This window comes from Dermochelys coriacea, chromosome 1 (genome assembly GCF_009764565.3).
Source record: "Dermochelys coriacea isolate rDerCor1 chromosome 1, rDerCor1.pri.v4, whole genome shotgun sequence".
NCBI classification, from domain to species: Eukaryota; Metazoa; Chordata; order Testudines; family Dermochelyidae; genus Dermochelys; species Dermochelys coriacea.
In genome coordinates, this window is record NC_050068.2 from 235,041,325 (window position 1) to 235,185,503 (window position 144,179).

At 42.9% G+C, this 144,179-nt stretch overlaps 2 protein-coding genes across 2 annotated transcripts in view; both read right to left on the bottom strand.

Moving 5' to 3' along the window:
* Positions 1–12,835: 12,835 nt before the first annotated feature.
* Positions 12,836–87,506, bottom strand: BCAT1 (branched chain amino acid transaminase 1). Its single transcript, XM_043506293.1, is given in 14 exon segments — positions 12,836–22,429; positions 28,721–28,795; positions 30,233–30,373; positions 31,246–31,331; positions 42,004–42,146; positions 43,607–43,651; positions 43,653–43,768; positions 52,305–52,481; positions 54,057–54,167; positions 55,936–55,992; positions 57,075–57,272; positions 86,065–86,136; positions 87,439–87,458; positions 87,461–87,506. Coding segments are annotated over 14 exon segments (1,329 nt in total). The 3' UTR covers positions 12,836–22,387.
* A 37,094-nt stretch (positions 87,507–124,600) lies between these two features.
* GOLT1B (golgi transport 1B) overlaps positions 124,601–144,179 on the bottom strand; it is a 19,701-nt gene continuing 122 nt past the window's right edge. Inside the window, exons 1-5 of the mRNA XM_038374080.2 lie at positions 144,053–144,179; positions 139,275–139,366; positions 132,185–132,363; positions 129,023–129,104; positions 124,601–127,317 (exon numbers count right to left, since the gene is read on the bottom strand). The exon at positions 144,053–144,179 is cut by the window's right edge and continues 122 nt beyond it. Of these exons, the coding sequence (XP_038230008.1) occupies positions 127,279–127,317; positions 129,023–129,104; positions 132,185–132,363; positions 139,275–139,366; positions 144,053–144,077 (417 nt within the window). The 5' untranslated portion in view covers positions 144,078–144,179 and the 3' untranslated portion in view covers positions 124,601–127,278. The remainder of the gene's footprint in view (positions 127,318–129,022; positions 129,105–132,184; positions 132,364–139,274; positions 139,367–144,052) is intronic.

Sequence of the window (144,179 nt, forward strand, 5' to 3'; positions counted from 1 at the left end):
AGAACTCATGAGGTCTCATGAGTCTCAGTTCAGCAACACAACTCAAGACCATGCTTTTCCTTTCAGTGTGAACAATTTGTACTTTAATGAATAGACTGTAGTTGGATTTCTAATTTTGCAAGTTATGTCAAGAATAGCAAAGATAAACGCAGTAAGCATTCTAAATCTCCTCTGCGCTATATCATGTACTGCTTGCCGGATATTAACATGAGTGGACTCCATGCTTCTAAAACTGAACTAGCTCTTTACACAGGTGCTGCAACTGCTGCTGCCATTGAAACCATGTGCACACAGACTAACTTCCGGGTGCCTCCTCCAAACTCTTCCCTGTTGCAACCTGTGATCCTCCCTCCAAGTTCGAGGCAGGTTCCTACATTCAAGAGACAGAACTGATTAGATTTCCAGTGACCAAGCACCATTTAACAAGTACATATTGCTGTGCCTGTACTCTGTCATTGTTACAGTTAATTTGACATCAAGCCCTCAAAGTTCTGATAGACCTAACTCTCCAACTGGAGCTGTGGAAGCCTTTCCAAATTTGGGTGACAAATAGGTTTGCAATTTCTTTTTCAAAAGTCAGAAGCAGATTGCATGGATTCACAAGCTTTCATAAATATAAAGGGAAGGGTAAACACCTTTAAAATCCCTCCTGGCCAGAGGAAAAACCCTTTCACCTGTAAAGGGTTAAGAAGCTAGGATAACCTCTCTGGCACCTGACCAAAATGACCGATGAGGAGACAAGATATTTTCAAAGCTGGGGGGGGGGCGGAACAAAGGCTCTCTCGGTCTGTGTGATGCTTTTGCCAGGAACAGAACAGGAATGGAGTCCCAGGAAAGGGGGTGTAGGGTTTGGGGAGGATTTTGGGGGGAAAGATGTTTCCAAGCGGGCTCTTTCCTGATTATATATTTGTTAGATGCTTGGTGGTGGCAGCAAAAAAAAAAAAAGTCCAAGGGCAAAAGGTAAAATAGTTTGTACCTTGGGGAAGTTTTAACCTAAGCTGGTAAAAATAAGCTTAGGGGGTTTTCATGCAGGTCCCCACATCTGTACCCTAGAGTTCAGAGTGGGGAAGGAACCTTGACACAAGCCCTGAAGCTCCAAAAGGTTTGGGTGTGAGGGAGCTTAGTTTACTTGCATTTGAAGCCAACCCTCAAGTTTGCAAAGCTTTGCTGGAACTGGAAGTGATACTGATCTTGCCATAAATCTGATTGTGAGGTTTAGTTGAGATGTTTTTATAGAGAATAAAGAAAATCTATTCACAAACTATGCACTTTTACAAATTAACGTGTTGGAAAAGATGTCTTGTGAAAGGAGGAGCTGTGGGGATGGCGGAGGAGGACCATGATAGAATCTATTTTAGCTTCATATGGCCCCATCACCATAATGTCAGAAAACCTTACAATCTTGAATGTATTTTTCCCCATCACACCCATAGAGAAGAGCTATTATCCCCATTTTACAGGTGGGGAACTTAGGCACAGCAGGACTAAGTGACTTGTCCAAGATCACACAAGAAGTCAGTGGTAAAGCAGGGAATTGAACCCGTATCTCCCGTGGCTGAAGCTAGCCACTGACCAGGTATGTGCCTGCATGTCATGGTGCCATGTATGTCACGTATGTGTTTAAAATGAACCATTTATGCTCTTCCAGAATAGCCACATAAATACCAATATGAATTTAAAACTTGATATATTTATATTTGATATAAATTTGTTATAAAATATATTTGATTATATTTGATATACACGTCAGGGATTTATTCCTAACTGAAAGCTGTTTCTTAACTGGTAATCTTTCATTAAGCATTGAGTGCAAGAGAAGCAGTGGTCTTTTAGGAACTGGCAGCATTTTAGAGATTTACCATGACAGCACTTTTGATTTTCAGCCTACATGTGAAGGATCTTTAGCCACAGCCTATGACTTTAGCTATGACTGCACAAAGAAGAGGTTCGATCTGTAGATCACACATGGTCTACAGAGTCAAACTAGTCAGGAAACAATTTTTTTCGTATGGAAAAAATTTAGGTTTTGTTTCTTTTGGGTGGAGAGGGTAATGAAAAACCAAACTCTAGAAAAACACATTTTTCTATGAACATTTCAGTTTAGCTGAAAAGTCATTTTTCATCAAAAGAAGTTTTGAAAAAAATATTTCAACTAACTCTACTACAGAGCATTTGCTGAGGGTCAACAGAGAGCTGAGACGGGTGCTAGCTCCTCCTGCTTGCTTTCCTCCTATTAAATCCCATTAAAATACATTAAATCCTTTCCTAATGTAACTTTTACATTGAAGCAGTCACTATAATTACCATAGAGATGCTATGAGATTGTGCATGTGAAGGGATATGTTCATGAGACTCTCTCTGTTAGGATGTGAGCCCTATGAAAAATTTGGGAATCCCTGGCATAAAGTATTCTTTCCCGTTGGCCTGAGCAGGCAGTCAATATTCAGGGCCTTCCAGGGTTGTTTCAGTTAGGATGAGAAATCAGAGATACGAGTCCAGAATATTCTTGGCTGTAATCTTGTTTATTTACTAAATACATACACAAAACATTGTTTCCCTAAACATAAGAACAGTCATACTAGGTCAGACTAAAGGTCCATCTAGTCCACTATCCTGTCTTCCGACAGTGGCCAATGCCAGGTGCCCCAGAGGGAATGAACAGATCAGGTAATCATCAAGTGATCCATCCCCTGTTGCCCATTCCCAGCTTCTGGCAAACAGAGACTAGGGACACCATTCTTGCTAATAGCCATTGATGGACCTATCCTCCATGAACAACCAGCAATAGGTAGTTACAATGCTCAGAAATCCCCAAGTCTATTGTTCCATTGATCTCTGTCTCTTTGCTTCCACTCAGGGTCAATTTCACCATGGTTTCTCTAGGCTGTCTGTCTTTATTACACTCATGCTGCAAAACCAATATCCTAGCCTCAATGTCTGCAGCCAGGGAAATCCCTTAGTCCATGTGGTTTAGTTGTGACCCGCCATATGCCTTGGGGTGGTCCCACCACTGTAGTAAAGTTGGGCAGGATTTTCCATTTCATGTGAAAGTCCATGACTGCGAAATTTTTTCCATTCTGAAATGGAACAAAACAAAAAAACCAACAACCAAAACCCAACCCTTCAAAATTGCCTTACAAACAAAATTTGGCCCACTCCAAAAAAAAAAATAAAATAATTTCAGGTCAATCAAAACATTTCATTCTGATTTTGACCTTTCAAACCCCCCTTTTAAATTTGTTTTGTATAAAAACAATTACTGTACATACTTGTTCATTAGCCCATTCATTTATAAGCTGACCCCCCAAGATGGTTAGGTAAAATAGCAAAAACTGTATGACCCTTTCATAAGCCGACCCTATATTTCAGGGGTTGAGAAACTTTGGCTCCTGGCCCATTAGGATAAGCCACTAGAGGGCCTGGATGTTTTGTTTACCTGGAGCGTTCACAGGTACATTGCCTCTCAGCTCCCAGTGACCATGGTTTGCCGTTCCCAACCAATGGGAGCTGCGGGAAGTGGTGGGAGCTGCGGGAAGTGGTGCCACTTCCCGCAGCTCCCATTGGCTGGGAATGGCAAACCACGGCCACTGGAAGCTGAGGGGCTCCATGCCTGCAGATGCTCCAAGTAAATAAAATGTCCCAACTTGCCAGCGGCTTACCCTGATGGGCTGGGAGCCAAAGTTTTCCGACCCCTGCTATATTTTAAAAACTGGCATCACAAGAAACACTCAAAAGTTTTGCTAGAATTATTTTAATGTAATCTAACAAAATACCTGTTGTTGTTATAATAATAACTGAACAAATATGTATTCAGCTTCAAAATTACAGTCAATATTTAAAATCAGTAAATGGATATTTAAAACAAGTAACTTAGAACAATATGAGACTTTTAAAAAGTCTTAAAATCCCTCAAAATCTTAATCAGTCTTTGATTCACCAAACAGTTCATTAAACTCGGCTTCAGTCACAGCTGCCCCTGCATTGTCATCGTAGATGTCGGCAGTGTCATCTTCAGACTCAGATTCCTTCTCATCATCAGCCTCTGTTGTTTCATCATCAAATATAGCATCACCTTCTGACCCGTCGAGTGCATTTCTGATACAGCATTTCCTAAATGATTTTTCTATCATTTCCAAGGGAATGGACTCCCATGCATCCTTGATCCACTGGGCGACCGGATTGATTCCAGGCTTCATAAGATTCCTACCTTTTGTCAACTTCGCCATGCTTGAGCACATCCATTCAGACCACATTTCGCATAGTCTGTCTTTAAAGGGTTTGTTCAGGCAGATATCTAGCAGTTGTAGAACTGAAGTTAAGCCTCCAGGTATTACAGCCAAAGTAGTTTTCATATTTTTGGCCACATTTTTCACCTCATCTGTCTTGTGTGCCCTGAACATGTCAAAAATGAGCATAGCAGCTTTCTTGAAATGTGCTCCTGCTCTCTTATTCCCCACTTTTTCCAGCCATTCAATAGTCCCACTTTCATCCAGCCATCCCTTTTCATGTGCACATATGATGACACCAGCAGGAAATTTCATGTTTTTAGGAAAGGTTTTTTTTTTAAAAAATAACAACAGGTGGGAGCCTTGATCCATTTGCCAAACACGATAAAACCACCGTAAAATGAATTTTTTCATGGCCAGTGGTTTTAATTAAAACTGTTTTTTCATCAACACTGGTTACGGTTCTGTTGCTTGGGAGATCGAATGTCATCGGTGTTTCATCCATATTTCCTATTTGTGACAGTTCAAATGCATATTCCTTTTGATATTTTATAATAAACTTTTGGAAAGATTCGATTTTTTCTTCCAGATCTCTTGGCAGCCTTTGCACTTTGTTCACTGACGAAGACAGAGACCATGACAGCTCATGAAGCAAGTACACCAACCCGCTGATGCGACAAACATTGATGGCTTTACTGACTTGTATTTGTTGTCTTTCAACATTTGCAGAGCACACAGACGAATTCCAGTTTTAGTGACAATGTACCCATTTTGTCAACATTCAACAACCCAATTATTGAGATCTTTCTCCAGCTCAGGAAATGAAGTGCACCTCGTTGGACATTTTTTCTTGCTTTTTGGCACATCTTTTAGTGTTGTTTTATTTTTTCACCATTCTCTTACTTGCTTCTCATTGACACAGAATTCACAAGTGGTACAATTATTGTTTGCTTCTGCATATTCAACAACTTTACGTTTGAACGCTGTGTGATAAGCAGACATTTTTCTTTAGTTTTCAGCGTTGTTCATTTTAAATACTAGTATGAAAATAGATTATTATTATTGTAGTTATAGATTTTGTAGGACTCTATAGGAATGTCACCTGCTTTATCACTGTCAAATTATTATTGTTCTTTGTTCATTTCAAAGCAGTCCTGTAGATTGGAATGTCTGTGGGGATAACAGGCTATTTCAATTTTACTAGAGATTCCATCGATTCTGCACGTTATATTTTCATATTGACTCAAGACTTATGAGGTCCATTGGTAGAAATGCATGAAGAGATCAAATTACACAGTAGTGGACTGACACCAGTGCTATAAAACTATCATTCATTGTATTTTTCTGATTGGCTTGTAAGGAATAGCATTTTGTGAAATGCTTGGTCAAATGTCATGCAGATCTGCAGCACTGCTCTTTTAGTATGCCTTTCAAGCCAATCTATTCACTAAACAAAGCCTTTGCAATGTTAAAAGGCTGCAGTATTGACATCAATAAATGGGTCGGCAAACGTTGGCTCCCGGCACGTCAGGGTAAGCCGCTGGCAGGTCGGGACGTTTTGTTTATTTGGAGCATATGCAGGCATGGAGCCCCTCAGCTCCCTGTAGCCGCGGTTTGCTGTTCCCAGCCAATGGGAGCTGCGGGAAGTGGAGCGCCTTGGCCACAGGGAGCTGAGGGGCTCCACATAAACAAAATGACAATGTATTATAAGTTCAATTCAATGATTCCATAGAGTTTAAAATCATCACATTTTGGTGTAGATCTGTTTATAAGCTGACCACTGCTCTTTGATGCGTCACGTTTTTACCAAAAATATTGGGCTTATGAACGAGTATATACGGTAATTTAATTTCAAAATGAAAAATCAAAATCTTCCTTTCTGAAACAACCACAATGGAATGCATCAGCATTATCACCTGTTTAAGGTTTTTTTGTTGCTTTTTTTTTTCTTTTCAAAACAAAATTTTGTCAGAATCAACATATTTTTCATAATGTTTCATTTTCGATAAACCAGTGATTTCGTCACAAAAAAAATGAAATAAAATATTTCCAATCAGCTCTAGTTTGTAGCTGTTAATACTACATAAAAGGATTGGATTGTTTCTTCCAATGAGTCGGAATGTATGCTTTTGCAAACCCATTGACACTAATGAGATCTATGATTGTCTTTGAGTCATAGAATCACCTGATGGCAACTATTAACACCTTTCAGCACAACAGCATTATTACTGCAGACAAAGAAACCAAGGCACAGATAGTGATTTGCCTAATGTTGCATGGGAAATTTATGGCAGAGTGAGGTGGAGAACTCAAGTTGATCTCCTGCTTCTAAGTCCCATGCCTTAACCATCAAACCACCCTTCCTCCCTGTGGCAAAATTATCCCAAGATCTTGTTTATTTTTCTCAACCCTTAATCAGGCAATTTATCATAAACTCCAGCCTCATCTGAATAATCCTGACAAGGACGCAATGAGTGCATGCAACTTTGTGAAGAACAGGTTCTTCCACTAAACTTGAAGTTGCGTGGCCAGGCTCTCAGAACCAGATTTTTGGAGAGAGGCTTGATTGCAAAGTCATGTTCATTATTACCAGCAATATTTGTATTATAATAGCATCTTGGGGGCTCAATCAGAATCAGGGCCCTATTGTACTGGTTACTGTACAAACATCAAGGGAGACATGATCCCTGTGTGAAAGAGTTTACAAGACACTCATTGCATGTGCAACCAAGTATATGTGCACACAACTAACCAGCATGCATGTGCAGCACAGCTGCATGCTCCCGCAACTTCTGTTGAAATATAATCTTTAAAACAAAGCTACAGACACATGCCATTTATGTGCCAGGCAAAGTTAGTTACAGTTCTTAGGCACAGTATCAATGGGAAGCCAGGGCTTTAATAAAATCTTTCTTGCTTACAGTACAACTGGGGAGTCAAGTATTAAAAGTTATTTGCTGGCACCAACTTTCACTGAGTAAACACAGGTGTGGAATACTCAGAGGGGTTTCACTATATTCCATTCAATGGGGCGGGAGATTTGTGACTCAGGAGAAACTTACAGAATACCAATTCATTTTCAAAGACCAGAGGGTACGTTTAAATAACATGAAGGTTTTGACACAAATCCAAAGTTGATAGGAGAGTCTAAGTTAAGACTGACTCTTCCTAATGGTGGCAAAAAACAAGGCCCAAAACATTCACAGGACAGCATATGAACCAAATTCTGTTCTCACCAGCATCTTGCAGCCTCCTGGGGTGTGACAGATGTAACTGAGGACTGGATTCAGCCCTGCTCCAAAAGGGTACTTCCAGACTTTGGTCTGTTTGTCATAGGGTTCAGAGTCCTCTCACTCACACCAAAGTAAATCCATGGAGTTATAGCAGCGAATCAGGCCCACTTCTTCTAAATATACCATAAAATCAGTATGTATTAGGGGAAGCGGAGGAAAGACTAAAAGGAATCAGACAGAAGTGACATTAAGAAGTGGGGAGCAAAGGACTGGCAGGGAGTGAGTTGGCCAGACCTGAGGCAGTCCAGGTCATCAAGTCAGGCTGTAAGGAACAGAACCACTGTGACAATGGCAAATCCATACCAAATAAAGGAAACTGTTTCTTTAAACTTTTTTGTGTCTGCGCCAATCCTTTTAAATGGTTTAAGAACCAGTGCATATGGGAAATTAGCCTGAACATATGGACAAAGTCACCAAGAGCAACATCTACAGTCGAGAACACCAGGGATGCATTACTGCTATTTAAACATAAGGGTTTTGAGGGAAGAGACTATGTCCGACTTACTTTCTGTGTTTAAATAGGTTTCTTGCTTCCTCTGTAGTATTGCCCACTACATCTGCTCTCAACATTATTAATAAGCCTGCAACCTTGTGTTCCTTTCAGACTCCTCAGTCCTACTGGGTGCTCAAAAAGATATGGTGGCAGAAAAACAAAGTGCCCATTTTGATCATCTCACTAGAAGGATGCATGTCATCCTATCAGACACAGATCTGTACACGGTGACCCTCCTGTTTCTGATCTCTAATCTGGGGCCCTGATCCTTCAAACAGAATTGCATAAGTGTACTGTTGCTCCAGCATGGTGCCCCATTGAAGTCATGTTATCTGGGAATGATGCCACACACCCTGAAAAAAACCTCCATCTGGTACAAACTCCAGAAGCCTGCCTGCATAGTCACCATGAACGCATCAACCCAACGCACAGAGTAAGATCTCCATAGGATTGACTCAAGCCACCCAAGAGGTTGCCTTTTTCTCTGTGATCACAACCTTCACACAGATACATTCCAGCAGAACAATTAAACTGTCAACCAACAGGCGGAGGTACTGTGTAGGAGACAGAACGCTCACTTGACATGGACCTACAGTGTGGAACTCACTCCTGTAAGAGAAAAATCAACCTCAGATCTTGTTATGTTCATAACTCAATGCAAAACTAATTCAGTCAATTTACCTCTGTCCCTCAGTAAAGCCCTGATCCTACACCAGTCAAGTCCCTGGCATTTGACATTGACTTCTATTCACTAAGGATCAGACTTTTAAAGCTATTTAGGCACTTAAAGCTGCAGACAGGTGCCTAGTGGGATTTTCAAACATGCTTAGGCACCTAACTCCCATTGGACACTTTTGAAAGCCCCATGAGGTTCCTCTTTGCATCTTTGGAAGCCTCAGTACCTTGAAAATCTTGTCCTAAAAAACATTTTTCACACATACCTGCAGACAACACATCTTCCCCTCCACCCCGCCCCCCCACAACCCCTACAGCATAACCAAGCTGTTTCTTCTACAGGCTGGAAGGAAGAGAGAGTCAGAGATTGTTATTACTAATTTTTTATACTTGAGAAGTACTCAGATGCTAGGGTGATATTGAGGGTCTCATAAGTAGGTAGATAGAACATACCACCATAGTGAATAGAAAAAATCTATGATATGGATACATAATTCAACACTATGAAACTGAGATTTTAAACTAAACTGATTCTGCAGCACATCTGAAGCACAATACTGCTTCAACACTAATCTCCCTGGGAGAGGGATGGCATACTGAGCTGAGCAGCATCCCTTGCCCTGCCCCTGCTCTTTGGCTCATCTATCATCTCCCTTTGCCTTCATTCAGAATACCTTAACCACTGAACTCTTAACTATGTTTTTAAACCTAGTATAAATAGGTGAACCCTTTGGGAAAATGACAACCACCTCAAATATGAAACTGAAAACCGGTATGCAAAATCTCTGTGTAAGGCTGTTTCTCAAATTCCCCACAGTATATCTCAAAATTGGGGACTTTCAGAGGTGGATCTCTTTGCTAATTCCAGGAACAAGTAGTATCATCTCTTTTGCTCAAGAGGAGGTCTAGGCCATCCGTCTCTGGGACATGACTTTCTTCTATCTTAGATGAAGGTACTGTTCTATATGTTTCCTCTAGCACTGCTAACACTGAGAGTGATGAACAAGATCAGACACAAAAAGTCCAGGGTTAACCTTATAGGATTGCCCTGGCCGAGACAATCTTGATATTGTTACCCTGCTTCACCTGTGTGTCCACCCAGTGATCAAAACTTCTGATGGTTCCTCATCTCTTCTCCAAAGACGCAACTCATTTACTTCACCCAAAACTCAAGGCATGGTCCCTCAATGGTTCGCAGGATTAGAATCTATCTGCTCAATGGAAGTATAAATGTTACTGAATCGTAAAAAGGAGTCGACCTGAATTACCTACCTGCAGAAGTAGAAGAGATTCAACCATTGGTGTCAACACCACTGACTCATGTCTGAATCCTCACTGCTGTCAGCTATCCTGGATTACCTGTTGGATTTAAAGAAATCCGGGTTACCAATTAGCTTGATTATGGTTTACTTGGCTACAATATCAACTTTTTATCAATTTTTCATCCTCCAGTAAAAGGATTTCTATATTTGTTCATCCTATCTCTTCACCGTTTATTAAGGGTTTGGGGAACCTCTACCCCCAAGTTAGGAGTGACAACCTATTCTTTGCCTCACTTATCCATGAAGACAGACTTTTTAGCAGCTATCACATTGGCCTGTAGAGACAGAGAAATTGGGGGGTGGGGAGGCTTGACAGCAGACTTCTCCCACTTTACAGTCTTCTTCAAGGATAAAGTCTCTTTACACCCACACCATAAATTCTTACCTAAGGTACTACTGGATTTCCATCTTAACCAGTCCAGTCATGTGTTTTTTCCAAAAAACGTAAGTTTCAACTTCTTTTCATACTTTAGATGTTAGACAGGCATGGGCCTTCTACCTAGCCAGAACTAGTCAATTTTGGGAAGTCACACAGATGCTTCATTTCCATCATGGACAGACAGGTGTCCATGATCTCTGCTCAACCCCCCAAAATGAGGTAGCACATTCTACCAGATCACAAGTAACCTCTATGGCATTACTTAAAAACATTCCAGTACTTGAGATGCACAAGACCATTACATGGGCTTTAGTACATACATTTTCTAAACACTATGCCTTGATCCATGCCTCCAGTTCAGATGTGGCACTTGGTAATGCAGGCCTGTCTTCAGTTCTGGACTCAATTCCTCCCTCCTTCCTGTGGGGTTACAGCTCAGAAGTCACCGGAAGTGCAGCACGCATAGGGGGAACTCATCTCAAAGAACCACAGTTACTGCACAGAGTAACTTCTTCTTCCTTACACAACTAAAAGGCATTTTAATGGACAGTGGTGATACTAGGGTTTTTATGATAGACGTGAATTAATGGAAGTGTATTATAGTACTTTATTGTTCAAAAGAAGTAGCACCATAAGGGTTTCCCTGTATGAGCTCTGAAGTTCATTCTAGGGTCTTGGAACAGAGAGAGATCAACCATTGCCAAACTCATGCAGTTTCTGCCAGGAATACGTTTTTGGAGGAGCATAGAGGACAGATGTGGAGATATTAGATCAAATTCTATTTTTCATTGAGGTGGTGTAACTTTAGAGCAACTTCACTGTAATGATGCTTATGCCCACAGTTGAGCAGGGGGAAGGGGAGAGGAGAGGCTAAACATGAAGTTGAAAACCACCTTTGTGCCAACATAACTCCAAGCAGTGAATTCCAAGTCTGTATTTGGACTGCATTTATTGGAAACTAGGATGACCAGATAGCAAGTATGCAAAATCAAGACAGGGGGTGGGGGGATAATAGGCACCTATATAAGACAAAGCCCTGAATATCGGGACTGTCCCTATAAAAACGGGACATCTGGTCACCCTACTGGAAACTCTGGCATAACTTTTTTGCATCTTTCCTTGTTTGAAGAGCTACTCAGCAAAGACATTTTTTCTCTCTGCCCCCACATCTAACTAATGTTTTAAAACCAGTCTTTCAACAACAGGCATATCTGTCACCTCTGTTTTAGAGGGATCTGTACCTTAGAAGTATGGTTCTGGAAACTATAAATGCATACTTCAAGCCCTTCAAGAACAATGTTGCCATTTATACTATTTTTCGCTCAGAGGAGCAAACAAGCTCTTTGGCAAATAAAGCTTTTGTCACTCATTGGGAATCTCCAAATAGTATTGGTGAATGGATCCTCTCAAGATTTTGCAGCGGGAAGTAGTCTCTCTCTCTCTCTCTCTCTCACTCACTCACTAAGGGTCTGGACCTATTGATGGTGCTAATCATTTATTAGAGAGTGCTTAGCACTTTGCAGGACCAGGCCCCAGATTAACACCACTTGGGATAAGCAAGCTTTGAATATTGTATTAGCAAAACAAAGGCTAATACTACTACTAAGCACTTTGATTGGATGGGAGAGAATAGAAAGGGGGAACATGGAAATAAGTCGGATTCTGACAGGCAGCCTTGTCATTCCCTTAGCAATAACTAACACTTAGTACTTACACGTACATGGGGGCACCACTGGTACCTCATTGGTGTATGGATCTTTACCATCTTATCTGCAGTATTCACTGTACTGAGAATGGGAAATAGGGCAAGTCATTTGGGAAATGTGACTGCTAGATATGGTAGGTGTCATGATTTTAAGGACAACCATTCTACAATCCTTTCCATCTTCAAAATACTTCACATTGGTCAATGTCCTTACGCCTCAGAAACGCCCTGTGAAATAAGCACTGTAAGTATTAAGTTTTCTTCTGGATTTCTTCACTCTCCTGAAATCTTCGCTGAGAAACCCTGATAATAATGGCTTTCTTTAATCACTGCTGCAAAGTTCTGATGTGCTGTTAAAAGCTGTTTCCTGACAATGTGGTTAGCAGCCAGTCAGTTTAACTGCTTCATTTGCCCAACAACTTTTACTCGAATGACATAAGTATCTCTGCATCTAGGTTTGGCTAGAATGATGCATGTCTGATATTCTTAGGGCCAATTCTTCACCCATTTCCTTGGATGTCATGCCCCTTGACTTCAATGGGTAACTGAGGGCAGAACCAGAATTTAGGCTTTTTACTACACAATTCGCTCCTCAGCACTGTGTGTGTTCCCATTGGTCTAATCTGGTAAAATATTTTGTTTAAATTCAGCTTTCACGATTAAATTTTATACATATATGTGGTAATTATACCATATTAGATGTACTTGACAGTGCAGATTTCATAACATGCCACAGACAGGGGGCCATTAAATCCCTTTATTGAAACCAGAAACACTGCATAATTACAGATCTGATGAGGAAACTGCAAACGATATAGACTGCTTCTATTGCCAGCAAAATACAATTATAACAGGAAGTTTAGACATACAAATATAAAGTGTTTCTTTCGTGCCAGATGGTTTGTGTATAACAATGCCATGAGGAGTGTTTAATTGTGCTACTACGAAACCTTTAAAGAAGGATGAGGTAGAGTTTCCTTTACCCAATATTTTCCGCCCACACATCTGTTCCCTTAATACTTTTATATGCTCTGCTCTTGGTAAAATATCCTGTTAACTTGAACATTTATGAAAGCAGAGACTTTTCAGAGGGGTTTACTTCTCCCTGTTTAAGTTGACCATTTCTCCAGCTTAAAACGCCACAATTCCACCTATTTCTATCGTACATTAATAACCAATTCAGAAACTGATTAGATTGAGGCGCTCGTTGACCCAAACTTACCACTCTAATGAAAATGCTTTAATATAGCTTCATATAAAACCCTTATTATTGCTCATCATGATAAAGACCCTTCAATAATCCAGTCAATTTATACGGCAGCAGCCCAGGCAACCCGACTAGAAGGTGAAGGCTGGAGAGGAAAGAGATTAATTTCTTGGCAACATCTTAAATTAAGGGATGATGATAGTTAGCAATTATCTAATTCTCCTCTTATCACGAGCCCTCATCAGCTGCTGGCATGTTAGATGACAGAAAGGTTTTGCGGGAGTTGGATTTGAAAAGATATGGAACCTTCCATCTTAGATGGTTGGCTTGACTCTAGCACCTGACTCTGTTTGGTGGCCTATATGAAGTGAGTTGTTGGTCTCAGTTAAGATGTCAGACTCCGATTCAGGAAAGCATGTGCATAACTTTGAGCACTTCAGCTTGTGATAAGCACTTTCCCAAATAGTGGTTCACATCGTAAATCATCACTCCAACATTTGGCACTAATTGACAGTCTTGCTCTAAGGGCCGAATGCTATGCGGACCCCAGAACATGATTGACTTACTATGGTAGAGCACCGTAGGAGAAGGTTATTCTGTCACTGCCCTTGCTGTACCTGTCCTGGGATCAGAAGGCTTTACCCTGGCACCTCCCACTTGCACTTAGTATTGACTGAAAATCATTGGAAGCCAAACACAATAGGAGCTACATTTGTATTCTAGATAAACTCGAGGATGTGACGTCAACATGGGGTGACACCAAAGACTAGAACCACCGGGGGTTGTCTTGTCTCAGGAGGGCAAAGACAAACTTTGAGGTATAAGAGAAAGGAAAAAGGACCCCTATGTTATCCACTTCCCTGAGGAACACCCTTGGTGGAGGGGAGGGGGTGTGTGTGATTCATGAATGTTTTGGATCCTGGCTTGACTGAAACCAGCAACTCTGCAGAAAAAGCTGAGGTGAGAGACTATTTTAGACAAAGGATTGTAGCTTGCTACAGTTAAGTTTTAATCTAGCGGACGTGTGTTATACTTTTATTTGTAACCTTTGGCTCTTATTACCGTTCCTCGCTATCTCTTAAATCTCTACCTTTATTAATAAATTTATATTTGTTTTGAGTAGTAATAGATTACTGTGCTGTGCTCTTGGATTGGAGCTTGTACTCAGTTGAATCAAATAAGCTGGTACTTGTGTTCTATTCCCTTGGGAGTTGCAACCCTCGTAATTACAGAGTGTCCCGTGACAGGGGCTGGACACTATCAGGGGGATGCTTTTGGAGTGGCTCAGGGACTGGGATGTACCTATTGTTAACCTGCAAGGCAAAGTAAGGGCCAGCAGAGCCCAGAGGAGAGTGTTTGAGTGGCTGAAGGGCTGGCAGTGACAGGGAGCTGAGAGCCAGCTACTATAAGAAAGACTTCCTCATGCTGGATGCAGCAGGGTAACAATGTGACTCAGAGTCCTGAGTACCCTAAGAAAGTGTCACAGCTGTTGCTTGCTTTTCTTCTGGACACTTCTTAAAGATTATGGGTGGGTTTGGGGTTGTTGGGGAATTAAAAAAAAATTAAACCAAATTATTTTTAAATCCATGTATATTTTAAAAAGAAAATCAAAAGTTTGTAAATATTCCTGTACAGAAAGTTATCAGAGGCTCCTCTTTTCTTATCTCAATCACTTTTACAATTACGCCAGACGTAATAGATTTGACGCCTTCAGTGTGTCTGATTCTGCTGGATGGCAAGTGCCTCCAATAGCTGCTGAGCACCATCAGCACCCACTTAAGTCCACTGCTAACCACCCATCAAGTTCTAAAACAGACTTAAATGTACCAAGAGGACTAACTATTGTATGGATGGAAAGAGAACATATTTTACTTAATATTTTTCCAAAGACATAGTTGGTCATTATCACAAGTGATTCCCCATGGGGTTATTACAAAGAATTGTACAGGCATTTGTAAATCATGGTTACTTTCTTCTTCAAAGTCTTATTCTCTTTTCTTACAATAACCTCACCCAGCCAGCAATTCTAAACATTTAGGCAACATAACTTCCAAAACCTAAAGTTAGACTCCTGAATCTTTATCTGGACTCCTGAAAAAATGGCCAAATTTTCATAAGTGCTTAGCACCCAGCAGCTCCCATTGACTGTTAGGGCCCAATTTTAGTATCTTGGCCTTAATAATTCAGGTAAAAAGTGACTGATAATGTCTGGTTGTTAAAATCACAATTTTTTAAATGAGCAAACCCAGAATAAATATATCCCCCAAAACATTGATTCTTTCTATCCTATTTTTGGCAGGGGGTTTATTTTATGTATTTCAACACAGGTCTTCCTTCAGATTAAAGGGGAATCACATGGGTCTATCCACACTGGCACCAGCAGTGTGTTTCAACGTGATTGGTGCTAGTAAGGTACTGGCATGGTTCTCTAGCCCATGGGGACAGAGGGTTTTTTGGGTTTTTTTGCATCTGAGAAATGACCTTTGCAATTGTGCCACAGACCAAAAACATGACCTGTCTGATTTGGTAGCATTTTTACACCTACTTTGCACTAGTGTTAATGACTGCACAAGGGCAATGGAGAATCAAGTCCCCATCTGTGGAATTGGGGACACCTATAGCATGGTTTGGCTAATACAGTTGTCAGATTTTTCCATCCTGATCAGGGAAAATATATTGGAACCTAGGCTAATAACCACCATGTTTAATAAAGGAAGAGGTAGGACGATTCTAATACTCGTGTTTCTTTACGAATGCAGTTACGGGATAACCTTCCTATATGGGGAAATGTCTTCCTAGCTCCCAGCTTCTGTGCTCATAACAGAGCAGACTTTTTAAGATTTCTCCCATGTCCCCCAAGCCAAAAATATGAGATCACAACACCAGTCAGTTAGGTTGTACTATTTCCATTTTGCAGGTGGGCAAGTGGAGTCAAAGAGGGGCTAGATGACTAGCTCATGATTGCAGAGTCAATGTCAGAGCCAGAACTGAAACTCTGGAGTATGTGGCTCCTCAGCTTTTGCTCAAAATCCCATCCTTTCTAATATGTGGCCCATTTTGCAAATGAGATCAAAAAACTCAGGGTAAAAAGTTTTTGGCTAGGGTTTTGTGTTATGCTCCACGTATTAATAGCCTACTCAGCTTTCAGTTATAATTTGGTTAGATACATGGAAAGAAATCAGAATTCAGAGGTATATTTTGCATTTCATGAAGACCATGAGAGTCCAGACTTACACTTTAGACTAAAGATGTTTTTGTTCATTATATTTAATAGAATTTGAATTAATAGAATGCCCTGCGCATTCTTGTCTAGAGGCTGACCATTTGTAAAGAAATACAGATTTAAAAGTTTTAATAAAAATATTTTGGAAGAAGAGGTTTGCAGACTGGGATGAGTAAAATACTTGCAATAAAATGTATTGTGCAGATAAAAGCCCATCACCTTTTTCCTCATTCTGCTGCTCTTTAATGACTTCCACACTCCTTGACCAGAAATCTGTTTCAGCGCCAAAGAAATTGCCTTTCCAGCACCATAGGGAATTAACTGCAAAGGCCCCATTGATATGAGTTACTGACTGTGCTAAAATTTAGCCCCAAGGAGTATCCATGGAAAAATATTAGCAGGTACTTAGCACTCATCAGCAGCCAGTTCTTCCCTCCCCCCAGTACCTCCCACCCACTGGCAGTCCTGCCAATTAACTTCTCCTCCTCCCCTCAGAATCTCCCACCTGCAGGCAGCTCCGCCAATCTACTCCTCCCCCTCCCTCCCAGTGCCTCCTGTGAGCAGCTGTTCTGCGGCATGCAGGAGGCACAGGGGGGAGAGGAGCAGGGACCGGGCATGTACAGGGGAGGGGGCAGGAAGGGGCAGAGGTGTGGGGGAAGGGTGGAGTGGGGGTAGGGCCTGTGCCCTAAGCAGGGGTTGAGCACCTCAGGGAAAGGAAAAAGCTGGCACCTACCTGTGCCAACATTACTTGCAAAATAGGTGAGGGGGAGAAAGACCCAGGCGATGACTGAAAGCGCAGACACTGGCTGCCCAGGGGAACTATAAATACAAACTTCTAACAAATAGACTTTTAAGGCCAAAAAGAACCGTTATGATCATCTAGTCTGACCTCCTACACAGCATAGCTGTAGCTCATCCAGTAAACTCTGCATCAAGTCCATAACCTCTGGCAGAGCTACAGCATATTTTCTAGAAAGACATCTCCAATCTTGATTTAAAGATTCCAAGTGATGGAGGACCCACCCCATCTCTGGGTAGGTCTACAGTGTTAGCCCTGCTTTAGGTATCTGGAATGCCGGTGTGTCTACACTGCAATAAAAGACCCACAGCAACAAGTCTCAGAGCCTGGTCAGCTGACTTTGGCTCATGAGGCTTGCATTTTCAGCTAAAAACAGCAGTGTAGAAGTTTGGGTTTGGGCTGGAGCTTGGGCTCTGTAACCTGGTGACTCGGGAGGGTCTCAGAGCCCAGGTTCCAGTCCAATCATCTGCACTGCTATTTTTAGACCTGGAGCATATGCCCAAGTCAGTTGGCCCCAGCTCTGAGACGTACTGTAGTTTTTTTTATTGTAGCATAGACCTACACTGTGATGCAAGTGCACCCACCTGTATGCTGCTTTTTCCTCATAACTGGTCCTGTCTCCTCTGTGCACCATATGCAGGGTCATGAAGAGGTGAAAGGAGTCTGAGCAAGGCCTGGAAGATCAATCACTGTGTCATACTCTGACAGGGCATTGCAACATTTGCTCTAGGACGTTGCATTGTTACATACTGAAGCAAAGTAAAGGGGCTAAGCGATTTGAGGAGATTACATAGGTTGCTCTATAGATAACACTGGACAAGAGTCCCTCCTCTCCTTCCCCACTGGTGATGGGTCTGTGAAATAGCTCTCAACTCTTGCCCCTTCTGCCTTGCCCACTGCTAGTCGCTTAGACATGAAGAATGGTTCACACATCGGTATGTCTGCACATCAAGCTGAAAGTGCAACTCCCAGCTCAATGAGACATACCCACACTAATTCTGACTGAGCTAGCATGATAAAAATAGAAACGTAGCTGCAGTAGTTTAAGGAGCTAGCTTCCCTGTGTACAATTCCTTCTAAGACCCTAGGCATCTGTTTGGATGGCTGGCCCGTCCTGCTGCTCCCACAATCGCAGCTTACACTCTGTTTTTAGCATGCTAGCTCTATCAGTGTTAGCGTGGGTATGTCTCCTCAATCTGGGAATCGCATCTCTAACCTGAAGTGTAGACACACCCTATTGTGTGTCCATTACCACCAGCACATACTGAACCTTTACCTTTCAAATGCCCTATTTTTCAGATTACCATTCTCCAGGTGTAATATAAAATAAGAACAAGAGAATCACCAGCACTTAGGCAGGGAAGGTTCAATTATATCTCCCAGCACTCTAGTGGTGATTCATCCAGAAAAAGGGCAGGTGGTATTACCACTGCAATCCCTCAGGGATTTCTGCTAGGGGACGTGGGCAGACTTAGCTTATGGCTGGGAATCCTTCTCATGGACGCTGTTGAAGATTATATTGAGTGAGAACATCCAATGGCCATGTCCCCCTGGCCAACATCTCCCATTTTTTGGTCTTTGCTGCCCTCCTAACTCCCCTTGCAAGGAAATTACATTTGCTTTGTGCTGCCACAACCTCCTCTGGATGGACTTTCTACCCTGAGGATCCTTTGCCAGAGTTCTCACCAGAATAAATAATTGTTACCCCTGGGTGTATTTGCCCTGAACTGTTATTACGAATATGGCAATGCAGTGACAGCTGCTAATTCCACAACTCCTGCATCATCAAGGTTTGTATAAAACACTAGTTTTTGTGGACCTCTGAAATGGAATCTCATTTTTAGGATTTCTTTCCGACAGAAGAATAGCTGAAACTAAACTGAAAATTAGGAACATGCTCAAGGCTGAAAATAATAATCAAAGAATAAAGTGGGGGAAAGAAAGAATTTGCAAAAATTATAGTTCATCATTATCATTTTAAAGTACCACTGTTTGTAAAGCATACACGTGAGAGGCTGAATCGCATTTGATCAACCCAATTAAACATTAAATAATTGCAGCCAATTATGCAAATATCACACAATTATTAATTTGTTGATCTTTTCTGAACAGCCTCAAATGTTCCTAATGTTAGACTATCTTATTTCTTAAATGATCAATTAGTGTAACCATAACTAAGTGATGAAGAATGGATAATTGCCTATTTATGATGTACCATACCCTTTCTATGTTAATCTGCTACAATTAAACAAATAGCGATCATGGAAAAGAGATGTGCAGATGTTCTTTTACAATCTATCAGTTCAGGGAATAGCATGGTTCCTTTCTAAACTTTATGGGCTAAAATAAGGAGAACACAGTATCTCTCAAGTGCTCACTGTTATTTACAAATGTTATTTCTTGGAATTTTATGATAAAAGGATAAAATAATACAGATGCAGAATGCAGGCAATGTATTTCCACACAGGATTGTCATGCAAGATCAAAATATTCTGCTGGTTTATTTAGTATATAATGTTTAAAACCTGGAACCTGTTCACCCAGAGCCTGAATGAAAATAATCAAGGCTGTTTGAATTTACTAAGAGGGAGCAAAAGTATTCACAGAGGTGACACCAGCTGACTGGGAGTGCTCCACATGGTTTCACTTTTTCTCTAGGAAATAGCTCGTATTTTTGTGGACCTTCCAATTTTGTCTTCTGTTAGCCCTTGCACTTTTGAGGTCTCTAGCAGTACAAGAGGTGAAGAGGTAAGACAGGAGGTCTAACTCAGGTCTCCCCAAAAGTCAGTGTAGACCACCCCAAGTACAGGCCAATGTCGAGCCCCACTTAAAATTATTGTAGTCTGATTTAAGAACGGCTTCACTCACCTCTATAAGGAGTCAACCACTCTAAATCAATCATTGTAACTGGTTTTCATTTCTTTACTCTGACTTGTGAGTAGATTACTGTCAGTACTGTCCATGGGGAATTTGATTTGCAACTTCTGTTAATACTACTGATATCTCAAGTATGGGAGTAGCACATCCAATTCCCCAGGCACCTCATTAAACCGAACCACCTAGACTTTTGCTATCAAAGAGAATTATCTAAGCTAAACGTGAGGGGTCAGGTTACAGTCTAGTAAGAGGAAGTCATTTAGTCTCACTCATGACGTAACCTTGTATGAGTTCTGTGACACACACTCTAGTCAAAGGCACTCCAGTTGTGGTACTTGCCTTGTTGGAAAAACGCTTTTACCCCACATCATATCTCAATGTATCCCCCATGTTAATTTTTCCAGTGGATGAATAAAAACAAACAAACAAACTACCAGTGGCCTATGATACATTGCAAGAAACTGAACAGAGAGCAGAGCACAGTACAAATTCAAACTGTGAGTAGAAGAGATACACAGTACTACTGCTACCATAAATGAAACAGCATTTTGTGCTTGTAGGTATATTCTAAATAGAATACTGTCCAACAACTCACTCTGAACAATTGTCACTGGTAACCTTCAACTGTTCTTCAATAAGGTATCAGAATTGACTACAGAAAGATGTGTCTAACTCACCACTCATGGGACCAGCAGAAAATGATGGCCTAGTAGAGATTGAGGGTTAATGTTTGACCGAATACGGTACAAGAAACCCCTGTGGATAATTTTAAGTGGTGGCTTAAGACAGGGGGCTGTCCATTAGAGATGATGCTTAGTATATTTTACATTGTGTTAGCAATTGCTAGTTATAGGTGGAGTCTGTTAGAAAGTGTGGAAGAGAAACTCTTCCCCCTTTATTAAAAAAATACTAGTTAGTTCTCAAAATACTGCTGTATGGCTAAAGTAAAATGTAGGGTCTGAGGCTCCATTCTGTTAATCTGATTGTATGCAGGTGTAACTCCATTGACAGCTATGAAGTTACATCAGTTCTATGCCAGAGTAACAGAAAAAGCAGGCCCCTAGCATTTTGGAGTATTGCTAAAGAATACTGTAGTTCCTTTTTGGCAAGAGACATCTTAAAACTAGTTGAGAAAAGTGTGCACATAGATGAGAAAGCTTATATGGATGGTAGCATATTTAAGGATTAAAGAAAAGGAGCAGAAGTTATTAATTTTCCTAATTGCGAGCTAACAGCTCTGTATCTGCTTCCAAATAACAACAAGAGAGTGTATCATGAGTCAAGTGGTGTATGAAGAGGTAAGGGAACATGGTAGTGCAGAATGACAAAGGCTGAACGAAATCCCTCTGTTCTCCTGCATTGAGCACTTTCCACTGGCAAGCAGGGGAAGGTGTAGGAGAACCCATACTGGAAAGCCATGGCCTCTTCAGAAAATAGAAAGATCTTATTAAGAAACAAGTGGGCCAGCCAGGCCAGGGAGCACTGTAAAGCCTTGGGTGGGGAAAGATCACTGCTAGTTCTTGTAAGCTGATTTAGGAGTGCTGTTGCCAGGCTCTGAAGAGATTCCCCACCAATTCATCATCATTCTAAAGGAGTGGTTGCTATGACATGGGGCCTAAAAGGTGAGGGTATGATGTTGGCAGAATAAAAAACAGGGGCTCCTCAGGGCTCTGGGAATGCAGTGAGGAACCTCCCACATAAGTGGAGTAACAGAGAAAAACATAATCCCTTGCCTGAGGATGCAATGAAATAGGACTAAAGGATAGTAACTGTTCTCCTAAGTAATGGGCAACTTTTTTTATATGGCAGTCTGCTCCAGTAGTGGTGGCAGTTGAAAAAACACCGTGGCTTACACTGAAGAGCAGTTGAAGAGTATTTGACAAGTTTTTGGACTGTACATAAGACACAAGGAGGCACCAAGAAAACAGTTGGGACAGTTCTATTGCTTACATCTAGCACTTCTAACAAGAAGATAGGCGTCTATTAGCAAGACTATGGTAGAAATCATAATGATTGTGTTCACATTCCCTGGCATGTGGAAACAATCACCCTGGGGAGGAAAGGGAGAACACTGACTACCCTACGCACAGCTCTAAACAGGCAGCTACAGAAAATCGACAATTGTTCTGGTGTAACGGTTCGGCCTGTCGGGTAATATATGGAAGGTCTGATCCCCGCCACTCTGCATTCATGACACCAGGAGTGTCCATTCGCTGTCTTCTCTTCCATACTGAAACAAAAACAAAGAACATATTTCATGAAATAAAGGTAACTCTGCACCAACAAAATTTTCCCGGGACCTGATTCTCGTTCACTCCAAGGCCCTTTTCCACCACTCTGGCAGGGTAAAGGGACCTGTAGGGAGGAGTAACTATAACTTACACCCACTTCAAAGCTCCTTTCCACTGCCATAGCTGCCCCCTATAAAACAGATTATTTGTGGTTTTATTCCTTAGCTTCAGTCTGTGTTTTAAACAAAGCTGAAGGCAGTTTGACACTTTATCCATCTCTATGTGAGTAGGCTGTGAAGGGGTGAAGATACTCTCCTGTGAGATGATATAAAGCAGACCAGTCTGCTTTGATGGAGGTGTCTATGCAACCTGTGTTAAAAGTTCCGCAACTATTCCCTGTGGCCATTTTACTAATCTGCTCACATGTGCAGCCCCTGCTCAGGCCCCAGTATGCAAATGCGTAAAAAGTAGCTTTTTATTACATCTTTTTTTTATTAACTCTGAAATAAATCTAACAACAAATACCACAGAGTAAAATTAGAGAAGACATTACACCAACATAGTATACCAAATAAAACAGATCTACTGTGGATGAAGAATGAGCCTGCTCTCACCGTGTAATAAACATCGTTACAGAAGGCAGGGATGAAAAAGACCTACCATCTGTCTCTTCAAGACAGTCCCATGGCAGAGGACAGTTAGCTATTACACTGAAATTGCATTTGATCTTAAACTGAAGGTAAACAGTTCTAAGGCTCTCTGTCACAAACTCTGTAATCAGACACAGCTCATTCATTTAGGTAAATTATATGTGGACACAGGTTAGTAGTAGATGGAGCACTGGATCCTCCTGAGAGAGGGCATGGAAACTCTCTGCAACAATGGGACAAGGAATTGTTCAGAGTCCAGTGTGGGCTGGAAGGGCCATTTGTGACTGTCTGGCCAGAGAGGGTGGAAGAAAGTTACCTTTCAACTTGTACATAAACACTGAGGGAGACCAGGGCGGAGAAAGGACTATTGCTATACAAATTAGCCCTGGGAAGGGCCAAGAAAAAGACTACTCGAGCCCAGTAGAGCTGAACATTGTTTTGGGTTTGGACTTTTGTTTATCTTTGGAAGGTGAGCACTTTGGCTTTTGACTAGCGAGTCACGTGTACCACAAAGGTGAAGGTAAAGCCCTGTTATAGTGAGAGAAACAGTGGTAAGAGTAGACAGATGGGAAATCAGTAAATGATGTGGGATTGTGGTTAAGGGGCAGGTGGAGGTAAAGTCTAATCTCAAATATCGGACATGTCTACTCAATTATTACTTATATTACAATAGCACCTAAAAGCCCTGACATCAAGTCCCACTGTGCTAGGTGCTGTACGTATACATAGTATGAGACAGTCCTTGCCGTGAGGAGTCTACAATCTAAATAGACAGGCAAACCAGGGAAGTAGTATCCTTGCTTTACAGATAGGAGAGGCAGCATAGTAATGAAATAACTTGCCCAAAGTCATACAGGGAATTGTGGCAGACCCAGGAATGGAACCCAGATCTCCTGAATCCCAGTCCAGTGCTTTTGAGTCAGATTATCTCTAGACTTCACCTGTAGGTCAGACTAAGATGACAACAGAGAGCTGAGGGCCAGCTGCACACGGAAAGCACTGCAGCCTATACATCTCTAGTAGCCCAGTATACACACTGAAATGGAGTGTGGAAGCATGGAGACCATAAGAGAAAAACCTTAGGGAAGAAAAGCAATCTAAAAGATGAATTCCCAAGAAGAGAAAAAGCTCTTGGCTTGTTACTGTGTTCACTTGAAGAAACAGCATTTGGGAGTGCTGTCTTTGAAGGCTAGTGGCTGAACAGCTCTCTGTACAACACAACACCACAATGTCTTCTAACAGTCCTTGGGGATATTTCTTCTCCTTGTTGCTAATTCTGCTATTGCTGGACAGAGGTTTGCAGCACAGCTGACAGAATGTGTTACACCATGCTCGAAAAGCAGGGTTCCATTCATGACATTTACAGGCCAGTTCCTTGTCCCCACCATGGGTGCTTCATGATTCCCTGGCATTGCAAAGCAACCACAATGCCAGTTTAACCAAACAGTGCAGGATTCCCCCAGCATGGGCTAATCGCTGGGTAGCAAAGAAACGCTGTAATGTAGAGGTCATGACTGGAGAAAAGGGAGTTGGCTCTAACCCTGGTGATCCTTTACTATTGGAACGGCCCCTTGGGGGTCCTAGGCAGTTGGTATAAGTCACAGGAGCTGTGAGGCTCCTCTTATTCACACTAGAAATTGGCCTGGCTCAAGCTCTGGGCAATGAGGCACCATAAAGGCTCCTGTCTCCCTTCATATCCACCCAAGCTGTACTGAGCAGAGGCTGCATCAGCATTTTCCATTAAAAGAGGTGAGTTCTTTATGCTGACATTTACTCTGCTAATTAGGATAACTACTGCTATTAATTTGCCTGTCAAGTAACTGAGTGAAACTCAAAAACCTTGAGAATTTATCTGAACCCCCAGAACCTGCAAAATTGAGTAGGATATCTCATGAAAACAAGCTCTCTTGTGAGACTTCCAGTACCTCCTGCTTCGGTTTGTAAGAACAGCCTCACTCAGACTTCAGTGTCTCACCCTGTTCAGAACCAAGCAATGCAGAGGTACATAAAACTGAAATCACAATCCAGACTCCCATAAATTCCCTGAAAGGGTCAGTATGGATTCATTTTTTTGCCAAAGGTTTGAGTTCATTCTCAGATTTTAGAAAGGAAGGATGGTTGTGCAGTTAAGACACTATATTGGGACTAAGTAGATCAGATTCTCTTTCTGGATTGGCCACAGACTTCCTGTTTAACCTGGGCAAATCACTAAATCTCTCTGCTCCTCAGGTTCTGATCTGTAAAATGGGAATAACAATACTTCCTCCTCTAGGCAACCCTCTCTACCACTATTTTCTCAGGTGTGCCTATTTAGAGTAGCAGGACTGTCTCTTATTATTATATATTTGTACAGTGCCTAGCAAAATGGGGCCCTGATATTGATCATGCCCTTTAAATTCTACCCTAATACAAATAATAATTTCACCTGAAACTGTCCACCTATCCCACCCAAATTGCTTTCTGAACTACACTTTAAAAATAAACAAGCTTTCACTGCATCCTCCTTATAAATACAAATCATGATGAAAGCCATAAATAATCTACAATATTTGGGACCACTGGCCATATTAGCCAAAACATTCAGGGCTTTTTATTTAGGGAAGGAGATTGCCAGCATTGATTGGCATTTCAGTGGCAGTAAAATTCCCAGAGAGAAACTCATCTTTAAATCCTCTAACTCAAGCTGTTAAAGAACACGGTATTCTGTGACTGATGCATTCATAACCAGTGCTACACACAGAGTAAATTATTTCATCTAAAATCTCTATGGATCTTTAGTGATCACAATTTCCTTTTAGTGACACAAGTGTAAACGCATATTGCAGTGTTCCCCGTCTCTTGCTACTGCCGTGAGAAATGTAATCAGTTCTGCCCACAGAGTTCTAATTCGTCATTCTAGTGCTACTTCCCACTGAACAGCTGTTCAAATCCAAGTAAATCCTTTGCACATGGAGGATTATGGATTACAAAAAACAGTAAATGGCAGGAAAACAGATCTGGGTGCAAAATAATCAAAGAAATCTGAAAATGTAAAACTAGCATATATTGCATACAAGGGAACTGGATGCCAGCGGTGATTAGTAATTGGATATGGAGCAATTCACCTCTAAGTTACTGGTTCAAATGCAGCGCTCATCGTTGGAACTGAAAGTCCCTATCATCTAATCACTTTCAGTTGGCATACACAAAATGAATTAGTAGTCTCACTCCAGCTCCTAATACAGAGACCACTATGACAAATGGGTCTAATTCATACAGTATCTTTATGCAGAAGAACACACAAGCCCTTTACATGCTAAATACAAATATATGGGAATCATTTCCTCTGACACTGAAATGCTCCACACCTCCATGGTGGAATGTGGAAGCTGCTTAGCAGAGCACAGCAAACAGTACTGTATTCCACTGAAATTAAATGGGGAGATTTTTTTGAGGGGGAATCAGAATGTAAATGATCCCTGTGAAATGGAAGCTCCCTGTGATAGTTTATCAACATCATGTGTTCCATCTGCCAGTTTGATTTTTATTGTGTTGTTTGCTATATGATTATTAAGGGTTATTTTCATGGGTTAGTTTGCAGGTAAATAGGAAAATGGAGAAGCCCACCTGATAGCCACCAATACTTCAAGGGACAAAGCAGGTGTTGTTGCCTCTGAAGTTTATCTCAGACCATGGTGGGTTCGACACCCTTGTCTTGGAGAGGGGAAACCCAGGCAAAAAATAAACAAAATTTTGTAGTGGATAAAAACCTGAGTCCCTGAAGCTCAGGTGACAGGGATGCAGAGACTGCAGGTGTGCAAACTGTCTCCCCACCCCAGTGGGTGGGTGTCCGGATAAGCGAGGCCTACCTAAGCTTTAGGTAAGACAGGCGTGCATATAGGCTGTTTGTTATGTTGAAAACCCTTTTTGCCTTCTTATACTCCTGTTGTGATCAAACAATACTTTGTTTTGAAAAGATGTAGAGACTACCCTGGATCGTGTCCATGAGGGAACTGAGACAAGCCTAGGATCCACAATGGTGGATCTGTGCCATCTGAGATTTCTGTCACAGAGGGGGAATCCAGCAGGGCACAGATTCAACAACTTTCTAGCTGCTTTGTGTCAGCAGGGTGGTGAAAAGCAGCTGGGACAGAATCTATATGATAGTATGCATATGTGAAACCTGCAATAAATAGAAGAACAAGAATCCAAAAGAGCTACTGAAACTACCAAAGTTGCCCAACTGTCCCTAGACCAAGGCTGGTGCACACTACTTGATTTAAAAAATGAAGGGTTAGTGGAATGCTAGTCATTTTATTTTATTTTTAACTACTCTATTGTACAACACATTGAATAACACATTGTAAATCTCAATATGTTAGCCAGGGTATTCCAGGTGAGTCAATAGCAGACAATGGGCCACAATTAATGAATGACTCAATCTGACAATTTTTTGATGGCTGTATCAGTTCATGCACACCAGGTGAAGCCCTTACTAAAGATCTGCAGAAGAGTCAGTAAAAATGTAATATAAAAGCCCTGATTGATTCAAGGGATCCATATTTAGTATGGATATTGCAACACATCTCACAATGTTTTATTAGGATCACCACTTCAGCAGCTCACCGGCGGGAGGATAAAAACCTTAGTGGCAACATCTAATGTGCTTCTTAAGTCACAGACCATTAACTCTGGGGCAGTTACGAAATAACTATAGCAACCCAGATCAGAAGAAATACTATGAGAAGAATGCCAAAGAGTTACTGTCATAGTAAGCGGGAGAGAATGTTAGCTCTCAAACAAAGTGACTTGCAACCTGTCAAGGTAACAGCTATTCTATCCATGCTGAGGTCATATCATTCACCACCCCCTACAGGAGAAAGAGAAGACATCTAAATAAACCAAGGAGACACTGGTGCTCAGCTTCTTGAGGATGTCCAGAATGCTACTGACAGTCTTTATGCACTGACAGATGTAAAACATGCCTCTCTAGATATTGAGAGCAAATAAAAGTGTCAAATGGTAGATCCCTCTTAACATACAACAAGCCACTAGAGGAGGAACTGCTTTGGGAACAAGTAGTGGCTGCATGATCAGACAGACTTTGAGCCTACAAGATAGCAGTTACTGGCCAATGTCTAATGCCATTTCCACCATCCAAGACATCGTTTTGTGGGGTTTTTAAAAATTGATTGCCTGTACTATTTTGTGGAAGTCGGTTTTAGCTGATATTAGATTTTATCTGACTGTGTATTTTTTTAAGGGAAGATGAAACAGCTGCCACTGGAGTTTGTGGATAATGACCGGGTATAACTTTTTATAATCCTGGCCCATGTCATGAGACAAGGACATAAACATCAGTCTTTTACAAGCACTTCTGTATTTCACACCTGTATTAAAATCACTCTGTTTCAAGATGAAAGAGGAAGGGCAAGTTTAAGGAGGAAAATAGCATCCCTCAGTGATATGTAGGGATAGATATGTAAATATCTTCCTGCACCATTCCTTACCATTGATAATCTAACAAGGTTTCAGTGCCAGGAGAGGTGGGAGAAAGAGTCTATATTTTGATTCCTGGACAGAAATGCCTGTAACAGAAAACTATTCATTCTATTTCACCCCTTTCATTATGTTATCATACCAAAGAAGAGAACCTCTTACTTGGATATCAGTCAGCTGATTCAGGAAGCGGGTTGCTAACTGAGGTCCATTCTCCATAGTTGGAATGTGCAAATTCTAGGATGGAATTAAAATGAGAATAATTCCTAGAAGCTCATCATGTACAGTCAGATAACAGCCGCAGCAGCAGTAAGTACATACATATATAAATGCCCTTTAAATCTGAGGATCTCAAAGCATTTCACAAACATTAATTAAACCTTACACCACTCCCATCAGGTGGGTAAGGATCATTAATACTCATTTTATAGGAGACACAGGAAGCTCAAGGGTCAGCTGCCATTCACGTCAACTGTACTACTTCTATTGACTGTAACGAGAGCTCGTTTAGGCCCCCCTCAGGGACTTGGCCAAAGGAGTGGCAATAGAGCCAGAAATAGAACCCAGCTGCTACCGGAGTCCAAGCAAGGACTAATCATGACACCACACTCACCTTCTTGCTCAATCAGTAAGGCTTGAGGAGGAGGATAGTCAACTCAAAGAAGCACCTTTCTATTTATTATCTACACTGTATATGGTGTTAAAACAAGTACATTTACCATAATTTTCAACATCTTAATGTTTCCCATTCGTATCTCAAAAGCCTGATTGTATTAATAGATATAGTCCATCTATTAGAAACATCATTTTCTACACTTATTTTATTTGTTCTCTTGTCTATCTTCCCAAAGAAACATATCAATATACCTTGTGCTGGATTCACTGGTCTGCTAAGTTCGTTTTAGGCAATGTAAGCAGTGCAAAGGGAACTTAAACAGGACAGAGAAAAGCTCTACAGAATTCCTCTTGTTCAGGAGGAATTTCCCAGCTGCTGTATAGCAGACAGAAACAGTTATGCCATCTCCTGTACCAGCTCTGCTATCTGTGTCCTCTCCAACAGAGCTGTGCTGGCTGGTATAAGGGGAAGGATTAAGTCAGGCATGGGATGGGGTTAGGAAGGAGACATATTAGGGGATGGAAGGGGAGTGGTCATGGTGGAGCAAAGCCATGTTCTCTGTATGACCCGTTTTTGCTGATGGAATTTAAAATCTCCTCCTCTGCAATTTTAATTTACACCAGGGATGGGCAGAACAGAACTGAGGAACTGGCTGACAGCCTCCCTTTTAAAGGAAGATTTGACTGCAAATCACATCATGGAGTTGGCTGAAATGCTCCTAATTGAAAAATTTGGATTAAATTTCAAATTTTGATTTTTTTTTTGTATGAATGAATTTTTTGACTTAAATTTAAAATAAATTCCTCCCCACTCCCCACCCCTTTTTAAACCAACTATAGAGCTGGTAAAAAAAAATGAAATTCTAAAATTTCAAATTAAACACAAAAAAGAGGGAGGGGGAATTTTGAAAAAAAAATCAGTTTCCCCAAGACGAAGACGAAGTTGGGAAGAAGTTAGGAGGCAATATACTGATAAGATACTTCCCGCATGAACCTCAGACAATGCCAAGCTGTAATTATATGGGGAAGAAAAAAAATAAACACAAATACTTTCCTTACCTTGCCTTTGTATAATATTTTAGAAATAGGGCATACGACACAAGCTGTCCCAGCACCAAACATCTCCTTCACTCTGTTTTCCTCCAAGGCAGCTGTCAGATCACTCATGGTGATGTACCGCTCAGACACTTTAAATTCTCCCTGCGCCAGGGATCAGAAAGACAGAACCAGAGCACATGTTCTTAAAGGTCATAATTCTTTCCTTATATTAGACACCTGTAACTGTATCACAGAGGTGATATTTTTAATGAACTCAGTTGCAGCCAGTCAATTTTCAGTTCTCATAAGGCTAAGCAAGGCCTGGTCAGTAGTAGTTAGATGAATGACCTCCAAGGAAAACCCAAGATCTGTAAGATGTGATGATGGCAATTCGCTAGGTGGCACTTTCCCCTCAAATCTGGAACTGAACCTCAACATGGTGTTCAGGAACACTGCAGCTGCAGCAGAACTTTTGGATGAGATATAAAACAGAGGACCTGTGTGCTTTTGACCATTGCTGAGCTTACAGTACTTTGTGCATGATAACTTGTATTCAAGTACAGATTTGGAATCTGAAAGAATACAGGTACTAGTGCATTATATCTACAACTGGACTTAAGGCTGCACCCTGGTTGCTCAGAATGAAGGTGGAGACACATGGGCTATAGGTGGTGGAACAAGGAGCTGATGAGTAGAATGTAGATGGGGTGATGAATGACAATTGCTTATTTCCTTACTTTAAGCCAATTGTATTAATGGGATATAGGGTCTGGCAACTCTCACACAAAGTTAATGAGGATTTTTGTGTGGGAATACTAATTGGGAACTATGTGGCTCTGTGGTACAAATGCTGGTGTTTGGGTGGTTTGGCCAAGACTTTTTAATTTTAACATGCTTCCCCAGTTCATATTTGGTTTAAAGGATCAGGTGGAACTCAAAGCCATTACTTGAATGCAATAAATGAGTTATTTTCATAACAGTGTATCTCACGGTTGTTAAAATTGCTACTGTTGAGGGACAAGGCAAACACCCACCCACTTGTGTGCCAGCTCCAAGATGCTCTGCCTCGTCACTCCAGGAAGAATGATGCCATCTAACGGTGGGGTTGCCAGTTCCTCTTCTGTTGAAACAAAAATACAAACAAAATAAAATATTTAAATGAGAGCAGAAATATCAGATACCAACATGCAATATCCGATATCATAAGATACAAACATTGGTTAGAATTTCAGAGGCAGTTTCTAAATTGCACAAACTCAGTTGGATGCCACCCGTTTTGAATCTATGCATATATCTGAGGGCAGGTCTACACTACAGCCTACACTGATACAACTTACATAGCTTGAAGTGTGAAAAAGCCCCCTCGACTAACGCAAGTTTCGCGCTACTTCACCAACTTTGGAATCATCAAATTTGATCATGTCTGAATGTACATACTCCTCTTATTAGTGAAAAGAAGAAATAATATGGACCTCAATATGGAACCCTGTGACACACTTGATACTGTTCCATCTTCAGAGGCTTTACCGTGAATGTTAGAGCGGGATGTGTATAAGATCCAAAATATATTTTGATTGCTGTGAGCTATTTTGAAAGCTTGACAGGCCAGCTGCCAAACAGCATGGAATTGATAGAATATGAGAAGCTGCAAATGTTTTAAACTGCCAGCTTTATATAATTTTGTAAAGTATGCATATTATGTCTACCAGCCTGGGGTTACCTAGAGGAGCATCTGCCTCCTTTGTAGCATGTCATCATCTCCGTCTGGTACCATGTGTGTACCAAATGTGGCTCCATATGCATTCAGCTTGCCCATCTCTGGGAAATCAGACTATGAGCTCACAAACCCCATTTGTCTTTTCATGGGAGAGACATTTTGATAAGCTGTAAACTCCTGGATTTATATTAACACATAGGAAAAAACAGCCTTGTGTGGGAAAACTTCCTCTTTGTCTGCTTTTATTGATTTTTATATATATTTATTTGTATTGAGGTAACTTTCCAGAGTCCCCCATGATTTCTGGAGACAAATGCTTTAACTTAGTTGATGAACATCACATAAAGACCATGGTTTTGCTCCTAGCACTTTTCCTGAAGTTGACAGGCTATGAAGATCACATTTACAGTGCCCTGTCCAGACTCAGGGATGATGGTTCCCACAAGATAGGTGTTAAGTCAATTCTGTATGACCAGTGCAATAATTTCCCCAGCAACAGAGAGAAGCGAAATGCCCTAATAATTATCACAGTTTGCCCATTCACTCTTACGTTTATAGAGGTGGACAATGTGGGCATCCTTGAAATTCTGTGGCACTGCCTCTTGCTCAATTTTTTGTTCATCTTTGGAAAGTTTATTTCTGTTATTCCATCCTTCCATGAAGCGATGAAAGCCAGAGTGGTGGGAAATGGAGAGATATCAGACCCCTTTCTGGTCACCAGTGGCACAAAACACTGTTGTGTGCTGGCTTCCACAGTCTTTTCCATCCTTCTATTGGCTATGCTTCTGGATGCATTTCATGATACTGACAGAGGAGTATTTATCCAGCTCTACAGTGTTATAAGTTGTTCCATTTTCAACGCTTCCGTTCTTGCATGAAAGTGACAGTTTTACACATTAAGGAGCTTTAATTTGCTGATTACTGTGCACTGGTTGCCCACTCGATTAATGACATTCAATTAATAACTGATCACTTTACTTGTACAGTGAATCACTTTGGTTTCACAATCAATCAATCTAAAGAAAACTGAAATACTGTACTGTAACAGGATCCATGACCCACCCCTCTTCCTGGGGCCTGCTTGCTGCCCCAGTAAGGCTCAGAGAGGCGTCAGGGTTGCGCAACACCCCTGTCTTTATTTACTTATAGTTATCCCACCACAAGTGTCTATCTATTTACAAGCCTTGCAGGATTATTCAACCTCTTTTACAGGCAGAGTCAGCCTTCAGCTAGGAGGCCTCCAGTTAGTTGGTTGGTTGGTTGGTTGGTTGGTTGGTTGGTTGGTTGGTTCCTTCCTGACTGACTTCTCCCTGGCTCCCTCCCAGCCTTTATAGCCCTTAGCTTGTCAGGCCAGCAGGTGTTGCCAATCCTAAAGTTGGCATCAGGCCTTTTCCATCAGCCCCAATCTGCTTCCCTTGCTTGGAGCTGACTTGGCAGGGGCTAATTAGGTGCTTTTGCACCAGCACCTTTCTACATGTACCAACATGTCAGGGGATGCACTTATCTACCCAATTTTTAAGATCAAGGATGGTCTTCTCAAGTCCATGGAGAAGTTCTGCTATCTAAGGAGATAGAATGTCACAGAATGCCACAACTGATGATGAGATTACCCATCACATAGCGAAGGCCAGCTCTGCATTTGGAATGCTGTCACACCACTTATGGAATTACAGGGGCATCAAGATAAGCACTAAGCTAAACGTCTATTAGGCAGTCATGCTGGACAACATATTGCTGCTATATTAGGAAACTCAATCAGTTCCATATGCACGACCTTTGGTCTGTCTGCAGGGTCAATTGGTGAGACAAGAAATACTCAATTATTGTCAGAGGGCTGACATTCAAAGCACGCTCAAAAAAAGCTCAGCTATACATTGGTCTTGGCATCTCGTTTGTATGGCAGACTCAAGAATACCCAAGGCCATATTTTGTGGTCAGCTACAGCAAGGCACCTGCTCTCATGGTGGCCAGTACAAACAATATAGACACACTGAAGTCATGCATGAAAGCATATCAGCCAATCCTAGTCACTGGGAAACAACAGCCCACAACAAAGCAAGGTGGCAGCAGACTTGTTATGTTGCTGTTAACTGCTTTGAAGCAAGGTGCATCATCAACACTTGAGGTGAAAAACGTGAACAGCGCAAAGCAAGGCCACAACAGCCTGCAATGGTCATGGACACTCTTGTCTGTCCCCCATGTAACCATGCTTCCAATTCTCACGTTGGTCTGAACTCACATATACGCGTTCATTTATAGTGTTTGCTGAATGCTCGTATGTTGACACTGATGTGACACTCCATTATCATTACTGCAGTAGCACTGAGAGGCCAGGGACCCGTTGTGTGAGGCACTGAACAAACATGTACCAAAGAGACCATCCCAGATCTGGGGAGCTTACAGTTGAAGTGATTCTAAAATTAGGTCTTGCATTTTACTGAACAACATAAGCTTCAAGTCTTTCATGCAAGTTGTCAAGACTGAATCCCCACTCTGGCACTTCGAGTGCAGAAGATGGGGGCCCGCAAGGATTTTAAAAAGTAATACTGGCCAATCCAGACTTGTATTAAATTCCCAAGGTTACAGCTTTTCTCTGACCTTTGCTTGGTAAATGCTGCCACCACCCAAATGCAAAAAACCCTAAGAAGGAGCACTTGGAAATTCCTCCCTCAAGCCCTTTCACCACCCCCCCCCCGGGGAAGAACTGAGAAAGAAAACAAAAGGAAATTAGCTGTTGCTACCAGCTAATCAAACAACATGCACAAACCTCTTAGGACACCAAAAATCCAATCCTATTTTTTAAAAAAGGTAAATTTTATTAAAAACCAAAAGGAAGAATATACATCTGGAACTTAGGCTCTTGCTAGATTTTAAAAGAGCAATTCTAAAAATTAAGCACCTAAAATAGCTTTCTTGGGGGTAAAAGCAAACAAAAACATCTGGGGTTAGCACAGAGGAGTCCACAAGCCAAAATAAAGAAATAAACCTGATCGTGTCTATCTAAACGTTCCTAATTTACTTACATATTTGGGGGATTTCAAATAAGTATGATCTGATGATTTCGCATACCTGACTTAAAGCTTTACACAGTGTTCCTGCTGCCCTCTGTTCCCCTCTTTCCTGGAGAGACACAACAGACATAAAGGGAAAGCTTCTTTCCCAATTTTAAGAAGTTCTAGCTCTTTGGTCAGGTGCCCACTCCTTTTCTTTACCTGTGGGCTTGTTAACCCTTTACAGGTAAAGCAAGCAGAGAACAGACACCAAGAGGAATTTTATAGCTAACTGGCTGGCTGGGTGTCCATAAAAGGGAGCTAGACCCCCTTCATTTATCACACAAGTATTTATGAACATGCACTGATTGATGCATATTGGATGAGTTTAGGGCTAGGCAAATTACTACAACACTGAGAAAAACACCAAAATGTTTGCCTGGGTGGGGCCACCAAGAGAACTTCTGGATCACATAGGCCTCAGGAAGCTCTGAGGTCCATACCCTATTATAAACCCCTTCTCCTCTTCCCTTTGTGTCGCTCTCTCCTTCATTTTTTCTCTTTTCCTCACACTTTCCTTTCACCCCAAGTCTCCATTCCATTTTTCCCTCCCGGGTTCCAATTGCTACTTGCTGCCAGGCCCTTTGCCCCCTCTCTCTTTTTTTCCCTTTCTCTGTCTGTCATCCCATAAATTTGTCAATCTCTCTGTCACTCTCTACAAAAGGAATCCATCCCTTTAGGATCACTGTGCATCTAACAGCTCACACTGTGTCACCAGCAAACTTCAAGCTCCACCACCACATGGCACTTTCTGCAGCACAAACAATGACCATTTTAACAATCATCAAGCTCTATTTTTCACACATATAAGAGCATTACTTTGAACTTCTATGAGTCTTTTCATCTGAGGCAGGGCTGGATTGAGGGGCAGGCGACCTCCTGGGGTGCTAGTTTGGAGGGGCACTAGGCTCGGGGTGCTATTTTTGTTGTTAGTGACAAATGGGAAAATAGAATGTTGAAGTAAAATGTTTCAGGTATTCTGTGTGTGGATTCATTTTTCACTAACCACCTAGAATGTTCTGGACCTTCATAGAATCTCATGGAACCTTCCAGACTTTCTGAGAGATACATTTTCCTCGAACCTCCTAGAATGTTGTCAGCTATGCCCTTGCAGGTATATAAGGGGCGGGGCATTGCCAGTCTGTCAATGAGATATAAGAACGAAGATTTACAGATTTACAGATCCTAGTATGCAAATTTATATCTAATATAACAGGGATAAATCATGCATGCAAATCGTGCATCAAAGTTGTGAAACGGGCTATAAATGCAATAAAAAAGAAGATATTCAAAACTTTAACTAATGGAGGGGGGTGCTGAAGATGCACCTCGCCTGAGGCGCCATGTGGTCTAGGACCGACCCTGATCTGAGGATTCCAAAGAGCTTTTAAGGAATTAAGCATCCTATCACTCCTATGAAGTAGGTATTATTCTTCCCATTTTATTGATGGGATAACTGAGGCACAGAGCTAAATAATTTGCCCAAGATCACATAGTGGCTTAATGGTTCAGCCAGAAATAGAACCCAGGTGTCCTGACTCTTTGCACCAACCATTCTCAACACTGCCTCTGTATACTGGAAAATATAAACAGATTCCATAGTGTACAGCCCACATTTGGTGTATTCCTTAGACTGAACACTTGCTTTGATTTTAAAGGTCTTCATCTCTGCCAAGCTAAGCCCCTTGATAGGAGAAAGAGACATTTCATTTAACATGCTTTCCACTCCTGCCACCCTTTGTCTCTCAACAACGTTATGTGCCGTGAAAAGGTAGGCCTGGAGGATCACATGGTGATCAAGCTTTACATTTTGTAAACATGGAAACCATCCTAGGTATATGTCACTCTCCAAATATGCCACTGATGAAAGCAGTATTTCATGAATGGAAACTACTGCGCTCAGTTATTCCTGTAACAATAGTGATCCAGATTTAGCTACATTATAAACTCAGCCAGAGCAATGCTATATGTACAGGATCAGCATAATGTGTGTCATGCAAATTTACCAGAGGCTATTGGACAATTTCCCCCTCCCACTACCATCATTATGAATGAGACATTTTCTAGGGTCCGCTCAAGACTGCAGTGTTAGATACCTCTTTTGTCCAATACCAGGGATAAATTGAACTAGAAATGGCTTGCAGTAAAAAATGGACCTTCATTTGAAGCACGTTGAAATCAGTCCCCATCTAGTGCATTCATGAGGGTACACAAAAACATAGCACGTATACACAGAGTTTACATTACTCCCTGCACACACAATGAGGTGTATGTTCCTGATGCTTAAACTGTACCCATGATTTCTAGTTCCAAATCTCACTATTCATAGATTCATAGATACTAAGGTCAGAAGGGACCATTCTGATCATCTAGTCCGACTTCCTGCACAGCGCAGGCCACAGAATTTCACCCACCCACTCCTTCAAAAAACCTCACCTATGTCTGATCTATTGAAGTCCTCAAATCGTGGTTTAAAGACTTCAAGGAGCAGAGAAGCCTTCCTCAAGTGACCCGTGCCCCAGGCTACAGAGGAAGGTGAAAAACCTCCAGGGCCTCTCCAATCTGCCCTGGAGGAAAATTCCTTCCTGACCCCAAAAATGGTGATCTAAACCCTGAGCATATGGGCAAGATTCACCAGCCAGATACTACAGGAAATTTTTTCCTGGGTAACTCAGATCCCATCCATCTAATATCCCATCTCAGGGGATTAGTCCTATTTACCCTGAATATTTAAAGATCAATTACTTACCAAAATCACATTATCCCATCATACCATCTCCTCCATAAACTTATCCAGTAGAATCTTAAAACCAGATAGATCTTTTGCCCCCACTGCTTCCCTTGGAAGGCTATTCCAAAACTTCACTCCTCTGATGGTTAGAAACCTTTGTCTAATTTCAAGTCTAAACTTCTTGGCGGCCAGTTTATACCCATTTGTTCTTGTGTCCACATTGGTGCTGAGCTTAGAATCATAGAATCATAGAATATCAGGGTTGGAAGGGACCCCAGAAGGTCATCTAGTCCAACCCCCTGCTCAAAGCAGGACCAAGTCCCAGTTAAATCATCCTAGCCAGGGCTTTATCAAGCCTGACCTTAAAAACCTCTAAGGAAGGAGATTCTACCACCTCCCTAGGTAACGCATTCCAGTGTTTCACCACCCTCTTAGTGAAAAAGTTTTTCCTAATATCCAATCTAAACCTCCCCCATGCAACTTGAGACCATTACTCCTCGTTCTGTCATCTGCTACCATTGAGAACAGTCTAGAGCCATCCTCTTTGAAACCCCCTTTCAGGTAGTTGAAAGCAGCTATCAAATCCCCCCTCATTCTTCTCTTCTGCAGACTAAACAATCCCAGCTCCCTCAGCCTCTCCTCATAAGTCATGTGCTCTAGACCCCTAATCATTTTTGTTGCCCTTCGCTGTACTCTTTCCAATTTATCCACATCCTTCTTGTAGTGTGGGGCCCAAAACTGGACACAGTACTCCAGATGAGGCCTCACCAGTGTCGAATAGAGGGGAACGATCACGTCCCTCGATCTGCTCGCTATGCCCCTACTTATACATCCCAAAATGCCATTGGCCTTCTTGGCAACAAGGGCACACTGCTGACTCATATCCAGCTTCTCGTCCACTGTCACCCCTAGGTCCTTTTCCGCAGAACTGCTGCCGAGCCATTCGGTCCCTAGTCTGTAGCGGTGCATTGGATTCTTCCATCCTAAGTGCAGGACCCTGCACTTATCCTTATTGAACCTCATTAGATTTCTTTTGGCCCAATCCTCCAATTTGTCTAGGTCCTTCTGTATCCTATCCCTCCCCTCCAGCGTATCTACCACTCCTCCCAGTTTAGTATCATCCGCAAATTTGCTGAGAGTGCAATCCACACCATCCTCCAGATCATATATGAAGATATTGAACAAAACGGGCCCCAGGACCGACCCCTGGGGCACTCCACTTGACACCGGCTGCCAACTAGACATGGAGCCATTGATCACTACCCGCTGAGCCTGACAATCTAGCCAGCTTTCTACCCACCCTATAGTGCATTCATCCAGCCCATACTTCCTTAACTTGCTGACAAGAATGCTGTGGGAGACCGTGTCAAAAGCTTTGCTAAGTCAAGAAACAATACATCCACTGCTTTCCCTTCATCCACCGAACCAGTAATCTCATCATAAAAGGCGATTAGATTAGTCAGGCATGACCTTCCCTTGGTGAATCCATGCTGACTGTTCCTGATCACTTTCCTCTCCTCTAAGTGCTTCAGGATTGATTCTTTGAGGACCTGCTCCATGATTTTTCCAGGGACTGAGGTGAGGCTGACTGGCCTGTAGTTCCCAGGATCCTCCTTCTTCCCTTTTTTAAAGATAGGCAATACATTAGCCTTTTTCCAGTCATCCGGGACTTTCCCCCGTTCGCCACGAGTTTTCAAAGATAATGGCCAAGGGCTCTGCAATCACAGCCGCCAATTCCTTCAGCACTCTCGGATGCAATTCGTCCGGCCCCATGGACTTGTGCACGTCCAGCTTTTCTAAATAGTCCCTAACCACCTCTATCTCTACAGAGGGCTGGCCATCTCTTCCCCATTTTGTGATGCCCAGCACAGCAGTCTGGGAGCTGACCTTGTTAGTGAAAACAGAGGCAAAAAAAAGCATTGAGTACATTAGCTTTTTCCACATCCTCTGTCACTAGCTTGCCTCCCTCATTCAGTAAGGGGCCCACACTTTCCTTGGCTTTCTTCTTGTTGCCATCATACCTGAAGAAACCCTTCTTGTTACTCTTGACATCTCTTGCTAGCTGCAGCTCCAGGTGCGATTTGGCCCTCCTGATATCTTTCCTACATGCCCGAGCAATATTTTTATACTCTTCCCTGGTCATATGTCCAACCTTCCACTTCTTGTAAGCTTCTTTTTTATGTTTAAGATCCGCTAGGATTTCACCATTAAGCCAAGCTGGTCGCCTGCCATATTTACTATTCTTTCGACTCATCGGGATGGTTTGTCCCTGTAACCTCAACAGGGATTCCTTGAAATACTATTTCTATGTTTAATCTCCCCCTTCCACACATACACACACTGCAATATATGCACAATGAAACAAACAAAACAAGGACCCCCAAGTAGCATTTAGGGTGACCAGATGTCCCGAATTTATAGGGACAGACCCTATATTTGGGGCTTAGTCTTATATAGGTGCCTATTACCTCCCACCCCCGTTCCGATTTTTCACCCTTGCTATCTGGTCACCCTAGTACCAGTAGCATTCCTTATGAAGGGATAGAGCCAATAGCAGCCACTTTTTGCCACGGTGCATGCAGGTAGGCAGTTATTCACTGGTGCACATTTTCTTGGTGGCAACATTTTTATGGGGCCCTCTGTTGTAGGTGTTTTAGGTCTTACTCAGGCTTCTTAGTAATACATTGCTAAATAGCTAATTGCCCCTGCAGTGCAAATGATCACAGCATGGGTAATGGCAGGTCTGTTTTGAAATAGGGTTGGCATATAGTAGGCTGGATGGCATGAACTACAGATTGTTTGTTCCACCCATGTCACAATGATACTATTCAGTAGTGCACTGGTAACACATTGGTATTGCAGCTGGATAATTTCTGTTTATTCCTGGTCAAAAAACAGAACACTGAATGCTAACCACTTCTTGTTCACCTCTGTCCAAATCGGCCAAATTCCTTGCTGGTGTAACTCCATTGAAGGTGCACGAGGGGTGAATTTGGCCCAATGGCTACAATATCTAATCCATTGTGATGAAATATTAAATAATAACATTCACATACATAGCATCATTCACTTGATCTCAGCAAGTTTTTTAGAGCTAGGTAAATATTATCCCTATTTTACAGCTGTATAAACTGAGACACAGAGAATTTAAGGGATTTGCCCAGAATCAGCAGTCAAACTGGAAATAGACCCAGGTATCTTGACTCACAAACCCTTATGCAAAATAAAGCACATGCTGTTTCCATTGTGGAGACATTACCTAACCACCACTATAGCACTGGCAGAAAAAATGGCAATGAAATGGCATTTACAAGAGTGTGCATTGCATTATCATAAAAAGGATCAGAGCTTGAATACCGATTTCTTGTTCTTTTGTTTCTGAGACTGGCAGATGGTGGAACAACACTTGCCTTTATTTAGGACCTGAGCCAAAGCCTTGGGAAGTTAATGGGAGTCTTTCTATCAACTTTTATGGGCTTTGGATCAGGCCCATAGTCCTTTCAAACCGGGTTACCCTTCTGTACTAGCAACCAACTGCAGGCACAATTTTGTAGACACAAATAATTGCATGCTCAAGTGAAGGTATGCAAGTGTCTAAATACCTGGTTGCACACAGTAATTAGACAGTCAGTTGGTCTAAGTGGCATAATTTCCAACCACAAATGATTGCAAAAAAAAAAAAATTTGAGCCCAGCTTTAAAAATCTGTCCTACATCTTCAAAGCAATTTACCAGGATTAAAGATGTAGAAGGATGGTTGATGCGACACTTTATCTTCTAAGAGAGGGCCACTGGGAGAAAGGAGAAGCTACTACAGTGCAATAATGAACCTATCTTGCTTACGGGAAAGTCATGATTCAAAAGGAAGGTCAGATTGCTTTGTGGACACAGGTCATGGTTCAGGAATGGATGGGGATGCCCCTGCTAGAGGCCATGACAGAAGCCACACAAGGCGGAAGCAGAAGAGATAAAGAAGGCAGTTGCAGCCTGTCACAGAAGTCTCTGATCACCTGCCTTCTCTGCAGAGGAAAGGTCCCAAACCCATTTCTTGGAAGGGCCCTGCTGGAAGGAATTCTGAAATAGTTGTGGGGACGAGTGGGGATTGACTAAGGGGTGACTTCCCTCCTTCTACTAAAACAGAAAAGGAAGGCAATGCAGGCCACCATTCTTGGGCCGGAACTACAGACCCCAAGAAGCATCATCCATACAACACTGACACCAGTCCTGAGGTCATAACTGGCTCCCAGGCCTGAGGACTGCAACGAGCAGAGGTTTAGTGCCACATATTACTATACCTCCATCTTCATTTTCCCAGTACAGGAAAAGATTCATTGTTCCGACTTCGGTGATTTGATGATCCTCTCCATAAAGCCACAGAACCTGCTGACACCCTAATTCCATAGCTTCACGCTGGGCATAGATGGAAGAACCATAATTCCTTTCAGGAACAAATGAAAAGAGACAGATATCACTAGCTAGCTATCTTCCTGCTATAAACTTCCTAATTCTTCTACTTCTAAAAAACAGCTTCCATTACTTTCAGTGCCCAGATTGCAAAATCTGCCTCATGATTAATGCTCTGCAAAGTCATTTCCTGCCCCTGATATGATTCCATTGGCAGCATTTAAATGATGAACTACAAGTCACTTTGCTTCTGCAAAATAAAACTTTGAAGGCTCAGCCAGAGTCAAGCATTCCCCCTATCTAGCAGCACCATACTGCTCCATAGGGTCTGTGGACTACCTGGATAAAGCTAAAGGGAGTTTTGGTGGGGCCGCCAGGCAGCTCCACTGGATCCTGGGATGTAAAGGTACCCTGCACCAACTGACTCATGAAAGGTGTCACGTTTGTACAAGCAAAGCGGCTAACAGATTATGCATTGAAGGCCACAGCACTGCAGGTTTATGCACAGGAAGTGTCTTAAAGCTAGTTTATTTGTAGAAGCAGAAAACTTGAAAGCAGTCAATAGGAGTCAGTTCATAGGAAGCAGGGGATTCCCTTAGCCATACAGGCTCCCTCCCTCCCCTTAGCTCTCACTGCCTGTTGCTGCTGTCTGATGTGCCAGTGGATTTGCTGACAGAAATCTAGTCAGAAGAGCTTAAAACTTAGATTTTAACTTTGGTTTTCTTTATAACTGCATATTTCATACATACACACACACAAATTTGCAAGATTTTAGGAAAAACAAGTTGCATACTTGATAAAAGGAGGCAGAAAATCATGAGGCACTGTGTGAATACTTTAAACTGGGATTAATTTTAACTTCAACATTTACTGACAATTACCACACTTGGGAAACTCTATCTGGTAACTCTAGGTAAATGTTCACTTTCAACAGTGACTGAAGTAGATCAAACTTCCATATACTTCTTTCCCCCAAAAATAGACAGGACAGAAGTTTCTCTTAGTCCCTGCCTCTTTGCAAATTGCCCTTATTCCAAACTTCTGCCTCATTCTCAAAACTTTTCATAATGTGACAACTTAACACAGAAATTGTCTCATGGACACCTTCTGTTCCATTTTCTGACAGAACAGCAGCAACTGCTCACATGGAGAAACAACATTAGGAAAGCATTTGACTTGTCTTTATTTTAGCAGCTAGAATCATGAAGAGACAACTCCACAGTCTCATGCAGCTCATTATGGACTACCAGGGGTCCACAAACTATAGTTAACAACCTTAACCTTAGTCTATCTATGCAGGGTGAACAGATTGACAGTCTGCCATTTTGTAGCCCATTTTGACTGGAGGTGAGATACCTCTTTTCTGGAAATGCCTTTGTTACAATTTCTGATTTGCAACATTTATAATACAGCATTATAGCCAGGATTTTACTGAAAGGAAAAAATATCCAACAGTTAAACTATGTAATTAATGCATAATCAGGCTCTCTGTACCCTCCCAATTTGCAGTCCCCCGTTCCTCCTTTCCAGGCTCTACATATTGGGATCTGCCCATAAGGATATTGGATTAAAGCTTCCGCTTGCAAAGTATGGGCCCACAGGACTCAGTATAACATACAGCAGGGCTTAGTTGGCTTCTTGACTCCAGAGAGAAGGCTGCACAGTAAAAGAAACATACATAGTTTTTGCTTTGTTTTCTTCTTCATTTCACAGTTTAGATTTTCTGAGTTATCACTTTCAAAGCACCTGCCGCAGGAAGGTGCTCCATCACCGGTCAAATGGCCACAATGCATCTGCAAAGATGTTGCTTCAAAAAACCAGCCTAAGCCAGTGGTTCTCAACCAGGGGTCTGGGTTCCCCTGGGGGTTGGGAGCAGGTTTCAGGAGGTTCACCAAGCATGGCCAGCATTAGATTCCCTACGGCCCAGGGCAGAAAGCCGAAGTCCCACTACATAGGACTGCAGCCCGGGGCACCAATCCCCACCACCCGGGCTGAAGCCAAAGCCTGAGCAATTTAGCTTCATGGTGCCCCATGGTGTGGGCCCCAGGCAATTCCTCTGCTTGCTACCCTCTAACGCAGGGCTTTGCTTTTATATGCAGAAAAACAGTTGTGGCACAGTTGGGTGGGAACTCAGAAAGAAAAAGGCTGAGAACCGTTGGCCTAAGTAACCCTTATTTTACACGACTTTCATTTGACGTCATAAAAACGTGGTTCCTAACCCGTCCATAACTGTTGTTCTTCCAGATGAGTTGCTCATGTTCATTCCACTTTAGGTATGTGTGCACCAAGTGCACCATTGCCAGAGATTTTTCCCTCAGTGGGGTATCCGTTGGGCTGGCTCTCGTGCCCTCCGGAGCCACACGCTCATCCATTGGTATAAGGGGAGCCACAGGCCTCACACCCTCTCAGTTCCTTCTTACTGTTAACACTGACAGAGGAGTAGGAGGGTGGGTTGTGGAATGGAGTGGAGCAACACATCTCAAAGAACAACAGTTACAAATCATTTTTCTTCTTCGAGTGCTTGCTCATGTCCATTCCATGTTAGTTGACTCACAAGCAGTATCCCTGGAGACAGGCTTGGAGTTCATGCACATGCTGACAGCAACACTGCTCTCCTGAAAGTGGCATCATCCCAGACCTGTTGGGTGATGGCATAGTGATATGCAAAGGTATGTACTGATGACCAGGTTGCAGCCATGCAAATGTCCTGGACTGGGACCTAGGAGAGGGACGCTGCTGACAAAAGCTTGGACTATTGTGGAGTGAACAGTTAAGATGGCTCATAGCAAGCCCGAATACAGGCAGCTATCCAGGATGAGATCCTCTAGGTTGACACAGGGAAGTCATCCTCTCATCCTTTCCACTATTGCTATAAAGAGTTTAGTCCTCTCATATAAGAGGCAAGGTCCGGCATAATGTCCAGTGAGTGAAGCTGCTGTTCCTCAGAGGTCTTGTGAGGCTTTGGGAAGAAAACTGACAGGAAAATGGCCTGGCTGTTATGGAATTGTGACACCACCTTAGGCAGGGTGGAGAGTGCAGCTGGACCTTGTCCTTGAAGAACACAGTGTAAGGTGGTTCTGATGTAATCGTCTTGATTTCAGAGACCCTTTTGGCCAAAGCAAATGCCACCAAGGAGGCCACCTTCCAAGAGAGAAGCAGCAGGGGGAACGATGCTAGCGGCTCAAAGAAGGGGACTCACGAGTCTCAACAGAACCACATTTAAGTCCCATTGCGGGATCACCTTGTGGACCTGAGGACAGAGCCTTTCCAGCTCCTTGAGAAACTGTACCATAATCTCGTAGGAGAACACTGACCTGCCATCCACCAGTGGTGGAAGGCTGAGCAGGCTGCTAAGCACTTGACAGACACGAGGGCTAGGCCCTGCTGCTTTAAGTGGAGCAAGTAGTCCAAGATAGATTGAAGGGAAGATCGAGACGGAGAGAGAGCTCGTTGAGACACCTATGTCAAGAAGCATTTCCACTTATCCAGGTAGGTAGTCCTGGTGGACGGCTTTCTACTACCTAGCAAGACCTGCCAGATCTGTTCCCAGAAAGCCTGTTCCTCTGGGGTCAGCCATGCAGCATCCATATAGTTAGGTGCAGGGACATGAGGTTCAGTTCAAGTGAAGCAACTGGCCACGGTCTTTTGAGATTCGATCCAGACTGAGTGGGAGCAAGAGTGGAGCTGCTACTGGGAGATTCAGGAGCGTACCAAACCAGTGGCTATCAGAATAACTCTCACCTTGTCTTGTTTGACTTTTAGGAGGACCTTGCGAACCAAGGGGATTGGGGGAAAGGCGTAGCATAGGAGATCTGTGAGGAAAGCATCGGAGAGGGAGCCCAGGCTGTGACCATGCAGTGAGCAAAATTGATGGCATTTCCTGTTTTGTCTGGTAGCGAACAGGTCCACCTGGGAGGCCCCCATCTTTGGAAGATGAACCTGGTGACTCCCGGGTGAAGGAACCACTCATGGTGAGAGAAAAAAGATCTGCTGAGGTGATCCACCAGCACTTTCTGGACTCCTGGGAGATGCGACATCTCGAGATGAATGGAGTGCTTCGTGCAGAAGTCCCATACACAGATGACTTCCTGACAAGGGGCCGAAGATCAGGGCCCTCTCTGCTTGTTGATATAGCAGGTATGGCCGCACTATTGTCTGTCAGGACTTGCACCACCTCGCCTGAAATCTGGGGAAGGAACACTTGATCTGGGCTCAGGGGATAAAGCCCAGTAGCCCGAAAAATTGGGGCTGCCCCAAGCAGGTACTGATGTTATGCATGTGCGAATTGGGGCATCGCTGCTCAATGCCCAAATCTAGAAGAGCCCATGCAATGTGAACTGGGAGATATAGGGGGACCATGTGATCTAATAAGTCTAGTAGGGGTTGCAATGGTCCCTCATAGATAAACTTGACAAGCTAAGCATACCGCTCTGAGCTCCCTGACGTTTATGGGCAGGGAGAGTTCTTCTTGGGAACAGAGGCCTGAGGCTGGTGAGGTGGCCTCCCTGCCCTAGGTCTGAGGTGTCCAAGATTAAAGCTACCAATAGTTGAGAGATAACAAAGGGCATCCCCATCATTACTGATTTTGGGTCTTTCCACCATTCCAGGGAGGTGAAGGACTAGGGAAGAACTGTTGGCATGGAGTCCAAGAGGTGTCTGCTCGGGGAATATACTGACATAGCCACATGTGAAGGTCCCTGAGGTGCAGTCTTGCTTGTTGAGTACGTAAGTACATGTCGCCATGTGCCCCTGTAGCTTCAGGCAAACCCAAGCTGTTGTAATTGGGTGGACCATGACACTGACTATTAGGTATGACATAGTCTGGAATCAGGCCTCTGGCAGGAAGGCACTGGCTTGGGCTGAGTTGAGCACCGCCCCTATAAATTCTATACTCTGAGCCAGGACAAGAGTTGACTTCTGTTCGTTTATTGGCAAGCCCAGTGCTCAGAAGGTGGTTTGGACCATGCTGATGTTATTCTGAACTCGAGCCTCTGACCAACTTTTGATCATTCAGTTATCAAGATACTACCATCAGACAGGTTTCAGAGTAGCAGCCATGTTAGTCTGTATCTGCAAAAAGAACAGGAGTACTTGTGGCACCTTAGAGACTAACAAATGAGCATAAGCTTTCCTGGGCTGTAGCCCACTTCATCTGAGGCATAGAATGGAACATAAAGTAAGAAGATACTGTGGTAAACCCAGGACAAACAGCTACAAAAGGGGGATAGTAATTAGTCCCCGAGGATTAAAAGGCCCCTCCCTATCCACTGAGGAGAGAGAACCACAGGGCAATAAGGTTCAGCTGGAAAAGGGGTTGCTAGGGAACCAATTAGGTTCAGCTGACTCCAACTACTTGGGACCTTTTTAAACCCTCCCCTGGGTGGTAGGAGAGGGAGGGTGAGGGAGTGAGAGGAGCAGGGAAGTTGCCAGTAGGCTGTTTGCAGCAAGACACCAGACCTTCCCAGTAGGAGGGCTGCACTCGCTCCCCAGAAGGGAAGGAAAACAAGCACAAGGGACTGACTGAGGAGAGTAGCAGCAGGACCCTGTGCCACCTATAAGGATTCGCCTTGCCCCAAACCTGAGTCTCCAAGGCTAAAAAAACCTACTGAGGCGAACAAGGTATTTCGCCACAATACAGAGAACATGAAAAGGTCTTAATTAATTAGCCTCTTACTCCACCTTTTCATATAGATAGATAGAGATATCTATATCTATCTATCTCTTCTTACTATATGTTCCATTCTATGCATCCGATGAAGTGGGCTTTAGCCCACGAAAGATTATGCTCAAATAAATTTGTTAGTCTCTAAGGTGCCACAAGTACAACTGTCCTTCTTACCACCAGACACTTAGTGAAACCCCCAGGGGGCTGCCGATAGGCCAAAGGCAAGAGTGGTGAATTGGTACTGGTGCTGACCCACAACAAACCTGGGAAATCTTCTGTGACCACGGAAGATAGAATGTGAAAATATGCATCCTTTTAGTTGAGGGCAGCATTCCAGTCTCCAGGAAGGGAATGACAGAGGCAAGGGAGACCATGCAGAACCTCAATTTCTTGAGATTACTGTTGAGGCGACGCAGGTCCAGAATGGGTCAGAGACTCGCTTTGGCCTTTGGAATTAGGAAAATAATCCCAAAGTGAAGTAAAACCCCTTTCCTCTTCCGTCTTGCAAGACCTTCTCCACAGCCCCCACTCATAGGATGGCTTGCATCCCTTGGAGGAGGAGTTGCTTGTGAGATTTTGGGTCCCTGAAGAGAGATGTGGAAGGCAGGTGGATGGAGAGGGGATAAAAACTGAAGGGTATAGCCGACTGTCACTGTACTTAGAACAGTTCGATGTTATGTATGACCACGCTGGGCTGAAGTGGGACAGATGGTCCAAAAATAAAAGGGGAGATGGATCTGAAGCAGTGACAGGTATAATGCCCGTAGGCACACCTTCAAAAGGCCTGCTTGGGTCCTCCGGAGTACCTCTGAGACCCCAGCTGGGAGGCTGGGGTGGAGAGGAGTGGCTGCTGGTGCCACTTATAGCATCTCCCTTTTCTTTTGTAAGGTTCTTGTCTTGGAGATGCTGAGAAACAAGGAGGCTGCTGGGACCTGAAGTGCTTCCTGGAAGCCAACGGAGCATAAAGGCCTAAGGATCATAGGGTGGCAATTGAGTCTTCAGGCCATGAAGTCTTGTGTCTGTCTGCTCCGAGAATAGAAAGGAGCCTTCGAAGGGGAGGTCCTGGATGAACTGTTGGAAGCCCCAAGGACTGGAACCAAGAACGACGCCTCATGGTGACAGCAGAAGCCTTTGTCCTGGCTGTTGATTCGGCTGCATCCAGAGCTGCCTGGAGAGAAGTCCTGACCACATTCTTTCCCTCTTCCAAGAGGATAGTGAACTCCTGCCTTGAATATTGGCACTGGGAGTCTTTAAATTTAGCCAGAGAGTCCCAAAGACAACCAAAGCTTGCTGGTTAGAGATAGTAGTTGAAGGCTACCCATTGAATAAACCTTTCTTCCAAAACAGTCCAGTTTCTTGGTGTCTTTTTGTTTAGGGATAGCGCTCAACTGGCCCTGCCTGCCTGTAATTTTGTAATGTTAGTAAGTTTAAAGTACTGATAGAAGCCACATCATAACCTACTTGCAAGAATTCAGAAGTTTATTCAAGGGACATATTAATCGCGGTTATATATATATGAAGAACCAATCCTCTGTGAATTTATTAGAGTATCTATACAATCCCTTTACAGGCTCCTTCCTCCTTGAGAGCTTGCCTCTCATGCATGGAGCCATCATCACCAGGGGTGAAGGGTTTTCTCCCAGGCAAAGTCTGAAATCTGTTGAAAGTGCCATTGCTTGTCCACATGGTATTTGGCAGACCACTAGTCTGGACTGAGTGAACCATGCTCAAACTGGCTGTGTGGAAGCAGTAACTATGACATTAGTCCCGTTTTTTGGACCTCCGTATGTAACAGGAAGACAGATAGAAACTTGCCTAACAGTAAGAAAATACAGTACTTCCATTTAAATCTTGTTAGGAGTCTTGTCATGGTGAAGAGGTCATTGTTGGGAGCTGGTGAAATGAACTCTTCTGTTGTTTACCCTTTGCAAGTCGGAGCAATTTTTCTGCTTGATATGGGTAAAGGCCCAATCAGTGTGGACTAACCTGAAACAATCAGAGCACTTTACTTGCCTAATGAAGCCCCACATTGAAGAACCATTTCATATTAATACTGTGCAGTTACTGCAGGGATCATTTCACTGATGGTCTGCAAGTGCTTTACAAACATTAAGTTAACAAAGCCCCAACCCTTTGTGAGGCAGCTAAGTATTACAAAGACTATTTACAGATGGGGAAATTGAAATGAAATGACTTGCCCAAGGACAGACAGGAAATCAGTGGCAGAATTGGGAACAGGAATCACACCCTGATTCCTAGTCCTATAATCTACCCAGTAAGCCTTAAAGTTTTCCCTATTATGAAAACTTACAAGAAACTAAAATGTTCATAAGAATCAACTCCCTGTATCCAAATTGTTTTACAGACATTGTAGACTTGCTTCGAACACCCCACAAGCAATTTGTGTATATGCACACAGAGGAACTGCAACGCAGGTGAAGTTCATCATGAAGGAGGAAAATTCACCCATGAGATTAGCACTTGGGACTCCTCCAGAGGGGAACAACTTTAAATTATCTTTTGGTCTTTAAATTACCTTGCCAGTGGGAGACCATGACATTTAGTCATTGAATTACCATGCATATTTCCCATAGCCTTTTCTCTAAATTACTTTTCAAAATTTCAATGCATACATTGCTGTGAAACTAGCTAGTCTCCTTTTCCTACAAAACCTCAATTGAAATATTCTACATAGAAAAAATTTACACATTCACCAGACCAAGTGAAAAATTGTCTTACACCTAATGATCTGAACAAATATGTCCACTAGATGGTGCTGTGCTCAATGTAAATGAGCTGTAGTAAAATGAGGCTCTACAGAGTGGAGCATTTCCTAGGTAAATCAATGTGCTAATGGCAAAGAGAATTTAACAGTCACAGGTAGGCAATCATTGGAAAAATGGTTTGGACGAAACACAGTTACAAGATTTTTCCCATCACTGAAATTAGCTTATATGTTCTGCTAGCTGTATAATTCTCACTTGAAGTTATAAAAACAACACTATTCTTACTGGCAGCCAAACAAAAGTCTGCTTTACTGTTTCTGCTACAATTATAATTCTACAGTTTAATCACTTGGCAGCAACCCGTGGGGAACCCACAAAAGAGACCACGATTTGTTATCAAACTTCTGACTCCTCTTTGAATTGCTGAAACTTGGATGCATTTATGCTTCAGCAGCAGGTGAGTGCAAACCTACCAGCCAATCTGTAGTAGAAAAGCAGGACATGGAAGGAATACTGTGATTAGTGAGTATTCAGAGGCATTACGGGGAAGAGTGGTGTATGAATGGAACTCTTGGAATGATGAGTATGTATACAAACACAAAAAAGATACATGCAAATATGTGGGAGAGATTATCCTGTGACATTGCTTTAAATGTGCCAGACTCAAAGCTGCCGCAGGGTCCCACATTGAATGAACAAAAAAATCCAATCACATCAGTGCTTCCAATTGGTGGCCAAAAGGTCTTTGGTTTAATATATATAATATAAATACAAACATACAACAAACAACACGCATATGAGACTATAGTACAGATATTGCCAAGGGGATAGCAACTTCTCAAATCATTCTTAAAAGCAAAAAGGTTAGGTTTTTCCTTGATTATCCAGATAGTCAAGTTATATTATCTCTTCTGTTGGCAGACTAAGAAAAAGAGGCTGATGATTGAATGGGTGATGAAGATTGAACTGTCTTGTCCCCCAAGAGATCTTCACGCCAAGATGTGGGTGAGGCGTACAAGCTTGTGCTGATGCTGTCCATATTACATATGTTTGATGTATAAATAAAGGACTTCTGTCCAGGCCAGGTCAGCACCTTTCATGACCACTAAATTCACTTCAAATGAATTTAGGAAGAAAAAAACAGATGCCATTTGATTTGTATTGTGGGGAGTTAAGCAATAAGATTCCCTGAAGCCAAATGTGATTAATCTATTTTCTAACATGCTACTTCTGAAAGCAATCATTTACATACCAGAGACGGGGAAAAAAAAGTAAAATATAGTTAACCAAGCAAGGCCTGCCATTCATAAAACTCGTGGCACTACATTCACTAGTGCATTATGGGTACTTTGCACTCTGCTGGCAATGCAAAGGTGCCATAAACCAACTTTGATTGGCCAGTTAAACCAAATGTATAGAATTGTATATACATGGCCAGAGAGACACAAATCAGACATAGAATACTGGTGAATATATCCCAATGCTTCAAAATAAAAAGATCTGTATAGAATGTTTATTATGAGTTGTATTACAGCAGGATCTACAGGCCTCAACTGAGATCAGGGCCCCATTGTGATGGGCACTGTACAAACATAAGGGACAGTCTCTGCCCTGATGAGCTTACAATCACTGCTCTAGCCTAAGTGCCAAAATATGGTTGCCACTCCAGCTGTAGAAAGAGAATTAAATACTTTAGTCTCCTTGCCATGGCCATTACACAGTATGGATTTCAAGAGGTTAAGATAAGAACAAAGCAATGAAAATGTATATAAAACTCAGAAGAAAATATTTTTTTCCACACCTCTGTTCCAATTAAAGTAGGGCGGATATACAGGCTTGCAGACGTAGAATGCGGGACCCACTCTTTTTCCACTTCCACAAGCTTCCGGATGCACTCAAAAGAGAAGAAAGAAAGAAAGAAAGAAGAGAAAGGAAAAAGAAAAAAGAAAAAGAAAGAAAAAGAAAGAAGAAAAGAAAGAAAGAAAGAAAGAAGAAAGAAAGAAAAGAAAGAAGAAAGAGAAGAAAGAAAGTTATGCAAACATTCTAATGGGAACTTTTAATCATGATGAAGAAGTGTTTGCAGGCTATAGAAGTCCACATGATTCTAACATCACCCTTGATGTGTAATAAGATACAAGGGAAAAGGCCACATGATTTTAAGTGCCACAAATGAGCTGTCTTAAGATCCTTAATGATATTGTGAAATATATTTCACAAACACAAATAAAGGACCAGTGGGATTACTCACCTCCAATTCTGCTGTACAAAGCATACTGTAAAGAACTCAGTGTGTGCAAAGAACTCAGTGTGTGTATGGACAATCTCCTAACTTTTCAGGGTCACACAGAGTTTAAAGCCAGAAGGGACCAACAGATCACCTAGTCTGACCTCCTGTATAATACAGGCCACTAAACCCACAGAGTTCCCTCTGCACTGAGCCCAGTAATCTGGATTAGACTAAAATATTACAGCCCTCAGGAGGCAACACTATTGTGTGCCAAAGGCGGATAAAAGGAGGCATCAAGGTGTACCAATGCCCAACACCCTCAATGGCAGGGTATTGATTAAGTGAGATATACCTGATCCTAGCAGTTTGTTCCCAGAGCTTGGACCGGAATTTAAGGCCTGTGAATTTTCAGAGCATTGTGGATAATGATGAAAATTTCACTATAGAATTCCTATATACAATACCACCATAACAAGCATGACAAGGAACACACAGGCCAGGGTGCAACTATTAGGAGCACATAACTTGCTCTGCTAAAGCTCATCAGCATGGTGATAAACTTGGGGCACCAAGGGGCTACAGGACTTGACTAAGGTCACAAAGGCTACAGGACTTGACTAAGGTCAGCAGCAGAGCCAAAAAATATAACTCTTACCTTGAAGACTTAGCCACTGAAAACAATGGGTTAAATTCTACTTGTGCAAGCCTATGGACTTCCATAACTGTAAAAGAGGGTACAATTTGGCCCACTGTCTGTATATAAATGTTTAGAAGGATGTGTGTATTATATGCCTTCAGTTTCTAAAGGATTGTTTAATCCCCCGAACTTTAATTTCCATCAGTGGGGAAGGGCAGCAAGGAGAGATGGAGAAAATGAACCTCCATCTTTGTACCAATGATCTAGCACAGGAGTTCTCAAACTATTTTTACCGGGCTCCCCTTTGAAAATATTGCAGGATGTGATGACACTTCCCCCGCCCACATGCCACCCTTACTTCTGTGCTGCTGCTGGCCAGCCGCCCAGCTCCGAAGGCAGCACAGAAGTAAGGGTGGCAATACTGCAACCCCTCTACAATAGCCTTGTGACCCATCTTTGGGTCGGGACCCCCAGTTTGAGAAACACTGATCTAGCAGAAGAGTTCATTTCACCGGCTCCCTACAATGAGCTCTTCACTATGACAAGACTCCTAACAAGATTTAAATGGAAGTACTGTATTTTTCTTTGTAGTCAGCAAGGGTTTACAGCTCCTGCGCACTTCAAAGCCTCACACCCTAAAATAAAAATGCTTTCCTAACCCACGGAAAGAATGAGCTTCAGTTACATACTGGCAGTGTTGCTCGCGCTGCTGACCGCAGCATCCTGTCCATGTTGAGTGCTGGGCGGAACAGGCGAATTTTACCATCCACTCCTCGATAAGCCTTCATCCCTTCAAACAGCTACCAACCCAAAAGGAGAAAGGAGCCAAATGAAAATTGTGCTGGGTTATCTCATTACCACCGATACAAAAATAAAACATGCCCTTTGGAAGTAACAGAGCTTAGCACTTCCATAAACACTTTACATCTTCAAAGTACTGTATGAATTCTAACTAATTAATCTTTGCGGCACCCCTGTGAGGTAGATAAGTATTATTACTCCCATGTTACTACCTGTTAGAGTAGTTGTCTACACTAATCTGTCCCCGGGGACTTTGGTGATAATGTCATTATCCTGAGCTGGTTCCAACAGTTAAAATTTGTAGCATGGGTGAGACTTTATGATACTCTCATACCCTGACTAATGCCTAGGACTGATCCCAAATAGCATCTTTCCTTATGGAAAAGTCCTATAGAATTTAATAAGGTATGATAAATTTCCTTTAGGGCTCCACCTGATGTGTGCCTATGCTGAAGGAAAATTAAGGAAGCCTCTTACAATCCCTTGATCCTGTTTCAGCTGGTCCTTGCTCCATCTGTCTCCCAACACACCCCTATGTGGGGAGAGAGGGTGGAACGGGCGGAGGACACAGGTGGCACAGAAGTCAGCTCCCTCAGCTTTATGCCGGAAGAAGAATTCAAGAATTCTTATGGTCAGAATCTAGCTACTTTGAACCATGAGAACAGACTGGGGAAATCTAGCCCATAGTTTTTTGGACCATCCTATAGAATGTAATAGAAAACTATATCCATGTGACCAAATAGTTCTAAAAACATACTGAAACAATACAATTCTTTAAGTTCTGTGAGTTGTTTTTAGAGTAGTTTCTATAGAACCTAAATGGTTTCATCACTATTACATTCCACAGCACTTTTCCATAGGGTTAGTACAATAGAGGACTATCAAAGGCTTTAATGCAGCTTCCAGGACACAGTGAGGTCTTGTCCGCACCACAAATTTTAATTGTGTCATAACTGGGTCACAGGACAACTCAGCTGTAGTATAAACAGAGCCTCAGTGATTTTCCCTAGGCCATACACCAATTAAGTGGCAGAGCCACAATTAGAACTTAGGGCTTCTTGCTTCTCAACACCATTCTCGGTGCTGTGGACCATGCCAGCTTCCATTTCATTAAAACTTCTTGCACAAATTTAAAAGGCAACCATCCCACAACAAAATTTGACCCTGTAGCCAGAGAACAAAATGTACCTTTAATAAGTCACGGCATAGCTGATGATATAGGAACTTTAATAGGATATTTTACTGGACTAGCAATCAGCTAATACTGTAATTTTCGTATTGTGCCAATTGTGGTTATTACAAAACAACTGTTTTCCCCAATATGCATTTACAGAATGTTTTATGAGAGAAAGAGGAAGGAATGTTAGTCTAAGATATGATCAGTGGTTTCAGAGAAGCAAGAATCACATCGTTATTGCAACATAAAGATTGCTCAAGCTTTTCCTTTTTTTTCTCCATGGATGGACGCTTGTCACTTTTCAGAGCACAGAAAACCTTTTCACTTGTTAAAGAAAGAGTACCTGCGGTATGTTCTGGGAATGCCCAGCTCTAATAAAAGCAACTGCTGTAATTGCTTGCTGGTTTTTATACAATTTGCTGCTGCAAACTGTTGCAGGGCTGCAAATGTGTGCACACTATATCATCTGGCATCTGTAAGTCACAGGAGCTGGATCCAGAGGCTAGCAGATCCAGGATATCACAGTGTATCATGGAGGGCAAGGAGAAGGGAGGGGGGAATGCCAAATTCATCATTTTTAATATACCCACTGTGTATTCATTGAGCCACACCATTGGGACCAGATTCTCCTCTGTCTCTCCTCTTGGCTAGAGGAAACGTGATGCAACAAAAGTAAAAAGAATAAAAAATGGAAAAAAATAAGAGCATATTCATATTAGCAATGATTTCAGACTGGGCCACAGGCCTAGCAGTAAAGCAATATGCTACTATGAGTGAAACATAAATTTGGGACTCCAGCGTGGTTTCTTGCTCCCTGGGCCAATCAAGAGCCATATTTAGCCCTCCTCAGCCACAGGGACTTGTAACCATAATACAGATCCTTGAAGGTTAGTTGACTGAATGGAAAAAATGCGGTAGGCCAGAGCCTTGTGGCTCAGAGGAGTTTCCCAGGCAAAAAAAAGAAAAAGCCATGAGCCTGCTTCTCTTCTCTTTTACACCAGCGTAACTCCACTGAGTTCAGTGGAGTCACTCCTGATTTATGCTGAAGTAAAAGGAGAATCAGGCCAATGTTCTCACTGTATTTCCTAGATAGCTCAATGTGCCCCTACTGATGCTCTGACACAGACAAGAGTTTAGCACAAGCCGCTCCAGTGACACAGAAAAGGCAGCTTTAGACACTAACAGCTAAGCATTTTTGAAAACTATTAACCACGCTGGCTTCCGGTTGTTAACATTTCACTTCCTTATGGGCAACTCCTTGTTGCTATTTGGTCTCTGCTCAAAACATTTATTTTTAATCTTATAAGATTGCCTGAGAACTAGTCAACAAATGGGAATTAAAAACAAGAATCTGCCTAGTGTGTCCTGCAATCCAAGCTATGGATCTTGAATGCATTCTATCAGTTTTTCAGTATGCATGCCCAGTCCCCAGATTAATACCATCAACTTTCCTAGAGTCTCACACAGACCATTTCAGTGTCACACTAGAGTACAAAGCAGGGTGAACTGGAAACCGTGAGCCAGATTTTGCCCTCAGTTAATCAAATGTAAATCAAAACTAACTCCACCAAAGCCAATGGAGTTACTCTGGAGTGACACTAGCGTTAACTCAGCATATTCGGTCAGTACTAACTAACTAAGACAGTAACGGTACTTAGAACGTATTATGATATAATGTTTTCAAAATCTAGTAATGAAAAGGTAATTTTCTAATCCATTTGGTACTCACTTCCACAGCATAGTGGAGAGATGATGAGGCTGGATGTAATGAAAGGTTCTCAAGAGGCTTAATATGAGGTTTCTCCCATCCTGAAGTCAAAGACCACTCGACTATCAGCATGTTGTCTGTGAAAACAGTTCCAAACACCAAACCATTGGGGTCTTTTTCCTTGAAAGTGGTAGCTGGGTTAATAATTAAGTCTGCAGCCTGGAAGAAACATAAAACAAAGATGTATGAGTATTTAAAAATAAAATAATTCAAAAGTAGATTAAAAGTGCTTGTGCATCAGTCACCACAGAACTATAAATAGGCAAGGGAGAATGCAATGTTTTGTTTTACAATTTTGACAGATATCAAGGCTTAATTTTAATACTTTTTCTATTTTTAATCTATTTACATTTTAACAGTTGTGGGAAATTATGGGGGCGGGGGAAGTCAGACAGTAATTATTTAATGACAGAAACTGAAATTCAAAAATCTTCCTGCAATGTCATGTTTCCAGGATACAAGGACTTCATATAAAGGAAGATTGTGACTTGACATAGGGAAGTAAGGTGCATTTTTGTTCCCAGCATCATGGGGAGGAGGGGGAGAGTAGAGCAGGCTCTGAGAGGCCACTACTCCCCTTGCATACACAGATGTGCAAGAGTGACTGGAGCAGAGCAGGACTTGGGCACAGCCTTGCCTCTATTCTCCCTCCCCACCCCGACCTTCTCATAGTACGCTGACCAGCACAGCTCAGCTGGCTCAGAGGGGAAAGTAATCTGTTAGAAAAAGATTGTCCCTCAGAGTCATACTTCCTCCCTGGCACAGCTACGCACTGCCCTTTACTCATGGCTCCAAGTAAAGTGTCACTCTTTTATTTGATACTTAAAAGTTACAGTGCAATTAAATCACAGATGCATGAAGGTAGAAATGATTCAGCACCAGCCATCACAGATTCTGCAGAGGACTTGGCTTTTCAGACTTAGAAACACACATTTTCCAAAGCAAGAGGAATTTGGTCTTAGTCTTTTGAAAAAGTCTCTCTTTAAACAATCTGATTTTCAGGAAGCCTTTACTAAACAATGGCCTGTTTTTATTCTTCTTTTTACATAATGCATTAGATGTAAAATGAACGGTGAGCCAAAGCACATGAAGAGCCAGAAGTTTTTTCAATCCTGATAAGACTTATCTAGGTATTACAATGCATTAGTTTGACGACAACAACAATTACAGTTCTTTTTGTAGGAACTTTTAGCCTGCCAATAGTGAACTCTCTAAAGGGAACAGCTCTGCTTAATGATTTCATGAAACCAAGAAAGGATTCTACTGAAAACCTATTATCAACCAACCATGAAAAAGATGTCACCAAAAGCTGTACATCAAAATAAAAACCAGTATCTTGAAACCTGGGTGCCTAAAACTAGCCATCTATCTATCTAATATAGTCCACAAGAAAACACTTAAGCACAACCTTAACTTTAGGAATTTGGCTAACCGTTGATGTCAATGGGACTTATCACGTACTCAAAGCCAAGCATGTATTTGAGTACTCTTGCTTTTCTGAATCAGAGCCTTACATATCCCAAATTAAATGATTTTCAAAGGTGCTGAGCACCTGCAGCTGCCACCGAAATCAACAGTAACTCGTATATCTAAAAGTGAGGCTTCTTTTATTTAGGTGGCTAAATTTAGATTTGTGCACTTCATTTTAAGCTCCTGAATTTCAAAAATTTTAGCTGGAGCGCTTAGAGGGGATAAATACTTTTTTTTTCATATGGGAGCTGATTGTACTGAATAATATATCTTATTTTAAAAGATGTTATGCTAAAAGGTGCTAATAGCTACCATTGGGATGGGGAGGGGAACAAGGGACGGGGAGGGTTCTTGATCCAACACCAATCACAGGTCTCGTTAAAGCCAACAGCTGTGCCAAGCACTCTCTTTAAGACTCAAGAGAAGGAGCAAATCAAACCCCTTTTTGTAGTAAAGACAGCTGCAAAAAATAGAGGATATCATCCAAAGCATTAGGGTGAGAATTAAACTGTGTGGGACTGAGGGGTTTCTCTGGTTGCAAATCCTGGGGCTACCAGACTGGGCTGCAGGCTGTGCATATTGGAGGTAGAGACTCTGTAGAAGGAATTGTGAGGGTGGTCCTGAAAGGAAGCAAAGACAGAGCTTCTTTGGGCACAGAGCATGCTGGAGTGGCAGATCTCTGAGCAGGGTAACTGCCTGCTGCTGTTGTTTTATTATGTTCAGGGAAAAAGGCCCTTGTGTAGAATTTTTGTAAAAAAACTATAAACAACACTAAGATACCCGACTCCTCACGGATTCCTCATCCTAACAAAAACAATCCTGCAAGGCCCCAACTATTGGCTAATTACTCAGGCTGAAGTGTCAACAATAATTTAGTGGTCCTCAGTATCTGATGTGAAAACTTACATGGGATGAATTAAAATATATATAGTTTGACCTTACTGTTGTATGTCCTTTTCTTAACAAGGCTGGCCTTACCATGAGGCAAACTGAGACAGCAGCTTCAGGTGCCAGACTGGGGGGGGGGGGGCGGCAAGGGTGTCACTAGGACCCAGAGTATAGAAAATTGTGTCTGCTGCTGGTGCATATGGATCCTCTCTGCTCTAGATGCACAGAGATGGTGGAGTGCTGTGCTGGAGGAAGGAGGGCACGAGAGACGTAAGAGGCAGGCAGGAGAAAAGGTGAGAGGGAATAACAGAAAGCAGCAGGAGCTGCAGGGAGAGAGAGGAGGAGGAGCCTCTTATGTACCTCTCTAGCATCCCCAGGAGCCTGGACTGATTAACACCAGCTTCTCAGAGAGCTCCCTGTTTCCTGCTGCTTCCCTGAACCCACTTGAGGAGAACAGGCAGTCAACTGAAGTAGTAGGAGCCAGTTAGGCCCATAAGACGCAGATATCTTCCCTCACTCAGGCCCTGCTACCAGTCTGCTTATTTGTCCCCTTCAATCAAGTGTTGAGAGTCGCTGTAGCTGGCACAGAACAGCAGTCATGAGTGAAAAAAGAAAACACCCCTCTGGGGCAGCATTCAGAAAAAGAAAGAAAGAAAAGGAAGCTTTTCTATCTAAGCAGGAAGGAGCTCTCCTGAGATACATAGACACAAATGTTCACAGTGAGCTTTCCAGCCCCAGTGAGGATGTGAGTGGTGAGGCGATGCCTTATCTTCCAGTTAGTCAGAGTGCAGGTGACCTGGCAGCTACTGCAGCATCCATATCTCCATCCCAAATGGATGTAATCATGCACATCCCTGAGAAAAAGTGTAGTTCAGAGAAGAGTGTGGTGGAGGTGCAAGAAACCGCTGCTGCTGAGTTTAGTTCCCTAAATCTAGATGATCCAGGACTGTGGACCCACTTGAGCAGAATCCGAGGGACTTCCTTGTGCATGGGCCACAGCACGTGAAAAACTTCATGTTCCCCAAAGACAATGAAAATAGAATTTTCCATCCAACACATTACTGGAGTGAAAACCCCAATAGTGACAAAGTGGAGAGGCCATGGCTTATGTGCTCAAAAACCCAGAATGCTGCATACTGTTTTTGTTGCAAACTTTTCAAGTCTAATGTTCCAGCTACATTGGGTTCTACAGAAACAAAGGACTGGAAAAATCTAGCTAGAAATCTGGCATGCCATGAGAAGGCAGCAAATCACCAGAGAGCAATCCATAGGTGGAAAGAGCTTGAGATGAGACTAAGGTTAAAGGCCACCATAGATGATCAGCATCAAGAGAAGATTGCATCAGAGTCTCTTTACTGGCAAAATGTTCTGAAAAAGCTCATTGCCATTGTGAGAATGCTTGCTACCCAAAACCTAGCACTGCGTGGCACTTCAGATCAGCTGTATGTGCCAAACAATGGAAACTTCCTTAAAATTGTGGAGCTGGTGGCTGAGTTTGATGCTGTACTCCAGGAGCATCTAATAAGAGTTACACCCAAGAAATGTACACACACCGCTACCTTGGAAAAACAATTCAAAATGAGATCATACAGTTCCTGGAAACAAAAGTCAAACAGAAGATTCTGTCAGCAAGATATTACTCTTTTCAGAGTAGCAGCCGTGTTAGTCTGCATTCGCAAAAAGAAAAGGAGTACTTGTGGCACCTTAGAGACTAACAAATTTAGCTGAGCATAAGCTTTCGTGAGCTACAGCTCACTTCATCGGATGCATTCAGTGGAAAATACAGTGGGAGATTTATATACATCGAGAACATGAAACAATGGGTGTTACCATACACACTGTAACCAGAGTGATCACTTAAGGTGAGCTATTACCAGCAGGAGAGAGGGGGGGGGGGGGCAGGAAGAGGGGAAACCTTTTGTAGTGATAATCAAGGTGGGCCATTTCCAGCAGTTGACAAGAACATCTGAGGAACAGTACAGGGTGGGCGGGGGAATAAACATGGGGAAATAGTTTTACTTTGTGTAATGACCCATCCACCCCAGTCTCTATTCAAGCCTAAATTAATTGTATCCAGTTTGCAAATTAATTCCAATTCAGCAGTCTCTCGTTAGAGTCTGTTTTGAAGTTTTTTTGTTGAAGAATTGCAACTTTTAGGTCTGTAATCGAGCGACCAAAGAGATTGAAATGTTCTCCAACTGGTTTTTGAATGTTATAATTCTTGACGTCTGTTTTGTGTCCATTTATTCTTCTATGTAGAGACTGTCCAGTTTGACCAACGTACATGGCAGAGGAGCATTGCTAGATGTGCAGGTGAACGAGCCTCTGATAGTGTGGCTGATGTGATTAGGCCCTATGATGGTGTCCCCTGAAATAGATATGTGGACACAGTTGGCAACGGGCTTTGTTGCAAGGATAGGTTCCTGGGTTAGTGGTTCTGTTGGTGGTATGTGGTTGCTGGTGAGTATTTGCTTCAGGTTGGGGGGGCTGTGTAAGCAAGGACTGGCCTGTCTCCCAAGATCTGTGAGAGTGATGGCAAATTTTGAATCAACATCTGGGAACATCCTCTCTGACCCTGAAACACTGAGTGCCACACGATGGGAAAGTCGAGTGGAGGCGATAAAGCCTATCAAACACTAAATTGGGAAGATAGATGATGCCATAGTTGCCATTATGGAGGATAATGCTATGATCGGAACTGTTCATTGGAGGACAGTGGCAGAGGGAAAAGGAATCACGAGAAACATATATAGCTTCAAATTTTTGTGTGCCTTGACATATTGTTTGAAATAAATGTTGTAAGCAAGAGACTCCAAGGTGTTAACCTTGATATATCTGGAGAAATGGACCAACTGGACAAAGCAAAGTCATATCTCCAGTCTTACCGGTCAAATGAGGCATTCAAAATGTTCTGAAGAGTGCACAGAAATTGGCAGAGGAACTTCACACTGAAGCTATTTTCCCACCCGTTCAAGATACAAGAGTCACCAGAAAATATGACATTTGGATTACGAGGCACGGGATAATCCATAAGAGACCCCAAACAACAATTCAAAGTTGAATTCTTTAACCAACTTTGTGCAATACAGTCAGTTGAAGAACGTTTCATGCAGCTCAAGGAACACAGCAGTATTTGGGATGTTGTATGATATTCCAAAACTCCTCACTATCCTGAAGAAGACCTACATCAGCAATGCAGGGCACTAGGACAGTGTTGATACATGATGACATGCGATATTGATGTGAGTGATTTAGATGATGAACTGAAAGCTGTTTCAACATACATTTCAGCAGGATCAACTCCAAAGGCTGTTCTGGAATATATGTGCACAAATAAGATGACCACCCTCTTTCCAAATGCTTTTGTTACTCTGCGCATACTTCTAACACTTCCTATAACAGTTGCCAGTGGAGAAAGCAGCTTCTCCAAGTTGAAGTTAATAAAAAACACATCTACGCTCCACAACAACACAGGAGAGGCTGGTCTACCTTGCAACCATCTCATAGAGCATGAGCTAGCCCAGACTGTGGACCTTCAGGAAGCAGTTCAAATCTTTGCAACCAAGAAGTTCAGAAAGCACCATTTTGATTATTCAAAGAGATAAAAATGCCAGTGTTTACTACTCAGACAAGAAAAGTTACATTTGCTGTTCAGGCGTTTGAAAGTTAAGTGTTGTTCAAACATTTTAAGTAAGGCATTTTAAGTTGTTAGTTCTCTTTACTGGGGTAGGTAGCAGAGCAGTATCATGTGAGGAGTAGAACAGGAAGAAGGGAGAATTGACACCTTTCAAAGTTTTGGTCCAAGTGAGGGGGCATGGGGGCATCATTTGAACTCCCCGCCTGAGGTGCCAAAATGTTGTGGGCTGGCCCTGTTCCTTAAGTATCTCTCTTGCCTCACCACTTCTGTTAATTTCTCTTTCTTTTTCCTCTTTGTTTTTACTGTGCTTGACACCAAACTACTGTGGTGATACTTAGATACCACACTGATTGGATTGAAACACACACAAGAAAAACTGTGAAAGATGCCACATTGATAACACTGCAAACTGAAGTCTCCTGTTTGCCCACAGAAGAGGCCACACATGCAAGCACAGAGCAAGTTTCCCCACACCCTTCTATGGGCCTCAACCTGAAATGGAAAGACCAGCATAAGGGGTGGGAAAAGCAAACTTTAGTTTCTATCCTTGGCCCCTCTATTCAGACTGCCAATATGGGTGGCAGTTACAATGGTAGTTTTGTGTTAATTAATGCTCTCACACATTTCTCAACATTTCTGCCTGCCACATCCACCAAAGTAGGAGCATTGCTGGGAAAGTCATACAAGAGATAAAGAAATTTATTTTTTATTACTTGTATTGTGGTAACATTCTAAAAATGTAGATCGGGGCCACACGATACAAACATTAGCATGGAACTAGATAAGTTTGATTCTACCCTCATCAGATCCGAGTATCTCCCACTGACTTCAACAGAATTTATTTGCATTGAGCAGTGGAAGAATATTGCCCCAAGAGTCTTGACTCTCAGTTCCATCCTCTAACCCCCAGATTCAACCACGGCAGCATGCTAGGGAACTGGAAGCCACGACACATGGGTTCTGTTCCTGGTTCTGCCATTGGCCTGCTTGGCAAGCCAGTTCACCTCTATGCTTCTGTTTCCCTTCCCATCCTATTGTGTATTTAGAAGAGATCACAGCTCTCTGGCAGGACTGTCATTAGGTTTGGAGAGTGCCCTGTACCATAGGATTCTGATCTCAATGGGGCCTCTAGAATAATGCAAATATTAAGCATAAACGAAGTGTGGAAAGTCAAAACAGATCTGTCAGTTGTGACTCAATAAAATAGGTAGAAACTCATTGCCAATTTGTGTTCAATGGATAACTAATGGCATATGTACCAGTGATATCTTTTCAAATGTCATAAAGCCTCCCTTACCATCTCTTTACTTTCATTCCCATTTTGATTCAAAGCAAAGCCTAAGGCTTGAGAATGAGAATGGAGGGTGAGTCATGAGGCAATGAGGCTGAAGTAAGAAGAAAATGAGGTGCTCTTACTTGAAAAGGGAAAGCGTCTCCTAAGTCGTGCCAGAAAAAACCCTGCAAAAACCTCAGTTGCTCTACACAGCTTAGCTTGCAGACAGGATTTCTGAACGTCCGCTACCACACACACCTGGTGCTACAGCTTGCTCCATTTTGTCTGACAGGATAGGAATCTGAGCTGAATATACTCTGGATAATAATAATAATAAATAAAATAACAAATGATAGAACAGAGGGGACTTAAACCTATGGATCCACTTGGAACCGCAGGTGGAGAAGAGGGGAGTGACAGCTCTGGGGCTTGGTTACCTCTTCTCCCAGATCCTGTGGAAGCTCCACTGCAATCAAGCTATGCTTGGAGATGGGGCTGGAGAGATGGGCAGGGCTAAAGAAGGGAGAAAGAACTTCTGTTACAGGTTTTGCTTCCCCATTCGCCCTCTAGGCAGCAGATAACTAACATTAACTCAGGCTCCAAGCCTCTCAGTGGAAGGAGGCACCAGAGCAGCTGTGCAGAGAGGTGGGCCCACAACATGACTGGAGGCTCCCTTTCCTGTGGATCTTGGTAACGAGTGGTATTGGGGAGCCATACCCATGCCTGCCCAAACTTCTCCTGCTTCTGGACAAGATTCCAAAGAAACTTCCCAATTTTTCAGAGTATTTAAGCACAAGCCTAACTTTAAGCAGGTAAGTAGTCTCATTATTTCATTGGGACATTCTTAAAGTTAATCATGTGCGTAAGTATTTTAATGGATCAGGGCCTGATTCAAAGCCCACAAAGTCAATGTGACTCATTCTCTTAACTTCAGTGAGCTTTGGATTAAGTCCTAAAGGAGGCAAAAGCGAGCGGAATTGATAGGCTCTTCAAAGCTCCACCCTGGAGTTCCTCTTCAGGAGGGCACAGGTTGGACCAATTATCCTTGCAATTTGGCCCTGAATCATTATCCTTTTGCTCTTCCACTATTAGACTTACAGTGAATTTTTCTTTAGATAAGAAAGAGGAAAAATTATTTTTTCTGGCTCTTACAGAAAAATTTCTACCTGAGGATTAATGGAGCAAGTCTTCCCTTCAACAGGTAGCAGCATCTGAGATTTAACAGAGCCAGACTCCCCTTCAACAGCTAGCAGTGTTTTCTTATATAGCACAAAATCACAGCAAGCTAATCTCTTATTTATCAATCAGGTGTTAGACGGGCTCTTTGAAGCATTACCTGCATCTCAAAAATTAAAAAAAAAAAAAAAAAAAAAAAAACGATCACAGCAAAAATGATGGGGGGTTTCAAAAATACACCTTAATTAGCAGAACAAATTTCTGACCTGAACTGGGAAGAACAATGCAGTGACACTTCTGGTCATTTTAACTACTTGCAAGTGTATCTAGCCACTTCATGTATATTAAGAAGCACCCAACACCTTAGAATGCTAGACAATCACATAAACCATTCACATTCCGTAGCATCCCCAACCCCTCATAATGTAAGTGCTCAATGAATACCCATATGCAAACAAGCATCAGAGAGGTAGCCATGTTAGTCTGGATCTGTAAAAGCGGCAAAGAGTCCTGTGGCACCTTATAGACTAACAGACATATTGGAGCATAAGCTTTCGTGGGTGAATACCCACTTCGTCGGATGCAAACAAATGCTTGGGCAAAACTCTTATGCCCTGCAATATGCTCTGAAAAGAAATAAACTCTATTTCTAGCAGATCTGAAAAATAGCAAATTATCCCCAAGTATCATGACTTTTTAAAAAAGTATTATACATTCTGCAAGTGCAGTGGGTCAAATTCAGCCGTCAGTTACACCCTCACCGAGACCAAGCTTGGCCCAATATCATGTGACTGTATTACATTTAAATCTCTTTAGATAGCCATATTTTAAAGGTTTTCATAATGGAACATTTTATTAAACTAATTACACAATATGATTAACAATTAGTATCAAATGCCTGTTTTAAAAAACTTCTCTGCCAACTGAACTGATTAACGTAATTTCTAATGCCGTGCTGTCCTTTGCCTTACAACTGCTGTATTGCTGCACTGAAGCATAAACACCCTGTTCCATTTTTAGAAAGTGTCTGGAAGAAGGTTTGATTCTAACACAAACTGAGGGTGCACGTTGGCCTGTGACACAGAACTGGAATACAAAGAAATCTGTAATACTTCAGTGCTGGAATCTCATTGTACAGTAATATATTTGGGATTTATATAGCATCATTCACCTGAGGACTTCAACACTTTAAAATTGACTAATTTCTTGATAAAGCCTCTACCACTTGCGAGGCAACTTGTTACTATAGGTACTGTATTTCACACATATGAAAACTGAGGTACAAAGGATTTTGTGTCAAAAATTTCTAATGTCTAAAGTTAGACATTTATAGCCATAAAGCTAGCCACTTAAAGCAGCAGTAGCCTGATTTTCAGAAGAGCTGATTTCATCAGGAACTGGAAGTGCTTAACACCTATGAAAATAAGGTCACTTATTCAGGTGCCTACCTTCAGGCAAACGAGTTTGACATTTTCGGCCCAAGTGACTTGGCCAAAGTCAAACATTACCAACATTGAAAAGCCAGGAATAGCATCCAGATCCCCTGTCTCCAAGTCCTGAGCATTAACAACTAGTTCATCCTGCCATCCTTCCAATGAACCATTGGATTTGGGCAAATAATGTCTGAAAAGAGTGCAACTAGAGTTCATTACTATCAACAGTTTCATTGAAGTCTCCTGTGAATATATAATTATGAAGTTTGTATGGTAGTCCATTATTATTACTTATAGGAATAGAAGTGTGGGGGTTATGGTTTTAATCAGATAGTTGATCATCTCTTATTTTTTACAAAGTTAAAATAACGAACAACTCAGTTGGCATGTTATATCCTATATCTGGTGTACATAAGCAAGACATTACAAACTACCAAGCACCCTGTTGCCAGATTATTACTAGTGCCTTCCCTGGGACACGAGGGATAAGAATGCTTCCTTATGAGTGGGATTAGACAAAAGGTAAATTCTCCAGATCTCTATATTGCTAGAATATGAAGTTCAAGACATATGGGAAGTTTACAGACAAGTAAAAAAGCCAGAGTAAAACTACAGGCCAGCCAAGTTTTATGAAAGAAGGCTGAATCCCTTTCTGACATTGATTTCCTATTGCCATGATGCTAAAATAAAAAGCCATAACATATTGTGCTGGGGGACTCAACACCAGAACTACCAGAGGATAACATAAGAAGGTTAGAGTAGCAATTGCTGGATGAATGAAACAACTACAAGGATGTAAGCTTCTTGGGGAAGGTATTCTTTTCTTTGTGAAACAGTTAACAATGCATTGTTGGTGCTAAGCAAGTAATCTTAAAAACAATTATTCACATTGGAAAAATCCACAAAGAGATGGAAAACAAAAGGGTTTTTCCAAAAAATCTCAACCTCTTTGCTGCATGATGCTCACCCTTTCCTAAAGGTCAAGTTCCCAGGTAAAATAAACTAAAACAAAGGATCACTCTCCTTCTCGATAGATTAACCCAAGAAAAACCTCTTTCCTGGTTGTTTTTCCAGCTTCTTCCACTTACCTTGGCTCAGATCTGTTATTTGCTGGAGACAATTAGTCTTTCGCCTTTTACCTCCTTCACTTGAAAATCCACAGAACTTTAGATAATGGGCACATATACACCATCAATGGCTCCACTGGAGTTAGAGAAGTCCGTTTGCTGAAAGCCTGCAATTATTTCAGGGACATCATCCACCTTCACCACCAGTGGATCAACTACAGCAAAAATTGCATTGTAGAACCAACAGTTGTCTTGTCAACACTGAACTGACCAGCCACAGATCTGTAACAATCTGGGGTAGCTGGCTTCCAGAGGGCAATAGCCCACTTCTGGACTGATATGGCCCTTCTCATCCTTGTATCCTGGTGCTGAAAGGCCAAAGTGAGCTCCTCACAGAGCTTCTGGAAACTGCCTTTTTCATATGGAATTTGTGGGCTACTGTTGGTCATCCCACGTTTGCATGATATAGTCCCACCTCTCTATGCTTGTGGGTCTGATCCAGAATCACAGGGCAGCACAGAGGGCCTCATCAGCCCTTAAAAACTGCATCAGCACTCCTTCACCCCGCTTGTGCACTCCCCTTAAGAAAGCTCACTGCGCTTTCTCCTGGTACCAAGCTACTGCCAAAATGTCCACCTCCATTTCTGCCCCCCTTGCCAAATGAGAGTTACATGAGTGCCAACATCTAGTACAGGTCACTGCTCCAAGTTGGATCCATGCCTTGCCACCAGTTGGAATGAAGGCAGTGGTTACAAATCTGGAGGATGCCAAGCTGGATCTGATTTACTTTAATGAGGTGCTGGGTTCATACTACTTCCATGCAGGATGCCCAGAAGGGACAGACAAGTTCTCACACATACATGTCAGGAGCTTAGCTGCAGAGTGGGGGTTGAGGCCAAAAGACACAGTCGCCATTGGTGTCATGCTAAAGGGTCAGGGTCAGGGTCAGTAAGCCATCCTGCTCAGAAGGTTAATGGATTTGCTGAGGCTGGGTTAGTGGATCAGGGCAGCACAAGGGGCTAGGAGCATGACATAAGGAACTGGAATTCAAAGCCAGAAGTGAGGGGAGGGATCAGGAAATACAACAGGGTTACTCCAGGGGAATTCTGTGCCAAAAAATTCTATGCATAATATTTTAAAATGGTGCATATTTTAATTGTCAAAACAACACAATATTATCATACCAGTTTCAATTATTTTGGTAATTTATTTCAAAATACCTGTCAGTACATATGTCTGTAACAATACACACAACAAAAGATTCAGGAAATGATTTCTGGCAAATAGATCCCTTACCAGGCATAATAATACAGAACTCTGAGTAATAATTCATTTAAACTACAATACAGATATGTATTTTCCGCACCCAGCGGAAGCAGTGCAATGGTTTGGGGGAGTCAGGCGTAATGGAGGAGCTGAGGGGAGGGAAGTAATTGCTGAGAAGGAGCCTGGGAGTGAATCAGGTGGATTGTTGGGTATGGGTGGGAGACGTACAGAACAGGGTTTTTGTCAGGGGAGGAACTGTTAGGGAGGTGGGGAGCCTTCCTCGTGCAGACCCTGGCTGACCCCTGGCCTCTCCCATTCAGTCAGGCACATCTGCCCCTGTGTCCCTGCACCCCCACTCAGACACCCCGCCCCACTTCCCCATGCCCCACACTATCCCTCCTCATGTGTCCCTTTATCCAAATTCAGCCACTCCTCCTCCTACCCTCTGCCCCAAGTGTTCCTGAATCCTGAATCCCATTCAGCCCCTGGCTCAATGCTGTCACCCCACTAGCTCCTGTGCCCCCACCAGCCCTTCTGAACCCCAGTCTGTGTGACCCCCTAATAGTTCTCTGTGCCCTGCTCTGTCCGTCCCACCACCTGGCCCCACAGGCAGGGTGCTGTGAGAAAAGCAGCCTCTCCTCCCTCCTATCCATGGGGCTTCCCTCTGTTCTGACATTATAGCAGCCCCTAGTGGACGAAAGGTGTAATTGCAGGGCCTCTTTGGCAGAATTTATTGTCTGCAGAGAAAAAAGAAATTCTGCAGGGGACATGAATTCTGCGTGTGTGAGCAGTGGCACAGCATTCCCCCAGGAGTACAGGGTCCATTTATAGCAGCAAGTTGTGGTCACCTAGTTGCATAGACAGCCTTCAAGTATTTTCTCCAGGTCTTAAATAGCATACCTGAGCCAATTAGGAGATTCAGTATGTACCACCAATTAAGGCCTCTATTGCTGGGGCATCCAGTGATGCCTGAGCCTTCAGGGCTCCTGGGCTGCTGTTCCCGCTTCACCGAAGTTATCAACAGCTGTATGGACAGGAGCCAGCGAATTCTAGACCCACAGATCCCCACAATATTGCAAAAGCATTCATAGAGCAGTGCAGTTTCCTGAAGTGCTACATAACCATGGGATGTGCCATCAGAAGTCTTAGTGCCACATACAATTGAGTGCAGCATCAGTGTGAATGTAGAACATACAGCAACCCCACTCAGCACTTGACTGGTATTGTGTACTGTGGCCACCCTCCCTCATGATAGACTAATATGAGGGAAGCTACTTAAGGGTAGATCACACAAACTAATTCTGTAACACAGATGTACTCTTAGTTTACGAGAAGGTGAAAGGATGTCTCTTTCTGCCAATAGTCAGAAGAAATATTAGAAGAAATGCACTGAAAAAAGACAGTGCAAGTGTTAGGGAAAATCCCAAATCTAATGCTTTGAGTACAAGACTAGGAGTCAGGAAACATGGCTTCTGCTCTTGACTCACCAACAGATGCACTGTAACACACACGGCAAATCATTTAACATCTCTACATGAGAAGTTTAATTGATAACTTCAGCTTCTCCATCTGTAAAGACATTGATTAGCACTGTAAAGGGCAGTACTATCAACCTCTCATACAGCGCTTGGAGATCCTCAGATGGAATATGCTACCTAAGGACAAAGTACTATTATTCCATCAACATCAGAACTGGCTTCTGACCTAGTATCTTGAGTCTAATAGTGGCCAATGCTAGATATTTCAGAAGCTAATGTAACCCCCCTCCCTCCCAAATGCTATCAGTGAGTAATATTATATCCCTCTAACTGGTCAGCTTATGTCCTGAAGCAAGAGGAAACAGTATGTAAAAGTACCTGTCTGGGGTACATGAATTCCTGGAGTTAATGCTCATTTCACACAATCAAAAGATTAGGAAAACAGGATGAGAAAATGTGGATTCTTTCCTTTATGCAACTTTTCTCCTAAGGGAAAATTTATAGCTGAACACCCAAAATTTATCATGAGGACTAATTTAAGCCATTAAAGTGGAATTATTAAATAAGGAACTAACACCAGTAGAGGATGTCCTCTTTAAACCAGATAAGAGAAAACCAATCTCTCCAATACAACACATGGCCCTAGAGAGCAATAACACAGTACAAGAACAGGTATTTTATGATCAAGTGGGCAAATGAGCTACAGGTGCCAATAAATGCTGATCAGGAAAAGGGAATTGGAACTGGCTAAGCAAGTCCAGGGCTAAGTGGCAAATGGGGAACAGCTGCTGGCCTCATTAGCCAGTGGCTACATAAAGGCTGGCAGGAAGGTAGGTAAGGGGAGAGGCTAGGGAGGAGCTAGGGAGTTAGAGGCTGCTTGCCCCCCCCCCCCCCCCCCCCCGGCTGCAAGTCTGACACTGTCTGTAGCTACAAGGGGGTGGGAACTTCCATGGTAATAAAGAGCATGGGTGATAGCACCAAAGCAGAGATCTCTGGCTGGTTTGTGGGTGTCGAAGTAGCTGAAGACAGAGGGGCCTGCCTTTACTCTGTTACATGTGAGGGCTTGTCTGGGACTTGAGCCAATGGATGTGGTTGGCAGCCTGGAGATGGGGGACCCTGCAGTGGCTCGTCAAAACAGCAGGAGCAGATGCAGAAGGCCCTGCAAGGCTTCCAGCAGTCCACCAGGCTGAGAGACGGGCCTTGCTAACCTGGCAGGTGGAATTGCAGAAAAGCCTACAGGAATTTAAAAGAGAGCAGGCCAGTGTGGCAGCAGCAACTCCTGCAATGAATGGTGAGTCCCACAGTAAGGGATGTCACCTGGCTGCCAGGCTTGGGACTCTGTAAAATGGGCCCGGCAGATGACCCAGATGCCTTCCTCAGTACATTCGAGTGGGTAGCCATGGCGCCGAATGGGATAGGGCAACCTAAGCCCTATAGCTGGCTCCCTACCTGTGGGAAGAAGCTCAAGCAGCCTACACAGCCTTGAGTGAGGAACAGGCCCAGAACTAGGAGACGGTGAGTGTGACCACCTACACTGGGTGGCCTGTTGGCTGAGAAATACTGCCAAAAGTTCTGTGCAGCTGATGGATGGGGGCTGTGTGGCCATGGGCATTCACCCAATGACTGATGGACTGGGCTGCCCATTGCTGAGGCCTGAGACACAAATGGTGGGGGAGATAATGGATGTCCTCATCCTAGAACAATTGCTACAGGGCCTCCCAAGAATATCTGAGTCTGGGTCAGGCAACATCAGCCAAGTACGGTTGATGTGGCAGTCAAGCTGACCGATGAATACATGGAGGCAGATGTTCCCCGAAGGGAGGGCTGACCCTATAAAGACAGAGTTGGGAAGAAGCTGGAGAAAGGTCCTGAGGGAGGAGGACCCCGAGGAGCCAGCGTGATGTTTGCTAGCAGTGTGGGTGGCCAGGATATAGGGCATTCCCCCTTTTTATGGAATGTGGGTGGACCGAATTTTGTGGCTGGACTAATGCTGGAGGGTGGACAAGGGGGCAGAGGCTGTTCACATCCTGGTAAGGGTGGGGAGGAAAACCCATAGGGGCCTGGTGGATACAGCTTCAGCCTTCTTGCTCATCCAGAGGGGTTGATAACACCCTTGGATAATTCCAGGTGCACAGATGCCCTGGAGTGTATCAACGGAGACAGGAGATACTGCCTGGTGGCCAGGTGCCCCTAGAAGTGCGGGGGCAGCTTTAAATGGAAGTGCGTCAGGGTAGTAGAGGGGTTACCATACCCTGTTGTGTTGGGTACGGACTAGGGCCCTCTCCCTGAAGGGAAAAGGAAAGGTTCTCCCGAAGAAGGGGGCAGGAACCCCTAGACTGAGAAGCACCAAGAAGGAAGAGGAGCAAGGTCCTCGGGGTACTGAACATGAGAACCCTAGACAACAAAGCCTGGATAGGGTAGACAAAGGGGAAGGAGGTGCGGGGGACATGGCCAGCCCAAGCCCCTTCGAAGGAGAAAAGGGGCAACTGGGGCTCCTCACACCACAGCTCCCAGGAGAAGAAAACAGGCCCCTGCTTGGTGGCTTGGGAGAACCCGAGACCCAGGGTGTCCAGCGGAGGTCGGGATTGGCCTCGACTCCCTACTGGAAGAAAAGGGGATAAAGGAGAAGGGATGCCCACAGGGGTATGATGGGTGAGGATCTGTGGGTGATGGCAGAGCTATGGGGACATCTACCCCCCACCAGTGTACTTTTTGTGGGTGGGAGATGAAGGAACCTCCAGGAGATGATGCTGGTGATCATCCAAAAGAGGGGGAGAGGCTTTCCTGGACTAACCCCACCAGGCAGGGATGGGAGAGGCTGAGGAAGGATGAACCTGGCAGTTCATAAGGGGGGGAGGTGTGTGACAGGGTGTGGCTAGGAAACCCTGAATCAGACCTCTGTCACACCAGCTCCAATCAGGAAAGGGGAATTGGAGCTGGCTGAGTAAGCCAGGCTCAAGTGGCAACCAGGGAACAGCTGCCTGCCCCTTTAGCCAGGGGCTACATAAAGGCAGACAGTAAGAAAGCCGGGGGAGAGGAAAGAGAGGAGCCAGGGAGTTAGAGGCTGCTCTCCTCTGCTGGCTGCAAGCCTGACACTGTCTGTAGCTACAGGTGGTGGGAACTTCTACTGTAAATAAAGCGTATGGGTGATCGCACCAAAGCAGATGGTTTGGGTGCAGAAGTGGCAGAAGTAAGAGGGGCCTGCCTGCACCGTTACAAATGTCTAATTGCTTTAAATCTGTTCAGCTCATATTCAGAGTGTCACCAAGCTATATAAGAACCCCACCCAAATACATAGCAATGTTACGTAACTTCCTCTGACTCGTGTTCTGAGCATGTTTGAAAACTGACCTGAGTTGAGAGTTCAAAAAATAAATAAAAGGCAAAGTGCTTTAAGCTCGTAAGACTTTTCATGGGTTTGATTCATTGCATCACTCCAGTTTTATGCCAGGAATTTCTACTGGTTAGTTCATGATTTTAGTACACTGCTTGAAAAGATAAAGTACTACATATTTTAATTATTTTTAAACCTGGCTGGGGAGGGGAAAAAAGTGAATTTTTGTGAGAAATTTCCCACCCACCCCCTTTTTTTGGTAAAGGAAAAAAAATTATCACCTCTACAGACGATTCACTTTACAAGGAAAGAGTTGCAAACAGAAAAATGATTCTTTAAAGAAAAACTAACCATTTTTAGAAAATGTTTACTATCTCAAATCAAACACTGGATGGGTCAGATCTTGCCTCAGACGACACACATAGTTGCTACTGACTTCACTGAGAATTGCACCCACCTTAGAATTACACTGGTGTAAAAATGGAATAATGCACTAATGCATCGGCCCTACATATGGAGACTGTTTTGCAAATGGAGACACCATTTCCAGTAGAAGCTAGGGCACTATTTAATGCTTTCTGGATGTATTCTTACTTTAGCAAATCCTGCTGCACAGAGTAACAACATCCAATTTGCCTTGCAACTCACTTGCATTTGTTTCCTCATGAGCCAAATCCCAACCCGTTCTCTGGTCTGCTTATTTATGCTCACACACATTTAGGAACTAGCAGCCAGTTAAACCGCACACCTCCACGGTCTTCACCTCCAACCACAATGTATTCAGCTTTTAATCTCTGCTACCCTAGCTGCCAGAAAATGAAGAAATACAGACCAGCTCTCCAATGATGCAGAGAGATGAATGGCCTGAACAAAAAGCACAAACCATGCAGCTCACCAAAATATGACTATCACGAGTTACATGATTTGGGGATCCATATGCTGAGCACATTAAAACATAGAGCTAAGACTCCTAGCATAAGGAACAGTGACAGCTGTCTAAGACCTGCAAGAACAAAAACCAAATGTGCAGGAAATGTTACAGCAACCTCTCAACATGGACCATAAACACATGCACTTCTTTTGTAGTGTATTTTTAGTTGCTTTACACTTAATCAGAATGTGGAACAAATTATTGTTTGGAGCTACTGTGACATAGTTGTTTCTCTTTACAAATGTTTTGAAGGTGAGTATGGGTGTATACAGAGAATATTGTATTACTCAATTATACAGCTGGGGGGGGGCCCTCAAAGTGCACTCTCCCTCCCTCCTTTCACCCAGTGCCTGTATCACTAACATTAAGTGCTCTCTAAACCACTAAGTCAATTGTAACCATAGTGCCCTCAAAATCACTAAGTCAACTGTAAATTAAGGGCAAGATTATGTAAACTGAGGAAGCCTTGAATTTCTTGTTTAGTGTTCATGTACGAACTTTTCCTTTTTTAAAAAAATAAGGAAAATCCATGACAAAAAACTACGTTAAGATATAGTTAAGGTTCAGAGTATGTAGCAGTAATTTAAGGGTAAAAAAAACCATTATACAGCTATTGTAATTATCCCAGGAGCAAACATTACAAACCCAGGAAATTCAGAGCTATGGTTATATTTAATATGAAATACAAATATGATAAAGTATAGAAATGAATAGTTTACACCGAAGCAACATTAAGCTACCTTTGTGTAAGCGGAAGGTGACCAACGACCTTAATGTGATTTAAAAAGTAACTTTAATCTAATCTGGAACCACAAACACTCAAATGCCTTAATCATAATCATAGTCACTGCATGTTATCACTACCTGGCAGAGTTAGAGACTATATCTGCTCTGCTGTGAAGATTTTGCACTTGTGTAAGCTCTTCCTGTATGTACGTCAACATCTGAAATATTTCTGCAATGCATAGTATGAGCACAATTTCATTGATCAGTTTCCTGTGTTTTCATGTACTGCATCTTTTGAATACAAACTAGAAGTTAGATGCGGAAGACATCAAAAAAGCTAAACATGCCTTGTTAATCACTGACAGGCATTTGAAAAGTACAGAAAAAGATTAGTTTGAAAAGTGATAATGATGGTGAAAGGTGCTGGGCCGACATCCCTGAGACTGAAATCCTTTATACATAAAATTGATACAATACAGGTAGCAGCAATGTAAGCATTGCTCCCATTCATGTGCCTCATCCCTAACTTAATTAATGGCGCTGTATCAGTTGTAAATGTGAGATTGGTTCTTCAGGAAGCCTAGACTTTGAATTCAATAAGTGTTAGCTTTCTGACAGCTGGAGAAATTAAAAAGGTATTTTAGTGATAATTTGTGCTGGAGATGCAGAATCTAGTCTACTGACTTCAGAGTAGTCAATGAGAGTAGAGAGCAATGAAAAGCTAGTAGCGGAGTTTGGTACTTAGCACACCATAAGAATACTTCCCGCCAGTCTGCAATGAGATGAGCCTGCAGTCTTTTGTCAGATAAAAGTCCCACTGACGTTTATAGGAGTTTAACCTGTCTAAAGACTGCAAGCTAGGGTCTAAGAAAAACTGTGGTCTCAGGAGGAGGAATGTGGCATTCAAGAATGGGCATTACACAATACATTTTACTTAACACCATGAATTATACCCTCTTTTCTGTACTTCCATTCCTATATCTTGGATCACCAGGTTATTGGTGCATAAATAGCAACTTTCTCCAGCATAATCAGCCTCCTATTGAGTTTGATCCCCTTAGCAATATCATTATCTGTTGTTTCTGAAGTCATAGCTTTGCAATTTGCTTCCACTGAAGTGGTTGTGAAGGTGCACTGGATTGGTTTGGGGTTTTATTTTTCCCTGCTATTTCCCCGCTCCTCCCCATTTATGCAGTGTTTTAAATTTGGTTGTAAAGTTCAAAGCAAGTATAAATTATTATTTCATATAGTGCGCCCAGCAGGATCCCTAGGCGGCCCTCTCAAACGTATAGAAAATATAATATTTTCTAAAAACTCATCCCTGTCAGGGGTCTGCACTTAATTTTACCTCAACTAACGAGCCATAAGACAAAAATGGACTTCCAAATTAGACCTTATCCTGAGCTGGTTTTTTTAGAGTTTCTCCATTCAGGACCCTCTGTCCCTCTGCTAGCACTCTCTTGCCTCAGAGAGACTCTCAATCATGATTCTCCATTCTGGCTGAGATATGGGAATGGAGGGGAGCAGAAGGAGGGGAAAAGGAAAGTGCATCCCAGTATTCTGGGGACCTGCCTGACTGAGTGTAATTTAGCACAGCCACAGGGCTGCTCTAATCTATGCTCAGTCTGCCCATGGTCCCAAAATAGTCAGAGCACATTGGCACTCTGGTCCTGTCTTTCCTCCCTTTGGCATATACCAGAGGTTCCAGGTGCGGGAGGAGAAAGCACATAGGGCAGTTCTGCCAACCCTTACAGCAGGATTCTTTTGGGGTTTGTTCGTGTTTTGTTTTTTTTACACAGGGGAGAGCCACGGTCTTTAAGGCCTCTGTATATCCCATTAAGTATAAAGGGATCAAAGGATAACAGTGGTACTAATGAAAACTACCTAGTCTGTCTGCCAAGGGGAGTCAACAGAACAGCTCTAGACTTCATACATACTGGGCCCCTAAATCTTGACAACTAGTTACATACAATATAAATATTTTTATACTGGGCCCCTAAAACTTAACAACTAGTTACATACAATATAAATATTTTTTAAAACTGACATTCTCCAAAACAGAACTTCTAGTGGAAGAGTCATCCTAAACCATTACCCACAGGCAGAACTGTGGTGCCCCACTACTAAATGGCTGATATTAGGTTCTGGCTTACTTGCATCCCTCTTAATGTGCAGAGGGAGGCAAGCACTACAAGAAAAGTGGCGGCCTGTTGCCATGAGGCCAAATCTTGCTACCAATGAAGTCAGTGGCAAAACCCTCGTGAATGTCAAATGAAGGCCAGGATCAGAATAGGCCTTATCAAGACTGATTATAATCTTTGGTAGCATTTTTTTCATTTCTGATTTAAGCCAGGGAAGCTAAAAGGGAAATAACTACTTAACCTAAAACAGAAGTGTGCACTGGGCTGGCACAGCAAGCAAAGAATCAGGAAGGGCAGGCTGATTACCAGGGTTAACACCACAATTTCATCCCAAATACCACAGTAGTCAACAGTAACACGCAAGGAAATGCTGAAAAATCACATGACAGTTCAACTGGGGTTTTTTTTAAACCTATATTTTTTAAACAGTTGCAAAAGTCTGTTGGGGCTTTTTAAAGGACATGAATGTAAAGTAAGAAGAGAGAGAGAGAGAGAAATACACAGATGAGAAAAAAGGAAGAAAGGCAAAACTTGTACAGACAAAAAAGAGGATAAGTAGGAATAAGGAGGAGAGAAGGAAGAAGCAAAGGCAAAAAAATAGCATTGAAGATTAAGGGGGAGGGGAGGGTTTCTGGGGTGCTCTGCTGAGCTTCAATTTCCCAGCAGAAATGTGAAGTTGACATCTGTGCGCATACACTGCTTAAAATCACCATTACATTTTGTGGAAGTAGGGAGAGGAGGAAAGAGAGAAGAGCAAGATTTAATTGTTTAAGTTCTAAACAGAAGAGAAAAGCGGGGCATTGCTTCGTAGCAGCTTCTGGCAGCTCATCAGCATTAGTAAGTAATGTCTGGTTGTTAAGCGCTGACAGTGTCCCTAGCTGAGGTGCTAGGCTTTGGGTGGCTGCTCGGACCCTTGACCCACAACTTTGAAGCGGGCTGGAAATGACTTATTTTTGAACATTGCCAAAGCTTAATAAATAGGAATAATAAATGTATATGATACAGTCTTTGTTGAGAGGAATTTTCAATCTCTGAATCAATACTGGATGATATTGTTTTATATAGGGACTGGCAGTACTGTATGTTGTAAGTGTTAAGGTACACAGATACATGCCATTTTATTTAATTTAAAGACTAATATCCAGCAACATTTTAGCAGGCAGCTGATGCATTAAGATTAGGTTAGTTCTCATGCAGTTTGGACAGTACATAAGCCCAAATGCATTATGCACCTCCATGATGTTCTGCTTTGGGTCAAATCGGGCATGTTATGTAGTAGGATGCTATGAAGGTTAGGTGTCTGCTGACACCATCCAGCCATCATGTTTTAGATCTTCAGGGGAGGGGGAGCAGAGTCTTTTTCTTCCTGCTTTCACTGGGTCAAAGTTTCAGATGATTCCTGCAGGGAAGTTGGTAGGCATTCGTAGAAGCTGACCATACCACCTTAGTGAGAGTTGGGCAACTGTTTGAGAGAGTGGGACCTATCTAGTTAGGAAGCAAATCATGTCATTTGACTTGAATTTGATGTTTTCAATCATTCAGAGATGATTCATCTGAATGGTGTCTAACTTCTTTCACACTGACAGTAAGGTGCCAGTTTCAGTGCCATAGCTATATATCCTCATCTTCGTCTTTCTATATCAGGGTGCTCCATTTGTGAAAGACATTCTTGATGGGGCAGCCTATTATTGACTATGCTTTTTTCATTCTGGGCTTCAAGTTCTTTCTTGATGCTGCCCGTCAGGGCCATCCCTACCCATATACAAAGTACGCAGCTGCGCAGGAAATTTGGGGGCCCTACCCATATGTAAAGTACACAGTTGCATACTGCTCAGCCCCTGCTCCGCCCCTCCCCAAAGCCCCTGCCCCTTCTTGCCCCGCCCTGCTCTTCCCGCCCACAAGTCCTGCCCTCACTCCCCGATGACTGCAGCAGGGTGGGCCTGCACTCACCATTGCAGCAGCGGGTAAGTGCAGCGACCCGGCCCTAGCCGTGCCACACAGTGAGTGCCAGGGGCCGGTTCCCCCCTCCCAAGGCTGGGAGTCATGGGCACACAGAGCGGGCTGGGCTGGGTTGCTCCACTTTCTGCTGCTCGGTGAGTGCAGGGTCAGGCCCGACCTTGCACTCACGGGGTGGCGGGAATGTAGTGATCCGACCGAACCCACTCTGCTTCCACCGCTTGTGCTGGGGGGCGGTTTTCCTCCCCAGCCCCCCCAAGCCTGCTCCTTCCCCCCTGCAGAGGCCTGGGCTCCCCCATAGCTAGGGATGGCCCTCCGCCGTGTTATTGATAACGGAGCTGAGGTAGGTGAAATCACAGATAATCCTCAACTGTTGATCACCCACTAAGAGCAAGAGCCTGCAGCTCATTTAAAAGGCCTAATGGTAAAATTTGGTTTTACTGAAATTAATTTTCAGGCTGACTTTCCCACTGAGCTTCCCAGGGTTTAGATTCAACAACTAACAATATGTCATCAAAAATTGATGTCAATGCGTATATCTAAAATGCATTTATTTAGTGTCCGTTCAAGAACATAATCTATGAAAGCACGGAAGTGTTCTGGGCACGCAACGCATCCTTGTTGAAAGTCCAACCTAATTTGGAAGAAGACAATACTTTCCCATACAAGAAAGCAGCTTGAGGAGTCATCTTATCTTAGAGATAGAGAATTTCTGCAAAGCTTGTCAGGAATGGCTATGAGTTTTAGCCAAAGAGATTCCCTGTTTAATGGGGTCAAATGCACAGCCTTGATATCCATGAATACAATTTGAATTCTCTTGCCTTCTTGATAAGCTATAGACTGTGACGATTTGCTCCACAGCGGAATAGCCGGAATTGAAGCCGGCTTGTTGTGTCTTCTCTTGCCCTTAAGATCAGTGGCTTGGGCCAACAGACAAAGCAAAAAACTTTTCCTGGTATGGTGTCGCGGGTGACAACTCACCGGTGCGGCGCTTCCTGCTGGTCATCCAGGGCAATTAGCTCTTCACCAGCACTGGAGCACCCTCTGCAGGCCGGTATCTCACTCCACTGTCCCCGTGTCCTCCAGACCCCGGTGCCTCTTTAATCTCAGGGTTCTGCCCCAGCAGTACCCCCTCGCTCTAAACACCCTTGTCTCAGTGGCTACTGCAGTCTCAGCTAGCCCTCGTTCACTGGGGCAAACTGCAGTGTAATGGTCACCATCATTGGCAAGGGGTTAGGACCAGCTGCCTCTGCCTATTCCTCAGCTGCCCTCTGCAGCCCCAGTGCCTCTGTAGCCTTCACCAAGGCCTGCAGCCTGGGGGTTTTACAGGCTGGAGCTCCCCAGCTCCCTTTGCCCTTCCCCAGCGCTGCTCTGCTCAGGCACCCTGTTCCCAGGCAGCTAGCCCTTCCCACTCGAGGGCTAGAGTGGGACTCCCTCAGCTTCTGGCCCACAGCCCTCTTCAGGGCCGGCTCTAGTTTTTTGCCGCCCCAAGCAAAAAAATTTTGGGCTCCCCCCTTCTCCCCTGTTGCCCCAGCCCTGGGCTCTTCCCCCCTGGCCCCGCACTCCCTGCTGCCCCAGCCCCTGGGTCACTGCAATTCGCTCCCAGGCAGCGTCATCAGCATCCCGCTCATGACATTAGCAGGGCGGAGGCTGCATCCCCTACTACTTCCTGGTGCCCAGGGGGGCCCTGACTCCACCCGCCCCTCTTTCGCCTCCAGCTGGTCCAGCGCTAGCAGGGTCAGGATAAGCCGTGGGGCTCCCGGCTGCATCTCAGCCCACGGTTCCACCAGCCGTGTCCTGCCTCCAGGACCGGCCAGAAATCAGGAAGGACAGACCAGGGGGACCACCCCAGCAGGGCGCTGAGGAGCCGGGGCAGGGCAGCCACAGAGGAAGCGCCGTGGGGAGCGAAGCCCCAGAGAGTGGACAGAAGGGCAGCCCCGCCTGGCAGCGCTCTGGTCACCATTCCCCTCTATGGCCCCACTGCTGCTGCTGCTCCTTGCCGCCCGCCCCCACCCCTGGGCGGCTCGGGACAGGGAGCCCTGTGACAACTTGCAAGCGGCTCCTCCGTGCACCCCACAGGGTGGCCCCCAGCCCGAGTGTCCCGTGCTCCACGTGTCGGAGCCCGCCGGTGGTGTGAACCACAGCGGCCCCAGGGCGCCCCCCCGACCCTGCACTGCTGCTGCTGGACCCCAGTCCCGGGGCCAGCTTTGGCTACCCGCTGCGGCTCTTCCATCTGGACTTTGGCGGCAGCTTGGGGGTCAGGACAGGGTCTACCTGGGTGAGCGCCCCGAAGCGGGGGGAAAAAAGGATGGCCTGAATGCCGCCCCTACAAATGTGCCACCCCAAGCATCTGCTTGCTTTGCTGGTGCCTAGAGCTGGCCCTGGCGCTCTTATAAGGGACAGCTGGGCCCTAATTGAGCTGGCCACAGCTGTGGCTGCTTTCCCACAGCTTCCCCCAGCTGTTCTCACTCCATTTCCCAGCCACAGCCTCTCCAGGGCTGCTTTTAACCCCCGTTCTTCGGGAGTAGGGCAGCCGCTCCACTACATATGGACAGAAGAGTAATGCCACAATAGTTACAGGAGACTGGTTTGCTGCCTTTACATTTCCAAAACAGTAAAACAATGCTTCTTTGCCAGTGGGACAGTACTGACTCTCCAGATGATGCTGAACAGCATTGCATTCACAAAAAAATAGTTGGTCCAGCACTTTTTAAGAGTTTTGCAGGAATTCCACAGATTCCAGGTGCCTTATTTCCCTTAGCTTTTTTTACATCTCTGTGGATGTCATCAGCAGTGAATTTGCCAGGATCATTCTGTGCAGAATGAGTCAACTCAGCAGTGGCCTTAATGTCAGGGTCCAAAGAAATTGGGGGTGCATTTTAGAGCTGGCTGAAATGTTCACTCCAGCATGCCATTTACTCCGCTTCTGTATCAATTAGCTGACCTGAAATGGAGTAGGTCATTCACTTGGTACAGGTTTCAGAGTAGCAGCCATGTTAGTATGTATTCGCAAAAAGAAATGGAGTTCTTGTGGCATCTTAGAGACTAACAAATTTATTTGAGCATAAGCTTTCGTGAGCTACAGCTCACTTCATCGGATGCTGTAGCTCACGAAAGCTTATGCTCAAATAAATTTGTTAGTCTCTAAGGTACCACAAGTACTCCTTTTCTTTTTTCACTTGGTACAGACTTTCTTGTCAGTGAGGTCCCACAAGTGTTTATAAAAGGAGGCAAAATCATTCCTGGCAGAAGCTTTCTCAAGTGCGATGGTCGGAGTAACTGGTACAGTAACAATTTCCATGCTCCACTAAACTCTCAACAATAGTTTTAAAATCATCAAGGAGAGTGACGACGTTGTGATTCAAGATAGGTGAAAGAAGAAAACAGTTAAATATAGCAAAAAGAAAAGGAGTACATGTGGCACCTTAGAGACTAACAATTTATTAGAGCATAAGCTTTCGTGAGCTACATAGCTCACGAAAGCTTATGCTCTAATAAATTTGTTAGTCTCTAAGGTGCCACAAGGACTCCTTTTCTTTTTGCGAATACAGACTAACCCGGCTGCTACTCTGAAACCAGTTAAATATAGAACTCTGTCTTGCCTTCATCAGAAGCTTCACTAGTTGGAGCATAGCAAAGAATAATTGTCCATCTCCCATACTTATGCTGGACCTTAGCTGTAAGCGGGCAATTGGAAATTGGTTCAAATAATCAGATTGATTTCATAGATTTCAAGGCCAGAAAGGATCATTGTGATCAGCTAGTCTGATGTCCTGTATAATACAGGCCATAGAACTTCCACAAAATAATTCCTAGAGCATATCCTTTAGAAAAGCACCCTCTCGAGTTAAAAATTGTCAGTGAATACTCTACCATGACCGTTGGTAATGGTTAATTACACTCACTGTTACAAATTTACACCTAATTTCTCATCTGAATTTGTCTAGCTTCAACTTCCAGCCATTCAAATGTGTTATACCATTCTCTGTTAGACCAGTGGTTTTCAAACTGCGGGTCGTGACCCAGTACTGGGTCGCCGAATGTAAGGCACTGGGTTGCAGTGACTCTGGTCAGCACTGCCGACTGGCTGTTAAAAGTCGCTACCTGTTCCAACACCGTGCCGCACCCTGGAAGCAGCCAGCAGGTCTGGCTCCTAGGAGGGGCCACAGGGCTCCGTGTGCGGCTCCCACCCTGAGCACCGGCTCTGCACTCCCATTGACTAGTTCCCGGCCAAAGGGAGCTGGTGGGGAGGGGGGCGGTGCCATGCCTACGGGTGAGAGCTGCACAGAAGCGCTTGCGCACCTCCACCTAGGAACCAGACCTGCTGCTGGCCGCTTCCGGGGTGCAGTGTGGTCCACGGTGCCAAGAGAGGCAGGAATCCTGCCTTAGCATCACTGCTGACCAGGAGCTGCCTGAGGTAAGCCTGGGCCCCAATCTCCTGCCCCAGCCCTGAGCCTCCCCTCAAACCTCTCATCTCTGGCCCCCCCCAGAGTTTGCACCCCTAGCCCAGAGCCCTGATCCCCTCCCATACCCCAACCGCCTACCTCAGCCCAGAGCCCCCCTCATTCCCTGAACCCCTCATTCCTGGCCGCAGCTCTCACCCCCGCACCCCAACCCTCCGCCCCTCCCAACCCCAAACACTTCATCCCCAGCTCTGTTAGGTCGTGGGCATCAACAATTTTCTTCAAGTGGATCGCCAGGAAAAAAAAGTTTGAAAACCATTGTGCTAGACTGAAGAGCCCATTATCAAATATTTATTTCTCATATAGACACCTACAGACTGCAATCAAGTCACCCCTTACACTTCTCTTTGTTAAGCTAAATAGATTGAACTCTTTGAGTCTATCACTATAAAGCATATTTTCTAATCCTTTAATCATTCTCGTTGCTCTTCTATGAACCCTCTCCAGTTTATCAACATCCTTGTTGAATTGTGAACATCAGAACTGGATACAGTATTCCAGCAGCGGTTGCACCAGTGTCAAATAGAGGAAAAATAACCTCTCTACTCCTGCTCAAGATCCTCCTGTTTATGCATGCCTGAATTGCATTAGCTCTTTTGGTCACATTGGGAGTTCATGTTCAGCTGATTATCCACTATGACCCCCATATACTTTTCAGAGTCACTACTTCCCAGGACAACGTTCCCCATCCTGTAAGTATGGCCTACATTCTTTGCTCCCAGATGTATAAATTTACACTTACCTGTATGAAAACTCATATTGTTTGTTTGCATCCAGTTTACTGAGCAATCTAGATTGCGCTAAATCAGTGACCTGTCCTCTTCATTATTTACCAACTGCGAACTTTATTAGTGATGATTTTATGTTTTTTTCCAGGTTACTGATAAACATGTTAAATAGTGTACGGCCAAAAACCATTGGGACCCACTGGACACAGACCACTCAGTGAAATTCCCGGTACACTAAATTTTAAGACCTAGTTAGCCAGTTTTTCACCCTATTAATGTGTGCCATGTTAATTTTATATTGTTCTAATTTTGTTATAAAGTGTTGTGTGGTACCAAGTCAAACGCCTTACAGAAGTCTAAGTATTATTGTCAACACTGTTACCTTTATCAATCAAAGTTATAATCTCATAAAAAAACCATCAAAGTTAGGATCTATTTTTCCATAGCCCCATGTTGATTTGTATTAATTACATTTCCCTCTTTTAGTTCTTTATTATTGAGTGCTGTATCAGCCACTCCATTATCTTGCATGAGTCAAGCTCAGGCTGACGGATCTATAATTACCTGGGTCATCCCCGTTTACCCTTTTTGAAAATTGGCATGACATTAGCTTATTGAAAATCAACATTAATGGTCCAGTTAATCCACTTGGCCAAATCCTCAGTTTTGTGAATATGATATTCAAGAGGCATCCAACTCTTCCTTCTCATATCCCAAGCAGCTGATCACCATAAGATAGCAGTGCTTATTCTTTCCTCACTGCAATAAGGAACAATGTGGGGTGGTTTTTTTTGAATGCTCTAATTTCTACGGGTTAATGCATTATCTCCAATGATATCAGCATAAAACACCTATGTCCAGCATTATGATGATCAAATGTCCATAAATCCAGCATTATGCACAATGATCATAAATAGCTCCAGAGCACTTTCTCTCACTGTGTCTGAAATCTTTCAGGCACCTATCCTTTTGCAAACAACTTACCTTGAAAGATTCAGTTGCTTGTTTTGTGGCTCCCCCTGTACATCCTCCAGCTGGGCACTCATTCTGACAGCCCTGCAAGAAATAAAAAGCAGGAGATACCAAATCAAATGCATGTTGCAAAGAGGCAGATACCTAGTCAATTAATATTTTGCATGACAAAAATCAAAAAGTATCCATCAGCCTTCATCATCACTTGATCACAATAAGAATATTAGGCACTGTATTTTCCACCATCCTCCTGTTTTGTTTTTTTTTTGTTTTTGTTTCAATTGAGTAATTTAACACAACTGCATTTATGGGCTTTAGCAAGACTGGTTAAATCCCACATTAGCCTTATATGTCTCAGAGTCACAGTCTGAGAACAAAAGTGCAATTGTTTCACTTAAAGCTGAATAAATACTCTGGGATTTTACACAGTTATATCAGGTCACTGAATCCCCTTTAGAGGCAGACACCTCAGCCTTCTGGTTTCCTCTTTGCCTTTATTCAGTGAAAATGACTTGGCAGGGGAGGGGATGGTAGAGAGGGAGGAAACATTTTCTCCAAACCATACTTCCTTAATTGAATGAGATAAGCGGTAATGACATACATCCACAAAAACAAAAATTAGTCATGAATATATACGCTATTTCTCTATAGCCGCTGAATGGTGTCTTATTAAGGGGCTCCACAAATGAGTGGGATATTAGCCAGCCCATTGAAGGAAAGGGGAGCGATGGCGCAAATTGGAAGAGTAAGCCGACAGGTGCATGACCCATGAAAGCAAATAATCGAGCAGAAGCATCCCAATGTCCTCAAAGCTGCTTCCATGTTGCTTTCTTAGCAATCCTCTCCCTTCATTTCTACAGCATTCTGGTCGCAGACATGAAACACACATTACACACAGCGGCACCTAGGTAAAGAGGAGGGGGGAATCTGACATGTCTTTCTGGCTTTGCTCATTTGAGGCTAATCAGTACTTTCCAAGACAGTGCTGGAAAGATTAAGGGATGCAGGAAGGCTTTGTGGGCAGGGATCACAAGGGTGGAATATTTGGGGGATGGGCACATCAGAAGGCTATGGGTGCTGAATATACAGGAGGATGGATGAGGGAATATCAGTAGAATGCACAGGAGGATGACAGGAGGGAACGGGCATTAAGAGGCTTGAGTGCTAGAATGATGTGGTATGGGGAGAGGGGGGTAAATGATAGAACAATTAGATGGAAAGGGATTGTGTACTCGGATCATTTTGGGGAGGGGGATATAATGCTGGAATGTTTAAGGGCCTGAGGAGGGGATGTTAACTTCTCTCCCTTGGATCAGATGCTTTCTCCCTGTTTCTCTCTTGTGCCCAAAAAATAAATTAAGAAAGTCCATGCAAAGTGTGAAATACCTGGCACGAGAAGGCATCGCTGCTCCCTGCTCAGCTGTCAATGAGCTTGCCATGTTGCCGGTGAGCATGTACAGTTGAACCTCTTGCTTACTGAGGCACTCTCTACTACCCAGCTGAGGATCAGAACAGCAGTACAGCTACCACCACGCTGAAAAACCAAGCCCTAATCATGCCAATGCACTGCAAGTAACTACATATGTAAGATTTAAAACGACAGCACTGTGTTGTCTGAGAGGGCCAGCTCAGTGCCTGGAGGGCAAGGGGATTACTAGCGATTCTGGTAAAATAGGAAACGAGGCCCACAATATTCTCTCAGTTAAGAATAGCCACATACTCCCTATACTCTCTGCTCAGAAAACAACATGATGTACCTGTAACTACTCATCCCAGTTATTAAACCAGAGACAGGTACCGTTGTGTCAGGGTAGTTAAGGGGCAATTTGCATAAATAAGACATTAGAGAGGAGGGGATTGATGTATGAAAATTTTAAGGCCCCTTGTAGAAACGAGGTGCAATCAAAATCCGTCATCATCATATTGAAGAGAGCCTAAAATTAATCCCCACATTTGGAGAGTCTCCCCTACCCCAGATTTGGAGATATGGCAAGCTGTTTATAACCTGTAACCATGCCTCTGTGACACAAGAACCTCAGTTGTGATAGGACATTCATTTTCCATCATAGTCTGGTTCTGAGTGGTGTGTAACTCAGAACTGCACGTGTAGGGCCCAATCCTGTTTCCCTTGTAGCTATGGGAATTTTGCCACTGCTATCAGTAGTACAGGATAAGGTATGGTCTAGCCATTATAACTTATACAGACAAAGGAGAGGGGACCAGGTGAAGGACTATGTTAAATCATTTCAGTGTGGCTTAATATGCCAGGGTCTTTCAAACCAGAGAGTACTGAACTCGAAGACAGCGCAGTGTGTGTCTCTGAGCACGGAATTTGAAGGAGAGCTTAGTAGTAGAGAGACTATACAATGTTCTTTCACTTTGCAGGCCTGTGGTTTGTTTATGGTTAGAATAGATCACAAATGAATAGGGATGTGGTGGGCTCCAGTCAACCCTTAGTGGATGACAGTCTGCAACAAAACCATCTCCACGGGGTGCAGAAGCTTGCACCGTCAGCTGCCCCAGTACCAGATACAATCCTTTGCCCCTTATGCTCATCCTCTGTGCTTGTCCTCATCCTTAACTTCAATTCTCTCTTCTCTGCTTCCTTCCCCTCTGTCACACCACAGCTTCGCCATGGAAGTACATGGGTCAGACACTCATTTAAGATCAGTAAGAGGAGGACTGCAGATACTTAACAGGAAGAGACCCCAATGGGAGAAAAATGGCACATCACCAACACCAGTACTAGCTCTTCCTCCACTGCAACCGGCCCTGGCCAACCTGGACAATCTGACCCTGGAGGCTTCCACTGAGGTCCAGGTCTATGACTTCCTGGGAATGCAGCCTGCATGTCCATGAAGAAGAAATTGAGGCAGGGGAGAACCACCTCATGTGAGAGGTGTCTGTTGCTGGCATCCCTCTGGAAGCAGGTAAGAGAGCTGCAGGAGGACGTGGTTCATCTGCATAGCATCCAGGACCATAAGGACTTCATCGACAGGAAGTACATGGAGTCATCCAGGACAGACGATACAAGGCTGACTACATAAGCATCAGAGAAGAAAGGAGAACTGACTGCTGTGCAAGAAGGAGATTGGCTGCATGCCTCCTTGTGCAACAGACAGTGCTTCACCCTCCACCGCACCCAGGTTCCCTGTTCATTGCAGTCAAGAACCACTATGCTGTACTGGCACAGAGAGAGGAACAGACCCCGTGACTGAGGGAGGAGCCACCGGCCCCCACGTCTGGGAGGCTCATGGCCACTGCACACCAGAGCAGGAGCCATAGGGTTCCGTGGTTGGGGACTCCATTCTGAGAGGGCAGGGAGGCATCCATCTGCTGACCTGAAATCCTGGGAGTGTACTGCCTGCCTGCAGTCTACATCCAAGACATCACAGAAAGGTTACTGTGGCTCATCCATCCCTCTGACCACTACCTCATGCTGCTCATCCACATAGGCACTAATGATAGTGCCAAGTGTGACATCTGCCCAAGCAGATCAGACCATCAAATCAAGAGGAGATGATGGAGGAAGCATTTCTACAACAAACAACAGAAATATCCAAAACACAAGACCTGGTAACAATGGGAAACTTTAAACTACCCAGACACAGCAAAACACAAAACGGTCAATAATTCTTGGAATATATTAGGGACAACTTTCGTTTCAGAAGATGGAGGAAGTAACCAGGCGGACAGACATGTGAGTCTTGATTCTAACTAATAGGTAGAATTGGTTGCGAGTCTGAAAGTTGAACGGCAACTTGGGTGAAAGTGATCAGGAAATGATAAAAACAAAACAAAAACAAAACAAAAAACACAAGGAGTCCTCATTGTTTTTGCTGATACAGACTAACATGGCTACCACTCTGAAACCTGTCATGAAGATAGATATTATTCTAAGGAAAGGAAGGAGCAAGAGCACAAGATAAGGACAATGGACTTCAAGAAAGCAGACTTAACAAACTCAGAGAACTATGGGTAAAGTTTCCTGAGAAGAAATATAAGGGAAAAAGTAGTTTAGGAGTGCTGGCAACTTCTCAAAGGGACAATATTAGAGGCAAACAGCAAACTATTCTAATATGAAGAAAGATAGTAAGAGTATATGCCTCTACCAGGAGCTTTCATAGACCTTAAAATCAAAAAGGAAATTTAACAAAAACATTTGAAAACCTTGGACAAATTGCTAAGCAGGAGTACAAACAGAACAGCACAATCACATTGGGGCAAAAAATCAGAAAGAAGAAAAGTGAAGATTTACTTAGGGGGAGGAGAGATAATTGATTATGTCAAGAAGGCTGAGGGGTTTAATGCCTATCTTAGCTTCAGTCTTCACTAAAAGTTTGTGTGTGACCAGAGCTTGATTAATATAACCAAGCAGGAAGGAATGGAAGCTAAAATAGCAAAAGAACAGATTCAAGAATATTTAGGTAAGTTAGGACTTATTCAAGTCAGCAGGGGCCTGATGAAATCCATCCTAAGGTACTTAAGGAACTAGCTGTAGCAATTTGGATCCGTTAGTGAGTATTTTCAGAACTCCTGGAGGACCGGGCAATACAGTACCTGTCTCTAAGAAAGTGAATGAGAAGAACCCCAGGAATTAGACCAGTCAACCTAACTTCAATTCTTGGAAATATACTGAACAATTATTAAACAATCATTTGTAAGTGCCTAGTCAATGACTAGGTTATAAGGGAATAGCCAACATGGATTGTGTCAAGACAAATCATGCCAACCAACGTATTTTCCGTCTTTAACAGGAGTACTGGCTTAGTTAATGGTGGGAGCAGTAGATGCGCTATATCTTGATTTCAGTAAGGCTTTTATACAGTTCCACATGACATGCTCATAAGCAAACTAGGGAAATGTGGTCTAGAGAAACTACCGTAAGTAGATGCAAAAATAATTGAAAGATCATACTCAAGAGGTTTGTCATCAATGGTTCACTGACAAACTCGTAGACATATCTAATCTAGTCACCTATCTGTGTGAGGGAGCTGTGCAAGTTACTCCCTTTGACACTAATGGAGGAAATACGGGACAATATTTATGTTTATATAGAACCTTTCATGCCAAAGAATGAGAAAATGATTCACAAATTATATACCAAGAGAACCACAGAAATAAAGCTGCACACAGAGTGGAGAGTGCAGACAAATGCATAGAGCACAACAGTAGAGGAAGAAATTTTGACTAAGGATTTTGAGGCGCAAAACGCCTACTTTATAAGAAATAAATGCACGTAAATATGATCAAGGACACAACCACCTTGACATTTAGTTAAATTAAAACATTAGTTTAAACTAGTTCAGGTATTAATACCTCCTTCGCGATCCCCCTCTCCAAGTTTTGTTGTTTTACAATCACATTTTCCTATTTTAAATTCCCTCACCTGATCCTGTATGAAGGTGCACACAGACAAAAGGGGAAATAGTGACCGTAGTGGCTGTCAAATGTGAAAGCTTAAAAAAACATATCAATTTAAGAAAGTCCACACAAAAAGTATTTTTCTAATCTCTGTTAATTACTATAGATCCTAGATGTTATTTGCAACAAAAATATGTGAAACATTTCCAGACAGAGTGAGATTTTAAAGTTCACAGTGTTTCCTTTAAGGCCTCATCGAGAGATCTCACACTGTAATCTGTAACCATTCTCGGTCTAACTGACCTGACAGCTTGAAAACTCCACTCCACTTGCTCATCACGGAGGACCAGAAGTGGAGAATTTGGGGAAGGGGGGGAGGAAGGAGATCGAAGGCATTGCAAGCACTTATGCAGAAGCCAAGCTTTCATTTAAGAAACATTAATGCCGAGCTTTTGAAAATAGCTGCACTTCTAGCAGTTCCTGGGAACAGCAGCAGAAATATTTGAGTGGGGAACATATATGTGTGCACACACTAATCTACATATTCTCCAGCCTCCTTTCTGGGGCCTCCTCTCTATTGAATAGCTGCAGTGCCTACCCCTGCCACCACTCATAGCTTTCCGAAGCAGGATCCTGGGAATTGCTAGGTGCTGAGCACTTCTGAAACCAAGTGGTCAGATTTAGGTGCCCAAACAAGAGCAGAGCTCTCTTGAAAATCTGTCCCTAAGCATCTAGTCTTTATGGCTGTGAAAATAGCCTTTCAAACATTAACTGAGTGTAAACTGATGCAGTGAGGTCTTACAGGAGTCTGAACACAGACCCTTCAGTGTCTCTACTGCTGCTCAGAGCGTCCATGAAAACAGAGTGAAAACTGATCAAAGTTTGCTGGTTTTCACTTCAGCTATTAAAAATATGTGGGCAGCATTGAGCAGTCATTTCACTCTGCAACTGCTTGGGAAAGCTAGGATTATTTGCAGAGGTAGCAATGCAGAGTTATTCACTGGGAAGGAGGACCCAAAGAATCAGCTAGTAGGGTTGCCAACTTTCTAATCACACAAAACCGAACACATCCTTGCCCCATCCCCTTCCTAGCCCCTTCCACAATGCCCTGCCCCGTCCCTTCTCCATAGCCACATAACCCACTCATTCCCCCCCAGCCCCCATCGCTCGCTCTCTCCCCCACCCTCACTCACCCGCTCATTTCACCAAGCTGGGGGCATGAGGTCGGGTGCAGAAGAGGGTGAGGGATCCGGATGGGGCCAGAAATTAGGGGTCAGGGGTGCAGGAGGGGGCTCCAGACTGGACAGAGGGTTGGGAGGGGGTAAAGACTTTGGCCTGGGGTTCGGGCTCTGGGGTGGGCTGGGGATGACAGGTTTGGAGTACTGGAGGGAGCTCTGGGCTGGGGGGATGGGGCCGAGGGTTTTGGAGTGTGGAGGGACTCGGGTGTGGGAGAAAGTACAGAATCTGGGCTGGGAGTGCGGGCTCCAGGGTGAGGCTAGATATGAGGGGTTAAGGGTGTGTGAGAAGGCTCCGGGCCGGGGATGAATGGTTTGGAGTGCAGGAGGGGGCTCAGGGCTGGGGTGTGGGCTTTGGGGGGGAGTTTGGATGTGGTAGGGGGCTCAGGCTGGGGCAGGAGGGTTGGGGTGCAGAAGGGGGTGAGGACTCTGGATGATGCTTACTTCGGGGGCTCCCGAAGCGCCACCATGTCCTCTCCAGCTTCTAGGCAGAGGCACAGCCAGACGGCTCTGCACACTACCCTCACCCACAGGCAATCGCCCCCGCAGCTCCCATTGGCCGCAGTTCCTGACCAATGGGCACCCTTCCTGGCAAATTTACGAAGACCTTGTCCATGGAGAGTGAGCTACTCTCCTCTTTCATATTTGTCAGACACTTACTAGCCAGAGGCAAATATTTCAAGATCTAATCTCCCTTATCAAGATAGGAATTCCAGCTTCTGTTATATGTGATTCCAGGTAATCTAGTGGTTCAGGATCAGATCCTTAAATGCCTTTGGGGAGCTGGGCCTCAACAACTTCATTATTATTGTTAAACATTTATATTGTAGTACTGCCTACAAGCCAACCAGGTCAGGGCCCCATTGTGCTAGGTGCTGTACAATCATTAAGTAAATAGAGTTGCACCCATGGGCCTGAGGTGCTGCAAATGATGTTTGCTCTACTGAGCCACTTATAATTAGCCTTTGTCTAAGCACCAGGAGAAAACGCTTAAGACAAAAAATTGCCCTTCTGATCCTGTGTGACTAGAGTGTCAAACAAAACATCGCTGTGATTTTTAAAAAAGCTAACAGTAATTAAAGCCAAATGATAACAATGCAGAAAGGATGACTCTCTTTTGTGGCTTTCCAGGGAATTCTAGTACCACTTGGCAGGCACACAACATTAAAAAAAGCTACAGAAAAAGTTGCACTTAAAATTGTAATGGTGCTTGTGTTTAAAAAAGGTCCACAAATTCCTGTCAGATGGAGTGAGAGATTGTGCATGTTGCTGGGGGGCTGAATCACAGAATACTATTTATAACATCAACTGAAAAAACCATTAGCTCATAATGACCTCTACAAGGGGCCTCTAGACCTTGGAAACTCATTCATGGTATCACAGAGCCAGACACAGATGCTTTCAGTTTAAAACTCTGCTGAATTAGCCTATACTATGTTTGCACAGTACAAAAAGTAATGAAAAGAAAATATCTGCTGAGCGAGCTCATTTGTATGCGAGTAAAGACTGGACACCTTTTACTGTAAGAGAATGGGTATATCTCACCCATATTTTACACAAATACTTCTCTTCATGCCTTCTTCCTCGGGTGAGATTGAACCAAGAGGAATGATTGGTTGGCTGCTACTCAAATTGTGGTTCCAACCACTAATCAAGCCCCACGCAGGCAGCCCTTGAAATGTTTTGGGTTTTTTGGGCTCTGGTAGGTACCAGCTTGACAAACTTTTAAGATAGAGAAGTCCTCCATTTATTCACAGGAGATATACAGCACAGGCAGCAATAGTGCATGTCCCCAAACAGACCCACGGGAGTGCCTCATCCCAATCTGCAGAGACCACCTCAAAGAGGACAATTCAGCCTTAGACTCTTTCAGTGCTTAGCCTCTCTTCCACCAAGCAGAATGACAGTTATGGTTGTTTCTGATCTCTGAGATGTTTGCCTCAGAGAAGGTTTTCAAACTTTGGTTGGGATACAGAGTGGAAAACAGATTGATGGGATGCAATAAAGAAAAGGAAAATTTAGGTGATCAGGAAAAACTTCACAATGATGTAATTAGTTTTCTGATTATCTCTCAAGGAAACAAGAAGCTCCAAGCTTGGCACATGCAACGGTTTGTTTACATGAGAAAGTTGCACTGGCATAAGTTATGGTTGAATTTAAAACCAATATAGTTAAAACAGTGCAAAAGGCTGCGTAGTCACTCTTATTTTGGTTTAAGAATGGCTTGTTTTGGTTTACCTTAAATCCATTAAGTGAAGCTGAAATATTCTGCTCTTAAATCACAATAAGTGTCCATCCAGGGGTCTTCAGTAGTTTAACTAAATTGATGTAAAAGCCCATTCAAGTTATACCAGTACAACTTTCTTGGTTATACAAGTCCTAGCACTACACTGAACAAAGTAGAAGAACATTTACTACAGATGGGACACATCAATTAATTTTATGTTTATATAGACAAGGGTTAATGTCAAGAAGGTTCAGTATTGTTATATCTATGCTGTATCTTTAAAAGCAGACTGAGCTAGTTTCAATGGGCAACTGCAGCCAAGATGAATAAGTTGCCAAAGTAGGGTCATCAAAGCCAGCAGTAAAGTTAGACAATCTTGGAGGAGGGGATATTTACTTGGGGTGGAAAGATAAAAAGGAGGAACAAAAATTCAGGAGATTAAACTTTTTAGCCACAACACTTGAATAACATTCTGAATTTGGCTTTCTAGTGTGTTAAGAAGCTAGGATCAGCAAAGATGCCTGATATCTCCTTTACCTGCTGCTATATGTAATATATATAAAGAGGTATAGAATAAAGCATAGCTGAAACCCAAAAAGAGTGTGTGTCTGACAGGCTGGGTTACTGAGACAGCTGGAGGAGAGAAAACACTCTTTAGAAATGTAAAGTATTTTTATTCACTGTAGCAAGCCCTAAGGGGAACCTGTCTAAAGAGCTATGCAATCTGACAGGATAAGTCTTCGCTAGCAACATTAAAACGCTGCCACGGCTCCAGTGTAGTGGCAGCACTAGCACTGGGAGAGAGCCACCCCCACAAGGGGAGTAGCTACCAGCGCTGGGAGCATGGCTCCCAGCACTGGTGCACTGTCTACACTGCCACTTTACAGCGCTAAAACTTGCAGTGCTCAGAAGGGTGGTTTTTTACACCCCTGAGCGGGAAAGTTGCAGCGCTGTAAAATGGCAGTATAGATAAGGCCTCAGACTAGGCACTTCTGCTGCCTTACACCATGTGCAGTCATTGATTTACATCTGTGCAGTGTGGGTCTAAAATGTTACCATTCTGACTGGCTAGTGTTCTAAACCCACTGAGTGCCAGCGTTCATTATGACATCAGGTGCAGGACAGCTTAAATCTCCCCCACTTATGTATTTTTGCTGCTTTTCTCTCACCCGTTACTACCCGCCTTGAAGAGATGAAAACAGACAAACAATTCTACTTCCTATTTTTTGTCATTAGTCCAGTGCTTAGAGATACAATGACCTTATAGAAGTTTCCTTCCCAAGTGATCTCCTAATGTTCTGTCTCCTTCCTTTTGTTTTCTAAGCCTATTTCCCCTAATGTTCTTCCTTTTGTTTTCTTCTCTATGCAACTTTGTTATCTCATTCAATAATATTTCCTCTCTTCACACCGTTTGCTTAGTTCAACAGCTTCTTCCTTTGTCACTGTAGGAAACAATCTTGCACTGGTAGACAGAAAGACTAGATTTCCTAATGATTTTCTTCCATCTCTAACCCCTATGAACACTGCCTCAAAGTGTCTCTTTTGTTGGCTTGTCAGCTCTCGCATTAATTAGTTTGTTTAACAAGGGCATTGTTTGCTGGAATGACACAAAGAAAAACACATTAAAGCAGTCAGTTGTATTCAGTTGACTTATCAATGCCTAAGCATGTTTCTTAAACAGACACAATTCATGGCTGTGTGTCACGGTTATTGCTAAAAACAAAAAATAATTTTTAAAAAAAACCACATGAGGGCCTTGTTCTGTTTGGCCTGATTTTCTTTATACTAAGGTTTCAGAGGGGTAGCCGTGTTAGTCTGTAGGAGCAAAAACCACGAGGAATCCTTGTGGCACCTTAGAGACTAATAATTTTATTTGGGCATGCAGATGAAGTGGGTTTTAGTCCATGGAAGCTTATGCCCAAATAAAACTGTTAGTCTCTAAGGTGCCACAAGGATTCCTCATTGTTTTTTCTTTACATTAAGTCCCCTTTACATCACTCCTACAACGTGACGGGGACATAAACATAATTTATATCCCCTTTAAAAGCACCTTTATAGTCTCAGATGTGATAGACCCAGGCCAGTTGGGTACAGCAGAGTAGCAGAAGGCAGATATACTGGCCACTGGATTAACAATTTTCTGTTTCCTGACTGACCAGAGCACGGGCTGCTCCAGGCTAATAAGAACACCTGACTCCAATTAACCTGAAAAGAGTCAGGTGAGGCCATTAAGCTAATGTGACCACCTGACTCTAATTAAGGCCCCTATGATACTATAAAAGGGCTCACTCCAGTCAGGCAGAGAAGAGGAAGTGTGGTTGAAGGGCTAGTTAATGAAGACACCCTCAAGTCATTGGTAAGGGAGCAGCAGGAGAGCTGTGGGGAAGTGGTCCAGGAAAATGTAGCAACTCTGGTAGTGAAAGATTGGCTGCCAATAGCTACTACCATTAGGGTCCCTTGGCCGGAGTAGAGGGTGGGCCTGGGTTTCCCCCGCTCCCCCCAACCTGCCATGACAAACATCTCCTGGGAGGGGAAAACAGGACCCTGTCAGGACAGAAGGCTAAATTGTTTTGCTATAAGGCTGTAGGAGCAACAGAGACTGTGGGAATTCTCTCACAATCTCCTTGCTGGCTTATGATGAAAAAGGCTCAATAGACTGTATCCCTGGCCCTAGAGAGAGAAGAGCTATGTGGAGGGTTGCAGTGAGCCTCTGAAGCTAGCATAAACCACCTGGAAGCCAAGGGGACAAGGTTGGAGCTCTGCCACACAGAGCAGCAAAAAGGGGTCTTAATGTAATGAAAATCAGGCTGCTCTTTGTGTTTGTGTTTAACCTCACTGCTTTTTGGTCTAGCATTTTGCTTTGCCTAGGTCTTATATTCTATAAGGCCAGGTCTACACTGTAAACTTTTGTCCATATAGTACTTTTGGGTAGGGGTGTGATTCAATTTTTATGAAATTGCTACACTGGGAAAAACCTTAGTGTAGACATAGTTATACTAGCATAAAAGTACTTTTGCTGGGCTAGTTTATTTTGCTTACTGAATGGGTATAAGCTATACTGGCAAAAGCACTTTTTTGCTTGTACACACACAGCTATACCAGTTAACCTTATTGCATTTTTAAGTCTGATTTTTACAGTAAAAAAAACAGTAACATTTAACAGTGTTTTACTTGTGACATTCCTAGTTGGTGGAAATCATACACAGATTTTTAAGTTGCTGAACAAGCTAAGTAGCTTGTTCACAAATATTTAGCACAAGATAATGTAAATAATACTCAAATGTATACATAGCAGAGACAAATAAAATAATTGTCTGAGGAATTACTGAACTTTTAGAACCAGGAAACAATTTCAGAGGGGATTATACTCTCCCTGGCTTGCAAATGAGCCATTAAAATTTAGGGCTGCCAACCCTCCAGGATTGCCCTGGAATCTACAGGAATTAAAGATTAAAGATTGTATTATGTGATGAAACCTTCTGGAATAATCCAACCAAAATTGGAAGCCCTATTAAAACTTCTAGGGGAAAAAAACTAAACTAACTGACTCATAGACTTTAAGGCCAGAAGTGATGATCATGATGCTCATCTACTCTGATCTCTTGCATGTTGCAGGCCACAGAACCTCATCCATCCCTTCCTGTAATAGACCCATAACCTCTGGCTGAGTTGCTGAAGTTCTCAAGGCAAGGTTTAAAGACTCCAAGTTACGGAGAATCCACCATTTAGTCTACTTTAAACCTGCAAGTGACTCAGGCACCATGTTGCAGAAGATGGTGGAAACTCTGCCAGTCTGACTCAGGGAAACTCCTTCCTGATGCCAAATATGGCAATCAGTTAGACCCTGACCATGTGGACAAGATCCAGCAGCCAGACAGCTGGGAAAGAATTCTCTGTAGTAACTCAACACCTCCCCATCTTAGTGTCCCATCACCAGCTGTTGAAGATATTTGCTGCTAGCAGTTGTAGATCGGTTACATGCCATTGTAGGTGGTCTCATCATATCACTGCCCCCATAAAAACGGAGCTTGATAAGTTTAAGCCGGTTGGCTTTTTTGCCCCCACTGTTCACCTGGGAGGCTATTCCAAAACTTCACTCCTCTGATGGTTAAAAACCTTCACCTGATTTCAATCCTAAAACTTTTTGATGATTAGTTTATATCCATTTGTTCTTGTGTCCACATTAGCACTTAAATACCAGGGAGGGAGAGGAGTTATTTAAGTTCTCTCTGATCTATTTATAGAGAGCAATCCTATCTCCCTTCAGCCTTCTTTTGGTTAGGCTAAACAATCCAAGCTTCTTAAGTCTCCTCTCATAAGGTAGGTTTTCCATTCCTTGGATCATCCTAGTAGCCCTTCTTTGCACCTCTTTGAGTTCATCTTTCTTAAACATGGGAGACCAGAACTGCACCCAGTATTCCAGATATGGTCTCACCAGGGCCTTGTATAATGGTACTAACACTTCCGTCTCTCTGCTGGAAATGCCTCACCTGACGCATGCTCAGACTGCATTAGCCTTTTTCATGGCCTCATCACATTGGATGACTATGAGCTGCCAGTGATCAACCAATACACTCAGGTCTTTCTCCTCCTCTTTCACTTCCAACGGGCATGTCCCCAGCATATAGCAAACATTCTTGTTGTTGGTCCCTAAATCCAGGACTTTGAACTGTTTGTTTTCATCCCATTTCTATTACTTCAGTTTTCAATGTCATCCAGATCTTCTTGTATGATAGTCTAGTCCTCTTTTGTACTGGCAATCCTGACTTGGTGCGATCAGCAAATTTTATTAGCACACTCCCACTTTTTTTGCCAAGTTCAAATAAGATTGTGTTCCCTCTAATTTTTCCCCACCCATGTGTGGAATGAATTTTATCACCTCCATATTGGTGCACATAGGTGACACATCACCTTCATATTTGTGCAAATAACAAAATTCATGTGGCAGAAGTGGGGCCGAGGGATTTGGAGTGTGGGAGGGGGCTCGGGGTTGGGGTACAGGGGGGTATGGCCTCTGGGTGGGGCCGGGGATGAGGGGCTCAGGGCTGGGGCAGAGTTGGGGTGCAGGGAAGTGGTGTGAGGGCTTTGGCTCTGGGGTGGGGCTGGGGATGAGGGGTTTGGGGTGCAGTTGGGCTCCCTGAGGCTATGGAAAGGAAAGAGGACTCTCCCCAGGTCTCCCTCCCCACAGCAGCACCTGGGATGGGTAGGGGGTGAGAAGCGCCTGTCCTCCAGCTGCAGCAGGTCCAGGACTGGGCTGGGTTCAGGGCACCTGTCCTGCGGCTGATCAGGGGCCAGGCTGGGGGGGGGCACCAGTCCCCCAGCTGCAGTAGCTCCAGGTTGGGATGGGTATGGGGTGCCTGTTCCCAAGCTGCAACTGGTTCAGTGCTGGGCTGGGTGGGGGCCGGGGCACCTCTCCCCCGGCCACAGCAGGTTCCACGCTGGCCTGGGCTGGGGGAGGGGCACCATGGCAGGACCGGAACTTGGGGAGAGGCATCTCTCCCCGCCACATCCCTGAGTGCCTGCACGGTGCTTAATGGGCAGCTGCATGGCCACACGCCCATGCAGCTTAGAGGGAATTTAGGTCCCAAGACTGATCCCTGAGGAACTCCACTAGTAACCTCCCTCCAGCCTGAGGGTTCATCTTTCAATATGACCCATTGTAGTCTCCCCTTTAACCAGTTCCTTATGCACCTTTCAATTCTCATATTAATCCCCATCTTCTCCAATTTACCTAATAATTTCCCATGTGGAATTGTATCAAATGCCTTACTGAAATCCAGGCAGAACACATCTACTGCATTTCCCTTGTCTAAAAAAATCAGTTTCCTCCTCAAAGAAGGAGATCAAGTTGGTCTGGCCCGATCTACCTTTTGTAAAACAGTATTGTATTTTATCCCAGTTCCTGCTAACCTCTCTATGTCCTTAACTAGTTCTCTTTCAAAACTTGTTCCAAGACCTTGCATACAATGGAGGTGAAACCCAAAGGCCTGTAGTTTCCTGGAACACTTTTTGTTTCCTTTCTTAAAAATAGGAATTATATTAGCAAGTCATAGGGTACAACCCCCGAGTTTACTGATTCATTAAACATCCTTGCAATTGGACTTGCAATTTCATGTGCCAGTTCCTTTAATATTCTTGGATGGAGATTAGCTGGGGCCCCCCAATTTAGTTCCATTATGATATCTGAGTTTGACTTCCATCTTGGATATGATATTTTCTACCTCCATATCCTCATTGCCATTAGTCACCCTGCCACTACGCCCAAGCTCTTCATTAGTCTCATTAAAAACAGAGGCAAAGTATTTATTTAGGTGTTGGGCCATGCCTAGATTATCTTTAATCTCCATCCTATTTTCAGTGCTTAGTGGTCCCACTTCTTTCCTTGTTTTCTTATTTACATGGTTCTAGTGCCTTTTGCTATTGGTTTTAATTCCCTTTGCAAGGCCCAGCTGTGCTTGGCTTTTGGCAGTTCTCACTTTGTCTCTACACTTTCTGACCTCCAAGATGTAGCTTTCCTTGCTGATCCATCCCATCTTTCATTCATTGTATACTTAATCACGTGTTTGAGATGTTTGTTCAGCCAGCTTGGTCTGCAACCCTTCCCTATGAATTTTTTTCTCCCTTGGTTGGGATGGAGGCTTCAGATAGTTTCAGAAACTTTGACTTAAAGTAATTCCTCCACATTCAGATCCTTGAGTTCTTCAGTCCAGTCCCCTTCCCTAACTAATTCCCTTAATTTTTTTAAGTTGGCCCTTTTGAAATCAAGGTCCCTAGTTGCAGACTTATTTTTGTTTATCCTTCTATTTAGTTTAAACTGAATTAGCTCATTATCACTTAAACCTAGCTTGTCCTCTACAACCAGTTCTTCTACAAGGTCCTCACTACTCACCAGTACCAAATCTAAAATGGCAATTTGATGAAGAAATCTGTCAGCTATCACATCCAAGAAAATCAGGGCCCTACTATTAGTAGCACTTTTCCTCCAAACTATATCTGAGAAATTATAATCTCCCATAATCATACAATTCCCAGTAGTATTTATTTCATTAAAAATACATTCCAAAATGAGAACTGCTTAAAGAAGAAAGCAAATATGAGGAAAAATTACAGTAAGGACCTGATCCTTTATTTCTTGAAGAGTGGATACAATTGGATTATTTTATTTTAAATAAAAAATTGGATTTTTTAAATTTAAATGTTTTTTAATATAACCCTAATTAAAATTAAATTAGAAACAAATTTATGTTAAGGCCTAAACTTATTAAAATCATTTAAATGAAATACAGAAAATAACATGAAGTACATATTTGCTGCCAAGTTTTAAAGAAAGTCAAACCACTGAACTGGTAGAAGTCACTGGCTAGGCACCTGGAACCAGAGACTGCTGAAGTGCTGAGCCAGCTTTTGACAGCAGTAGTCTCTTCTGTAAGTGAAGAGAGACACTATTTTTTTTTCTTCATTTCAGTTTATTCAACTAGTTCAATTCATTCAAAGTTTAGAAACAGTTGGGAGTTAGAAAAGCAGGAAAGCTTGTTTTCCTCTTCCAATATAGGAAATAAAAATGAGGTGTGAGAATGAGATCCACTACTTCTAAAATCTAGAAGGACGTGGTGACCAGAGGAAAAATCAGTTAAATTCATGCTCTACAGATAATACTTCCTTTGTCTAAGAAATCTGTTAGTTTTCAATGCAAAACATTTTGGTAAACTCACTTTTTTTCCCTTAAGGTACTTTTAACAAATAAATTTACAAATGCACAAAAACCAAGCATTTTCAATTGAATTCCAATTTCTATCCAAATGCAATGTGACACAAATCATGAGTAAAAAAAAAAAAATTAACCATTATCTAGTAATTAAGTGTCATTTGCTATCTTAACATAATAAAGAATGTAAAAATTAAGAATCTGAATAAATGTAAATTAAGCTATATAATTGCATAAATGAATACATATCGCTATTGTGTATCCTCCAAGTTAGCAAAACCAGCACCAAATTTAGTGTAAAGGCTATATTTAGTTGCCAATCAACATGTTTTAATGGTTAACAATCAATGAGAATCAACCTTTTTTGGGGGGAAAATATCTGAAAAGTACAAATGCAAAACACAATTAAAATGAGTTAAATCAAGGTTTCCTGCTTCATGATTTAAAACATCAGCGATTTAAATTGCTTTGGTTTAAAACAATCCACCCTGATTTCTTGAGCATCCAAGTCCTACACATTTCAGTGGGCATTTTAGCCATGGAAGGAACATACGATCGGCAATGACCTGATTTACTGTTGCCCTGCACCTTGTGTAGCCAGTTATAACCATGCAAAGTGAATGCAAAATACTTCCAAATCAGAATAATAACTTTTAGGTCCAGGGAAATGGACCCTACATGTCCACAAAAAACAAACACTCTGGAATTCTTCTGGGAGACAAGGAGGACTCCTTTTTGTCCCACAAGCCATGCTTACATGCCCACTGGAGCTAGTCAAATAACTTGCTGGCTCTACCAAACACCAACAACAATGCTAAGAGAATCAAAATGTTCTGTGGCTGTGCATGTGACTGCAGGCTGGTAAGAGGCAGACATAGACTGGTCTGAAGCTGGATCCAGCCTTAGCAACTTGTACAGACAAATTAATTTATTATTGAGCTGTAAATGCTACTGGTGCATGAAGACACAAGGAGCCTGAGTTTCTGGATTGAGTAGAGCTGCCAGTGCAGTTGCCTGTACCCTAATTCCAAGAAGTTTATTATACTATTAGGAAAAGATGGTCATAAAATGAAGTGGATAAGTTATACCAGCAATAATCTGTCATAGGATCTGAATGGGTTAGTTACTGCAGCTGGACCCAGCCCAACCATCAGAAAGATATTTACAGGGTTAGGCTGTTACATTTTGTGTGTGTTAAAGGTAGAGTTTTTTTTCAAGGGTAGTGGATTGGTATGGATGCTTTGTCTGGATGCGGAATCCTTGACAGCTACATGTGGCTTTTGGATGAACATCTGGCCACCTGTCTGAAGAGTGTGTGTGAATGGCACTGCTAAGCAAAAGATGGATCAAGAGACCCCGAGGTTGACCTGAGCTGCGAAAGGGTGGTTACAAAACAGAACAAACCAAGACAGACAGCAGCTTCTGGCTAAGCGGTGGCTAGAATTGTGTGCTTTATCTTGACTCTGGAGGACAGAATGGTCTCTGTAATGCTTGTAGTTATTTTGCCATCTTTGTTCACGGTGAGGAACTGTGTCCATATTTTTATAGGCTTTTCGAAGGCACTTATCACTGTAGTAGCTAAATGTCTCCGGCGCGATTACAGGTTTATCCTCAACACCTGTGACGTTGGGAAATATTATTAGGCCCATTCACAGATGGGGAATGGAAGCTTAGAGTTGTGGGGGGGGGGGAGGTTGCCTAAGTCTTCACACTAGAGACAGGAACAGATGCCATACCCCTCCAAGTTCCAACTGAACATTTTAATCACAAGACCATCTTTTCTCACACTTAGAGCACATCTCGCCTTCTCTTCTGTGGCTGTGGAGGGTTCCCAGGCAGAAGAACTGGGGTGGTTTCACCACACATGGGAAGTTGAGGACTGTGCAGTGGCCATATATCATCCGCACAAAGCCACGCTCTATGCATGGTCTCTTCTTGCACAAGTGCTCGCTGCTCAAATCTTGTCTACACTGCTGCCCCAGCATGTTTTAAAACTGGTATAGTTGGTTTAATTTAGAGGGAGAATTTCCTCAGTTTTGATGAAGCCTGAGTTACATCCTCTTGGTGCAACTCACTGTGTTCACAAGGGTAGCTTTTAAATTGTGTCCAGTTAGCTCCTACCTTGAAGGATAAGAGGAGTTGAAGCCCCTTTTCTGAGGCAAAGGGTATTGAGGACAGGGAAAACTCCAGGGACTCAAGCCATGCTTGTGGACAGTGCTTATGCTGTTTGTTTCCTTGTTTAAGTTAATAAAGGCAAGCTCCAGGAAGAGGGCAAGTTTGGACTATATACTGTATGTGTGTTAGCACAGAGTAGGCTATTCACCTTCTCACTGCACCCAAAAGAGACAAACAGCCCACCAGACTCCCCTCTTACTTACAGAAAGAGTCCCCCTAGCATCAGAAACCTTCTTTCTTCTGTCTCCTGAATTCCCATTTCAGTTACCAAATACGGTTAAACTAGTGTCAAAGTAAAGATTCTCTCCACAACTGTAACTCAGGCCCTGTGCACATACAACTATGCAATTGGTTTATCTACCCGCAGCAATCATATTCATCATGATACATGTGGGATTTCCCATTCAAAGTACAAGGCATACCATAAATACCACAGTAAGGATAAATGCTTCTTATATATATATTTGTAGGAGTTACAAAGTTACAAAGGAACAAGACTGGGAGCCAGGACTTAGGAGCTAATGACTTCTAGTCCTGGCTCTAAGATTGACTCCTCTGTGATCTTGGACAAGCCATCTAGGGTAAAGTTTTCAAAAACACCTAAGTGATTTAGGAACCAAACTCCCATTTTCAAAAGTGATTAGGCACTTGGGGCAACATTTACAAAGGTATTATAGAAAGGGATTCCCAGTGGAATTTACAAAAGTGCCTGCATATTTAGGCACCTAAAGCCCTTCATAAATCTGGCTGTTAAGAGCCTAAGACTACATCTACACTACACATGTACCAGGGGTTCTCAGGACAAAATTTTTTTGGCCTCAGGAGTGCAGCCACTAACTCTTGCTGGTGGCCACTCTCACTTTTTCCTAAAACACTTTATTTGGTTTTCCTAAAGCTAATTAATATGCACACATATATGTCCAAATCATTGTAATTTATTTATTGCTAGCTAGTAAGTCTGTTGTGAAAAGTGATATTAACAAATATCACTTTTTACAGCAGACTTACTCTGCCCTGGCAAGCCTGGGGATAAATTAAGCCCTGGATGGAGGGTTGGGGGAGGCAGTGAGGGCCGGGGCAATGGGGGTGAAAGGGGCTGAAGGAGGCAGTGGAGTGCTGGAGCCTGAAGCCCTGTGGCCAGAACCCGAAGCCAGAGAGGACAGGGCCCAGCGACGGAGTGCGAAATCCCATGGCCAGAGCCTGCTGTCCTGCCACGCCTGGGCTGAAGCCCAAAGCCTGAGTCCCACCGCCCCTGGGAAGATGGGGAACAAACCGGCTGCCGGCTCCTCTAGCATTGTGCCCCAGGTGTCTCCAGAGGTGGGCAGGGCTCAACCCCTGCTGGCAGCCCCAGCAACCAACACCAAGGCAGTGCATCCAAGTGCACCAGGGAAGGGGAAGGGCCGCTACTTTGGTTCCTCCCTCCCTCCCCCCCCCAGTCATAGCCCAGGAGGCTGTGGGCGCAAGAAAAGCCCCTGGTGGCCGCATGCGGCCATAGTGGTAGCATTTGAAAAATGCTGTACTATGCTTTGCACTATGTCTAGATGCTAGCTACAGCAGCGGAAGATTTCAGCAACATCCCTTTGACTTTCAAGGAACTTTATCACTGTTACAAATGGGATTTAGGAGCCTAAGTCACTTAGGCCTGGCCTACATCTAAAACAGATCAACATAGCTTCGTCACTCAGGGATATGAAAAATTCACACTCCTAAGAGATGTAGTTAAGCTGACGTAAGGCCCAGTATAGACACTGCTAAGTTGATGGAAGAATTATTCTGCTGACATTGCTACCGTCTCTTGAGGAGGTGGATTTACTACTGAGACAGAAAAAAGAAAAATCCCTTCTGTCACTATAGGTAGTGTCTCTACTACAGTGGCATAGCTGCAACTGTGCTGCTTTAGCGCTGTAGTGTAGCCATAGCTTTAGGTGCCTTTGAAAATTTTCCCCATTACTGGATCCTACACTCATTAAAGTCAATAACAAAACTCCCACATAATGACAGGTTTCAGAGTAGCAGCCGTGTTAGTCTGTATTCGCAAAAAGAAAAGGAGTACTTGTGGTACCTTAGAGACTAACAAATTTATTTGAGCATAAGCTTTCGTGAGCTACAGCTCACTTTCATCCAATGAAGTGAGCTGTAGCTCACGAAAGCTTATGCTCAAATAAATTTGTTAGTCTCTAAGGTGCAACAAGTACTCCTTTTCTTTTTGCGAAAACTCCCACAGACTGGACTGGTGCAGGATCCTCTCTGCCCATTTTCCTATTGGGAAAATGGGGATAATACCACCTACCTCACACAGACGGCAGGAGATAAATTAAAGAATTAGTTTACAAAGCACTTTACAAATGAAGAGTATTGTCATTTCTTATTTTGTTCCTTTATAATTATAAAATTTTCTTGACTGGCAAATCATTCAGAGAAGCAAAACCACAGATTACTAGGGATGTCACTATTGATTTTACATGGAAAGTGCTCAATACTATGGTGATGGGCAGCCGCAAAAGGAAAAGGGGAGGGAAATTAACTCTCATAGCAATGGAGTTGGTAAAACAACACTTTGAAAGCTTAAATCCCACTTGATTTCTTATTCGTCACACATCTAGAATGAGACAGAGCCAGATTTACCACGGATCACACCTTGACAAGCCATACTATCTCAGTGCACAAGCAAGCATGTGCTAAGGCCATGACCCTGCAGATGCTGCCATCAAAGAAAGGAGATTTTCAAAGACACAAAGGTACCCAGCTCCTATAGATTTTAAAAGCACCCAACCATCTTTTGTGCCTCTGAAAACTTCTCCCGGTCAATGGGATTAACCCATAGAAATAAGCAGCATGTCCAAGAATGAGTGTTTCACAGCTCAGACTCTAACATTGCTTACAGCACAGGCTTAAACCCTGAAGATTGAGGACCGGGAGCCCTTCCAATTTTTTTTTATTTTATTTTTTTAGAATTTCCTATAACATCTCTGGATAATCTTGTTAGCCACATCCCACTTTGAACCTTGTTAAATTCTTCTGTATGCCTTGGTCAGGTCCCCTCTGTTTCCCCTCTTCTGTGAGGCAAACAATCACCATCCTTTCCATCTCTCTTCACATGAAAGTATTTGCATGCCTCTAAACACTCTCATTGCCAATCTCAGAATCCCCTTAATTTCTACTAGACTCTTTTTCATATAGGGTGGCCATCACAGAATACACAGTATCCCCAGAGAAGCTGAACCACTGATTTATATAATGGTATTATCACATTTTCAGTATTATCCTCAAGCCCATTCTTTAAATTGTTTGCTTTTTTTGATCCCATTAGACCTTCATCTTCCCCGTGACATTCTGCCCCTCATCCTCTGAGTTTTTTGTTTCCCTCCTCTTTTTCCAAATACCTCGGAGAATTCTCCAGGAAGGGTGGATGGGTGTTTGATGTTCCTTGGTGCCAGTAGTGGTCAGAATAGGATGGGGAGAAGACAGCCAGCTGGGAGAGAGTAGACTCTGCTGCTGCCAGATCAGAGGAGGAAGAGGTAGTAGCTCGGCTGCCCCATGCCAGGGGGAGGCAGGAAATGCAAGGTTTAAATCCCTTCTCATTGCTGCTTGTCTGGCGGAGGCTCTGGAAATGAGTGGAGAAGGCACTGTCCCCTGGCATAGCTTCGGAATACTGATGAGTCTCGCTATGGGATTTAAGGAGTTAATTAAATGATTCAGCTCATAAAAAGCAATTGGGTGTCAACAAAATGACTAGAATTCTCTTTAGAATTCTCACAAAGACTTAATGTCTCAGAAGACGTCATATCTATTCAGTACCTTTAGGTAGCTTTCTCAAGAAACCACCTACCTACATTACAGAGTTGATTTAACTACTAATGTTTGCAAAGCTCTTCAAGTTCCTCAGGATGGAAGTATTACTTATAGCTTTGTACAGCAGTTCTCCAATTTGTTCAGTCCATCAGCACCTTCCACACAGAAGTCACTGTCTTTTGTGCTCATCTTAAGGACAACCATGAGCAAGACCATCAGCATTTTGAATACAACAGAACCTCTGCCCAAGCAAACACCAATCTGTACCACTGTGTGCAAGACACGGGCTCAGAAAAAGAAACCTTGGACCTCTAACTCCTCATCTGGGAGTCTTGTTTTCAGGCTGAATAGCACACCATGTTCTATTGCACTTCGCTAGCTGATTGTGGAGCAGGGCTGCACTCTGGAAGGCTGCCCACCTTCCCAGCTGCAGAACGAGTATAGTAATCATGGCTGCCAAGGAACTGAAGTGAAATAGTATTAAGAGCAATTCCCCAAAATTAGATAATGTGAAAGCGTTAAGATTCTGGCTCGCAGAAGGGGTAAATGCACTGTTTGGGGAGGTAAGAGACACCCTGAGGACTGGGTTTTCTGGGTCTAAACAGGAGAAAACAAAGGGACTGGTCCTGCACTGCTAAACTCTCATGGACTTAGTGACCTTGAGGAGGCATAGTAGAGTCTGCTGCTGATCCTGCAAGATTCTATGTCTGTCCGTGCTGGTTACTGCCTCCTCCTCATTCCATTCTAACCACTTCTGGCACCAAGAAGCATCAACAAAATCAATATTCTAGTCTTACAATCAGCATGAGCATTGTTGATAAACTCATGAAACATTCAGGTAGGTAAATTATACTAGTATTAGCTATGCACATAGTTAAATATTCATATATTAGTTCTTTTCATCCATTTTATATATATATATATATAAAGTCCTAAAAACGTAACTTGGGCATGAATGGTGAACTTCAAAAGGGCAGGTAAGTAAATGAATAACTCCGGTCCATAAAACAATAACCCATGTGCCAAAATGGGTGTGTCATGGAAGAGAGATGGGTTAAAGCTTTTGATTACTTTTAACAACAGTTGTAATTGGAACTTCATGTTATTTTATTTGGCTCTTATGGTTTGCACAAGAGAAGGAATCACTGGACCTTTAGAAAAGCAAACAACTGGATTTTCATTGTCAGTAACATATGATAATATTTGCTAGACTCCTAATGGACCAGAGTTAATCTCACCTCTAGCATAATAAAGGTTTATGATGACAGGTGCTCTATTTTATGAGGTAATAATCTGGTTCCTTAAAGTATAAGCTATGAGGCAACGAAACCATTTCCAAGGAAAGTGGGGCCATGCATCCCTGTAGTTGTAAGGTAAGGTTATCAAGTTACCAGAATGGGTGACTGTATGAGAAGTTATGGACATATACTCCCTCAACATGTGCTCAAGCTGTCATGAAAGTTTATGCTTTCAGTGCTGAGGCCAGGTGTTCAATCTCCACATTACAGACACCAGGGCTCTCAGTCAGTAGCTACACTTTGTAACCGACTAACCCTGGACAGGACTTGAACTTCTCGGGCTCTCAAAGCCTTTGACTAGCTTGTCTAACAAAGTGGAAGACATAACTCATTTGGTATAGTGAATATGATCATGTCATCCCTGCTGGTTGGGGCTAGCAAGAATAAAGTCTCCTGTTTTCTCACAGCAAACAGACCTCATAATTTTTTTTGCTAAAAACCCTAGGTTTTGATGCCTACTAATGACAATGGTGTTTTTATTTATGTAGCCACAGTTATTTACAGATACTAACGTTGTCATTTTATTTGTATGGGAACAACTATGCTAATGCATATGTTGAATCTTTAGCCAGCCTAGCGTGGATGCATTGTTTCAAGAGGCCTGAACAGACGGTCTAGGTTGAGTGCTCATGCCATTAATAAAATGTGATCCGTCTCCTCTCCTGACAAACCTGACCCCTGAGTATTTACTGATCACTGTACTCCTAAGAAGAAATTCATCCTTGGTGCAACTCCAGGGGAATAATTCTATGGAGTTATACCACGGATGAATATGGCCCATGGCTGGTTTTGAAAAACGTAAGCTGTGTCCAAGCTAACCTCTTTTTTTGGTTCCTTCTGTTTCTCCTGTGACTCTATAACACTGATCTGGGCAGTCAGCCTCAGTGCCAGGGAAATCAGACTGCCCACATCCTCACAAGATGATGTAAGTGCTAGGCCTGTCAGCTGAAATCAGTTGCCACAGGGGGACAAGGCAGAACTAGAGAAACCAGAGGTAAATTCAGTGCTTACACATAATATTTCTGTAAAGAGAGCTCCGAGACAGGAAGGGAATTGGAAGAGGGTTGAAGGAGAATGTGTCTTTATTGGAGTAGCAGGGATTTAAAGCAGGAACTAGTGAGGAGCGGAAACCTCCAGGGCACAGGGAAGTGTAATGATCTCATTACTGATAGATAGCTTCATAGTTTTATTTGGACTACAGTTATGCCTAGAGGCCCAAACTGCGATTGGGATCCCATTGTGATGAGCGCTATGACTGTACAAACACATAGTGACATTCCCTGTCCTCAAGAGTTTACAATCTAAATAGATTAAACAAAGGAAGGGCAAAAGGGAAAACAAAGGCTCAGAGAAGTGAAGTGTCTTCTCCAAAGTTACACAGTAGGCCAGTGGCAGAGTGTACAACCCAGATCTCCTGTCTCCTAGATCAGAGTACCATTATATCATTCCCCTATGTTTGTTCTGTCCAGCAGAGTGATCCTTTTGCTTAGAAATAGTGTAATTTCACTGTCAAGCTCACTGTTGTCATGATCAGCGCTATAGATCATATTTTACTTCCTTCTTTTTTGTTTGTGCATGGTTAGTATTGCTGTAAGGTGCTGGATAACAGTCCTGCAGATTGCAGTCCACTGCTCTGGTCAGTCATGCAGCTGGTACAGCCAGAATAGCGGCAATACAAGATTGTAACCTGCTCCCCAGAGTGCCTACACCCCTAGCCCACAGCATGTGGAACCGGAGACGCCACTAAGTAGTCTACTAGGAGAATTTTCAGAACTTCTCCCATCACTAGTCTAGCCCTGTCTCAGCTGCAGTGATGCTAGCAGTTGTGGGAATGCTCATGTAGATGGAGCACAGGTAAGGTGGGGTGGTGATAAAACACTGATTTATTAGTGTTCCCGTTATTGACAGCGTCTGTGCAGCCGCACCATTGCTAAGGCAACAGCGAGGGAATTTCAGAAAATGTTCAATGTAGACAAGATCCAAGGGTGAGAAAAGGGCAACACAAGAATCGGCAGGGGAGAGCAGCATGAGTGCAGTGCACTGATGTTTCCCCTTCCGCCCCTGGGTGGAATAAGCTCTCCTCTCATCAAGCAGAATCAGTGGAGCAACTATGCACTAGCAGCACAAGTGCAAATTCAGGACAAACAATATGTCAGTTCAAAGCCAGCTTTGTACAGGACCTTCTTCAAGACCCCAGACCTTTCCACGGTGCAGCTGTTCCGTGCAGTGTAAAGTTACCAGCTGCGAAGAAAAAGCAGCAACAGCACGAAGCCCTTTTGGAAGAACAAGACGGTCTCTCCCCACATCTCGGGGGATTAAAAAAAAAAAAAAAAAAAGACTGTATAACTTCAAGGAAGTAGAGACCAAACTGCGACTACCAAAGGCTGGTTTCCAAAACCCCAACATCTCACATTAACTTTAACCCGTGAAACGGTTACATTTTCCATTTACACCAAACCACGCTACACTCTGCTGCCTGTTACCCTGTTTCAGGTCTAGCACGACTGCACAGCTAAGAGCTATAATAAACTCCCGGGCACTTCAAATCCATGTTGCCTGTCAGCAGACTATACCCCTCGCAGATTTCCCCCCCCCTCCCTTCTGGTTTTTTAACCCCTTAAGGGACCCATGTTAGAAATAAAGCCGCGCCGGTAACAAACAAGTCTCCCATGCCAGATTAGATTGAAAGGCGCTCGCTCTCCTCCCACCCCCACCCGGGATTATTTTTCTCATCTGCCGTTCGACCATTAAAAAAAGGAGACGAGAGAGTCACGCAAATCCTGCCTCGGAATCAGAAACGCTCAACTCGCAGGGACAGAGCCTCCCTTGCAAAGCACCAAAGCCAAATCCGAGCGACAATAAAGTAGAGAAACTGCTGATCTCTTGCCACGGGGCATCCCTCAGGGGCCGGGCACGCGGAGAGAAATTCGGCAGCGCATTGACTCCCATTACCTTCATCGTGCCGGGCCAGGAGCGTTAATTCCCCGCGGCAGGCGGGAAGCGCTTTCCCCGCCGCCCCGCTCCCCTCCGGTCGCCGAGCCGGACGGAGCGGCCAGCAGGCGCCTGTCTCTCCCCCCGTGCCACGCCGCCCTGCTGGGACGCGTTGCCGCGGAGGTTCCGAGGAGCGGCTGCGCTCCCCGCGGCGGCCCCGATTGCATCAGCGCCCGGCACCGCCGCTGCCCCCGGCTCGCCGCTAGGGGGAGCAGTCGCCAGAGCCGCGGGACGGCCCCCGGCGCTCGCTGCCGCCGGCGCGCCCTTCCCAAGGCGGCGGCAGCAGCCCCATAATGGCCCCGCGTTCAGAGCAGCAGCCGTGTCAGTCTGTATCCGCCAAAAGCAAAGGCGGGCTTGTGGCCCCTTACAGCCGAACACATCTATGAGAGCACAAGCTTTCCTGAGCTACGGCCCGCTGCATCGCTTTGTGCTCTAATAGATGTGTCCGTCTCCAAGGAGGTGAGCTGCATGCGCTAATACATTCCTTAGTCTCTAAGGTGCCCCGGGTGCTCCTTTTCTTTTTGTCAGTCTCTCAGGTGCCACAAGTCCTCCTGTTCCTAATGCCCAAGGTATTTCACCCTCCTCCCCAAGCCGGCCACAGCACCCAGCCTAAGCGAACCCTGCCCTGGTGTCCAATGTCCCAGCCCAGCGTGCGCGGAGAGAGGTCAGGCCATGGCTGCCCTCACGGGCTACCCAGACAGGGTAGCTAGCAGGGTCCAGTTGGGGTCCACCACTGGTCCCCAAAATGTCCCAGACAGGCCATTCTACCGCCGGCCACACAGAGAGGATTTATGCCACCAGCAATTCTTTGCGCTGAAAACATTTCACCCTGACCTAAAAAGCACAGGAGGACTTGTGGCACCTTAGAGACTTGCATCCGATGAAGTGAGCTGTAGCTCACGAAAGCTTATGCTCTAATAAATGTGTTAGTCGCTCAGGTGCCACAAGTTCTCCTTTTCTTTTTACATTTATTTGAGCATCAGCTTTCGGGACGTTACTCTTTTCCCTGCACCTCCTTCATAAACAAGGGTAAATGCTGATTTGCTCATTTCCTCATACCTGCTTTCAAACTGTCTGGACACTCAGCACCTCTCAGTTTACCCTCCCCTTTCCCCCAATCAACACTGCATCCTTCAGTTCTCCTCCCAGCTGGATTTTATGCACACACAACATTTTGCTGCAAAATTTGCACCACTGCAGGTGCAGCTCTTCCAGTGGGAGCAGTGGGAGCTTTAATCTCTGAGCCGAGATAGATGGCACAGGAAATAAACGTCAGAGCCCCAACTATATGCACAATCCCACCATTGCTACTGCCGGTTGAGCGGCACCGATAGGAAGTACTGTACAATGGTGAGAATTCTGAAGAAAATATCCTACTGTAGACCCAGCCTAATCTCCCCAAATAAGGGTGCCTATTCTCATCTTCACGGATTTTATCTTTTTCCCTTTACCATTTTCATAACTGGTTTCCCTCCTCCTGCCTGCTGGTGAGCATAGAATCATAGAATCATAGAATATCAGGGTTGGAAGGGACCCCAGAAGGTCATCTAGTCCAACCCCCTGCTCAAAGCAGGACCAAGTCCCAGTTAAATCATCCCAGCCAGGGCTTGTCCAGCAGCTGTGTCCAGCTCTGGAAAAGACGTTTCTTTATTGATTTTACTGCCAAGTGAACACTTCAGTAAACTGTTTTGCTCTGCATTTGTATGAATGATTCTCCCTTGAATATATGTGTGTGTGTGTGTGTGTGGTTGCAAAAAGACCTCTGGCAGAGCATTGTCATGGGAAAACTCAAATGATAAACAGTAAAAGAATGATGATTTTATAGGTGAGAGTGGAATTACAGGAAAAAAGTTGGCACGCTAATTTTACAAATCCAACAAACAGCTAGTGTCCCGCTAGTGAGGGTTGCAAAGCCTTGTGCTCCAGGAGCTTCCCACCATGCTAGCTGAAAGTAATATGCCTACTTTGTGTGTAGGAGCTACTAGTACAAGAACACAGCTGAGAAAAAGCCAGATTCCTACTGCTGCTGCAACAGCTGCTCATCATGACTCCATTGAATGATTGCAAGCAACAGCAATGCCAGAGATTTGCTTTCTTTATTTAATTTACAATTTTAATGACCTTTTAAACTGTAAAAATAACCAGTATTTACTGTTGTTGGTTTATGTGTGTGTGCGCTCACACATGTTGAAGAGTTTAGGCTTTTGATAGTTTCAATTATCTGACATTCTTAAGAGGCCATATACACCTCCATCTAAGGGCTCTATTGAGCAGCAGGGGAAAAGTTCCCTTATATGGCACAAAGGTCTGCAAAATATCTTGAACATTTGGGCAGGGTTAATTCCTACATTGATGATAAATGAATTTTACATGCATTTGTAACTCCGCTGTAAGAATATATTTACGGGCTTGAACTATGACAATCAAAGGTCTTGTCTACACTGGATTTTTTCCTTTAAAGCTTCCCATCATTGCAGCGCTATCAATGATGGAAGCTGTAGTGCAGACAAGGTGCCCCAGTAGCTGCCAGCATTTGTACTACAGTGTCACCTAGATCTGTTCTGCGGAGGGTTAGAAAACATTGTGGTTCAAATACCAGCACCTTGTTTAGCCTCCCACTCGCCTGTTGCTACCACTAGAGCTGCATGATGGGAAATTTGAGGGAAAAAAATCTAGTATCTACAAGGCCAAAAGTTTCAAGTGAGAATATTTTTGCAATTTTTTAAAATAGGCTACTTTTATGTTCTGAGAGTTAAAAAGTTGGTTTGGGAAATGTCTTGCCATTAATTGAATTTTTAAAACAATGATCTTCTAAAACAGAGAGCGAAGGATGTTTCAGATCTGTAAAATCTGTTAATAATGTATACAGGCCTCTTACATATTTTAAAATAATACAAACTGCACAGATAGCATTGCCAGACCCTGGGAATGGGTGACAGGGGATGGATCACTTGATGATTACCAGTTCTGTTCATTCCCTCTGAAGCACCTGGCATTTGCCACTGTCAGAAGACAGGATACTGGGCTAGATGGACCTTTAGTCTAACCCAGTATGGCCATTCTTATGTTTGTTTACAAACCGGAGACAATATTAACACTTCAGAATCCACCGGCAAATTCAGCCTTCTTCCTTCTCCAAGAGGCTGCCAGCAGCAATGCAGACTCTATTTGTATTGAACATATATTGTACAATATAATGAAGAAATTATAGCCCATACTGTGTTCTATAGACAAAAATATAGTACTATTTATTGTTTGTATTGTAATAACACTTAGGGGCATCCATCATAGATCAGGAATGCATTGTGCTAGGTACTACTGAAATATGCAACAAAAAAACCCAGTCCCCTGTCCTGAACAATGGTGTATTTTATTGTAACTCCTTAAACCAGAGATTTTCAAAAGCAGCTATAGGTTTTAGGAGCACCAGTCCCACTGAAAGCCAATGGCACTTTTGAAAGTCTTCCCTTAAAATCATATTAAAATAATAAAACATTCACTTACAATGGCTTCCTTGGTTTCTTTCTTTCCCTTCAGTCTCTCCACTTTTTCTTTCCTTCACTCTACTTTACCCTGCAGCCCCCAGTTCCAGAACTGATTTCCCTCCTGCAGCAGCCTGCCTCTCACCATCCGTCTTAGACCGCCCTCTCCAAGCCCCAACGGTGCTCTCTCTTGCTTACTATCTCTCCCATTTTTTCTCCATCTCCATTGGCTATCGAGGCAAAACTAACTGGTATTTATTGAATCCAGCATGTATATTCAACATTACTGGAATGTAATACTTCTGCTAAGTTTTCTTTTAAACCATTCTTTCCTCATATCTCCTTTGAATTGATTATTAGGGGGGTTTTCCCACTGCTTCTTTCCCTCTTCAGTTCCCTCTGATTTTGGCCCCTGCAGTATTTTCTTCCTCTTCCTTCTATGTTGCTCTTTCCTTCCTCCTCCTCCTCCACCTCTCCTGGCCTTTCTCCTCCTAATCCTCTCAAATGTAATAATAATAAAACTCCCTCATGACTTGATTTTTCAAGATGCTGAGCACTCTGGTCCTGATACAACAAAGCACTTAAACATGTATTTAAGTCAACTGATGTCAATGGGTCTACTCACAGGCTTCAGTGTTTTGCTGGATTGGGACCGGTATTCTCAGCATCTTGCAAGATCAGGTGTCCATAGTGCTTCTCAATTGTAGCTCTCAAAATGCTTTTCAAAAGAGATTAGATGTTATCCTCATTTTACAAATGGAGAAACTGAGAGACAAAAACTTGCCCAAGGTCCAGGACCAGAACTCAGAACTCTTCCTCCAGTGCCTTATTGACTGGATCACACCAAAACTGGATTTATCTCAAAACTTCTCATTCATCCCCCATAGCTAACCTTCCACCTTGCTAACGGAGTGCTAGGCTATGTTTCTTCTCCAGCTCCTTTTCTCCTCCCTAAGGAGTCCAGAAGTGATTTTTCCCCCTTCCCTCACAACTGTAAGGGGAAAAGGGAGAGAATATTTTACAATTGCCAACCCCAAATGTTCAAAAATCATGAGTCAGGCTCACCAAAAATCATGAGACTGGCTTTCAAATCATACAATTATGTAAAAACAATAGATTTGGGAACCTTCTGCTTTTTAAGCCTAGGGCAGAGGTGGGCAAACTACAGCCCGCGGGACCATCCTAGCACCCAGCCCATAGGAGGCGAGGCTAGTCCCTGACCCCCGCAGCCTCAGCTTGCTGTGCCGCCAGTGCTCTGGGTGGCTGGGCTGCGAGCTCCTGCCGGGCAGCATGGCTGCGAGAGCTGCCAGGTGTAGTGTATTAAATTGCTCCCTGTAGGAATGTGCTACTTATGGTGTACTACTTAGGGCTGCCAGTCCTGGTGCTCTGAGCAGCATGGTAAGGGGGTGGGGAGTGGGGGGGTTGGATAAGGGTCAGGGAGTCCTGGGGGGCAGTCAGGGGATGGGGAACAGGGGTGGTTGGATAGGCGTGGGAGTCCCGGGGGGCCTGTCAGGGGGCGGGGGTGTAGATGGGGTTGGGGCAGTCAGAGGACAAGGAGCAGGGGGGGTTAGATAGGGGGTGAGGTTGCGGGGGGACGGTTGGGATGGGGGGGTCCCCGAAGGGGCAGTCGGGGACAAGGAACAGAGGGGTGTTGGATGGGTTGGGAGTTCTGAGGGGGGCAGTCAGGGGGCGGGAAGGGGGGGCGGAGGCCAGGCTGTTTGGGGAGGTACAGCCTTCCCTTCACAGGTGTAGTGTATTAAATTGTTTCCTGTAGGAACGTGCTACTTATGGTGTACTACTTACAGCGGCCAGTCCTGGTGCTCTGTTCAGAACCCCGATGTGGCCATCAGGCCAAAAAGTTTGCCTGCCCCTGCTTTAGGGTCACATTTTGAAAGTTTCTTCATAGCCACAGGGGCTAGAAACTTACTTTTTCTTTAAGAATGAAAGCTGAAATCATCACTTGACTCCTGGAGCTGGGCTTTAAGGAACACAATAATTATCATGAGACTCATGACAAAGTCACAAGAGTTAGCACTATACATGCTATACACTATACACTATACTGCACTATACATAACAGCTAACGTTTTGAGAAAGAATTTTCAATGGTTAATTCTGAAGATGAGCATGAGGATCTGTGGGTGATACCTGACAACCCCAAGTACTGGAAGGATTGTGTGCATTCTTCTGAATTGAAGGTTGATTTCATTGTATGAAAACTAAAATGATGTTTTAATTAAAAGGCTAACTGGTGAGAAAAATAACATTTATTTCTCCAAATATTTCTACCACAGAATATCTATTTTTATTCTAATCTTGGCTACTCTGATTTTTGATGGAAGACCTTCTGTAGGATTGGAGAAAAGCATGGATAACAAGACTGCAACAGAGTGAAATCTGAGCTGCAGCTTTTCTAGCCTTCATAGGACAAGGGAGGGGACGTTTAGACAGACTATTTAAAATTCTTTGGAGTTTGATTGTGTGTCACAATCTGTTTAACTGATATTCCAGACAGAACCTCTCTCTATGAAAAGTTCAATATCCCCTTCCTATTTTAATACCACTTTCACGCTTGAGTTTCTTAGTCCTCCAAACACTAAAACAGGGAAGTGAAGACTTGATATTCAAATGTTACAAAAGTACAAAGCAAACTTACAAGAACAAAACATTTTGAGGCCGTATTTCCCAAGTCTCATTTACACATAATAAGGCCCCATCCTGAGTATGAGCTAAAAGGATAATGTTGAGTGAAAAGCACTTTCCACATCAATTACTAAGCTTAACTAATTTAAAGCTTTAATAAGAAAATGTTAGGACAATATGTTACTACCTTAATTAAACAAAGCATAACTAAAGCAGATAGAGCAGGGTAATGTAATGATCAATTACCAGTCCAGGGGTCCAGGTAGGATACACGTTGGTCCAATCTGGTACAAGTCCTGTGTTGCTCTAGTCCCCTTTGTTAAACAAACAACCTTTATACCTTCTCTCATAACATCATGCAAGCACATATTATTAAAACAAGTGCATCTAGAAATGTTCTATTCTAAATATATTTTCATACACACTAACCCAAAATCCTCTTAACTGATATGTTTTACTTATCCTGCTAAAAGTGTCATTGATACCTCTTTATCTATGTTTTCTAGCTATTAACTGTTTTCCTCCCTCAATCCAGCTGTCTTTTTATTGCTGCTATTATTTCTTACAACAGTTGTCTTATTCTTACTTATTTGTTCCTTGTGGCCTTAAAATTACTGGTTGGCTAACTCTGTTCAGTCAGTGTTCATCCTCCTTACTCTGTTTTAGCCACATCTGCCTAGTAAATCATACATTTGTCTAGTTTGCTTTGTCTTGTTACCTACACAGACCAAGAATCCGCTGTAGATAAGACACAAACCAACTTTTTGATTTCTTACAGACTTTGAAAGCTGGCTCAACAAGATACATAGAGAAAGCTGAAAAAAATTCCTTTAACATTTTCTCATAATGCTATTAAATATATAATACCTACTTACCTAACATTATTTCATATACATTTATCTAACAGTTCATTATACAATTCTTTTCAACACAAACAAAAAAATCTCTTTTGCAGTTCACCATGGCAAATTTTCTTCCCCTTCTGTACCAAGGCTCCTATTCTATAATCAAATCCACTAGCACAGATTCTGCACACAGTGAGATCCTGCATATGCATAGAGGTCTGTGCTAGTAGATCCAATTGCAAGAGCAAAGCCTGGCCAAAAAAAATCCACTAAATCCTACATTCCCTACTCCCCACATATTGATTTTGACATGACTATAACATGTTATGATGTTTCATCACAATGAGGTAATAGGGGACTGGAACAAAGAAAAGCCTTAACATTGGGAGAAAAAAAACCATAAAAGTACACAAAAACTAGCAGCAATAGTACAAAAATTACATTTACATAATTTACATTTAAGAGCGTGTACAGAACTGGCTTCAATGTTGCAAAACTGTACATTGCATTAGAGCTTTCACAATAGAAAGCAATATATACACACACACTAATTACTGGAGCTTCAGATATGTAGATCAGTTCAGATGCTTTTTGAAACCTGTGAAACCTTCCAGTGATTCTCACTACTCTTCCAGTCACAACCATCATCTCCCTGCATCCTCTACCTATTTATTTAGAGGGAGCCCAGACGGTTGGCTATACCCATCTAGTGTTTTCAGGAGCACCCAGTAACTCCATTTCTTCCTTTGGTAGCTTACATTTTACATGATTTCTCTATATACTTTTCTATGTCACTCCTCATGTCTAAGCCCCTGAAAAAACATTAATGAATTTAGCCTGGAGGGAGGTGTTAGCCCTATTTGACAGATGGGCAAAGCACTGCATAGAATCATGAAATAGTTTCCCCAGAATTACACAAACGTAGTGGCAGAGTTAGGAATGGAATCCAAGAAGCCCAACTCGCACTCTAGTGCCTTAATTGCAAGGCTATCCTGCTGATGAAGATGGGAGACTTTTTTGCTGTGTTCAAAGTGTGTGTGGGCATCTCATCCAGCTTCAATCCCACCCTGCCAAATTGTCTTCTCTCTCTTGCTCTAAGATTGCCTCTTTCATGCCCATTGGGTCTCTGGTTGCCTCCCTCTTTCCCTGACCTCTGCATTCTGCTGTTCTGGCCCTAAATCAGTGATCCTAGAGGATCCGTGTACCCTCAATACCCATCATTCACACCAGAAGCACTGTGTGGCCCCCATTTTCTGCCCTTCCCCCTGCTACATGCACACACACACTCAGACTGTGCACTCACTTCTTATCCCTCTCCTGGGGCTGCCTCTGTGTGCCCCATTCTCTCCCCCACATGCTAGGGTTGGGTTGCCACCTGTCCAGATTTCCCCAGAATTGTCCCTTTTTTGAGGTATCTGTCCTGAAAAATCTGTAAAGGGGCTTAGTCCAGCTTCATGGGCTCAGGATCATCCCACAGGTCCCAGTTTTTGTTTTTTTTACTTCAGAGGTGGCACACCAGGGGATTCTCTGTCTGTCCTGCCCTCTGGCCCATACACCTGGGGCCCTTTGTACCACACCCTCATCTTTTCCCCAGCATAACAGGGTCTGTCACCTCCTTCCCGCCCCAAACTATTGAGTCTCTATGCCCCTCTTTGTCTGCCCAAGGGGGCTGCTGTCCCTCACCCCTGGATTGGGAGGGTGGCTGGCAAGTGACTAGTTTTTCCTTGCGGGGAGACAGCTAGAGACTTTTCTCTTCCCTTTGGCGCCCCCTCCTGGGTAAGTGTGGCACAGCCTCCATCTACGTACTCCAAGCCATTCTCAGTGGAGAGCAACTTGTCTGGCTTTGAGTCAGCGTCTAGTACCTCCCCATGCTAGAAATTCGGGTACCTCTTGTTAGGGTCTGGGCTAAAGCCAGAAATAAGGGGATAGAGTCCTTCCCCAATCTTCAGGGCAGGGGATGAACAACAACACCCTTCCCCCCACCCCTTTGATGGAATGATCTGAGAGGCAACCCACTGAAGGGAGTTGCTTGTGCTGTATATAGGAAAAACCTGCACCAGGGACAATGAGCCTGGGTAAAGATTCAAGATTGAGTGCCAAGAGACAAATTGCAAAGCACCCACATTTTTGCCCACGTCTGCTGCACTGATAACTCACAATGAGCTGTGTGTGTGCACGCGCACGCGTGTGTGTGAGAGAGAAAGAGACACCTAGTTTATAAAAACAAGTAGGATCTTAAAGGGATTTATGTACATTAAATAAGTTTCACACCACCCCTGGGACATAGCATCCTATTTCCCTTGTTTTATAAATGGGGAAAATGTAGGCACCCAGCAAACCAGTCAGAATTTTCAGGGGGGCAGTTAAACTGGTTTTCTGGCCCTTTTGCACTGCAGCCAATAAGAGAATCATTTATTCATACATTTATTTATATGTAATTTATTTATTCTCACCCTCTACTAAAATGCAGCCATATTTGCAGTGGAACATGGCATCTGTTGAATAGCACACAGCACCACTAAACAAAATTTTAGTACTGAAGCATAGATACCCCTAAACACACATGGATTATATGAAAGTATAAATCAGGCAAATGCACTTGTATCAGCACAGAAAAATGCACACCTTTGAAAAACAGATCCTAAATATGGTTAGTTATTAATATAGATCCAAACATTAAAAAAAGAATAGAAGTGTCCATACAAAATAAAAAGGCAATTCAGGTTGGAGAGTGCCACAACAACTGCTTTACATCAATCCTGTCATTTCTCTGCAAATTCAAATGAATATCAAAGCTGCTTTGGCAGATAATCAATACTCTTAAATTAGCCTGCTGGAAAGAAGATCACTGTGGAGCAGGATTCCTTATCAGAGAGAGCATAAGGTATGTTTATCCTGAAATACAATCTGCAAGACAGTACCCTGCCTAACAATATAAATAACAAAACCCAAGACATTGTGACTGAGTTTGAGTGCTGAGACACGAAGAAGAGCTTTTCTTTAAGGGGTCATTAACCACAGGGTTATGATAAGCTTTGCAAAATTCACAGCATAAATTGCCCCCTTTTCATCATCGGTGGGGGCTGAGCAAAAGCTGCGCCAAATAGTCTCTAATAGGTATTTCATTCAAGTTTTAAATAGTATATTTGTATATCCTCAGCCTGGAAAGTGAGTCAAATTGGGTCCTCCTATTTTTTTTTTTTATTTTAAAGTGTTACAAGTTTCCATGTAGTTTGAGTATTTGTTTTTCCTGTTTAAAATCAATTGATGTTGTCTGTTCAATACACGGAATTCTGTAGTTTTATTAGGCTATTCTCCACCTCTCATTCTAATAAAGGGATGGAGGTACCTAGAGCAAAATTAAGATTTTTTTTTTTTAATTAACATTTAATCTGTATTTTGAGCCATACATTAAAAAAAACTCTCCCTATAATAAGGACAATGTGAACCAAACTAGGTATTTATCCCACTTTGGAGAACAGTTAAGTTAGCTGGTCTGACACTGTTGTCTCTTTTCCACAGCCCTGCCTGCTAGATATTTCAGTCAGGAAAAAATGATGTATATTTTGCAGCTATGGGGCCACAAGGAACTTGTCAAGAAATGATTATTTAATTGTTATTCTACGATGGCCCTGCCTTTATTTAGATTTTTACTGTAGATGCAAGACAAGTTTCTTGGAATCATTGCAGCTAGAAACATAGCTGTGAGCATGCCTTGGTCATAGTTGGGATATGCTACCCATCTCAAGTTAAACCAACGCACCAGGCACAGCTGCTTAGCACTGTTAAATGCCAATAAGCAAAAAAAGTAGGTTTAGTATTGATATCATGCATCTCAAATTTTAAAAATTAAAACATTCCATCATGCTGTTTAAATGTAACAGTTACTGTATTTATATTAGAGTAGCACTGAGAGACTTCAATTGAGAGTGAGGCCACATTGTGCTGGGCACTGTACAAGCTCAGAAATAGTCAGTTCTTGGGCAGGAACTATCTAAGCGTATGTTTACACAGCAAAGAAAAACCTGTGTCTGGCTCTTGCCAGCCAACTCAGGCCTATGGAACTCAGGCCCTGCAGGGTGGGAGGGTCCCAGAGCTGGACTCCAGCCCAAGCCTGAAAGTCTACTCAGCAATGAAATAGCCCCCGCAGCCCAAGCCGGCTGGCATGGGCCACCCAGGGGTTTTTCTTTGGTGTGTAAACATACCCTAAATAGACGAAGGCTGGAAGAGAAAACAGAAAGATGGGAAGTGAGATGTCTAGGGTTACCCAGTAGGTCAGTGACAGAGCAAGGAATGGAACATAGGCCTCGAGTCTCAGTTGAGTACCTTAACCCCTGGACCACACTGCTTCTTTGATTGCTGCTTGTAAAAATTGTGTCGGTTAAGAAATTTGGTTAAATACTAAGATGATATTTACAGTAGCAATGGGGATGCCTACCTAATAAATGCTTGTGTGACAGATTTAATATAAAAAAAGAGACAAGGTGGGTGAAGTAATATATCTTTCCAGTCACACAGCTTTGTGTAGCTCAAAAGCTTGTCTCTTTCACCAACACAAGTTGTTCCAATAAAAGATATCGCCTCACCCATATTGTCTCTCCAATATCCTGGGACCAACACAGGCTACAATGTTCCAAAGATCCAATACAAGATACTCATTCCAGACTCCATATGCTCCACTATGCAATCCAGCAACACAGATAATAACTGCAGTGGCCCTATTCCTGCAAGCAAAATTGTATAGAATATTTTCTTCAAAGATGTGGCAGTTAAAAAATAAGACATGAACAATTAATAGAAAAAAGTACTCATTTATTCAAGGTATGACAAGTGTATTTACAGTATTCATCTGCTCAGGATAGATCTGTTAGTGAGCCTTAACACAGCAATTATAAATTACATTTAAAAGAGGAAATGCTCCAAATGTGTTTCTGTTACAGAAGATACATTTTTGCAATGACAGAAACACTTAAGGCTAAGGAGTAGTTTTGACTTCTTCCCCACCACTTACAGGTACTTGGCAAAACTGATGTTTCTCTTTGAGACTATGTTACCTTGAGGGATACAGACTGCAAAATACTACACATAATGTTTTCCCCTCTCAGCTGAGTAATACATTTGTCAATCTCATTCCTGACAAAAAATGAGCACCACTTGTGCTGACACTTTATGTAAAACTGAATTCAAGTAGAAGTGAGGTGAATTGCGGACCTCTGTATTTCACCGAAGGGCTGAGAGATCATGGAACAGCAAGACATTGTTACATCTTAAAGATTCTGTCCAAAGTTCTTGTGGAAGAAGGTACTTGGCATAAATTTATCAAGCAATTTGCTTCCAAAAAGGGCTATAAAACACAGTCATGTGGTACAATCCAGCGTTTGCACTTTAGATTACCTATTAGAAAACAAGAGTAAAGACCTTAGCATTTTCCCACATCTATTGTAAATGAAGTACATTGTCTGATTTTTAAAAAAATGTTTTGGATTCCCATGATGCAGACTAGTATTTCAAGCCCATTTGGTTGTTCAGAAAGTAAATTATTTAACTAGTGTTAGAAAGGTGTTGAAACAGAACAGATAACAGAGGCAATTAAAATTGATTCTTCTCTTGAGGTAGGAGCCACAAGTCATATTTAGTCCTGTTTGTAAATTAACACACATGCCATCAGGAATATAACAAACCAAAAAACTCAACCCACAACCAAGTTCTTTTCTTATTAAAATTAAAAAACCATAATGCGCACTGACTAAACTTAAAAAATGCACTGGGTTACCAGGTTATCGCCCTATTCATTTTGTTCCCAAAATATTTTGCATTTTACCTTCCACCATCTTGTTCCCCAGAAGAAAAAGTAAATGTGGAAATTTAGAAAATAATCCATGGCGATTCATACATCTGCAACTGGAAAACCCACCACATATACAAAGATGTTTTTAAACTACTTCCAAAAATGTATATTTTGTATGTGATGGCTTGTCCTACCTTAAAAACATTATAAAAAATTAGTTTGGTATTTTCTAACTTTGCAAAAGAATCACTTATTAGACTGATGAGACTATAGCTACTTGAGTCAAAAAATTCTGAGAAACTGCTAAAGTCAATGTTTGGACAGATACAAGTTACTTGCTGATGACTTTCGATGAAAAATACTATGAATCTAGATTTATTGGAAATGCATGTTAGAAATCCCAACAAAAATTAGAAAAATCACTACTCGCACTTTAAATGCAATCTTCATTTACGTCAATTTAGGCCAAAGAAAATTATAGTCCAGATCAGAGTCATGCTCTACAGTTGTCTAAATTGCTTTCATGATTGATGTTATCCCATCATTTAAAAATGACTGAAATCAAGCAGCAAATAAGTCATATAAATAGACACTCGGACTGGCATTTGTTTTTCAGTTAATTTGTTAAATTCAATTTTCCAGAAACACTCTCACACAGTTTAAAGTTTTCATTTTATTACTGTAAAAAATAAGATTTGTAACTTGTAGTCCTATGGCAAAAAGAAGCCTGTTTCATATTTAAATAGAGTATATTTCACAGGGTTTGTGTAAAACCAAATTTATTATTTCATGAACTAAACAGGATATGCAAAAAAGTTTATTCAATGACAAAGAGCTACATCTTATCTTGATGTGCACACAACACGAGTCAAGGAGAAAAAAAATCCAAAGGAGTGTAAGTCAATTTCAAGAGTTCCCAGCTAAACTGTACAACTTCTGAACCAATTGCAATTTTAGACCAAAGTTAGTAAAGACTGACCTTTTGCGTATTCCAAAACTGAAGGCAAATCCAATCAAATTACATTTGGCTATGAAATATGAAGATGACAATGATGTTTTATTTTAGCCACATATTTACAAAAATGTTTACAGTAGAAGTGTAGAGGGGTTTCCTCTGTTGTTACATATACTTAAAGATGTTGTTACATTTATTTATCCATCTTAACTTTTATGCAAGACAGACATCTTTTGTTAAACAGGTAATATTTTTTGCTGGCCCTCCCACACTCCCGCTTTTTTTTTTTTTATTGGATGTGGCAGGTGGTGGGTTGGGTAGGTAGAAGGTGAACACCTTAAAAATAAAGACCTGTTCACTCTACCAAACCTTCAAAATAAGGAGGTAAAGTACAGGCACCGTTAGGTCCATGAGGGTTCATTACGTTTAGAATATTTTCCAAAAGCATTAAAAACAGTCTTGAACAGTTGTGGCATGGGTTATCCCATGACTTTCACCTCTTCGGTTTACTTCCCAAATTCTTGGAGTAGCTTATCTCAGAAGCATGTTTGCTGAGCTTCTTGTCTAATGATGTATTTTGTAGACTATACATTTTAAATTAAACTTTTATGTAAAGAATGTTACAAGCTTTTCCTTTGTACACAATTTAATCTTTGTGCTGAATATTCTTCAAAAGCTTTATAAATAATACAATAAATTTAGAACCAGCCTTCTGCCCACTTGTCATTATACCATGTTGTTGCTTTCTCCAGCTTTATCTACAAGCTGCGGGAGAGAAGAGATGAAAAAAATCATTCTTTAAGTTACCTGTACGTGTTTATGCATGCACATTCAAAATGCTATCTCAGAACTATAAATTAGTACTTGTACGCATTTAGTAGGTGACTGAAAATGATTATAGTCAAATAGTACTCACCAAGGTCTCATGAGAGATTTATAAATTTGTAAACATTAAAAATATCTTACATTGCAATTTGTGTTTCTGCATGATATGTTTTTCATGGATATTAACGGTGCAACATGAAGATGCAACAGAATGAAAACAAATTAGAAAAATGCAGGTAACACTGCTAGCTTAATGGCCAAAATAAAATAAAAATTAACTAAAAGAAAAAAATATCAGCCACTCATGCATTAACAGACCAAATAAGATATTTCAACTGACCATTACTGTGGATTCTCTTCTGAGCCTACGTAGGCTTTGAATAAAACATTAACAATTATCTTTTTAAACAGGATTTAACCCAATTAAGATCAATTGCTGAGTGGAACATTCAATTGATCATGGATTACAAGCCAGACCTTGGCCTGGAACTGTTAGACTACAACATTCAAACAGATGAATTTGAACTTTAAAATGAATAAATCTTTGCAAACTGGACTTTGTATGTCTTAGTTGTACAGCTTCTGAATTTTACAATGTATGTATCAAACAGTAGCTTTCAAGACTAAGGTTAACACTTACAATTACAAATTTCCAAATATAAAGAGATGTATGCACAGAAGTACGAGTAGGGCTGTTTGAATAAATTATCAGATATACAAATCCTAGGTTACCCTCTCTCGAGTGCTATTTGCCTCTCTTCTATTCCCTGGCTATTTTGTTAAAAGAATGACAAATGACATTTGAAAAAAAAAAAAAAAAATCATCTTAGTAAATGGCAAAACTTATCCCAAGCATAGTGGATCTGAATAAGTATTAATTAAATGATTATGTATCACATGAAAGTTTATGCATCCAACAACGTTTTCACTTTACCATATAGTAAAAAAATAATATATCTAGTCTATTTCCTTATTATACGTGCATTAGCATAGACAAGGCTCTACTTCCAGCCATCAACATGCTACATCACGATTGTTCTTCTGGCATTATGAATTAGCCCAATGAATTATACCCACAGATCTCATTCAAAAAAACCCATTTACTAATATGGTACCAAAGGACCTACACAAAGGATGCTGGTGCCTAGACAGAGCTACTAGGCATATTCGTGACTCATCTTGAAGGTCTATGCTAGACTGAAAGAGCAATTTGAAATTACTCTGAGGCTTTTTTATGTTTAACTTACGCAAAATAAAGTAGATCAAACAAAAAACTAACTCAGAATTAACACTGCCCCTAATGTTATTTTTGACCCACTGGTGTACCCGAATAATGGAGTCTCAGATCATCAGCATTTGTAACACGCATATGTAATTCAAAACTTGAGTATAATGATGCAGGGATAATCAGCTATAAATCTCTTTACTTTTGAGGCTTCAGCGGAAATTCATTTTATTTTACTCTCTTCTTTAGGATTGAATAGGACTTGTATGGTGCAAGAACTGTACAAAAAGCATACAGAGTAACCATTGATTGGTCTATGACTACATGCATATTATTTCTGCATTATTATTTGCTAAATGTACAATCACGATGGATTGAACAAAAAGATTCAAACTTAATGTTAAGTAGATGAATACTTACCGAGCTTATACCAGGTAAATTCAAGAGATATCCAAGGACTGGCACTCTTCTAATAAAACCAACCACCACAGGAAAGAAACCCCTTTAGACAAAAAAATTCTGAAGTTACGTAGGTTCAACATGATGTGATATTATTCTCACATATTAGATTGGACGAAAAAATGAGTTATTTGAAATGAGATTGCATTAAAAAAATTACTTGTATCTTGTTAGTAGAAAATATGGGATCTGCTAATTCAGGAGAGGAGGGAGAGAAAGTAGTGGCAGGAAAAAAATATAATATTAAAAAACTCCCCCCCCCCTTTTAAATGTTTTGAAAATTTCACCCAATAGAGGTAGGATTTTATAAAGTACCTAAGTGAGTTAGGAGCACATTGAGGTCACTAGGGCCTGCAATCCTAACAACTGGAGTACTTTTGAAAATCCCATCAATATTTAGTACATTTCACCAGTTACTTTTATGCCCAAATATAGGATTAAATTATTTCAGAAGCTGACACTAAGCTACATTATGACAGATGCATGGGTTGATTTAATGGGAAAGAAATTCTCACAATGTTTAAAGTTTTGGGAAACTTGCTGACTAACCTGGGACTCACTGCAGATTACCAAATTTAACAAGCAAATAATTACAAAAACAAAGGCTGTATCATTAAAATACCATCTGTTCACTCGTTTTGACAAATTTGTTTAATCTGATAGTTTATAGTATATTATTAATGAAGTGCAAATGCATTTTATGAAGTAATGAAGGCCTCAGTACAGCAGCTATTTATTAGACATTTGCTGAGAAGTAGGAGTAGAGCTGTTTGAATAAATTATCAGATATACAGATTAGCTTTGTGAGATTCTACTGTAATTCCAAGGGGGACTACTAAAGCAAATTTGAAAGAGAAAGTTTACATAAAAAGCTATGCATTTGACCAGTTATTCCCTGTGTTTCTTTTGACATTTCAGACTGATGCGTGGAATAGAGCTTATTCTTCCTATTTGATTCTGCAGCAGACACCTATTTTTTGATACGGTACCCTGTTACGGAATACAGAGTGATATAACAAATGCAGCACATGGTGGAGATGGGTTAAGATATAGCAACCATTTGTTTTAGAACAAATTTTAGATTTACCAAGTGTCAAGAAAAAGTTAAATTAAAAAGTTTAGTGCCTTTATGCTCCAAAGTCTTTTAGGTTTGAAAGTAAGACTAAGAGCTCTTTAATGTCCCTTAGTTAATAAATAATCTAATTGTTCTCCTTTAAAAGATTGTGGTAGGGCTCTGTGTAGCATTAATTTTAGCCACTTCATTATTTTGGAGATTATTCTTTCATATATATTAAACTGCTGTCACACAGCAAGCACTGTTGAGGCATGATGTACCACCACAGACAACATTTCAGATTTTTTTTTTTTTTTTTTTTTACAATGTCCTTTGCTGCTTTTAAAGTTTCAAATGTTACCAAAGCAATTTTTCTAGCTTCAAAGTGGCTGATCTGAGATGCAAATAGCACATTAAAATAAACCATTTTAATACACTCAGTGAAATAATTCATACTATGATTAAGGCTACAATTTAGTCATGGTATTTTTAGTAAAAGTCATGGACAGGTCATGGGCAATAAACTGCCCAGGGCTGCGGCTGCTCCAGCCGGGGACTGCTGCCACTCTGGCCGGCTGGTCGGGGAGTGCTGCTGGGGCAAGCAGACCATGGCTGCACTGGCCAGCCAGGGACCACTGCCAGGAACACAGAATCCGTGACCTCTGTGACAGATACGGTACCCTAATTATGATTCCCTAAAGATGCGATGAGGAACATATGCTTTTACAACTTTAACACAAAATTTAAGAGTCAATTTACAAGTGACTAAAGCAAAACTGCCTCTGTTAACATACTAATTACTGAAGGAAGTCTTAGACCAAAGCATAACCATTTGCAAAACATTTGTGGTAATGCTTCACAAGTTAAGGATGAAATAACTTGGACCAACAAAAACAGGGAAGATCTAAGGATTGGACTTTTTAGAAGCATTCTGCTTTTGGCATAGCTCTCCTCCCACTGAAGTCAACAATAAAAATTCTATTGATTTTAGGAGGAGCAAAGGTAGGTCAACGTTGAGCGCTTCTGAAATTCCCAAACCACGTGTTTAAATATAGGACTATATATCCAACTTTAGTGAGTTAAAGATATTATGAGCCAAGTCACATTTCCTTTGACTTCCACAGCAACTGCATTAATTTTCACCTGCCATTGCAGCACCATGGAAAAAGCTTTAGTGACTACTATACTGCAGTCATGAGTCACATGACAATTTCAGTTAAATAGTTTTGATTTAATCAGAAGTTCAGGGTTAAATTCAAAAAGGTCTATAGTGTCATCTATGTGACATTTTCCTCTTTCCCTCCAAATGATGGGGGGGATTTCAGCAAGATGGAAGTGAAATGGAGAAAAATGATGAATGCTTTTTATGGGAACGCTAGGCACAAGTATGAAACTTACTATGATTACATAATGATTTTTCAGATTTATACAACTCACTTTTGTTAACCATATAACAAAATGCTGCTCCACTTTAAATGATTATGCTAGGCATAAGCAGTATGAGACAAAGGGTGATTGGATAATGAAAACAAGTCTCTTAGTTTCTGTTTCTCATACACTAGCACAATACCAAGGTTGCAAACACTAGAAGGAAATGTTTAAATAAAATAAGTATTGTCCCCCCCCCAAAAGAATATATCATGTTTCTTTGGATTTAAACTGGGTTTTTACTGTGGGTGGTGATTAAATTAGACAAAAGTCCACATTGTAGGCCCAAAGGATATTCCTTTAAAAAAAACAAAACCCTTACTTGGTGGGGGGGGGGGAGAAGAGAGGGAGAGAAGAGTGTGAAATTGCCATGCACAATTTTTCACACAAAAGAAACAATGCAACAAATATCAAACAGATTTGGGCAATGTGGATTTTAAAAGTATCAAACTAGTACACATCAAGTTCCAGGTTGTTACAAATACAAATTAAGAATTTGTATAAATTATAAAGCATGCTTAGAGATGAAATTGCAGTTTAGCAACTGTTGTGATCAGTGAATACTGCCAAATTAGGAAAAACATTTCCTCCTAGTAACAAAAAGATACCAATAAAGAACCCCATTTTAAAAAAAGTCTTACCTGAATAAAAGGAAAAATCCATAAATTTCAAGAATCATTCCTATCAAGGGCCAACCAATGAGAACTATAAGCACGCCACCCAGGAAAAAGCCTGTTGCTTTCATTTTATGTTTTTGGAAGAAGAATCTAAATGTTCTTTCTAAACCAATAACAAAAGCCAAGCCAGCCACAAATAAAACCTGAAAGAGACAGACAAATCCAACAATGAGAGAATATATTCCAAATGGATTTAGGGTTTTACAAATATTTCAGAACCATTCTACAAAGCAGGAAATGTTATGATGTGGAAGTATTTACCTCAATCCCATCTCCTTCACTGTTTGTAAATCTGATACACAAAGCATCTACCTTATAAATACAACCATGTCAGGAGTCTCTATGACAACAGTTATCTCCAAAAATTACGGCATGTATTTTGTAATATAGACATGACCCTAATCATGTCCCTGACCAATGCTGAAGCCTTGGACTGTCTAGCACTTTTAGTGTACACAAGCCTTAGTAAGTGGCAGATCATATTTTGCTCTACTAACCTTGGCAGTGTTTCTTTAAGTCACTGACTCACCTTCCATAACTTGTATTTAGCTGTTGTGGGTCAACATAATGCACATGCATGATGTTTATAGATATTTAAGCACATTCATTATAACATAATGGGAAGAATTGAAGATAAAGTATCAGCTTTGATGCTCCTTGTTTTTCACTACAATCTCAGCTTTGATATTAGTTTATCAATACATCACTATTATAGAATAAATTCTACTCACCTTGTTTGACCAAGTAGTCCCATTGACAATAGACGACACTCAGCTATCAGTGTCTAATTATCTTTCTCTAATCACAACTGCCACCTGTCAGTCTGAGAACTAACCCTACTAGCTAGAGTGAAACATACTTGTGCTGCAAAACCCTCAAAGCCACACCAGCTTCATTTTAAAGGAATAACACACATGTACTATGGCACTTTTACTCTTCTCATATTGCTCTCTTGTTGCATCGTTTTCTCTTCCTGATATCGCTCACAATATCCTTACAGGAAAGGAAAAAATTGATCTTTTCTTATGTTGTGGTCAGTTCTGTTTGCTCTTTACTTTCTCTCTCTCTCCCCCATTTTATGTCACTTTCCCTACACAGAGTTATTTACCTCCTACCCTATATTTTTGGTTTTCCTTTTGTATTCCAAATATTTATTTTATGTATGTTTTGCAATATACAAATTCTTTCTTGATACCTTGGGGGTAGGGGCTTCTGCGATTATACCCACCTCCAAGTATATATTTTGGGACTTTCATTCAGTGAACAGTTTCCACATTTGCGCTGCTGTTGCTAGCTTCCACAAGCAGTAGCAACAGAATGAAGAATTGTTCTGAATAGCAACAATTGAAAAACGACAATTCTTTAGTTAGTTTTCATCTCCTGCAGATGGACAAAACTGAACAGCAAAAGCACTGGAACTGTCAGATTTAGAAAGGCAACATCATGTCAGTTTATATTCAGTTAATGCGGGAAAGTTATCTACTGCAAAAGCAAGACATTTAATTTTTTAAGTGAAAACTTAAAAACTGCAGAAGATGAAGGCACTGACTAGTAAAAGTTCCTACTCACAAGAGGTGTTTTTTTCAATTTATTATTAGCAATTTTCACTTAATTATACTTCTCTACCTCCAAAAAGTGTTAAGAGGTTAAACTTGTTAGTGTTTACAGAATATTAGGTTTCTTAGATGGAAATAAATATGCAAATTCTATTAAGATATCTTACATACAGGACTGTAAAAAAAAGATGTCAGAGGGTACATCTACACAGCACAGAAAATCCTGTGGCTGACCTGTGTCAGCAGATTCAGGCTCACAGGGCTTAGGATGTAGGGCTGTTTCATTGCTATGTAGACTTCCTGGCTCGGGCTGCAGCCTGAGCTCCGGGATCCTCCCACCTCACAAGGTCCTACATATGCTCCAGTCCCAGCCTGGAAGTCTACACAGCAATGAAACAGCCCCACAGGCCAGCCACGGGTTTTCTTTGCTGTGTAGACCTACCATGACAGTCAATCCGAGAAGTCTAATCTATAGATTCTGTGAAACAAGTGGCTGCAGCATGAGTCAGTCACAGTGAAGAAACTTAAGTCTGACTCAGTGGTACCATCTTTAGAGCGATGGGGGAGATTGGTTTAACTTTGTGTCAGAAGAAGTTGATCACTTAAGGCATTGAACATAATCTCTCCTTTATACCAGATTCTGCTTTAGTACAGCAGATTTAGATTATATCTCAGGGAAAAAAAATTTAACTATAAGAACAGTAGGACAATGGAACAGACTCCCTTGGAAGGTCATTGAAGCTCCTTCACTGGAGGCTGGATAGCCATTTGTCGTGGATGATTTAGACAACAAATTCTGCATCTTGGCAGGGATTAGACTAGGCCCTGGTCTACACTAAGCGTTGAGGTCGAATTTAGCAGCGTTAAATCGATTCAACCCTGCACCTATCCACATGATGAAGCCCTTTTTTTCAACTTAAAGGGCTCTTAAAATTGATTTCCTTACTCCACCCCCGACAAGGGGATTAGCTCTGAAATCGGTTTTGCTGGGTCGAATTTGGGGTACTGTGGATGCAATTAGATGGAATTGGCCTCCGGGAGCTATCCCGAAGTGCTCCATTGTGACCGCTCTGGACAGCACTCTCAACTCAGATGCACTGACCAGGTAGACAGGAAAAGGCCCGCAAACTTTTGAATTTCAATTTCCTGTTTGGCCAGTGTGGCAAGCTGCAGGTGACCATGCAGAGCTCATCAGCAGAGGTGACCATGATGGAGTCCCAGAATCGCAAAAGAGATCCAGCATGGACCGAACGGGAGGTACGGGATCTGATCGCTGTTTAGGGAGAGGAATCCATGCTATCAGAACTCCGTTCCAGTTTTCGAAATGCCAAAACATTTGTGAAAATCTCCCAGGACATGAAGGACAGAGGCCATAACAGGGACCCGAAGCACTGCCGCGTGAAACTTAAGGAGCTGAGGCAAGCCTACCAGAAAACCAGAGAGGCGAACGGCAGCTCCGGGTCAGAGCCCCAAACATGCTGCTTCTATGATGAGCTGCATGCCATTTTAGGGGGTTCAGCCACCCTTCCCCAGCCGTGTTGTTTGACTCCTTCAATGGAGATGGAGGCAACACGGAAGCAGGTTTTGGGGATGAGGAAGACGATGATGAGGAGGTTGTAGATAGCTCACAGCAAACAAGCGGAGAAACCAGTTTTCCCGACAGCCAGGAACTGTTTCTCACCCTGGACCTGGAGCCAGTACCCCCCGAACCCACCCGGCGGAGAAGGGACCTCTGGTGAGTGTACCTTCTAAAATACTATACAAGGTTTAAAAGCCAGCATGTTTAATGATTAATTTGCCCTGGCATTCGTGGCTTTCCTGGATATACTCCCAAAGCCTTTGCAAAAGGCTTCTGGGGAGAGCAGCCTTATTCCATCCAGCATGGAGGGACACTACCACTCCAGGCCAGTAGCACATACTCGGGAATCATTGTAGAACAAAGCATTGCAGTGTATGTTTGCTGGTGTTCAAACAACATCCTTTCTTTATCTCTCTGTATTATCCTCAGGAGAGTGATATTCATGGTCACCTGGTTGAAACAGGGTGCTTTTCTTAAGGGGACATTCAGAGATGCCCGTTCCTGCTGGGTTGTTTGCCTATGGCTGAACAGAAATGTTCCCTGCTGTTAGCCACGCGGTGGGGGGAGGCAAAATGCGACCTTGTAATGAAAGCATATGTGCTATGTATGTAATGTTTACAGCAAGATTTACTGTGAAAGAGTGTACCCACTGTTCTATAAAATGTGTCTTTTCAAATACCACTGTCTTTTTTTCCTCCACCAGCTGCATGTGTTTCAAGGATCACAGGATCCTCTCCTTCCCAGAGGCTAGTGAAAAATCAGAAGGTGAAAAAAATGCACTCGCACTGAAATGTTCTCTGAGCTCATGCTGTCCTCCCACACTGACAGAGCACAGACGAATACATGGAGGCAGACAACGTCAAAGTGCAGGAAAGCACAAAATGATTGGGAGGAGAGGTGGTGGGCTGAAGAGAGGGCTGAAACTGAAAGGAGGCGGCAGCATGATGAGAGGAGGCAGGATTCAATGCTGAGGCTGCTGGAGGATCAAACTAATATGCTCCAGCGTATGGTTGAGCTGCAGGAAAGGCAGCAGGAGCACAGACCGCCGCTACAGCCCCTGTGTAATCAACCGCCCTCCTCCCCAAGTTCCATAGCCTCCTCACCCAGATGCCCAAGAACGCAGTGGAGGGGCCTCCAGCCACCCAACCCCAGAGGATTGCCCAAGTAACAGAAGGCTGGCATTCAATAAGTTTTAAACTTTTAAAATGCTGTGTGGCCTTGTCCTTACCTCCTCCACCACCCCTCCTGGGCTACCTTGGTAATTATCCCCCTATTTGTGTGATGAATTAATAAAGAATGCATGAATGTAAAGCAACAATGACTTTATTGCCTCTGCAAGCGGTGATCGAAGGGAGGTGGGGAGGGTGGTTAGCTTACAGGGAAGTCGAGTGAACCAAGGGGTGGGGGGTTTCATCAAGGAGAAACAAACAGAACTTTCACACGGTAGCCTGGCCAGTCATGAAACTGGTTTTCAAAGCTTCTCTGATGTGCACCGTGCCCTCCTGTGCGCTTCTAACCACCCTGGTGTCTGGCCATGCGTAACCAGCAGCCAGGCAATTTGCCTCAACCTCCCACCCCACCATAAACGTCTCCCCCTTACTCTCACAGATATTGTGTAGCGCACAGTAAGCAGTAATAACAGTGGGAATATTGGTTTTGCTGAGGTCTAACCGAGTCAGTAAACTGCGCCAGTGCGCTTTTCAACATCCAAATGCACATTCTACCACCATTCTGCACTTGCTCAGCCTGTAGTTGAACAGCTCCTGACTACTGTCCAGGCTGCCTATGTATGGCTTCATGAGCCATGGCATTAAGGGGTAGGCTGGGTCCCCAAGGATAACTATAGGCATTTCAACATCCCCAGCGGTTATTTTCTGGTCTGGGAATAAAGTCCCTTCAAAGCTTTTGAAACAGACCAGAGTTCCTGAAGATGAGAGCATCACCTACCTTTCCCGGCCATTCCATGTTGATGTTGGTGAAATGTCCCTTGTGATCCACCAGTGCTTGCAGTACTACTGAAAAGTACCCCTTGCGATTTATGTACTCGCTGGCTTGGTGCTCCGGTGCCAAGATAGGGATATGGGTTCTGTCTATGGCCCCACCACAGTTAGGGAATCCCACTGCAGCAAAGCCACCCACTATCACCTGCACATTTCCCAGGGTCACTACCCCTGATATCAGCAGATCTTTGATTGCGTTGGCTACTTGCATCACAGCAGCCCCCACAGTAGATTTGCCCACTCCAAATTGATTCCCGACTGATCAGTAGCTGTCTGGCATTGCAAGCTTGCACAGGGCTATTGCCACTCGCTTCTCAACTGTGAGGGCTGCTCTCATCTTGGTATTCTTGCGCCTCAGGGCAGGGGGAAGCAAGTCACAAAGTTCCATGAAAGTGTCCTTACGCATGCAAAAGTTTCGCAGCCACTGGGAATCGTCCCAGACCTGCAACACTATGCGGTCCCACCAGTCTGCGCTTGTTTCCCCGAGCCCAGAATCTGCGTTCTACCACATGAACCTGCCCCATTAGCACCATGATGCCCACATTGGCAGAGCCTGTGCTTTGAGAGAGGTCTGTGTCCATGTCCTCATCACTCTTGACGTCGCCTACTTGCCCAGTTTCGCTTTGCCAGGTTCTGGTGCTGCATATACTGCTGGATAATGAGTGTGGTGTTTAATGTGCTCCTAAATTGCCAAAGTGATCTGAGCGGGCTCCATGCTTGCCATGGTAGGGCGTCTGCACAGAAAAAAGGCACGGAATGATTGTCTGCTGTTGCCCTGACGGAGGGAGGGGCGACTGACGACATGGCTTACAGGGAATTAAAATCAACAAAGGGGTGGCTTTGCGAGAAACTGAATGGCCACCTCAAGGACAGAACTCAAAACTGGGTTTAGCAGGCCGTTGATTTTGCAGAGGGAGGGAGGAGAAAATGAATACAAAACAAATCTGGTCTATTTCTTGTTTTGAGCCACTTCATCTATCTTTATAGATCATGCTGGCAGCAGACTGTGCAGTACGACCACTAGCCATAGTCACCTCCTGGGTGCTCGGCAGAAGACGGTGCAGTATGACTATTGGCCATCGTCTTCTGCTAGCTGCAGATTAAAAGACAGTGCACTGCCTGTAGGACTCAATTGCCATGAGACGAAACAAGGGAAATGACTTGGCTGAGTCACGCCCATGTTTGCCCAGGTGCCCGGTTAAAAGAGCACCCAGGACTACGTCGACGACGGCTACCAGTCATACTGCACTGTCTGCTGCCAAAAGGCAATAAACTGCTGCTGTGTAGCAATGCAGTACCATGTCCGCCAGCACCCAGGAGACATACAGTGACTGTTAGCTCAGCGGGCTCCATGCTTGCCGTGGTATGGCGTCTGCACAGGTAACAAGAAAAAAGGCACAAAATGATTGTCTGCCTTGCTTTTACGGATGGAGGGAGGGAACGGGGGCCTGACAATATGTACCCAGAACCACCCGCAACAATGTTTTAGCCCCATCGGGCACTGGGATTTCTACCCAGAATTCAAATGGGTGGTGGAGACTAAGGGAACTGTGGGATAGCTACCCACCGTGCAAAGCTCCGGAAGTCAACTGTTGCCTCGGTACTGTGGACACAGTCCGCCAACTACATGCACTTGGAGCATTTGTGTGGGGACACACACTTGACTGTATAAAAACGATTTCTACAAAACCAACTTCTATAAATTCGACCTAATTGCATAGTGTAGACATACGCTAGATGACCCTTGCCCCTTCTAAACCTAGGGATCTATGATTCTATTTTCCCAGGCTCAGTTTCCATTTGATAAAAAAAATCTCAAACGGGAACATTTAATACAAATGCATCATGTATTTAAAATACTCTACCCTTCTATGTTGAAACTATGTGTATAAACTAAAATGTGAACAGCAAACACTTACATTTCCAATAGCCAAAAGTGCTTTGTCAAAAAAGAGAATCATTCCAAAGAAAAGGAAAAACACACCAAAGCCCGTTAATCCCATTCCAATCTCTGCAATACAAAAAAAAAAAATATTTAAAAAAGGTTAGCAAAAAAGTAGCACTGATGCATACAAATAAGAAAATTTATTTCACAAATTAAGAGTTGACATGAATAGGTTGCAAAAATTAATGTAAAATGTGGGAACATTTAGTTCCTCTTGCTGTGGGGAGAAGTTAGGTAGAATTCGCTATGGCCATATTTAAATTGATATGAGCATGGAAAATAAAGTAGGGTCCTGCTTCAAGAAGTTTTCAGATAACAATTCATTTTAAAGCTTCCAAGTTGTCATGAATGTTGTGATTTTAACTAACCGAGACTTCTTTGATGATGTGATCTATAAGAAGTGTACTGTATATTGTGCAATACATCACTAAATTGGAAGTTACATATTGAAATAGAGTTCAGCATATAAACACAATTGTGCATGTGTATATCCGAGTTCTGTAGATGAAAATAAACACAGCTTTATCATTGATTTTGAGTGGCTTGTTAGTAAATCAAAGTTTGACTTTTTAAAATTATAGTTCTTTAGACATATGTTAAATTACACTGCAAGGTAAATTTCAGTAGGGATGCCCGAAGATCAAACCTACAAGATTCTTCTCTGCAACAGTGATCAAGATCAAAACACAAATGGCTGCAAGTTTAGGCCTTTGGCCTCATCTAGACTGAGGTTTTTGTGAAGTTCTCCTACAGCTGCTTGAATAGCAGCAAAGCTTCAACAGTCCTAGCACTAGTGTAAACTGGGTGACAATGTTTTAATCACAATCACAATTAGACACCTGCAGCTGGCCTGTGCCAGCTGACTCACTTGGGCTAAGGGGCTGTTTAATTGCAGCATGGAGGTTCCTGCTCAGACTGAAGCCTGAGCTCTGGGGCCCTCCCACCTAGAAAGGTCCTAGAGCCCAGGCTACAGCCCAAGCATCTACACTGCAACTGCAACAGCCTCTTAGCCCAAGCCCCATCAGTCTGAGTCAGCTGGCACTGCCAGCAGCAAGTTTTTAAATGCAGCATAGACATACCCAGTGTTTTCTTATCTTGGTCAGACAGCACGGGGTAAAATCATTAGCAGCTTATATATTCTAGCAAAAAGAAAAGGAGTACTTGTGGCACCTTACTCCTTTTCTTTTTGCGAATACAGACTAACACGGCTGCTACTCTGAAACCTATATTCTAGCACTTCCACTTGCTAGCAATAGCAGAAGATTTCACAACGCCTCTGTGTAGCTATATCTACTCTGATAGCTTTTAACTTCCTTTCTTTTGTGAGCTCGTCTCTCAATATTGTTTAACACCATTTGATATCCAAATTATATTCCGTGGACTGACTTATAAAGCACATATTTTTAAAAATTTGCTTCAATTTTCATTTTGATTGCAAACAGATTCAAGATCTAAATTTGCACTACTATTACAAGAACAAGATTACTACTTTGGATGTTCTGTTAAAAGATACTGTTAAAATCCACACCCTAATCTGCCGTTCAAAATATACACACCCATATTTCACTATAAATTTAAATATCTCAAAATCAATTACTGATTGAGGACTGTAATTGGAATCTGCCCTCTTCCCCAACTCCAGTCACACTAGCAAAGAGAAACATCATGGACGTCCTTATCTATTTGAATTCTGAAAAAGAGATGAAGCATCAACCGCTACCAGGAAGCGGGTCTTGAAAGACGTACCAGACACCTGCTAGCCATAGGACTAAATATACTAGTCACAGGCCGATGAGAGGAATTCCTGAACATACTGCACAAGATGCAGTGATAATACCTTGGTGAGAGGAACCGACCAACCCGCAACAGCCGTTGCAATTACTATCATTTTTTGTTTTTTAAGTAGATCAGAAGCAAGAAGTCTGCCAAACAATCAGTGGGACTACTGGACGATCATGATGCTAAAGGAGCAATCAAGGAAGACAAGGCCCTTGTGGTGAAGTTAAATGAATTCTTTGCATCTGTTTTCACTGCAAAGGATGTGAGGGAGTATTCTCACATCTGAGATATTCTTTTTAGGTGACAAATCTGAGAACTGTCCCAAATTGAAGTTATCACCAAAGTTGTTTTTTGAACAAATGGATAAATTAAACAGTAATAATTTGCCAGGATGAGATGTTATTCACCCAAGAGTTGTGCAATTTCATATCTGAGTGCCTTCAGAACTACTAACTGCGGTATGTAACCTATGGCTTAAATCAACCTCTGTGCCAGATGAATAGAGGACAGCCGGTGGAAGCCAATTTAAAAAAAGGCTCCAGAGGCAATCCAGGCAATTACAGGCCAGTAAGACTGTCATTTTAATACCTGGCAAATTGTTTGAAACTACAGCAAAGAACAGAATTATCAGATACATAGGAGAACATGATATGTTGGGGAAGAGTCAGTTTTTGTAAAGGAAAATCAGGCCTCACCAATATTTGAAGGTGTCAAAAATCACGTGAACAAGCGTGACTGAGAAGATATAGTGTCAAAGGCTTTCTGAAAGTCCAAGTACAAGGTCCCTCGCCAAAGGCTCTTAACCAAAGTAGGCAGTCATGTGATAAGAGGGAAGGTCTTGTCATGGATCAATAACTAGTTAAAAGATAGGAAATAAAGGGTAGGAATAAATGGTAAATTTTCACAGTGGAGATGGGTAAATAGCAGGTTTCCAAAGGATCTGTACTGGGACCAGTGCTATTCAACGTATTCATAAATGATCTGGAAAAATGAATAAGCATTGAGGTGACAAGCTTTACAGATGAGACAAAATTAGTTAAGATAGTTAAGTCCAAAGCAAAGAGTTACAAAGGGATCTCACAAAACTGGGTAACAAAATGGCAGAGGAAATTCAGTGTTGATAAGTGAAAAGTAATGCACATTGGACAACATAATCCCAATGATACATACAAAATGATGGGGTCTGCATTAGCTTCCTTGAGTCATAACAGATCTTGGAATTATTGTGAATAGTTCTGTGAAAACATCTGCTTAGTGTGTAGAAGCAGTCAAAAAAGATAATGTTAGGAACCCATTAGGAAAGGGATAGATAATAAAACGGAAAATATCATAATGTGCCTATATAAATCCATAGTACACCCACAACTTGAATACTGAGTGCAGTTCTGGTCGCCCCATCTCTAAAAAGAAATAGGAGAATTGGTAAAAGTACAGAGAAGGGCAACAGAAATGATTAGGGGTATGAAACAGCTTCCATATGAGAAGAGATTGAAAAGACTGGGATTGTTCAGTTTTGAAAAGAAACGACTATGGTGGATATGTCAGAGGTCTATAAAATTATGAATGATGTAGAGAGAGTGAATAAAGAAGTGTTATTTACCCCTTCACATAACACAAGAACCAGGGGTCACTCAATGAAATTAATAGGCAGCAGATTTAAACAAACATAAGGATGTACTTCTTCACACAATGCTTAGTCAACAGGTGGAACTCGTTGCCAGAGAATATCGTAAAGGAAAAAAAACTACAACTGGGCTAAAAAAAAAAAGTGTAAGATAAATCCATGGAAAATTTAGTTAGCAGTAATTTAGTAATCAGCAGTTATTAGCAGCAATGGTCAAGGATGCAATTGCATGTTCTGGGTACCCCAAGCCTCTGAGTGCCAGATGCTGGGACTGGACAGAGGATGGATCACTTGATGACTGCCATGTTCTGTTCATTCCCGCGGAAGCATCTGTCATCGGCCACAGTTGGAAGGCAGGATACTGGGCTAGATGGGCCACTGATCTGACCCACTAGGGCCATTTTTATGTTCTTATGCAAATATACATTGTGCTTTACACTCACTTTAAAGGCTTTTTGCATTGCCAAAGCAGTGTAAAGAGCCTTAATGTAAAGAAAATCTGGCCCTCTGACTTCTGGTCTTAATAGATTCTGGTTTTGTTACCAAGATTGCTTCACGACATGCAGTTTGTTGGTGATCAGATGTGTGCTACTTGTATAATTTTACTCGGGATGTTTGCAGCTCACATCAGAAGTCCGAACACTGTGCAATTTTTATTTTGTTGCTTATAAACCTACCAGTTTTATTAAAGGATGCATGAACAATTAGATACACTGCCTCAACATTCAGTCTTCCAAATTAACTGGGAAGGGCTCCCACGTTTCATCACATGCAGGGTGGGCGAGTATGGCTGAGGCAACTTTTCCTTTTTGAACGAGAAGGGAACTAAGGCAAGGCTGGCTCGTCGAAGGGAGACGTTTGAAAACACACTGTAAATAGTCACACACAGAGCTCCCCAGACCCCTCACTCCCAGGGCTGCTCGGACTTCAGTGGCGCATGAAGCTCGTCCAAGAGATCCCGGGCTTTGGAGAGGCCTCCCGGCGCACGTGTCCAGCGGGAGGGGAGGGTGACCAGACGAAGACGAGCGGAAACGACCCTGGAGCCGACAAGGCCCTTCCCCCACCCCGCAGGGATTCTCGCCCCCCCCCCCCCCATCTCTTCAACTGCGCACAAGAAGCGGCACGGGAGCGCGGCGCAGACCCCGGCCCCAGGAACAAAGGGGCAGCGGCCAGGCGCGCTCGGTCTCGTCCCCTCGGGCAAGCGGCGTCCGGATCGTGCCGCTCAGCAGCCCCCCCTCCCACCCCCACCCCGGGAGCTCCCTGCCAGAGTCCCTCCCCCCCCGCAACCGCCCGCCCCTCAGGAGCCCCCGCGCGGAGCCCCCCAGCCGCCGGGCCGGGTGGACGCTTACTCTGGGTGTCGGTGAGGGAGATCATGGTGGCGGCGAAGCCGGTGGCAGCAGGGAACGGGTCGGGGGCGGTGGCTGGAAGCAGCGGCAGAAGCGGCCGCCACGTCTTCCGGAAACACGCAGCCCCCCT